This window comes from Erythrolamprus reginae, chromosome 1 (genome assembly GCF_031021105.1).
Source record: "Erythrolamprus reginae isolate rEryReg1 chromosome 1, rEryReg1.hap1, whole genome shotgun sequence".
In the NCBI taxonomy this organism is placed as follows: domain Eukaryota; kingdom Metazoa; phylum Chordata; class Lepidosauria; order Squamata; family Dipsadidae; genus Erythrolamprus; species Erythrolamprus reginae.
In genome coordinates, this window is record NC_091950.1 from 321,256,471 (window position 1) to 321,400,649 (window position 144,179).

At 41.4% G+C, this 144,179-nt stretch overlaps 1 protein-coding gene across 1 annotated transcript; it reads left to right on the forward strand.

The window, feature by feature from the left end:
• Positions 1-41,417: 41,417 nt before the first annotated feature.
• Positions 41,418-118,815, forward strand: PPP1R14C (protein phosphatase 1 regulatory inhibitor subunit 14C). The gene is made up of 4 exons (XM_070740037.1): positions 41,418-41,988; positions 106,905-106,988; positions 108,667-108,699; positions 117,484-118,815. Exons 1-4 carry the CDS (start codon positions 41,713-41,715, stop codon positions 117,556-117,558), a joined length of 468 nt encoding a protein of 155 aa, XP_070596138.1. The 5' UTR covers positions 41,418-41,712; the 3' UTR covers positions 117,559-118,815.
• The last annotated feature ends 25,364 nt before the right edge of the window (positions 118,816-144,179 follow it).

Consider the following 144,179-nt stretch of genomic DNA (forward strand, 5'->3'; position numbering starts at 1 on the left):
TCTTCCTTCCTTCTCTCTCTCTCCCTTCCTTCCTTTCATTCTCTCTCTTTCTCTCTCTCTTCCTTCCTTCTCTCTCTCTTCCTTCCTTCCTATAGGAGGCTATGTAGGCCTTCCTATCTTCTCTCTCTCTCTTCTTCCCTCCCTTTCTCTCTTTCTCTTTCTTTTTCTCCCTTCCTTCATTTCTATCTTTTCTCTCTCTCTTCCTCTCTCCCTTCCTTCATCTCTTTTCTCTCTCTCTCTTTCTTTCTCCATATTTTTCTTTCTTTCTCTCTCTCTCTCCCTCCTCCTTCCCTCCCTCTTTCTCTCCCTCTCCCCCTCTCTCATCCTCTCTCTCTCTTTCACGATGCTTGGGCCTGTTAGGCGTGCTCCTCCACATAGCTGCTGGATGGGAACATTGACAGAGCACCTGGCATGCTGCCGATGAATCCCCGAGCAGCGCCTGACGAAGAAAAGGGCCAGGATGGCGAATCCGCTGCTTCGGCTTCTATGGGAAGCCACCTGGGACTCGCCAGCCACCCTGACCATCCTGTCTCTCTTTCTTTCTCCATGCGAAGGGGTGTGGCGTTGGCTGCTCAGGCAGGCTGAAGAGCAGCAGCGTCGGCGCCTCTATAGTAGTGTTGACATCCCCTGTGCCCATCCCAGCCCCCCAGGGTGGAAGTGGAGCTGCTTGTCAGCTGATCCTTTCAAGCCACCTGATTGCATGGTAAGCAGCTACAACACAATCTCCAGCCAGCATACAAACCGCCGGCTGGTATGTCAAAAAAGCGGAACTTGTTAAAAACCCAGCGGGATGTGGCACAAATTGACAAAAAGCGAGACTGTCCCATGGGAATCGGGATGTCTGGTCACCTTACTTTTAAGCCACCCCCAGTCACATGATCATCAAGCTACTCCCACCTGGTCACATGGCCAGCAATCCATATCCACAAAATAACCCACACCCAGAGTGTGGTAGTAAAATTTTTTGCAGTCCTTCACTCGTGCAGGCGCAGCCTCCCATGCCCCTTTTTGACTGACAAAGTGCTAGAGGAGGCTATGTAGGCCGAAAATGGGGCACAGGGGAAGCCATGGGAGGCATCCATCCAGTCTCCTACCCTGGCTGGCCTGCGGAGGAGAACTACAATGCTGATATGGCCCTTAAAGAATTCCAGTTTGACACCCCTGCTCTAGAAGATGCTCCAGTTTTGTACTGAGAGCAGCAGAATGGTTTTACTATGCTAAGAGTATCGTATGGATGCAGGCACTAGTGTGTTTCACTCACGGTGGTCAGAATTAACAACATAATGCCTATATTCACAGGGTGTGCATCTTGGCCTCTTTCCCCAATCTTCTACTATAACCAGGGGTGGGCAGCAGGCAGGATGGGATGGAACGCAGTTCCACCGGCGGAAATGAAGATGCGTGCGCAGCTCCAGCTGATCGGCGGCTGTTACTTCCTGGATTATTGGTCTCGTCTCGTCTCTCCTTTCCCCCCCTGCTGCTGCTGCTGCATTGCGCTCCTTGCTTTTTTCCTCTTTCCTCCTTCCTGACCTCGGATGACCTTCCCTCTTTCCTGTCTGGCTCCCTTCCAACCTCACACGGCCACCTCCCGCCCGAGATGCAAGAAAAAGGCATGGGTGGAAGCGGCGCTGGCAGCATTTATGCTTCTGGCAGCACCCGTTCACCCAGCTACCCAGCCTGAGGCGGGAGGGGCGACCCAGGAAGGAGAGCGTGAGAAACGCAAAGCAAATTGTCATCCCAGCTAGCGACACTGGTAAGTCAAGGACTTATCAGTTTACTTGAACAATGATGATCGTTCAACTCACTCCCACCAGATCACATGGCTGGCAATCACTCCTACCCACTAACATGACCATTAAGACACACCCACGAAATAAATCACACCCACAGTGTGGCAGTAAAAATTTTGGCTGCCCATTACTGACTATAACTAATTTCTGAGCCTTCTGGTATCATCTGAACAGAAGTCATTCTTGATTTACAGAAACAAAACTATAATTTTCCCTGAGCCCGAAATGGCAGGTTTCCTGGATTCAAATGACACACTGAAACTTTGATGAAAGAGGCTTGCATGACAGGGGTAAGACATCTTTATTAATCAGATTTTCTGGCTAACTGTGTGACACAAACATCACCAATGCTTATTTGAGGAACAATGAAAACAATGTCACAGTAAGCAGAAGCCTAAATAGAATGGGATTAGAGCTAGCGGATCTTCTAAACGACTTCCCACCCAACTGTGAAGTGACAAAATTCTTATCCATCTCCATCAGCTTCAGATTTGTTGAATTTCTCTCTGACTAATGTGATTAAATGAAAAGTAGAGTGATTCACTAAGCCAGTGAAAGAAATGGTGGATTGCTGAGAAACCACTTTTTTTTTTACTTGATCCTAGTTTTTTGTTGTGTGGTGGAAACAATAGCTCATCATTCTTGATAGAACAGGTGCCAGACTTCACTGCAAGGAGTGAGCGGGGGAAGCAGTAAAATGACATTTTATGCAATCTTTCATGAATATCCCTGGACCACCTGCTCTCACTGTAATCCCTTTGCAAATTATCAGATAGGAATGCCAAAATGACAGTTTTAAATCAATGGGAACATCCTTCTTTGTTTCAGACACTTGTTTGAACAAGATTTACAAAATAATTGAAGGCAGCTTCGGGGTTACTAAATCAAAAAGAGCCTCCCAGATCAGCTGTATCAGAGATATACTACTGCAGGAACGAAACTCGGAGATTTATAAATATGTGTACAAGGATACCCTTAGGGTAAGGTAGCGGAAAACTCTACTAAGAGAAATCCCTTTGAAAAAATCCCAACCACTGGTGAATTGATAAAAATATAATATTATTTGATAAAGATTTATCCTGCTCCAGAATCCTGAACAAAACGAAATGTAATACTATAATTAACAGGCAAATTGAACCTGATTGCCATATCTTCCTTGTACACTTTTAAAACATACATATTTTTATTTGTCAAGAAATGTCATACCCATTTGTGTAATTAAAATTGTTTCTGTAAATGTATTCTAAAATTAAGGCATCTAGTTTTAATAAGAATTTTTTATTTTATTTTAAATCAGAGCACTTCCAAGAAAGGAAAGTCTTATTGTGTATATTCAACTACTATCACAGTTGGAAATGATGAAGTCATACAAAAATATCTCACTTAAGAGACTACAAAAGGACTCAGATAATTCAGAATTTCTATTCTATATATTAATGAAGATGACATGTTCTAAAGCAGAAAGCACAATTTTAATTAGATACTTTATGCCATAATGATGTTTGTTGTTAAAAAAGATTTTGCTGTCTTGGATTGACTCTCACATTTTCATAATGTGGAAAAACTAAGATAGCCCAAGGAACGATGCTCTTTGTATTTGGCTGAAGATAGTGGTGAAATTTCCCCTACCGGTTCTGTGGGCGTGGCTTGGTGGGCATAGCAGACAAAGGATACTGCAAAATCACCATTCTTTCCCCATTCCTGGGGGAAGAGTATTGCAAAATCTCCATTCCCACCCCAATCTGGGGCCAGCCAGAGGTAGTATTTGCTGGTTCTCCAAACTACTCCAAATTTCCACTACTGGTTCTCCACAACCTGTCAGAACCTGCTGAATTTCATCACTGGCTGAAGGTAAAAAGAAATGATTTAACCAAAGGTGAATCTCCAGGGAGGACTTCTGACCTAAGAAATATAATATAGATTGATTTGATGCCTGACGCTGAAGCTCATAATACTCTGCTCATTTACAATGGTGTGGTTGCATCTAAGAGCCATTTTGGCATAGCCGTTGAGGTGCTGGAATTTGAAGTGGAAGAGAATGAGTTGTAGTCTAAGGCAGTGTTTCCCAACCTTGGCAACTTGAAGATATTTGGACTTCAACTCCCAGAATTCCCCAGCCAGCATTCGCTGGCTGGGGAATACTGGGAGTTGAAGTCCAAATATCTTCAAGTTGCCAAGGTTGGGAAACACTGGTCTAAGGTGACCACTTTTGGCAGGACAGTCCTGATTTTTAATAATTTGTCCTGCGTCCTGCAGGGTTTTTAAAAAGTCCTGATTTTCCTTTCTCTTAACTGCCCAGAGTGAATAAAGTGTTTCCTTTCTCTGGGCACTGGGAGAAGCTTCCTCTTCCCGGTGCCCAGAGAAAGGAAATGCTTTATTCACTCTGGGCAGTCAGGAGCAAATAAAGTCCAGGCTATGGGTTGCTTTGCACATGCCCAACAGAGAGAAAGAGATCAGAGAGTTGGAGAAGAGACTGAGTGTGCACATCTCCAACGTTGTAGGGAAAAGAGTGATGCTTCCAGTATAAGAAGCAGCCTGAAAGCAGAACAGGCAAACTACTTTGCTCTCTTCCCTTGTCTTACTATTTTTATGCTTTTCAAAAATAGGAAAGATAATAAATCGATAGAAGTGCCGGACTGGGAAGCAATACACAAAAACAAAGGAGGTAAAAAAAGTCTGTAGAGATTTTTCAGTCGTCCGTCCCCCCACCCCCCGTGGTGACCCACTTTACTGAAGTTATAATCTGGTCACCTTATTGTAGTCTCATGTTAGGCACACAGTCAGTTGAGCGAACCTGAGTCAGTTACTCTCTCCCAGCCCTAGGAAGGAGGCAAAGGCAAACCACTTTAAAAATGCCTTGCCAAGAAAATTGCAGGGATTCACCTAGACCAGTGGTTCTCAACCTTTCCAATGCTGCGACCCCTTAATACAGTTCCTCGTGTTGTAGTGACCCCCCAACCATAAGTCTAGCGCCAATTCTCCCAACAGAGCTTTAAGCTGATTGGCAGGAAGGTCAGGGGGACATCCCTACTGTAAACGCCTAATTGGTTTTGATTGTAAAAATATGTTCCAAGGCGCCAGAATAGAAGCTTTAGTTCCTAACACCATGGGAAATTTGTCTCTTCCCATATTCTTAGGCAACCCCTGTGAAAGAGTTGTTCGACCCCCAAAGGGGTCCCGACTCCCAGGTTGAGAACCACTGGTCTAGATCAGTGATGGTGAACCTTTTTTGGTTCGCTTGCCAAAAGGGGGGCGGGCACGGCAGGGTCATGCATTTTATTATTATTATTTATTAGATTTGTATGCTGCCCCTCTCCGAAGACTCACATGCTTAATTCCATGGCCCTCCCACACACATGTATGCCCCACTCCCAGCACATGACGGCACGGCTGTTTTTCGCTCTCTGCAGGCTTCAGAGCAGTATTGGGCTTCCCCCGGTACACCTGGGATCACCTATCCAGTAGGGAAAGGTAACTGTGGCCTTTCATTGCTTCAGAGCTTTTCTAAGAGCCTGGAGAGGATGAAAATGGCCTCCCTCCCGGAGGTCCTCAAGAAGCTGAAATAATTCCATTTGCCAACCTCTGGTTGAACTGGAAGTTCCACGTTTTTGCTCTCCCCAGGCTTCGGAGCCTTTCTAGGAGCCAGGGGAGGGTGAAAACGGTCTTCCCCATTTCCCAACTTCTTCAAGTAACCTGAGCTCACGTGCCTACCGATATGGCTCCATAGGCTCGCTATCACAGGCCTAGGCAGTCATCAACATCCAAGAGTGACAATAACAACAACAACAACAAAATTTCTGGATACAACATGTTGAAGTATTTTGAGACAGCAGAAGAGAAGAGAAAGAACTGGAGGAAAATCACTACATTCAAAGGCCTCTAAATAGAAATAGAATGACTGTGGCAAAAGAAAGCAAGGATAGTACCAGTAGCAATAGGGTAGGTACCTCGGGTACCATCCCAAAACAACTCGAACACTTGCTTGTATGCTATCAGCATTAGCAAAATCCACCATCAGTCAATTACAAAAAGCAGCTGTATTTGGAACATCCTGCAATAATATCTTTAACACCAACAAGCAACAGCATCTGTCTATCCCAGATCTTTGGGAAAGACTCAGTAGGAGAATAAGAATGCCCAACCCAGCCTAAACATCTAGTTGACTGTATAACCAACTACAATAATAACAATACATCCTCATCAGGAATATTGTGTGGACCAATGTTAAAAAAAAGCTGTTATTTAGGGTCATTTAGCTTGACATGAATGCACAAAATGCAAGATGTTGTGGTTAGCTCTGGCCCAGCTCCTACCCCAAGGACTGTGGATGTGGGGGAGACATCCACATGCTGCAGGCCTGTTTTGCCCCCGGTGGAATCTGCTGATGAAGGCTCCTCTGACCAAGAAGACATGAGTGACAGGGAGGAGGAGAGTGTGGCAGACAGCTCAGAAGGAGATCAATTATCTAGCTCCTCCTTGGATTCAGAACAAGAGTTAATGATACAGCCATGCATGCAGAGAGCGATGCATAGGCAGCAACAACTGAGAGATTATTATCAAAGAAAATGAGGCCACCTCTGGTTGGGTGGGGCTGTGGTAATTAGTGAGGCTGCTATAAATAGCAGCCTGTGGGTTTGGCCATTGTGGAGGATTATCTGACCGTTGTGTTTCGTGACTGCTTTACTGACTTTGACCTGTTGGGTGCTGATTTTTCCCCGCTTTGAAACTAAACCAGAGCAAAGTGTGTTTCACTTTGTGAAGGACTGTGAATTGCCTCACAGCTGCAAGCTAAGTATCACAGAACTGATAAGGGACTTGTACAAATTACCAGTTTGTTTGGAGACGAATGCACTTTGCTATACCAAAAGAGGGCTTGGTTTAAGTGAATTTTGATTATAAAGAACATTGTTTTGAATTTTCAAATGTGTGTGTGTCTGAAATTTGTACCGGTGAATTTTTGGGAGAAGTCAACAAGAGAGCCCGACAGAACAGCAAGATACTGTTTTAAGAGAGTACTGTACATTGTATTAAAAGTAAGGAGATTGGATGACTTGATTTCTTTTGTTTGCCCTCAAAGGTAGGATATAATGTGGTTTGCTTTTGCATTAGCACAATACTTTTGTGCTGAATCAGCTGCCATCCCTCAACTCACCTTAAACTACTGTTGAAAGTATCTTCCTTAAAAACTGCTTGCCAAACTGCACGGAGATCTGGTGGGGAGTAGCAGAGTAGGCAATAACGAGGAAGTGGGACAGACAGATAATCTTTAAAAGTATATTAGATGTGCACTCTTGGTCACAATTTCTCTGAATTGCGGCCATGCGATGCTTATTTGATAGTTCAATAAAGTGTTGTGGGGTCATTTAATATGTTCTGTTTGCAATTGTGAACAAATGAGCACGAGCTGTAATTTCAACACTCAGCTGCATTTTCTTCCAGCAAGAGTAATTTGGGAGGAAAGAAATTTCTCTGAGCTTATCTCTTGAAAACATACCTGCATTTTCCCATGAAATGAGAATGACTCTGTGGTCTGGTTGAGCAGACGCTTGCCAACGAATGACATTACTGCTCTCTCATTTGCAGGGAAATGGCATCACTAGAGGACGCAGGCTGAATATTTATGTTCTTTTCATTGAGAGAATGTGTGGGCCAGCCCAGTCTAGCAGTCTAGCAGCAGGCAGCAAATGCTGTCCTCCGTTGATTCTCATGCCTCATTTACTAAAATCACAAGTAGGCGGTCCAATAACCTCCAGAAGATTTAGAGTTCAGCTCCCATCAGCCACAGCTAATGGAAAATGAATGGGAAAACTTGCCACAATCAACTCACCATGGGCAACTCACCACGGCCAATCACTGTGGGCAACTGGCCACAGGAGAGTTCACCATGGCCAATGCGCCAAGGGACAACTCACCACAGGGCAGGAATTACACTAATATCGAAGATATCGTGGACTAGAATTACAGCGGTACTTCTACTTATGAACTTAATTCGTTCTGTGACCGAGTCTATGGAGAGGGGCGGCATGCAAACAAACAAACAAACAAACAAACAAACAAATAAATAAATAAATGAACGAATGAATGAATGAATGAATGAATAAAGTAAGTAAGTAAGTAAGTAAGTAAGTAAGTAAGTAAGTAAGTAAGTAAGTAAGTAATGGGTGGGTGTCAACAGACTCAAACTCAACCCTGATAAGACGGAGTGGCTGTGGGTTTTGCCTCCCAAGGACAATTCCATCTGTCCGTCCATCACCCTGGGGGGGGAATTATTGACCCCCTCAGAGAGGGTCCGCAACTTGGCTGTCCTCCTCGATCCACAGCTCACATTAGAGCACCATCTTTCAGCTGTGGCGAGGGGGGCATTTGCCCAGGTTCGCCTGGTGCACCAGTTGCGGCCCTATTTGGACCGGGAGTCACTGCTCACAGTCACTCATGCCTTTATCACCTCGAGGCTCGACTACTGTAATGCTCTCTACATGGGGCTACCTTTGAAAAATGTTCGGAAACTTCAGATCGTGCAAAATGCAGCTGTGAGAGCAATCATGGGCTTTTCCAAAAATGCCCATGTAACACCAACACTCCGCAGTCTGCATTGGTTGCCGATCAGTTTCCGGTCACAATTCAAAGTGTTGGTTATGACCTATAAAGCCCTTCATGGCACCGGACCAGGGTATCTATGAGACCGCCTTCTGCCGCACGAATCCCAGCGACCTGTTAGGTCCCACAGAGTGGGCCTTCTCCAGGTCCCGTCAACAAAGCAATGTCATTTGGCGGGGCCCAGGGGAAGAGCCTTCTCTGTCGCGGCCCCGGCCCTCTGGAACCAACTCCCCCCAGAGATTAGAATTGCCCCCACCCTCCTTGCCTTTCGTAAACTCCTTAAAACCCACCTCTGTCATCAAGCGTGGGGGAACTAAGACATCTCCCCCTGCCTATGTAGTTCTAGTATATGATATGACTGTATGCATGTTTGTTATATTGGGGTTTCTTGCTTTTAGATTTTAAATGTGTAATTGTTATCTTAGATTTTTTAATTATTAGATTTGTTAATATATATTGTTTTTGTTGTTGTGAGCTGCCCCGAGTCTGCGGAGAGGGGTGGCATACAAATCTAATAAATCAAATCAAATCAATCAATCAAGTAAGTAAGTAAGTAAGTAAGTAAGTAAGTAAGTAAGTAAGTAAGTAAATAAATAAATAAAGTTCTTAAGTAGAAAAGTTTGTAAGTAGAAGCAATTTTTCCCATAGGAATCAATGTAAAAACAAATAATGCGTGCAAACCCATCAGGGGGAAAAAAAAACCCTTAGAATTTGGGTGGGAGGAAGAGGAGGTGTATTCACTCTCCAAGTGCCCAGAGAAAGGAAAACGCTTTGTTTGCTCTGGGCTGCCAAAGCCTCCTTAAGTGCCACCGAAAGGCTCCTCTGCCAGCCCAGAAAAGCCTGAGATGGCCTGGATTAAAGGGGGAATGGCAGGAAACTGGCCAGGCCTTCGTGCCACTCTCAAATTTCCTGGGAATTTTTTTCAGGCTCAGGTTCTTAAATAGAAAATGGTTCTTGAGAAGAGGCAAAAACAATCTTGAACACCCGGTTCTTATCTAGAAAAGTTCTTAAGTAGAGGCATTCTTAGGTAGAGGTACCACTATATTAGAGAAAGGATGCTAAAGGAGGGACAAAATGAAATGGGAATGTCAAAAATGTTTTAAAGTATTTTAAATGATTAAATTGAATTGTTGAATTGTCCTGCAGCTAGTTGTCCTATGTGGAGTGGGCCATGGTGAGTTCGCCCTGGCAAATTGACCATGATGAGTTGTTGTAGACCCCTGCAGCCAGCATTCCTTCTGGACCTAGATCACCAGTTCTCAAGTTGTGGGTTCAAGTTCAAGTTCAAGGGGTTGTGACCCCTTTGGGGTCGAATGATCCTTTCACAGGGGTTGCCTAAGACCATTGGAAAACACATATTTCCAATGGTCTTAGGAACCAAGACATCACTCCTCTATCTGTCTCCAGGCAGGTTCACTCACCTGCAAAGAGACTACTGCAAAAAAAAAAAAAAATCTGTACCATGCGAACTTCTGAGCAAATGCAAAAGCTGAATTTCTGGCACTGCACATGTGTTGCCGTCTTGTTATTGGCTTTTTTTTTTTTGCAATTTTTTTTAAAAAAAAATCAGCATTGCATATGTGTGCGTGGGCAAAGTGCACGCACGCAAAGTGCATGCGTGTCCATGAGGCATGGCCACGCAACACAGGGGGAAGAGAACTGGCAGTGAGGTAAGTTAGAAACCACGCCAGAGTTTCCTAATAATAAAATTTGTCATTTTTTACATGCTGAAATGGTGGTTTGCAAAATGTGGGCTTAACAACCTCAAGTCTTAAGTCTGTCCAGGCAGCTGTGAGACAAAGGATCCAGCATTTAGAATAGAATAGAATAGAATGAGCTGAAAGGGAACTTGGAGGTCTTCTAGTCTAGCCCCCTTCTCAAGCAGGAGAAACTAGACCATTTTAGATAAGTGACTGTCTAGACCAGAGTTTCCCAACCTTGGCAACTTGAAGATATCTGGACTTCAACTCCCAGAATTCCCCAGCCAGCATTCGCTGGCTGTGGAATTCTGGGAGTTGAAGTCCAGATATCATCAAGTTGCCAAGGTTGGGAAACACTGGTCTAGACCAATGATAGCGATCCTTTTTTTCATTGGTTGTCAAAAGCGCATGTGCACCCACTATCACGCATGTGCGAGTGCCCACACCCTTAACTCAATACCTGGGGAGGGCGAAAACAGCTTCCTCCGCCCCCTGGAGGCCCTTTGGAGGTTGGAAATGGCCTGTTCCCCAACTTCTGGTGGGCCCAGTAGGCTCGTGTTTCACTCTCCTCAAGCTCCAAAGGCTTCCCTGGAGTTGGGGGAGGGTAAAAATGCCCTCCAAGAGCCTCTGTGTGAGCCAAAAATTAGCTGGCCAGCAAACACATGCACATTTGAGCTGAACAAGGACAAAGGCTAGCGTGCCAGCAGATATGGCTCCATGTGCCACCTGTGGCACCCATGCCATAGGTTCACCATCACTGGTCTAGACCAATGATAGTGAACCTATGGCATGGGTGCCACAGGTGGCACGCAGAGCCATATCTGCTGGCATGTGAGCTGTTGCTCAAGCTCAGCTCCAACATGCATGTGTGTGCCGGCCAGCAGATTTTTGACTTGCATAGAGGCTCTGGGAGGGCATTTTTGGTATCCAGAGAGCCTCCAGAGGGATGGGGGAGGGCATTTTTACCCTCCCCAGGCTCCAGGGAAGCCTTTGGAGCCTGGGGAGGGTGAAACACGAGCCTACTGGGCCCACCCGAAGTCGGGAAACAGGCCCTTTCCAGCCTCCAGAGGCTCTCTGGTCAGCGAAGGAAGCTGTTTTTGTCCTCCCCAGGCATTGAATTATTATGGGTGTGGGCACTTGCGCATGCACGATAGTGCACGCCCATGTTCTTTTGCACTCGAGAAAAAAAAGGTTTGCCATCACTGGTCTAGACTCTTCTTAAAAACATCCAGTAATGGAGTGTGTTAAATATGCATTGAAGCAATGTAAATAAGTTGAATGTGGATTGAGCATTCTGATTGGTTGAAACAATGACAGTTGAGTTTAGGCAGAAAAGTAAAAGTATATAAGGAGCGCTCTGACACTGTTACAGTCAGTCGCGTTCTGAGCTGAAGTCACTTTCTAAAAAGAGCTTTCTCCTGCTGAGCCAAATAAAGAATTTAAAAGAACCGACTGCCTCAATCTCCTTCAGAGTTCTCATAATTTCTGGGGGCAAGCTGTTCCACTGGTTAATTTTCCTCACTGATAGGAAGTTTCTCCTTAATTCCAGATTGCTTCTCTCTTTGATTACTTTCCAACATTTGTTTCTTACCCTGCCCTCTGGTGGTTTGGAGAATAATTTCACCCCCTCTTCTTTGTTTCAATGCAACCAGTCGATAAATTTTATATGGGCTAAATCACTCTTTCTGCCCATTTTTTGTTCCCCAATAATGATAGGAGGAAATGGAGCAGATGCAGACATAGAGCAACTTTTACTTTTTCAGAGATGCTTCTTCTAGTTGGAAATATTTCTAGTGACAGATATATTTACTTTAATTGTTGATTCTGGCCACATTTGAGAAGTATCATGCATACTTACATCCCAGAAAAACAAGGAGGCTGAGATTTATATCATGTCAACATGCATTTTTAAACACTATTTCCAATTATTTAATAATTATTTAAAATAATAACCAATGATTTTGTTGCAGAGAATTCCATCTTGCCTCTTGTCGAATGGGTTAGGGTTATGAATGAATTGGTAAAGTCCCATAGTATAGTGAGTGATGGCATATTTTCTCATCATCCCTAAGTTATCATGTTTTTACTGAATTTTAACTTTAGGGTGAATTAATTAGATACAGAGTACTCTATTAATTCAGCACCCAAGGAGTTGTTAAAAATTGAAACATCGGCAGTCACTTTAAGCTTATTATTACAAACAAGAAGCACAGGGGAATAATTCAGGATCTCCCTACAGACTCTTTTTAAGCGGTTTTCCATGAAGAACCCTTACAGTAAACTGTTATCAGGCTATTTTTTAAAAGACTCACTCAAATATCTGGATAGGGAACTCTTAGCTCTCCTACCAAGAATATCTCCCTTTTACTCAACTTTAGAGGGGGAAAGGCATAAGGGGTTCTGCAACTTCCTGCCCCAAACTTAAAAGTACAGAATGCACAAAATCGTACGGCATGTCTGAAATGCATGGAGTAGCTATAGATTCATTCAGTCTTGCCAATGAGCATGATTTAATGATAATTTATCTTCTAAAACATGTTATGCCAACTCTGTAGCTGTAAAAAGAGTTTACCTGAGTCTACGGAGTCTACCCGCCCCGAGTCTATGGAGAGGGGCGGCATACTAATCTAATAAATAATAATAAAATACTAAATAATTATTGGGGAAACAAGGTAGGAAAAACAAGAAAAGGCCTGTACAGAATTCCAAATAAATTTATGGGTTTCAGCACATGTTCATTTCAGAAAAGATTGAACAGAGATCTTTCAGACCTCGTGTTTGGAATAGAATAGAATAGAATAGTTTATTGGCCAAGTGTAATTGGTGCATATGCTCTCAGTGTACATAAAAACTATAAGTGTTAAATTCATGACCATAGTCATCATAAAACTACATTCATCATAAATCATAAGATACAACATTTAGTGATAGTCATAGGATACAAAATAAGCAATCAACATACATACTAGACAAATAAATAAAACAATATAAATCATAATGATGCAAGCAACAAAGTTATAATCTTAAGTAGTAAAGGAGATAAGTAATAATGAAAGATGAGAATAATAATAGTAATACAGCCTTACTAAATAGTTTGATAGTGTTGAGAAATGAATGTTTATAAGCGTATTTTTTTCTTGTTTCTTTGTCTTGCTTTCTTCCGCCTCAGCACTTAACTTTGATTTTATAGAATGTTGGGGTCTAGCCTCTTTAGAGAGATTTACTGTCATCTTGTCCAATCAAGGAAAATACTCCAACTATGACATCTACCAGATACCCTGGGTCTAAAAGCAAATCATAAATCATCTAGGAACTAAGCTAATGGCCCTTGATGGTATTATAAGGACACTGTCTTTTCATTTATTAGTTTTTCACCAATTCTTCCTTTGTCTAAATGGGATAACAATGGAGAGGATCTTCTGGAAACGGAAGCTAAACTCTGTCTATTCAGGACTCAATTGAATAGATGCAATGCAATTTAGAAGCACTGCTCTGCCACAGAGAATCTAGGAGTTCCTCCCACCTATCTCCACCCAAGGATCACAATTTTCTATGTTTTCATTGAAAATTATTTCAAAATATTATTCTCTTTCCAGAATGATTTCCTTCTTATTTAAAAGAAGTGACCAAGTCATGTTTCTTACCTTCCTGGCTTTCACCCACGCAGTGCTATCCTACCCACTCATTACTTCACATTGTGTATTATTGGATTGAAACAATTTCTACATTATTAAACTTTACTCTCCTACAACAGATATTCCTTTATTGCTGGCTTTAATGCTGTAAGAAAGTAATTTGCATACCGTGCAATAAAATGTTGTCTGAGTAATTCTTGTCTATCTACCTATAATTTTTAATTTAATTATTTTAATGTTTCTATTTCTTTTCCGTTATTTTAATCTCATTCCTATCTAGGAACGCCAGCAAGGTGGGTTCAATTGGAGTGGCATACATAGCAAGTTTGGTAAAATGAATGAATGAAGAACAGTGGTACTTCTACTTATGAACTAAATTCGTTCCGTGACCAGGTTCTTAAGTAGAAACGTTTGTAAGAAGTAATTTTTCCCACAGGAATCAATGTGAAAGCGAATAATGCGTGTGATTGGGGAAACAACAGGGAGTGTGGAGGCCCTGTTTCCTCCCAGGAGATTCCTAGAGAGGCCCCATGGAGGCTTCTCCCCACCTTTTCCAGCCCTGTTTCCTCCCAGGAGATTCCTAGAGAGGCCCCATGAAGGCTTCTCTCCACATTTTTTGGCTCTGTTTCCTCCCAGGAGATTCCTAGAGAGGCCCCACAGAGGCTTCTCCCTGTCTTTTCCAGTTACAGTTTCGGAGGCTCAGCCTTGTAAGTAGAAAATGGTTTTTGAGAAGAGGCAAAAAAATATTGAAGTAGAGGCATTTGTAGGTAGAGGTATCACTGTATCTAAATACCTATCTGTTTCAATGCATACATTAAACAGTGATGCAAGAGCCTATGTTCCACTTCCTCACCACCACTGTCATTTATCAACAAGCAGACTTTGCTGCTGCTATTGTTTTTCTTTTTCAATTGTTTGAAGTCCCAGTTTCTTTTGACAACCCCTGGGATTAATATATACAGGTATATGCCATTGACAACAATATCTTCTTTGCAGCCCTCATCGCTCTTTAAACTGTTCAATCTTGCCGAGATAAGTCTGCCAGCCAGTTTTCCTATGGCCCAGTTCTTTTTTAGAAAGCAGTAACAAATGGGCAGAGGCCCCAAGGATTTCATATTTGGCCTTCTATAAATAGCTGAAAAAGTTTCCTCTTTTACTCAGCTTTGGCCATGACCTCAATGAAGGTAAAGGTAAAAATGTCTTCTAAATTTCTTCCATTGGATGCAGTCTGCTGCTATTGATTTAATTAATGCATCTCTAAAGCAGTGCTTCTCAAATTGGGGGGTACCCCCACCCTGGGGTGGGGGTGGGGCGAAGCAATGCCGGGGGGGGGGGGACACATGACCCCAAGAAACGTGCTTTTTTGCCACAGGGAGTAGGTGTTTTTTGTACTGAACAATAGCACACAGCACAGAGCAGGAGATATGAAGTGCAGATAACAAACCCTTAAGAGACACCATGGAAAAATATTTAACAGGGATGAAAAGAAAGGAGGTGAGAGATGGAGATAATGAGACAAACGTAAGTCTCCTGAAAGCAAAGACAAGAAAATATGATGAAGCATATGTAGCACTTGGCTTCACTGTGACTACGGTGGGAGATGAGGAAAAACCTGGATATTTACTGTGTCTAAAAATGTTGGCAGCGGACAGCATGTAGCCAAATAAATTAAGGTGTCACTTAAACAAATTACACCTCAATCGCTTGAGGTTTTTCAGTGAAAATATGCCGAATGTTGCAAACAATTGTCCCAGCAGAGAGTTGGGGAGGGCGCAAAGTGTTTACTTCTTCCTAGAGGGGGCATAACAGAAAATAATTGAGAAGCACTGCTCTAAAGCCACCCAACCTGCAACACCTTGGGATCTCTTGGAGGGTAGCTGTTATTTAGGTCAAGCATTGTGAAAGACAAGGCATGCCACCTGATTCCCATCTTGGAGGAGACCCAGACATCCAAGCATATCAGCTTTCATGAGATGAGAAAACATAATTAGAGATAAGCAACCCTGAAAATAATGCAGCTCTATGTTGAATAAGCGGTGACCAGCACCTTTACTTCAACCTGGAATCGAGGTGGGCTGCTGCTCCCCTGAGGGGGGAAATGCAGTGGGGTAAAAAAAATGGAGCTCTTTTTAAAAGAATCAAGCATACAATTTTAAAAAAGTTTTATAAAGAGTTTGACATGGTTTGATTCCTTAGAGGGTGTTGTGATTCCGTCTGAGGCCCCTCAGGGAACGGCTGATCCTCTGCCGGCTTCCTGCTCAGAGGGGGAGGATGAGGAACAGGAGGTTCAGGCAGACGGGGAGGAGGAATCTCAGGCTGAGGGAGAGGGAGGACAGCCAGAGTCCCCCGAGAGGGAGCTCTCCCCAGCAAGCAGCCTGGATTCCTTAGATGAAAATGCACAAGCAATAATCGATCTCCGGCAGAGAAGAGCAACACAACGAAGGGGACAATTAGCCAGGTACTTTCAGCACTAAAGAGGCAACAGCTGGGTTTGGGTGTGGTGCTCTCTGGAAAGGCTGAAAAGGCAGACCCACCCTTCCTGGCTTGTGGAGTATTATCTTTGGGAGTCCTGGGACCTGGCTGTGATCTTTGGCGTCTTGGAATTCTGGTTTGTGACTTTGAATACTGAAACCTTGGGGGGAAAAGGTGTGGGTCTTATTCTCTACAGTGGTGGGTGTGCCAGCAAGAAGTCTGCTGTATTGTCTGGCCATCAGGACTCTGCTGTGAAGTCTCATAGCCTGCCTGTTGGGAAGAACAGGTTTTTCTCTGTGTTTATTTTTCAAACTATAAAGTGCTTTTGCTTTTTCCAGTTGGTGTTGAAGTCTGGGGGCACCCAGACAGAACAGTGAAAAGTTTTGAATATATTGATCTTAACTTGTGTAAAGAAGCCTAAGGAACATGGAAAACATGATCATAAACTATTCATTTGAAATATTAGATCAAAGTGTGGGGCATATTTGATAGCTTGTTCCACTGACGTGGCTGTGGCAAAGCTGAAATAAACCAGTAATTCTGGATGAATTGGTTAATATGAAGAAAGAGAGTCCTTGATTAGAAAGCGTTATGAATAATTGTAAATCGAGAAAAATGTGAACTAAGCCACTCCTACCCAGGCACATGACCTTTAATCCACCACCCCATCACATGATTGTCAAGCCACTCTCCCCTAGTCACGTGGCCAGTAAGCCACTCCTACCCGGTCACATGACCATCAAGCCACACCCACAAAATAATGTGGCAGTAAAATTTTTGGCAGTCCATCACTGATGGAAATCTATCAGGATCTAGTATAACTTGCGAAAGTTATTACATAGTACAGTGGTACCTCTACTTAAGAATGCCTCTACTTAAGAACTTTTCTAGATAAGAACCGGGTGTTCAAGGTTTTTTTTGCCTCTTCTTAAGAACTGTTTTCTACTGGAAAAATTTCCCAGGAAATTTGAGAGTGGCTGCCAGTTTCCTGCCATTCCCCCTTTAATCCCATCCATCTTGGGCCGTTCTGGGCTGCCAGAGGAGCTTTTTGGTGGCGCTTAAGGAGGCTTTGGCAATCCAGAGCAAACAAAATATTTTCCTTTCTCTGGGCATTTGGAGAGGGAATAAACCACTTCGCTGTGGTGACTCCCTCGCGCTACCTCCCACACAACCGGCACGAGGTTGCCTCCCGTAGCATCTGGGCGCAGAAAGGCAAAAGGGGGCGCTTTGCCCCAGCTGAATCAACTTGACTTTAGCCAAACTGAAGAGTCACCATAGTGAAGAAAAGGCACCGACTACAAAGCAAGCAAGCGAGAGAAGAGGGGAGCCCTTTAGCATGGGAAGGAACAGGAAGCAGGTAGCAGCAGCAGCAGCCACCTTTTGGTCAAAGGAGCAGGAGGTTCCCCCTCTCGCCCGCCTGGGTTTTTCTCTCTTTTGCAGTGTATGGGAGACAGCTTGCACCAGGTGTATGGGAGGCGCATGCTCCTCCTTGCTGCCTCAGAGTCCCTCTTTTTTTGGGGGGGGGGCTTAAAGTTTTAGATTTTTTTTATTCCCCTCACCTCACCTTCTTCCTTCGGCAGCGATTGTCCTCCTCCTCTTCTTCCTCCTCCTCCCACCCAAATTCCGAGCTTTTATTTCTTTCCTAATGGGTTTGCATGCATTATTTGCTTTTACATTGATTCCTATGGGGAAAATTGCTTCTACTTACAAACTTTTCTACTTAGTTGTCATGGAAGGAATTAAGTTCTTAAGTAGAGGTACCACTGTATAATGTATGCTGTATGTAACAAGTTCTTAAATAGCCTCTATAATAAAGATAGATTTGATTTGATTTCAGTAACTGGTGATGCAGCTAATACATGAATAAAAACTAGTATAGAGTATTAAAAAAACAAGAACCCCTTATTTATTCCTAGCAGAAGTTTGATTTCAAATACATAGAAACATAGAAGTCTGACGGCAGAAAAAGACCTCATGGTCCATCTAGTCTGCCCTTATACTATTTCCTGTATTTTATCTTAGGATGGATATATGTTTATCCAGGCATGTTTAAATTCAGTTACTGTGGATTTATCTACCACGTCTGCTGGAAGTTTGTTCCAAGGATCTACTACTCTTTCAGTAAAATACCATATAAAATATTGATTTTACAAAATTCAATTAACTAGCAGTCCTCCAAACATGTGATTCTTTCATCCTGGTTTTTATTTTCCACCTGATTGGGCCCCAAAGACCCAGATATTCATCTTCAATCTCTGAAAATATGGATACAAAGACTAGATTCTGGAACTGTGTCCATTTTAGAGTCCAATAGGACTTGAAATTTAAAAGTACTGTATTAAAAATTATGTTTGAAGCAAGAGAAGTAACACAGTGTAGGTAGCCTTTATAGTTTGGGTATACACAGCTGGTATATGGCTTTTATTCAATAAGCTGGGGTGAAGAATGTCTCCTAGCTCCAAAATTCACTCATAGCTATCAGTTGCACCATTCTTTGTTCAGGAGGAATAACCTTTTCCCCAATTTGCAAATAAAAGAATACCTGTAGTATAATTTGCCATATTTAACTGAAACACTTGGCATACTATACTGCCTGGAATGTTAGAATACTACTGCAATCAGTGTTGAATGATTTATCCCAAATGTGTGTGGTGAACAGTTAGCCTTATAAATGTGTGGTGCCCGAACAGTATGCACAAAACTGTGATCATGACATGAAATGCAATCTATTTGAAGATAGAATGTTAGGTAACTTGAAATTAATGAGCATGTTCAATTTCTGGTTTTTACTAAAAAGATTCACATTACCCAATTCTCCCTTAATAGAACACTCTTCAGCAGGTTTTCTATATGATAAAAGCAAACAGCAGTTACGTTTCTATAAATTTTAAAAGCCTAATTTACAGTGCTACTCACTGACTCCTTGCTGGCAGCTACATTTCATGAATTAGACATTTTAACTTCACATCGGTAAGTTAGATTCAGGTGAACATTCTCTCCAGGATTTTATTTCCCAAGAGATGTTCTGCTCCTAACGTCTGAAAAAGCTGGATAGGAAAGAACAGGCTTTAGCTAAATGCTAGCAAGATCAAACAATTGTGAGCCCTCACGCCTAGGGGCCAGCGGTGGTTTTGGACCGGTTTGGACCATCCAAACTGGTAGCGAACCTCTGGTGACATCATGTTGATGTCACGGACCCAGTTCGATTGGTGCTAGTCCCGTGGCCACCACCATCACATTGGGAAGAAGAATCTGAACTCCAAATACGAACTGAATAATCAAATTATCACAGATAATCCCCACTCGTTTAAAGACCTTGGTATACTAATAACAAAAGATTTAAGTGCCAAAGCCCACTGCAACAATATAGCCAAGAAGGCTTCAAGAGTTGTAAACCTAATCCTACGTAGCTTCTGCTCTGGCAATCTCACACTACTTACCAGAGCTTACAAAACTTTTGCCAGAGCCATCCTCGAATAGAGCTCATCTGTTTGGAACCCATATTGCATCTCAGACATTAACACCCTTGAAAATGTCCAAAGATATTTCACCAGAAGAGCCCTTCACTCCTCCACTCGAAACAGAATACCCTACGAGACTAGACTTTCAATCCTGGGCCTAGAAAGTGTAGAACTAATACACCTTAAACAAGATCTAAGTATTGCCCACAAGATATATGCTGCAACGTCCTGCCTGTCGGTGCCTACTTCAGCTTCAACCACAACAACACAAGAGCACACAACAGATTTAAACTTAATATTAACCCCTCCAAACTTGACTGTAAAAAATATGACTTCAGTAACCGAGTTGTCAAAGTGTGGAACTCATTACTGGACTCCATAGTGTCATCCCCAAACCCCCAACACTTTACCCTTAGATTATCTATGGTTGACCTATCCAGATTCCTAAGAGGTCAGTAAGGGACGAGTACAAGTGCACTAGAGTGCCTTCCGTCCCCTGTCCTATTGCTCTCCTATATCTCCTATACCTTTCCTCTATTCCTATATCTCTTCTTCTATTCTTTCATTGATATGTTCTATTACTATACCTTCTTTTCTATTATTTCTTAGATATATTTTACTATGAGTATCTCCTCTATAACCTTCATAATGTATTTTACTATGTGTATATAGATATATACCGACTAAAACCCTCATTGTCTATTGGACAAAATAAATAAATAAAAATAAATCTTTTTTTGAATTTTTAAATACTTTTTTAGTTTTCTTCTGAATATGTGCAGAAGCAGAGTTTCCAGCATTGTGCATGCAGTCGCCATCTTGTTTTGGCTTTTAAAAATTATTATTATTTTCAGATTTTTTGGGCACTGAACATGCATGAAGTGTACGCACACTCACATGGCACGCCCGCATGGTGTACCTATGTGGTGTACCCACGCAGTGTGAGAGGAAGCAAACCCGTTGCGAGATAAGTTAGAACCCACCCCTGCTGAGGAATTTCCCCCACTCAGTAAAAGACCTTGGAATACTAATATCAAATGATCTAAGTGCCAAAGCCCACTGCAACAATATCGCCAAAAAGGCTTCTAGAGTTGTTAACCTGATCCTACGCAGCTTCTGCTCTGGCAATCTCACGCTACTCACCAGAGCCTACAAAACTTTTGCCAGACCCATCCTTGAATACAGTTCATCTGTCTGGAACCCATACCACATCTCGGACATCAACACCCTTGAAAATGTCCAAAGATACTTCACCAGAAGAGCCCTTCACTCCTCCACTCGAAACAGAATACCCTACGAAAGAAGACTATCAATCCTAGGTCTAGAAAGCTTAGAACTACATTGCCTAAAACACGATCTAAGTATTGCCCACAAGATCATATGCTGCAACGTTCTACCTGTCAATGACTACTTCAGCTTCAATCACAACAACACAAGAGCACGCAACAGATTCAAACTTAATATTAACCGCTCCAAACTTGTCTGTAAAAAATATGACTTCAGCAACTGAGTTGTCGAAGTGTGGAACTCATTACCTGACTCAGTAGTGTCAACCTCTAACCCCCAACATTTTTCTCTTAGACTATCCACGATTGACCTCTCCAGGTTCCTTAGAGGTCAGTAAGGGGCGTGCATAAGTGCACCAGTGTGCCTTCCGTCCCCTGTCCAATTGTCTCTCCTTATCTCATTTATCTTTTCTTCCTTTCAAATTTGTTCACCTATACTTTTATATCTTTTCTTCTATTCTTATCTTTATTTATATTATTACATATCTATTCTCTTCAATGTGTATTATGTATTGAACAACATAAATAAATAAATAAATAAATAAATAAATAAATAAATCTTTAATTCAGAGTGGGTTAACTCTTCCCCACACAAAGGTCTTACACAGTTTAGGAGCCTACTTGCACTCCCAACTCCTCCTAAAAGAGTAGGCAGCAGCCATGTCCAGGAAGGTCTTAGTACAAATCCATCTTGTTGCCAACGGTTCTAAGACTGAAAGATCTTGGTCATAATCACTCATCCCGTAGCCAGTGGATTGTTTCGTACTTGCTTGGACTACTGTATATACTGTACATGGAACACCTCCTTGAAGTTCAGAAACTACAGCTAGTCCAAACGCAGTGGTACAGAGATGGTTATGGGAAAAACAGGATATACAGTGGTACCTCTACTTACTAAGTTAATTCGTTCCGTGACCAGGTTCTTAAGTAGAAACGTTTGTAAGAAGGAGCAATTTTTCCCATAGGAATCAATGTAAAAGCAAATAATGTGTGCGATTGGGGAAACCACAGGGAGGGTGGAGGCCCTGTTTCCTCCCAGGATATTCCTAGAGAAGCCCCACAGAGGCTTCTCCCTGCCTTTTCTGGTTACAGTTTTGGAGGCTCTGGTTCTTAAGTGGAAAATTGTTCTTGAGAAGAGACAAAATATTTTTGAACACCCTGTTCTTATCTAGAAAAGTTCATAAGTAGAGGGGTTCTTAGGTAGAGGTACCACTGTATACATATAGAAACATACATTCATATGCTCTGGTATACATTTTGTAGCTATTACAATAGGAAGATTCTTTTTTACCATCTTTTAATTTGTCCAGATTCAGTTATTATTTTACCTCAAATTATGGCATGGCTATAATTTAGCATATTATTAGAAGCAGGTCATTGTGCTCTGTTCATATATAATGTTCAGCGATATGCCACATTTTGCAAACTATAAAGGTTGGACTCATGCGTCAATTAGTGCCGTTTCCCCAGGCAATAAATGTGGCAGCCCTGAAGATCCAACGCCAAAGATGGCTTCCAAGGCTGATTTCATGCTCAAACAAAAGCAAATAAATTATAGTTCAGTGAACCCAACTTTTGTGTTCCTTAAAGCAGTGTTTCCCAACCTTGACAACTTGAAGATATCTGGACTTCAACTCCCAGAATCCCCAGCCAGCATTCGCTGGCTGGGGGATTCTGGGAGTTGAAGTCCAGATATCTTCAAGTTGCCAAGGTTGGGAAACACTGCCTTAAAGGGATAACTTGAAGTTTTCAGAGACAAATATTCCAAGCTTTAGTCTTGGTTTCTGGGGCTTAATTTTGCTAAGAATTTAAAACTGATATGTACTTTGGGGTCCGAACTCTGAAAAATGTGACATACAAACCTACAGTATAGATTAGAACACCCTTCAGTAATAAAAATCTCATAATTTAGGATGTCCAGCTTTTAATGATTATGGCAAGTATATATCTTGACATCCTTTTAGGAGGCAGAAGGATACATGTAAATTTGTGTGACAGGCAAAAAAAAAGAAGTAAATATAAGATGTTATAAGATAAAAAAATAAAGAGGATTAAGTTTACCCAAACTGAAATTGTACTTTTGCAGCTTGCATTTTGGTTTGGATGAAACAGTGGGTGCTGCTGAAAAATAGGCTCAATAGACACAACCAAATTGGGTGAATATTTGTCGTATGAAGAAGTCAAAGTTAATGCAGATTTTAAATGCAATTATGTTAGACAAGCCATATTGAAGATGTGTAATAGATACACTCAGATTTTGTCCAAAACATTTTTGCACAAGTAGTATTTTATTGAAGAGAAAAAACAGGCAAATATGAGTGATTAACTTAGTGCGTGATACTAGAATTCTGTCAAGGGAGAATGAAAATTAAAAACAAGAAAGGTCTAATGTCAGAGGAACATGATTGACAATGATTCTCTTATTTTCAATTATTGGAAATATTTAAAGTAGACAAAATAATTTATGGTTTTGAATATTGTAAGACTGAGTTTGAAATAATCTTACGTCCCAGTGAGGAGCATATTAAAATGTATCAACTTTTATTGAAATTTGAAACAGAAGAACAAGTGAAAGAATGCATGATAAAGTAGATTAAAATGCTGTTATAATATGCAGCTGGAACAATGGAAAAATATGTAGCTGAATGGACTGAAATTTAAGCTATGTTATACCAGTAATCTTAATTAGAATTTTGTCTAGAATGTATACAGGCACTTCAAATATATGTTGAAAATGTGAACACGAAGGGACATTTTATTTGTTTGCTGGCTTTATAAAAAAGACAATTCTGGATTCAAATATTCACAATTATTTAGAGAATGTAAAGACACACATCTCTTCCCACTCATGACTGTATGACTATAACTTGTTGCTTGTATCCTTCAAATTTATATTAATATTTATGATGGCTAATTTGTACCCTATGACAGTGTTTCCCAACCTTGGCAACTTGAAGATATTTGGACTTCAACTCCCAGAATTCCCCAACCAGCATTTGCTGGCTGGGGAATTCTGGGAGTTGAAGTCCAAATATCTTCAAGTTGCCAAGGTTGGGAAACACTGCCCTATGACAACCATTAAGTGTTCTACCTCATGATTCTCAACTAATATACAGTATCTTTTTTTATGTACACTGAGAACATATGCACCAAAAACAAATTCCTTGTGTGTCCAATCACACTTGGCCAATAAAGTGACAGATGCTGATCTCTCTCCATTGTCATTTGGTGCTTCTGCTCCACTGTTCTTTAAATAACCATTGCTTTATACAGGACTTGGGGCTTTGGTTAGAATTAGGAGGGGAACAAAGTACATTAAAGTATCTGTCTGAATATACTCTTATTCCAGCTCTACCAATGCCATAATAGCAATAGCATTTAGCAATCCATGGCATCAGGCCAGCTTACTTGCAGGACCGCCTTCTGCTGTATGAGTCCCAGCAACCAATCAGGTTCCACAGGGTTAGCCTTCTCCAGGTCCTGTCAACCAGACAATGTTGCTTGGTGGGGCCTAGGGGAAGAGCCTTCTCTGTGGGGGGCCAGGCCCTTTGGAATCAGCTCCCCCTGGAGATTCACACTGCCCCCACCCTCCTTGTCTTCTATAAGAGTCTTAAGACCCACCTATATCATTAGGCTTGGGGCAATTAGGTCTCAGCCCCCTGATCAATGAAATGAGATATGTGTTGTATGACTGAACTACTATGATTGTTTTTAAATATTGGACTTTTAAACTGTAATTTTAAATTTAATTAGATTTGCCTTTGTGTTGTATTGTTATATTATATGCTGTGAGCCTCCCCGAGTCCTCGGAGAAGGGTGGCAATAAAATAAAATAAAATAAAATAAAATAAAATAAAATAAAATAAAATAAAATAAAATAAAATAAAATAAAATAAAATAAAATAAAATAAAATAAAATAAAATCAAATAAAATCAAATAAAATCAAATAAAATCAAATAAAATCAAATAAAATCAAATAAAATCAAATAAAATCAAATAAAATCAAATAAAATCAAATAAAATCAAATCAAATCAAATCAAATCAAATCAAATCAAATCAAATCAAATCAAATCAAATCAAATCAAATCAAATCAAATCAAATCAAATCAAATCAAATCAAATCAAATCAAATCAAATCATAAATTTAGATTTATATACCACTTTAAATGGTTTAGAGAGTTAGTATATTGCCCCTAACAATCTGGGTCCTCATTTTACTGACCTTGGATGGATATAAGGCTAAACTGGTGACACTCGAACTGCTGGCAGCTGGCAGTCAGCAGAAGTAGCCTGCAGTACTGCATTCCAATCACTGTGCCACCATGGCTCTTAATATAATTTGTTGCTTTATACTGGGTCTATGTTGCAAAGCCATAATACAGTTTGTTGATTTTTTAATTTAACCAATTGTGAACTCATCCATGTGTTGCTTATTCAACAAACGTGACCAGCAAAACTATAACTTTGCACAATCCACGGACCCACTATTAAAAGTTACAGAGGGGATGACACTAAGAGGGGTGGGTGAGATGTTTGATTCCAGATAACACTTAACTTGGAACACGATTTTGGGCTTTCCCCAATGGACATAGACAGTGAATCCAATCACGGACAATTCAACTGGAAAAATGCAGTGATGTTACAAGAAGAATGACCATCTGTTTTGAGAGGTTATTAACATCTGACTTGTGGTAGATAATTTCAGGATCCTGAGTTCCTTGAAGTACTGTACTGCTTCCTGTCAATCTAGTGGAAAGCTCCATTTGATGCAGTCAGACATGTAGTAATACTTATGTGGTCATTATGAAATTGGGATCTCAGCAGATCTAATGCACCAGGTGTTACCAGAAACGGAAACATCCCCCAGTTTTTCTGAACTTCAGCTACCATCAGCTTCCATAGACAAAGAAACCAATGCAAATGGATTCTGAAAATTGTAGTCCAAATTCTCTAGAAGGCTCGAGGTTGCCCATATCTGGAAGACAAGACTGGAGAGTAGTAATTCTTGACAACTGGAACAAAGCTGTCTTTATTAAACAGCGATTTAACTGCAAATGACTGTATATTGTACTTCCCCCCCACACCCACTAAAACCTGAAGATTCAGTTTGAAACTATGTACATCTGTTTGCTCCGGGGCCTAAGCTGATGTTTAACTAAGGAAGGCTAGGAGGAAGCAGAATCTGTTATTGGCACATGTTGGAACTTATTATATAAATGTCTTTCATGGAATGGTGTTGGATGTATATGGTTTTACAATCCACAAAGGCCTCCGTCAGAAAGCAGTTCTTTGGCCCTTCTCTTGATTTATCTGAGAGCCAGTGAGTTCCTTCACACACTAAATTGTACCTTTGAAAATGAACTTTGCGGATAGTTTGGTTACAAAATGGATCCTTGGCTGGCTATGGAAGTCAGAATTAGACAGGAAAGATTCTGGACAACTTTACTTGGCAGAGTATCCCAGACAAAGCCCAATAAACAGATTTACATTGCTGACTTGGCTAATAGAGAACAGTGTCAAAATTAAATTTTAGTCCTCCACACCCAACTTGCACCTGCTAAATGGTAATGACACAAACAGTTGCTGATTCATCAAACAAAACTATTGGCTCTAAGCCAGTGGTTCTCAACCTTTCTAATGCCGTGACCCCTTAATACAGTTCTCATGTTGTGGTGACCCCCCCAACCATAAGTCTAGCACCAATTCCCCCAACAAAGCTTTAAGCTGATTTACAGGAAGGTCAGAGGGACACCCCCACTGTAAACGCCTGATTGGTCGGATTGTAAAAATATGTTCCAAGGCGCCAGAATAGAAGCTTTAGTTCTTAACATCATGGGAAATTTGTCTTTTCCCCTGGTCTTAGGTGACCCCTGTGAAATGGTCATTTGACCCCCAAAGAGGTCCCAACCCCCAGGTTGAGAACCACTGCTCTAAGCAGTAATGGACAGCCAAAATTTCTTACCGCCACTCTGTGGGTGCGGCTTATTTTGTGGGTGTGGCTTGATGGTCATGTGACTGGGTAGGAGTGGCTTGTCGGCCATGTGACCAGGTGGGAGTGGCTTGAACAATCATCATTGTTCAAGTGAACTGTTAAGTCCTCGATTTACAACCTCACCAGTGTCTCTCGCTGGGCTGACAATTAGCTTTGTGTTTCCTGCATTCTCCTTCCTTCCTAGCTGAGTAGCTAGCTGAATGGGTGCCAATCAGCTGTTGAGAAATGATGGGGGAGGAAATGAGCCCCCTGCAACTCCTTCCGGTGGTGGTCTCCCTGCTGCTTTCCGAGGAGGAGGAGGAAGAGGATGGGAGGGTGGGATGGTCAGCTGGAGCTGGGCACACAGCTTCATTTATGTTGTGAGCCGCCCCGAGTACTCGGAGAGGGGTGGCATACAAATCCAATAAATAAATAAATAAATTTCCACTGGTGGAACTGTGTTCCACCCCGTCCTGCCTGCTGCCCACCCCTGGCTCTAAGCCATAAAATCAAAAGATTCTTGCAAGATTCTGTCTATGAATCCATCTTCCCTTGTCTTGTCTTTAATCACTCAACCCTAGGGAACAAGGGGACACAATCTGAAGTTAGTTGGAGGAAAGATCAAAAGCAACATGAGAAAATATTATTTTACTGAAAGAGTAGTAGATCCTTGGAACAAACTTCCAGCAGACGTGGTAGATAAATCCATAGTAACTGAATTTAAACATGCCTGGGATAAACATACATCCATCCTAAGATAAAATACAGAAAATAGTATAAGGGCAGACTAGATGGACCATGAGGTCTTTTCTGCCGTCAGACTTCTATGTTTCTATGTTTCTAGGAGGGATCGTTTGTTGCTGATGAACAGCACTGAAAGTCCAGTAAGAAAGAAAATGCAGAATAGTTACACTGCAGGTTTTCTTTGCCAGCTTTCCGAAAAAGCGGTATCTGTCGGGAAATATCCTTGCTTGAAAAAGATTCTTTTGTTTCCACGTTTGCTGAAACATTCATCAACGGTACATGCTCATGCCAAAATGAGCAAGGGGTGTGCAGCAGCAAACGAGGGGGAAAAAAAACATAAACTCATTTGCAACCCTTATTGGAGCCCTTGCTTTCCTTGGACAGCCTACAATCCTCTTTATCTCCTCTATCTTCATGCTCCATCTTGTTCGGTTCCATTGCCTGCTTCTTCAAGCAAGAGAAGTCTCTCAATTGGCTGCTTTTGTTGCTGGGTGTCAAATCTTCCCCAGTTTTCAGCTACGAGCAGATCTGCCAAACACAAGCAAACTGGGGGCGGGAAGCGGGTGGAATCATAGTAAATATTATAATGGAAGATATCAAATTTATCTTTTCAAAACCCCGTTTGCTCTGTCTGTTAACAATAATTACATTCCGAGTCGCACGCCCCTTAGTAAATCTTCAGATTTAAGAGCCTGTTAACCTGTTATGTGCTTAGCTGTTTACCTCACAGGTTAAAAGTGAGAGAATGCAAACAAAGAACTGGTGCTAATAGGAGACACCATCTTTCTCAGCTTCTCCTTTATTCTGGACGCAGTCGTTTCTCCACAAGTAGCACGCTGGAGCCCCTTCCTCTAATTTATTGACTGGTTCAGAGCAGGATACTTACAAGATAGATTAATTGATGCAATTAATTGATTCCGGTGTGAAGTTACAGATTTATAGGAAGCGTGCCAGGTGATTGCACAGAGCTTATAGAACGTTTTTTCCTGTGCTCCGAAATGAACCTTTGATCAGAAGGAAATGATTCTGGCTTTTCCCGTTTATTCCCATCACTTATCTCCTTCCCCAAGCGATTGCATGACTCTTACGCTGTTGCTTGTATCCTTACAATTTATATTGACTGGTCCCTAATATGATTTGATTGCTTATTTGTACCCGGACAATCATTAAGTGTTGTACCTCGTGATTCTTGACAAACGTATCTTTTCTTTTATGTACACTGAGAGCATATGCACCAAAAGACAAATTCCTTGTCTGTCCAATCACACTTGGCCAATAAAGAATTCTATTCTATTCTATTCTATTCCATTCCATTCTTTGTTGGGGTCTAGTTGGGAAGATCACAAATGGCGAATCCATGACCCAGCATAAATATGTGCCATTTGTCACTGTAACTGTTGTAAGTGAGAGAACCAGTTGTAAGTAACATTTTTTCAGTGCCATCATAGCTTTAGTTGCTAAACCATCATAAATCAAAGATCAAGAGAAGACAAGATCCTTTCTGTTGGTTTATTTCTATTTGATAGAAATATCAATTTTTTAAAGTTTTCCCATTCAGTTTCTTTTCTACATGTTTTCTTCTATCTCTTTTCCTCCCCACCAAAAGGAATTTAATAATTTGAAGAAAATTCTTTTAGAGCTTGCAACTTTTATAATGTAGTTCTCCTTTGGCCTTAACGGGGCTAATTCTAATTACATACATCTGCTCTACTAAATATAGATGGCAGGGAATAATCTGGAGGATCCAACAAGGTTTTCCTCAATATTTCTCCTCAATCTACTGATAAGAAGGAGAGAGGGTCACACACACGATATACTTAATTGGTCTAGATGTCTTGGTTGACATGGCACAGACAAAATCATTAAATAGCCAGGTAGGCTGATTTCACACATCTACTTCATCTTGAATTTTCCCACATGTGTAGGGTCAGCTTTTTGGATTGACAAATGCCATACAATGCAATCAAAATGTAGCAAAAAGGTCCAGCTGGATGCTTTTCATTAATTCTGTCATGCCACCTTTGATTTCACACAACATGCTATGCTAAAATGTGTGTGTTAGTTTGCAGCTCAATGTGTCATGGCAATAGAGAGCTTTTCTGTCCGCTTATTACTTTAACAAAGTTATTCTGATCTACCAGTAACTTGTCTGAATTCTGGTTGCGCCAAGATTATGAAAATGATGAGAACAAGCAAACTGGCTTTAGAGAAAGAGTTCTGGATGAAATTTCAGGAGCTGGGGAATAATAAACCGAAATAAGCCTTGTTTGTAAGATGCTCAGAGTCAAAAATTTAATAAATAAAATGAACAAACAGGGACTTTACCAGATCTAGGCTATTAAAACTCGGCCACTAGATGGAGCAGTGGGATAAAGAACACGCTTAACCCTTTCCTGCCATCTAGTGGTCATCTGTATTTTTGCTGTCTTTATTTGATATCGCAATGTGCTAACACGTTTTGAAACAGTCCAACAACTTATCTCAAATTTACACATAGTTTTCTAATAATAACTAAACAGCCATGAGCACATCTAATTTGGTTGTATTTCTATCTGTGTTTTAAAATAAACTTTAAAGTTCTGTCTCTCACTGTACCGTTCCCTAATCACTAATCACTGTGCAGGATTAGAAAATAGATTTTTCCTCCCGCAAGGTACAATATGAAGACAATGAATGTTGAGCCACAAAAGGAAAAGAGGAGTTTTATTTTAGTGCTAAGTAAGGAGGAGTAAACTTGACTTTGAACAGTTTCCCTGCTTCCCTGCCAGGAATTGGCAAAAGCAGAGTAGTCACCAGATTCCACTGGAGAAGATCAAACTGCACTTTTTATTATGGTGTTGTGCTTCCTTATAATGCAGATAGTTTTACTGCATTTTCTTCCTGGTTGTTTTTCTCTAGCTGTCAGTATATTTGAAAAAAATAGATTCCAGAGCGTTACATCATAAATTAAGGCAAGTAAGTCTAATTTACCCAAGGGCACATAATTCCACTCCCATCAACAAGAGGATTACTGCAAACCAGACAAGCAAGTACATGTGTTAAAATTACTTTTTCAGAATCTTTATTGTACTTAAAACAATTAGACTGGTTCACATTAATTGTCAAAATTTCACAGTGACCACCACTGCAGAAGTCCAATTATAAGTGAGTTAGACTGAGAAAAAATGATTAGCCCAAAGTCACTCAGCTACTTTTCAGGTCTACAGTGGGAAATCTCCCACTTTCTAGCCTGGTGCCTAAACCACTAGATCACTAATGGTGAACCTATGGGTGCCATAGGTGGTGTGCGGAGCCAGATCTGTTGGCACGCGAGCCGTTGCCCTAGCTCAGCTCCAATGTGTATGTGTGTGTTAATTTGGAAAGGTGCTACTAGACCCCTGACTTTTGGATGCTCTTCAGTGGCAAAGAATAACTTTCTGACCCAAGGTATCCATTTACGCTTCCATTTTTCTAAGAGTAGGTCAGCATCCGTGATCTATATATCCTCTGCTCTTTTTCCCTTCAGTGTCATGCAAAACAAAACAAAACAGCATGTTAACTCGGACATGGCTATAAAGAAAAAAAAGAATTTTGCTTCATTTATAAGGAGGTGAAAAAATGGTTATTTTTGTGGGGAGAAGGAATCAATAATGCAAAAAGGTTTTAAACAACAGCACAACCATGACAGACAATTAAAGTCATATTGGTTCTGGTACGGAAGTATTGATTTTGGTATGCCCTTGAGCCTTGCTGACTTTAAAGACGAATGTGTTAACCCTTTGACTTAAACCAGTGTTCTCTGTTTCAGTTACTTTCCCCATGGCTGGCTCACAGAATCCTGGGAGTTGAAGTCCAAATATCTTGACCAGGGGTGAAATGCTCCCAGTTCGCTTGTCCCTGTCGATTGTCAGAGAACCAGTTGCGAAGGCAGCATGAGGCTCCGTCCACCTGCCCAGATGCTACCACTTGGGTTCTTTTACCCTCTGCACATGCACAGAACGCTTTGTGCATGCACAGAGGGGGAAAAGAACCCAAATGGGCATCCAGGCGGGTGGGTGGAGCCTCTGCGACTGACTCTCTGATGACCGACAGGCACGAGCAAATTGTGAGTACAGTGAACCCTCGAGTTTCGCGTCCTCAAGGATCGCGAAAGGGCTATTTCGCTAGTTTTCAACCCGGAAGTAAACTCCACCATCTGCGCATGCGTGCCCTTCCACGCATGCGTAGATGGTGGAGTTTCCCCGCCGGGCAGAGGCTTCCCTGGGTCTTCCCCCTCTTTCTCTATGTTGCTTCTTCCTCTCTCACACTCTCTTCCTCCCTCTCTCATCTCTTTCTTTCCTTCTCTCTCTTTCTCTATCTCTCCCCCTCTTGCTCTCGAGCGGCCGCCTAGCAGCTGATCTGCTCGGCAGCGCAGCAGCAGCGAGGAGCCGAAGATCTTCGGCTCCTCGCTGCAGCCGCGCGCCCCTCGCCTTCGCCTCACCTGGCGGGCGAAGGAGGGCGCAGCTCCGGCCGCTCGCCTCGGAGCCGGTCTGCCTCACTGCCTCCAGTCCGCGGCAATTCCCCTCAGCACGCTGCCGGATCCAGCGGGGGAGGGGGGGAAGCGAAGGCGCGGCGATGGGCAAGGGCTGCCAGTGAGCCTTCTCCGTCCCTTTCCTGCTGCACCGGTCTGGGGCCAAGTGGGCGGGGGGCGGCCGGGACCTCGTCTGTCTCCGCCGCCCGCATCGCCCCTCCGGCGGGCCGGCCTCCCCCGCCCGCCTCTGCTGCAGCCGCCACTGCCTCCCCGACTGGCACAAAAGGGCCCCGCCCGCCCCGCCCCGAAGCTTACCTTGCGGCGCTAAAAACTTACCAGTCTAGGGAAAGGGTCCCACCGCCGCGCGCGGTCACGGTCCCTCTGCAAAAGCAACATGCCCCAAGGCTCCAGGCAACAACCCCCACCCCCCCTTTGCCGGAGACTCCGAGATGGGCCGAAAAGAAGAAAAGAAAAAAAACCCGAGCTCTTCCCCGGAGGGTCAAAAATGCCCCCTCACTCACACACGCGCGCACACACACACACACAACCGCCGCGCGTGCGCCCCCCCGCCCCCGTGCAAAACTCGGCGAAAGAAGCCTCCGCCGCGACAGCTGAAAAGTGACCTCACGAGGCGGGAAGGAAGGGCTAGAGAAAAAGTTGGCGGGGGGGGGAAAGCGGCTTCGGTGTGTGTGTGTGTGAGAGAGGAAAGCGAGGGGTTCGGCGCCGCCTCCTGATTCCTGGGGGAGGAAAGAAGACGGAGACGGAGACGGACCAGCCTTTTTCTGTTCTTGCGGAGGGGAGCGATCTGGGGAAACATCGTTTGGTAAAGGGAACCCCCCCTCGACGACCGAAGTGGTTCCTTCCAGCCGGAGAGAATCACTCGATTGTTTTGCAAAAGAAAAGAAAGGCGCGATTTAAAAAGCGGGCGTGATTGACAGGCGAGGGAAAGGAGCTCTTCTGATTGCAAGGCGGTGGGAAAGCAGGGTTTATTTCCCCCGCGGCGTCCATTCTTGCTTTCCTGAAGTTTGGGAGCAAAGGGATGCCTGGCCGCCCACCCAGGGCAGCCGCGCGCTTCCCTCAGCACGCCAGCCAGAAATCTTGTGGAAGAATCTCGCCCTCCCGACGAGAGAGAGTCCAGCCCGACGGCTCTGCATCCGGCCTCGGCTCCAAGGAATGCCGGCCGGGCTCGGGGCTCGGAGCTGGGCCAGCTGTCGGAGCAGGTGCCTCAAGCCACAAGGGCTCCCAGGCAAAAAGATGCCGGCATTCTGGGATGATGGGGCCGGACTTCCCAGGCGGAAGGCGTGCCCCGGCATCTTTTTGCCTGGGAGGGAAAGTGAAATGCCGGCGGCTCTAGCAGCTGCTACGAGCGGCATTTCACTTTCCCTCCCAGGCAAAAAGATGCGGGGAGAGGGGCACGCCTTCCGCCTGGGAAGTCCGACCCCATCAGCCCAGAATGCCGGCATCTTTTTGCCTGGGAGGGAAGGTGAAATGCCGCTCGTAGCGTGGGCGGGCGCGCGCGGGGGGACCCCAGCTTCGCTTCCCAGCTGGGAAGCGGCCCCAGCAATGGCGTGGGCGGGCGGCGCGCGCGCGGGGAAACCCCAGGCGCGAGCAACGGGGTGGGCGGGCGAAGGGCGGTGGAAGTAAAAACACCATCTGCGCATGTGCGTGTTTTTACTTCCGCACCGCTACTTCGCGAAAAATCGATCATCGCTTGGGGTCCTGGAACGGAACCCTCGCGATGATCGAGGGTTCACTGTATTTCACCCCTGATCTTAACATTGCTGAAATTGAGAAATATTGAAAACAGTAAGATGGAAACAATGGTTAAGATACCTGAAGATATTGAAGTACTACTTAGAAACATAGAAGATTGACAGCAGAAAAAGACCTCATGGTCCATCTAGTCTGCCCTTACACTATTTCCTGTATTTTATCTTAGGATGGGTATGTTTATCCCAGGCATGTTTAAATTACTTTGGATTTACCAACCACGTCTGCTGGTAGTTTGTTCCAAGCATCTACTACTCTTTCAGTAAAATAATATTTTCTCACGTTGCTTTTGATTCCCCCCCAACTAACTTCAGATTGTGCCCCCTTTTTCTTGTGTTCACTTTCCTATTAAAAACACTTCCTTCCTGAACCTTATTTAACCCTTTAACATGTTTAAATGTTTCGATCATGTCCCCCCTTTTCCTTCTGTCCTCCAGACTATACAGATTGAGTTCATTAAGTCTTTCCTGAAAGGTTTTATGCTTAAGACCTTCCACCATTTTTGTATCCTGTCTTTGGACCTGTTCAATTTTGTCAATATGGTACTTCCATGATATGGTGGACTAAAATTGTAGAAAGAATGCTTAGGTGGACTGATCAAACCCTATAAGAGCCTGGAAGAATATTAGTCTCTCTCTCTCTCTCTCTCTGTCTCTCCCTCTATCTCTCTCTCACCTCTCTCTCTCTCTCACACACACACAAACGCACACAAACATACACACACAAACACATCATTTTGAACAGAGAATATTCTGTTAATAAATCTAGTTGCTGTCCACAATAGGAGGCTTAGTGTTAATTTGGGTTCCCCAAAGATCATCTTATTGGGATTGAAGCTTTGTATTTAGTTTGTGTGCATAGCAATTTATTCAAGATTGCTGACAATTTCATTTTGATTTGCAGCATCTGATAGCAGAAAGCTTTTTTGCCCTTTTCGTAGCATGTGTAAGTTGTAAAAGGCAGTACCCATAACAAATCACAGCGATGTCAAAACAATACCTGCATGCTGACATCATTGTATAAGCACTACAGCTGTGCATACGTACCTATTAAAGATGGGGTTGGGGTCAAGTGACAAAGGTGACATCACAAAACAAACTCACCCTTTGCATGTAATGTTAAAATGCATGTCTAGACCTTATGTCATGACATTTATCATTTTGCAGATGGCAGCAGACACCCATGTAGTTATGTATAACATTATAACATCTGTCCCAGGTACATAAGTCATGGCATTTGCATGATAATGCAGTCATGGCATTACACAGTGTCATTGTGCATGTGCCATTTATCCCCATTGTCTTGTCCTTCTGTGGATGCCTATGACAGAGAGTCACTTTATAGGCCATCCCACACCTTGCTTATTACTATGGTTTAAGGTTTAGCAAGTGTTAATTTCATTCAGTTTGATGTGAATCTTAAATTATCAGAATGCTTACATTCACATATTACACTGATCTGTGGTTTTAAGTATTGTTTCTTGAAAACACCTAGCTGCCTAATTTTGTATAATAAGCCATAAATTATAATCAAATTATGATAACTATGTTTCCATAATATCCATAGGCTATATTACAGCTTAGTATGATGCATGAACCTGCCAAAGAGAATGGACGATGAGGCACAGTTGTGGGGGAGCTGCAAATTTTACTTGGTTTCTCTCCCCTTCTAATATTTATTCTTGAAGCATGCTTGGCTGAACATGGTTAAACTATTCTTCTCCCGACAATGATGGATTACCTTCCCCAAGACATCATGTATCAGGGATAGTAAGAGATAGAGTTTTATTTAAAACGTGGTTTTCTGATTCAGTGCTGGAACTGAGGAAATGCATGGCTACTTCTTTAGTAACACACCAAATACGTTGTTGTTATTATTAATTATGTATTTGGTGTGTTACTAAAGAAGTAGCCATGCTGTAATATTTATGATATTATAAATATTACTCTTGGGGAAGGGGGCACTGAGCTTGTTAGCAGGAAAGCTGACTGCTTGGGTTCAAGACCTGACCACTTGCCTATGGGCTGAACTCCTGCTACTTGTTCCAGCTCCTTCTCAACTAGCAGTTGGGCCTAGAAAGCCTAGAACTACGGCGCCTAAAACATGATTTGAGTATTGCCGACAAGATCGTATGCTGCAACGTCCTACCGGTCAATGACTACTTCAGCTTCAACCGCAACAACACAAGAGCACGCAACAGATTCAAATTTAATACGAACCGCTCCAAACGTGACTGTAAAAAATATGATTTCAACAATCCTGTTATCGAAGCGTGGAACTCATTACTGCACTCAATTGTGTCAACCCCTAACCCCCAACATTTCTCCCTTAGACTCTCCACGATTGACCTCTCCAGGTTCCTAAGAGGCCAGTAAAGGGCGTACATAAGTGCACTGGTGTGCCTTTCGTCCCCTGTCCAATTGTCTTTCCTTTCTCTTCCTTTCATATATCCTCTCCTCTAAGTTCACTTTTACCCTTATATATATTACCACATGTCTATTTTTTTCCTATGTATTTGTGTATTGGACAAATGAATGAATGAATGAATAAATAAATGGGAGTAGAAAAATAGGTACCACTTTGTTGGAAAGGTATCAGTTTTTCTTGGCTGCTGGCCACAGAACTGCAGAAGCGTCTTTGGACAATGTTGGCTCACTCGGCTAAGAAATGGAGGTGAACACTGGCCCCTAGAATTGGACACAACTGAACAGGGGAAACATTTACCCTTTATAAGTATTACAGGTAGTCCTTGACTTACAACCACAATTGAGACCAAAATTTATGTTGCTAAGTGAGAAATTTTTAAGTGAGTTTTGCCCCATGTTAAGAAATTGTGGCCAATGTCTTGCCACAATTGTTAAGCAAATCGCTTTAGTTCTTAAGTTAGCAGCACAGTTGTTAAGTGAATCTGGATTCCCCATTGACTTTGCTTGTGAGAAGGTCGTAAAAGAGGATCACATGATCCCACAACCCTGCAAAGGTCATAAATAGGAATCAGTTGTCAAGTATTTGAATTTTGGTCATGTGACCGTGAGGATGTTGCAACAGTCATAAGTGTGAAAAATGGTCATGATGTTATAATGTCAAATAGTCACTAAATGAACTGTTGTAAGTCAAGGACTTCAGGCCGTCTCACTAAGTACAGATATTTGTTAGGATTTTCATAATGACAACCTTTGAGGGAGTTCTGTATACAGTCATAATTAACAGAAAAGGTTCAATTTGAATCTCTTTAGTTATTTCCTACATTCTACCTTGCACTTGACTAGGAAGAATTTATTATTTAAATGAAATATAAATTCTATTATTCTTTTTCTTTGCATTCCTCAGGTGCTTTCTGTAATAATTTTAAGAAAAAAAATCTGGAGATTTTTGAAAGCTTGAACATTTTGTGACCCTTTATTTGGCTTAACCATAATATGTATTAGTGAATGTGGTTTTTAGAATATTGCATCTAATTAAGATGTCAGACTTTGCTTTTTAGTCATCAAAGTTAGGTTTTTCTATCGCAATTATCTAGTACTTTGTATAATTACATAATTATATTCCTTGCTTGAATACTTTCTCCCTGAGGATAACTTGATGATATTTAACAGAACCAAATGCAAATTTCTCCCCTTAGAAATCATAAACCTACAGGTATAGGACAGGGGACATGGTAATATCTTGATAATAGAACTTATACAAACATTTTGAAAAAAATTGATAATTGCATACAATATTGTTTCAACTCCTACCCTCAAAACGTCGCTACAGAGTACTGCACACCAAGACAACTAGACACAAGAACAGTTTTTTCCCGAACGCCATCACTCTACTAAACAAATAATTCCCTCAAAACTGTCAGACTTTCTACTAAATCTGCACTTCTATTCTACTAGTTTTTCTCATCATTCCTATCACCCATTTCCTCCCATGTTGACTGTATGACTGTAACTTGTTGCGTATATCCTAAGATTTTTATTAATATTGCTTCTTCATTGCTTATTTGACCCCTATGACAATCATTAAGTGTTGTATCACATGATTCTTGACAAATGTATATTTTATTTTATGTACGTTGAGAGCATATGCACCAAGACAAATTCCTTGTGTGTCCAATCACACTTGACCAATAAAAATTCTATTCTATTCTATTCTATACGAGTGAATGTTGCAATGCGGCTGCAAAAAAGGCAAGCACAATTTGTATACTTTTCAAGTGCTCCATTTTATTCTGTGTTGGCCAAATCACATGTCGAATTATTGTGTAAAATTTGGAGCATCACACTGAGGAGGATTTGGACAGATTCAGTGAATAAAAACAGGACTAAATGCAAGGAAATTTAATATGCTCCAGTTATAGTGTCTGCAACTTTAGGATTATATTATTCAATGCCAGCTGCGCTTTATGTGCTCCTAAACACAGAGACCACCAAATTGTCCAAACACTTTATTTTCCTTACTATTGATTTAAATTCCAAAGAACAGAAACTGGGTTGCCAAGATTGACCAAACATGCCTACTTGCAGATGAATTTATTTATTAATTGGATTTCTATGCCAATTAATAGGAATCATAGTATGAGACAAGACGGAGTGGCTGTGGGTTTTGCCTCCCAAGGACAATTCCATCTGTCCATCCATTATCCTGGGGGAGGGGGATTACTGACAGAGAGGGTCCACAACTTGGGCGTCTTCCTCGATCCACAGCTAAAATTAGACCACCATCTTTCAGCTGTGACGAGGAGGGCATTTGCCCAAGTTTGCCTGGTGCACCAGTTACGGCCTTACTTGGACAGGGAGTCACTGCTCACAGTCACTCATGCCCTCATCACCTTGAGGTTCGACTACTGCAACGCTCACTACATGGGGCTACCTTTGAAAAGTGTTTGGAAACTTCTGGTCGTGCAGAATGCAGACGCGAGAGCAATCATGGGCTTTCTCAGATATGCCCATGTCTCATCAACACTCCGCAGCTTGCACTGGTCACAATTCAAAGTGTTGGTCATGACCTATAAAGCCCTACATGGCATCGGACCAGAATACCTTCAGGACTGTCTTCTGCCGCACGAATCACAGCGGCCGATTAGGTCCTACAGAGTTGGCTTTCTCCAGGTCCTGTCGACTAAACAATGTTGTCTGGCGGGCCCCAGGGGAAGAGCCTTCTCTGTGGTGTCCCCGGCCCTCTGGAATCAATTCCCCCCGGGAATTAGGACTGCCCCCACCCTCCTTGCCTTTCAAAAGCTTCTGAAGACCCACCTTTGTCGCCAGGCATGGGGAAACTGACATACCCCTAGCTATTATGGTTTATGTATGGTCTGTTAGGTTGTGTGATTGTTTTCTTTTTTATAATAAGAGTTTTAAATTGTGTTTAACATTAGATTTGTACATGATGTATTGTGAGCCGCTCCGAGTCCTTGGAGAGGGGTGGCATACAAATCTAGTAAATAATAATAATAATAATAATAATAATAATCATTATTATTATTCTCAAAAAAATAAAGGGAACACTCAAATAATACATCCTAGATCTGAATGAATGAAATATTCTTGTTGAATATTTCATTTGCACAACTATTCCATTTGCACAAAAGCATGTGAAATTGATTGTCAATCAGTGTTGCTTCCTAAGTGGACATTTTGATTTCACAGAAGTTTGATTTACTTAGAGTTATATTCTGTTGTTTAAGTGTTCCCTTTATTTTTTTGAGCAGTGTATATTAATAACATAATATACATATTGATTCAGTCTTTCATAAACCAGTATCTTACTTTGCACCTATTTTCAGCTCCTACCCTGTTTCCTTCGAAAATAGGTCACCTCCGAAAGTAAGACATAAGAGTGGTTTCGTAGAATTGCCTAATATAAGGCATCCCCCAAAAGTAAGACCCAGGAACGTTTCATTTTGCAGCATTCCCGAACAGAACATATATAACATATATTTGAAGAAAGTATACCAGTAATTGTTGTACATGGAAATAATGGTACGGTAGTAGTAAGAAATTCTTGATAAGATTCAGAGTTTGTCTGGTTATGCTGGTTTGTGATGACAACTACTGTACAGTATATAATAAATGTTCATTTTTTTTGTTCAGCAATAAATGTGAATTCTTCTTCATTGAAAAAAGATAAGACATCCCCTGAAAATAAGACGTAGCACATCTTTGGGAGCAAAAATTAATATAAGATGCTGTCTTCTTTGGGGGAAACAGGGTATTCATCAGTGTGTTATGCATGGATTTGTATGAATGTAATTTAGTCAACAAACCACAGCTAAGACAAACTATGGTTTTTCATGGAAATGTCAGGCTGAAGCCATTGTTTTGAGTTAAGAGACTTTGGCCTGCCACAAGTAGAATAGTACTTTGGGAATTAGGAGGGGTGGTTGCATGAGGGGGAAAGATAGTAGCCACAACGAATTCATTCCAAAAGACACAAGGTCATCCTTTGTTCAGCACCATCCAGAAGTAAATGGGAGGACCATGGATGTTGAGAGAACCGGAGTGGTCCATGTGATGAACTTGTGGGTGTGGAGACAAGGGATGAATCTTAACCTGGGTGGGGAACTGTAGGAAAAGTTAGTATCGGTTTGACTAAAGTTGGTATCCCACTTGGCTCTGTTAATAAATTGGAACTTGGAAGAAGGCCAAGGCTTGGACCCTTGATTTATTTCTCGGATGTTTATTGAGATCCTGACAGGAAACAGATTTCAATCACTAATGTAAATTCATAGTTTGCCTACTCCTAATTGTTTGGGTAACTGCACACTTGGCCTTTGCTCACCCATACAGCTGAGTGTGTGACTTAAATGCAAATCTTGATTTACAAGCCACAATGAGCAAATCAGAGTCCGTTACACAGCTGCATGAATAGGTAGGCCCGCTTGGTGTCTTCTAGAACAGGAATCTCCAACCTTGGTGACTTTAAGACTTTTTAATTTTTATTTTATTTATTTTTGTCAATCAATTATAGGATAGTAGTTTATATAAACATAACATAGAAAGTAATGATAAGAAAGGACAATAGGACAGGGACGGTAGGCACAATGGTGCACTTATGCACCCCCACCCCCCCCTTAGAAAAGTGGAGAGGTCAAATGTAGACAATCTCAACTTGTGGACTTCAACTCCAGAACTCCTCAACCATAATTCCTCAGAGTTCCAGAATCCCTCAGAATTCCAGAATCCCTCAGTTTTGCTGGCTGAGGAATTCTGGGAGTTGAAGTCTACGAGTCTTAAAGTTGCCAAGGGCGGAGCGACCCCGTTCTAGGTTACTTGACGGAGGCCGAGAGACTTTTGAAACGTTTATCGGGACTCAAATCCCGTCAGCGTCAGAAAAAGACCAGCCCGGCACATAAATATCCTCTCCCCCCCCCATACGACTTCTGTCCGCCCAAGAGCTGCGCGAACAAGGAGGGGCGAAGCTCTACCGAGCGCATTTGAGGCCAAAGCGACCGGCCTTTAAAGGCGCAGGAGAGGCTTCGGGGCGGGAAAAGGCGAAGAACTTTGCCCCGACAGAGGGGTAAATGCGCGTCGTCGTAGCTACACGCTGGCGGTGTCTTTAAGGCACTAGTCCCCGCCCCGTTTTTCAAGACTGCCGGACACCCCGCCTTCCTCCTGCCGAACCGGCGGCGGAGGCGCCAGCAGTACCGTGAGAGGCTACCAGCCGCAGGTGTAAGGCAGGCGAGCGCTCCCGCACGGTGGCGGCGTGGCCGGAGAGGGTCATCTTCGTCGGCAGCCATACCGGCGGCGCTCCCCGAAGCACCGATCGCTCGAAGGAAGGGATTTCTCTGCCCACGAGGCTGAGCTGGAACATGTCGGTGGTAACCGGAGGTAGCGAACCGGGCTCCGCCGTCCCCGCCGCCGCCGGCGGAGGCGCCGGCGGAGGGACCCGGGTTTTCTTCCAGAGTCCTCGCGGAAGCGCCTCCCGGGAAGATTCGGTCGCCCCCGCCGTGGTCCAAGTCCAGCAGCAGCAGCGGCGCCACCAGCAGGGCAAAGTGACCGTCAAGTACGATCGCAAAGAGCTGCGGAAAAGGCTGGTGCTGGAAGAGTGGATCGTGGAGCAGCTCGGGCAGCTCTACGGCTGCGAGGTACCCGCGCCGTCGCTCATCGCCCCTTCGCAGCCCGATCGCGCGTCCGAATCCCGGGCAAGACGCCCCACGGCCCGTCGAGGGGCCGGAGACGGAGCGCGCCGCAGCCCTGGACGGTTCGGCTTCCGAACCGAACCGGCAACCGCGGACTTTTGGGTGTCCCCTGCCTGCCTTGTGCAGCCCGGAGGAAGAGCCGTCGCTGCTCTTGTGCCACCTCGCCGGGATCTTAATCTCACCCAGGCGATTCCTTGCTTTGGCAGGATTTTAAGTCCCTCGCTTTCTACTACTAGTGTATTTCGCTTGGCGGGGCTAAGGGGAAGAGCCTTCTCTGTGGGGGCCCCGGCCCTCTGGAATCTGCTCACCCCGGAGATTCCCACTGCCTTCCACAAGAGTCTTAAGACTCACTTATGTCGCCAGGCTTGGGGCAATTAGATCTAGACCCCCTGGCCAAGAATTGTGATGTATGGCTGCAATTTGAATTTGTAGGATTGATTTTTAATATATTGGGTGTTTTAGCTTACGTCGTTTTTAATTAATTAGATTTGTCTCTGTATTCACTGTTTTATATTGTATGCTGTGAATGGCCCCGAGTCTTCGGGGAGGGGTGGCATACAATTATTATTATTATTATTATTATTATTATTATTAATAATAATATTAATATTAATAATAATAATTTGCCTGTAGTAGAGACGGATCCATCCATCCACAGGCGAGGAGATCCTTTCCTAATAGTTGGGGAAAGGGCAAGTGGTGTGGGGGGAGAAGAGGGTGTAGTTTGCCTTATTGGGAGTGGGTGTTGAAGTGTCCCTGAGTGCTGCCACCTCCAAATGACATTCGTGGTCTTCCCCTCCCCACTTTTTTTCCTCCCTCTCCTGCTGCTACTTCTTCTTTTATTTGCTAGGGCAAGCCTTGCAATCCATGAAACGAGGCCTTATTTTGCATGCAGTGGCTAATTACCTTTGCTGTTTTCTTGAAAATAAGTAGTCTGTATGTACAGTTTGGGGTGTGTGTGTGTGTGTGTGTGTGTGTGTGTAGGAGATAAGCTTAGACGACATGCATGTGCTTTATGTACCATGTGATCCATGTCACAACTCTGTGTTTCTTGCCTACATCAGTTTAGCCGAGAATCCTTGACCCTGCAGGACAGTGAAGCTCTGATTTATTTGAGCTCAGAAGAAGTCCTTTTTTGCCTGCCTTCTTGGGTTTAAAATTCCTAGTGACATATAATACTGCACATTTTTCTGCCACTGTGGATGCTGTGTCTGTTCATCTTTCTGACTGCTAAATTCCCTCCATTTGCACCAAAGATAAATTCCTTGTCTGTCCAATCATACTTGGCCAATAAATAATCCCATCCTCTTCTCTCCTCTCCTCTCCTATTCCTTGCGTGTCCAATCACATTTGGCCAATAAATATTCTATTCTATTCTATTCTATATTCTATTCTATATTCTATTCTATATTCTATTCTATTCTCTATATTCTATTCTCTATATTCTATATTCTATTTTACATTCTATTCTATGCTATTCTATTCTGTGATTCTAAACTGCAGTTTTGGGATGAAAATAGATTTTATTCATCTCCATTGGCTAGACAAAGAGGGCTATTTCTGATCAAATAAAGCTACCCAAGGTGGGGGAAGAAGTTCAGGGGATGAACCTTCTGCATTCTTCCCCCCCCCCCTTCCCCCAAGTATATTTAAAGCTTGAGCCGGAATCTGTTGAGACTTGTGAACAGAGGAGTTAAATGAGAACCTGATTTATTTTCCTCTGCACCAAGGATCTTCCTGTTGAGTGAAAAGTGACTGACATTTCAATGTGATTATTAGCTGTCAAAAGAAACAAAATGCAAAAGGCATTTTATGCAGGTTCTTTTAAAAGTGCCTCTGAAGGGATAATATCTGACTACTTCTGGTTCTAAATGTATAGTATTTGTACTGGGGTTTGATTTAAAAAAAAAAATTGTAATCAACCAAATTACACAATGGCGGCATCTATTTCCATTAACATTTTGCCGTTTAAAAAAATCTTTCAATGCCTCACTCACACTCACTGAGCATAGCATTTATCAGTAGCATTTTAGATTTATATACCACTCCATAGTGCTTTACAGCCCTCTCTAAGCAGTAGTGGCAATGCATAAATGAAATCTGTTCCTTTAGAAGTAGCCATGTAATACCAAAATCATTTTCCTACGAAACTATCAATTTATTACCCAGCTAATATTTTGAAAGCAGACTTGCCTTTAAAACCTGAGGAACAACTGAGCAAAGGACTCTTTAAGAAACTGATGCATTTACAAAATATCCCATATTTTTCAATCTTTCCCCTTCCACCTTACCAGGAAGTTCATTAAGGAGGGAAAGCAGGTATATAGTTCCGTATCTCTTTTGTGGATAGCACAGTGTTTATCAACTTTGGCCATTGTAAAATATGTGGACTTCAATTCCCAGAATTCCCTAAGCAGTCTAGCCATCTGGAGAATTATGGGAGTTGAAGTCCACAAGGTTTAAAGTTACTTAAATTGAGAAACCTAGGAATTAATTATATGCAACAGGGAAATGGGGGCAGTAGGTCCAATCCCATATGCCAGACTGGACCACCTGATTTGTGGATGTCAAGGTGAGGCCATATTGTCTCCCCCTTTGGTAGCTGCTCTGTGATTTTCCTGCCTGTTGGTATCATCCCTTCCCCACAGCCAGCTGCTCTGGGCTGTCCTGCCAGCATGTCTGGCATATGTCTCAGACGAACCACTCCAGATTTGTCTGACCAACATTTTCTTCCATTGGGAAAACATATAGCAAAAATATAAGGATCTCTGGTCTGATAGGAACTGCAAAACTTTTTTTTTTTTTAAGATTAAGAAATGCAGTTACGCTGTTTCAAGTCAGTAGACATTAATTTAGTCGGAGATGAGGCTTTGTTGCAACCTAACAAGAACAAAGGATTTAATTAACAATGGATTATGTTGAAGGGTTCCTGTAAGCTGTATCTTAGCACAACCACCCAGTCTACAATAGAGGTAGAATAGTGAATGACATCGGAATAGAATAATACTGGAAGGTTATTATGTGTTCTTCTTTCTAGCTAACCTACAGCGCAGTAAGGAAACACAAATACAGTGGTACCTCAATTTAAGAACGCCTCTACTTAAGAACTTTTCTAGATAAGAACCGGGTGTTCAAGATTTTTTTGCCTCTTCTCAAGAACCATTTTCTACTTAATAACCCGAACCCGGAAAAATTTCCCAGGAAATTTGAGAGCAGCAAGAAGGCCTGGCCAGTTTTCTGCCATTCCCTCTGGGTTTTTCTCTATGGTGCAGTGTATGAAAGGCAGCCTCGCGCCGGGTGTATGGGAGGCGCATGCTCCTCCTCGCCGCCTCAGAGTCCCTCTTTTTTTTTAAGCCTTAAAGTTTTGGATTTCCCCCCCCCCTCATCTCACCTTCTCCCTTCGGCATTGACTGTCCTCCTCCTCTTCTTCCTCCTCCTCCTCCCACCCAAATTCCAAGCTTTTATTTCTTTCCTAATGGGTTTGCATGCATTATTTGCTTTTACATTGATTCCTATGGGAAAAATTGCTTCTACTTACAAACTTTTCTACTTAAGAACCTGGTCACGGAACGAATTAAGTTCTTAAGTAGAGGTACCACTGTACTGGATAATATGATGGGATATTATAATCTGTATTCCATTTACTTGTCTTCGGAGTCTTCGGAAAGGGGCGGCATACAAATCTAATAAATAATAATAATAATAATAATAATAATAATAATAATAATAATAATAATTACATTTCATTCAAAGTTTAATATAGCTGGACAACATCATAGGATGCATTCACCCAAATAAACAATGTGATTACTGAATCAGCCAATGTACCGAGTTTGCACAGTACACTGAACTATAGTGTAACAAAATAACCTGTGTTTTACTTACTAGAGAAAAACTAACCAAGTTTGCTTTTAGTAAATGCAACGGCTAGGTGCGTAAGAAACTGATTTAAGTAACTTGGGCAACCTGAGCCTATGAGATTACTGTGAACCACTCAGAGTCTGTGCTATAATATTTAGGGTGAATCATGTTGTATGATTGTCATACCCTGTTTTCTCCCAGGTCCTACCATTCTGCAATATGGGCATTGAGTGGAATTTCCTTTCTGCTTTCTGTTAGTTATTAAAGTTAGTTAGTTAGCTGTTAGTTAATAAGTCTTATGCTAGATAAGGACAGGATGAGAAAAGAATAGGGATACTTCTCTGCTATCTTCTTCAGCTGTGAGGCTGGATGGACAGATACCCTCTTCCAGTTATTTTCACATCTTAGTTTCCTTCAGTGATTTGTGTGGGCAGTGCTCACTTCCATGCCTAGGGACATTTAAATTGTCTTTTCAGAGCAATTCAGGAAAGATGCCTGTGGCTGATAGTACATCACTTTCTGGTTAGGTGCTGGAGAATTATTGTGAAGATGACTAAGTTAAAACAAACTGGGCATCCGCTTTTTAGGTTTCATGCTTGAAAGGAGACGCTCACCAGTAAATGTGCTCAGCAAAAAGCCATATTTTGGCTTTTAGAGTCATTTCAATATCCAACTAATGTTCAGTTCTAAGAGCTCCCTTTTTAGTTTTCTTTCTAAAGATTTCTTGAATTAACATATTGGCAAGAATTCTCAGGACTTTTGTGTGGAACCTACAGTTTTGACTATAATTCCTTCAACACTATCAAACTATTTACTAAGTCTGCACTACTATTAATCTTCTCATCCTTCCTATCACCCATCTCCACCCACAAAGGGCTGTATGATTGTAACTTTGTTGTGTGTATCCTTACAATTTATATTGACTGGTTCCTAATATGATTTGATGGTTTATTTGTACCTGGACTATCACTAAGTGTTGTATCTTATGATTCTCGACAAACTTTTCTTTTATGTACACTGAGAGCATATGCACCAAAGACAAATTCCTTGTGTGCCCAATCATGCTTGGCCAATAGAGAATTATATTCTGTTCTGTTCTAAGATTAAAATACCTCAGAGAATAGACATGTTGGAAGTCTATCCTTAATACAGGTAGTCTTCGACTTACAACAGTTCATTTAGTGACTGTTTGAAATTACAATGGCACTGAAAAATGTGACCATTTGTGGTCCAATGTGGATCAGTTATGACGTTTTTTTCACACTTAAGACCTTTAAGACATTCCCATGATCATGTGATCAAAATTCAGATGCTTGTCAACTGCTTCATATTTACGACCGTTGGTGTGTCCCAGGGTCATGGGATCTCCTTTTGCGACCTTCCGACAAGCACAGTCAAGCACAGGGGAAGCAGAATTCTCTGAACCAACTGGGTTACTAACTGATCAACAGCAGTGATTCATTTAAAGACTGTAGAAGGAAGGTCGCAACATAGGGGAAAACCCACTTAACAAAAGTCTCACTTAAAAGCAGAAGGGTTGGTCTCAATTGTGGTTGTAGTGTCAAGTACTATCTATGTTGTAGACTTCGATCAAAGGAATATAATGGGTGGAGAAAAGAGCAAATGTAAACTTTTTTTAAAAAAAAAACTAAATAAATAGAAATGTATACAGTTTCCTCCTTTTCAACTATTTCACCTCAGTAAACATTTTTACATATTCAATTTCCCCTTCTCCTACTTCAATTTACCCTTTATACATATAGTTCATAAATCAATTTATATACATAGTAATAGCAATGTACTCAATTTCTACTATACATTCTATGTTTATTCTATTTGCTTTTATTTATTGTTACTTTTTTATTCCTATATCATCTTCCTTATATTTTTATTTTTTCTCTCTTCCCCAACCCATTTTTGGTATTGCATCTCCAACGGTAGTGGTAGTAGTAGTAATAGTAGTAGTAGTAGTAGTAATAATAATAATCATCATCATCATCATCAGAGTTGGAAGGGACCTTGGAGATCTTCTAGTCCAACCCCCTGCTTAGGCAGGAAACCCTACATTACTTCAGACAAATGGTTATCCAACATCTTAAAAACTTCCAGTGTTGGGGCATTCACAACTTCTGGAGGCAAGCTGTTCCACTGATTAATTGTTCTAACCTGTCAGGGAGTTTCTTCTTAGTTCTAAGTTGCTCCTCTCCTTGTTTAGTTTCTTCCCATCGCTTCTTGTTCTACCCTCCGGTGCTTTGGAGAATAGGTTGACTCCCTCTTCTTTGTGGCAACCCCTGAGATATTGGAACACTGCTATCATGTCTTCCCTAGTCCTTCTTTTCATGAAACTAGCCATGGCCAGCTCCTGCATACGTTTTAGCCCCCAGTCTCCTAATCATCTTTATTGCTCTTTTCTGCACTCTTTCTAGAGTCTCAACATCCTTTTTACATTGCAAGGAGAATGTATGGGCACTGGTAAGCTTCCAGCAGGGATAATTTAATGCTGGCCAGCGATGGAATAGCAATAGCACCAGCACTTAGATTTATATACCGTTTCACAGTGCTTTACAGCCCTCTCTAAGTGGTTTCCAGAATCAGCTTATTGCCCCCAACAATCTGGGTCCTCATTTTACCGACCTTGGAAGGATGGAAGGCTGAGTTAACCTTGAGCCTGATTAGATTCGATCTGTCAAACTGCTGGCAGCCAGTGATCAGCAGAAGTAGCCTGCAGTACTGTACTCTAACCACTGCGCCACCCTGACTCTTAGCGAAAGGGTCATTTCTCTCCTCACCACCTGTTCTTACTATTGCCTAGTCTTTTTATTTATAGAAAAGGTGATAGACTGTCACTGTTCTGGGAGCAGGAGTGGGAAAATAAGAGGAAAGGCATGTTTGATCTATTACCTTTCCTGTTCAATGCCCTCATCCCAACAACATCTTATTGCTTGGTCTTGCTCATAACTAAATATTGGGAATGAGAATGAAGAGTGAGGATGCGGTCAAAATGAGCCGAGGTGGCGCAATGGGTAGAGTGCAGTACTGCAGGCCACTAAAGCTGACTGTAGGTCTGCAGGTCAGCGGTTCAGATCTCATCACCGGCTGAAGGTTGACTCAGCCTTCCATCCTTCCGAGGTGGGTAAAATGAGGACCCGGATTGTGGGAGCAATATGCTGGCTCTGTTAAAAAGTGATATTGCTAACATGTTGTAAGCCACCCTGAGTCAGGAGAAGGGTGGCATAAAAAAATAAAATAAATAAAATAAAATGTATTATAGGCATTATAGCCCTCAACTTACAACAGTTCATTTAGTGACCATTCAAAGTTACAACTGCACAGGGGAAAAAGTGACTTATGAACGTTTGTCACATTTGCAATTGTTGCAGGGTCCCCACTGGTCGCATGATCAAAATTCAGACCATCGCCAAATGACTCATATTTTTGACCCTTCCAGTGTTCTGGGGTCACGTGATCCCAGAAGACTGGGATCTTCTGCGACCTTCTGAAAAGACCTTCTGACAAGAAAGTCAATGGAGAAGCCAGATTTATTTAACAACCGTGTGACTAATGTGACAACTGCATTGATTCACTTAACAACCGTGGTGAGAAAGGTCATAAATGGTGCAAAATTCACTCAACAAGTGTCTCATTAAGCAACCAAAATTTTGGGCTCAATTATGATTGTTGGCTGACGACTACCTGCACTTCTTTGACTGCTATGCTTAAGTTCTATTGCTTAAGACGATACAGAGAGTCCTCGACTTACAACAGTTCACTTAATGACCGTTTGAAGTTACAACACCACTGAAAGAAAATGAGTTATGGCCATTGTCATACTTATGACTGTTGCAAGTATCCCCATGGGTCACATGATTTACATTTGGATGCTTGACAAGTGACTCAATTTATGACAGTTGCATTGTCCTGGGGTCATCCAATCCCCTTTTGTGACCTTCTGAAAAGCAAAGTCAATAGAGAAGACAGAGTCACTTGACAACTGGATTATTATTATTATTATTATTATTATTATTATTATTATTATTATTATTATTATTTATTGGATTTGTATGCTGCCCCTCTCCGCAGACTCGGGGTGGCTAACAACAATGATAAAAAACAACATGTAACAATCAAATTTAATAAAACAACTAAAAACCCTTATTATAAAAATTGCTATCTTATCAACAGCAGAATAGAATAGAATAGAATAGAATTTTATTGGCCAACTGTGATTGGACACACAAGGAATTTGTTTGGTGCAGATGCTCTCAACGCACATAGAAGAAAAAAGATACATTTGTCAAGAATCATGTGGTACAACACTTAATGATTGTCATAGGGGTCAAATAAGCAATGAAGAAACAATCAATATTAATGAAAATCTTAGGATACAAGCAACAAGTTATAGTCATACAGTCCTAAGTGGGAGGAAAAGGATGATAGGAATGATGAGAAAAAACTAGTAGAAATAGAAGTGCAGATTTAGCAGTGATTCATTTAACAACTGAGGCAAGCAAGGTCATAAAATGCGGCAAAATTCACTTAAGAAATGTTTCACTTAACAATAAAAAATTTGACCTCAATTATGGTCATATGTTTAGATTACTTTATTAGAGTTGGAGGGGACCCTTTAAGGTCATCTAGTCCAACCCCCCACTCAAGCAGGAGTCCCTACACCATTCTGGACAAATGGAGGTCCAATCTCCCTTTGAAAGTCTCAAGTGTTGGAGCTCTCACAACCTCCGCAGGCAAGCTGTTCCACTGGGTTGATCGCTCTCACTGTCAGAAAGTTCCTCCTTATTTCCAGGTTCAATTAAATTCAATTCAATTTATTAGATTTGTATGCCGCCCCTCTCCGAAGACTCGGGGCGGCTCACAACAACGATAAAAACAATATTACAATGGCACAAATCTAATATTAAAAATAACTAAAAACCCTATCATAATTAAAACCAAACAGCACATACATACCAAACATAAATAATAATGAGCCTGGGGGAAGATGTCTCAAATCCCCCATGCCTGGCGGTATAGGTGGGTCTTAAGTAGTTTACGAAAGGCAAGGAGGGTGGGGGCAGTTCTAATCTCCGGGGGGAGTTGATTCCAGAGGGCCGGGGCCGCCACAGAGAAGGCTCTTCCCCTGGGGCCCGCCAGACGACATTGTTTAGTCGACGGGACCTGGAGAAGGCCAACTCTGTAGGACCTTATCGGCCGCTAGGATTCATGCGGTAGCAGGCGGTTCCGGAGGTACTCTGGTCCAATGCCATGTAGGGCTTTAAAGGTCATGACCAACACTTTGAATTGTGACCGGAAACTGATCGGCAGCCAATGCAGGCCACGGAGTGTTGAAGATACAGGTTAAATCTGTCCTTGGTCAGCTTCCATTCATTATTCCTTGTCTGGCCTTCTGGTGCTTTGGACAATAGCCTGACCATCTATGGTAGCCCCTCAAGTATTGGAACACTGTTATCATGACACCCCTGTTGGCCATGTCAACTGGCCTAAGTCCTTCGGGATTGGGTGGAATAGAAGTCGAATAAGTGTATGTATGTATGTATGTATGTATGTATGTATGTATGTATGTACGTATGTACGTATGTACGTATGTATGTCAAGGGCTATCTGTAAAGTTGCTGTTCTGGGGAGATTTGTTCATTCAGGAATTCTCATTCAGGAATAGAATGAACAAAAATGAACTTCTTACAGTCTGAAAGAAAACTTGGATTAAACTTTTTCTATATTATTGGCAAAAGAGCAGGAGACTACCAAGTCCTAACATGCTGTTATTATAAATAGAGACTACCCGAAAATTGAGCTTGATTCCTAGTGATTATAGGGACAATCCGTGTCATTTTCTCAGCACAGTAAGAAATGGGTTTGCCACGGTCTTCTTTTGGGAGCCTTTTTTATAACTTCCCGATCTAGTCTGCTACCCTGGGATTTCCTGTGGTACAGGTAGTCCTTGATTTACAACAGTTCATTTAGTGACCATTCAAAGTTACAACAGCATTGAAAATAGTGAGTTAGGGCTGTTTTCCACACTTACCACCTTTGCAGCATCCCCAGGATCATGTGATCAAAATCCAGATACAGTGGTACCTCTACTTACGAACTTAATTCGTTCTGGTTCTTAAGTAGAAATGTTTGTAAGAAGAAGCAATTTTTCCCATAGGAATCAATGTAAAAGCAAATAATGTGTGCAGTTGGGGAAACCATAGGGAGAGTGGGGCCCTTGTTTCCTCCCAGGATATTCCTAGAGAGGCTCCATGGAGGCTTCTCCCCGCCTTTTCCGGCCCTGTTTCCTCCCAGGAGATTCTTAGAGAGACCCCACAGAGACTTCTCCCTGCCTTTTCCGGTTACAGTTTTGGAGGCTCGGGTTTGTAAGTGGGAAATGGTTCTTGAGAAGAGGCAAAAAAATCTTGAACACCCGTTTCTTATCTAGAAAAGTTTATAAGTAGAGGCGTTTGTAGGTAGCAGTACCACTGTACTTGGCAACTGGGTCATATTTATGAATGTTACTAATTTATCAACAGCAGTGATTCACTTAACAACTGAGGCAAGAACAGTTGTAAAATGGGACACTTACTTAACAAATGTCTCTCTTAACAACAGAAATTTGGTCATAAGTTGAGGACTTCCTGTGCTGACATACAAGGGCTAGTGAAGCTGATCCTGCTTAGCTACCTTAGAACTCAGCTGTTTGACTCGGTATTGCCACCTTTGGCGATGTTCTCATTATAGCTCTATTCAAATACGACATGTATTGTATATTACTTTGCCTGAATCTTAGGAGCAATAGATTTGAGAACAATGAACTACCAAAATAGTTCATTTATTTTTCTGTAAAAACATGATCTTACTTTTCCATTAAAATTCTCAAGGTGACTTACAGCTACAGTTCAAGTAAGATAAGTGCACTCTAAAATCACAAGGTAAATGGGAAAAATGGAATGTGGCAGAAAATTAATAGATCAGCAATTTGCCGTCTCATTTTTACCGCTTGAAACAAACCTTTGTGAGCCAAATTGCAAAACATAGAAACATAGAAGTCTGACGGCAGAAAAAGACCTCATGGTCCATCTAGTCTGCCCTTATACTATTTTCTGTATTTTATCTTAGGATGGATATATGTTTATCCCAGGCATGTTTAAATTCAGTTACTGTGGATTTATCTACCACGTCTGCTGGAAGTTTGTTCCAAGGATCTACTACTCTTTCAGTAAAATAATATTTTCTCATGTTGCTTTTGATCTTTCCCCCAACTAACCTCAGATTGTGTCCCCTTGTTCTTGTGTTCACTTTCCTATTAAAAACACTTCGCTCCTGAACCTTATTTAACCCTTTAATATATTTAAATGTTTCGATCATGGAGAAGGTAACACAAGCCTCCTACTAAAAGGGTTTATACAGATTAGGTAAACCTTCTCAATTTAGGATATCCTTCTGCAATTTTGCTGTCACGTTGGACAGGTATTCTGGTTGACACAGAGAGAAAACTCCATCCTGCATCCAAACCAGATGTTAACATCTAATAAGAGTTCTCGATGATCGACCCAGATTGGATCGTGCGGCATTATGCTGAGGCACATATATTTGCTTTCATTCATAATAAGAATTCCCTCTGCAGTAGATTTATTAGGAGATATATAGGAGCTTTTCTTGGTCTTGGTTCATTTACAATTTATGGTAAAAAAAAAAGATGACACTACAAATGAACTAGAAACTGGTGAAAAAAATTATAAAAGGTAGAGTCACTGCCTTCCAAAAACTAACCTGTGTCAGAAACATTGCTGGTCTTGAATTGTAGCAGAAAAAGTTTTTTTAAATGTTCAGAAAGACAATCTAGTGTAAAGAAAATTTCCGTGATGCAGTGATAATGTGATTAGGGCATAGCTGTAGAAATGGGTCTGGTGGTTTAAAATGGACAAAAGCATACTTGCTCATAGCCAGGAGGATCTCTAAAGGATGAACCTGGTTTCTCAGGTTGACTAGAGCAGTGATTTTCAACCTTTTTTGAGCCGCGGCACATTTTTTACATTTACAAAATCCTGGGGCACGTCACCAACCAAAATGATACAAAATGACACTCTAAGACACTCTCCTCTCTTTTTCCATCCCTGTCTCCTCCCCCCTTGTGTGTGTGTGTGTGTGTGTGTGTATACACACTCTTGAAACAGGTGAGGGCTGGGGGGGTTTTCTCTTATTCTTTGAGTTCTTTTTATCATATGCTTTAAATCAAGTCACTTCTCTCTCTTTTGTTTCTCTCTCTTTCCTCTCATTCTATGTCTCAATCATTTTATCATTTCTCTTTTTCCCTCCCCTTTTTTCTCTCATTTCTCTCTCTCTCTCTCTCCCTTCCTCTCCTTTTCTCTCTCTCTCTCTCTTGCTTTCTTTCTCTTTTTCTTTCTTTCTCTCTTTTTCTCTCCCTCTTGCTTTCTTTCTCCCTCTTGCTTTCTCTCTCTTCCTCTCTTTTCTTTCTTTCTCTTTCTTTCTCTCTCTCTCTCTCTCTCTTGCTTTCTTTCTCTCTCTCTCTCACACTCACTCTCTCAGCAAAAAGTTGCGAGACCGGAACCTGAGCTTCCTTCTTCGCGGCACACCTGACCATGTCTCGCGGCACACTAGTGTGCCATGGCACACTGGTTGAAAAACACTGGACTAGAGCATAAACGAAAATCCAAATAAGGACCCGTTCTTAGACAAACCGTTTCATGCCTGCAAGCAATTTGGATTACCGAGAAAGCAATTAAGTCTTTGAATAAACTTGAGCACTGTGTAAATTCTTGTTCAAACCATAACTGTATTACTCAGATTAAGAATGTGAGTTGCCTGCGGGCAGGCAACTTTTCCAAGCATGTGTCTCATCCATTTTTGCCTGATGAGATAATGTCACTTGAATATTTCATACTCACTGTCTTGGGTAAGTGGCAGGTGACATTTTGCCTTCCAAACTTCCATCATGTGTGCATCCATGTTGCATGTACAGTAAAGATGACTGCAAAGCAACTGAATATGTACAGAGAATTTGATGAAAGCACAATTGTAAAGTTATGATGTAAACGTGTCTCAAAAGGAGAGATACTGTTCAACATTAGCAAGTCTAAAGGATTGCACACATTGGTTCCAAAATCCTATCTATGCATGAAAATCAATAAGATTAGAGATAATAGTGAAAGATGGAGAAAGAGATCTAATGTTAAATACCGTAGTTCAATACAGATGTCAACCCAGTGTGAATTTACTGTAAAAAACACCAATAATACATGCTAGGGAGAATAAAGAATTATACATCACCAAAAAAGCACAACAGAGAATGTTCTTTCTGCACTAATTTAGGAAGGTCAAACTGCCCAAGGAACTGCTGATACAGTTCTACAGAGGAATTATCGAGTCTGTCATCTGCACCTCCATAACTATCTAGTTTGGTTCTGCAATCCCACAAGACAGACATAGACTTCAGAAGATAATCAGAACTGCAGAAAAAACAATTACTGCCTTCCATTGAGGACCTGTATATTGCACAAGTCAAAGAGTGGGCCATGAAAATATTTACTGACACCTCGCATCCTGGGCATAAATTGTTTCAACTCCTATCCTGAAAACGACGCTATAGAGCATTGCACACCAAAACAACTAGACACAAGAACAGTTTTTCCCCGAACACCATCACTCTGCTAAACAAATACAGTGGTACCTCATCATACGAACTTAATTGGTTCCAGGAGGAGGTTCGTAAGGTGAAAAGTTCGTAAGATGAAACAATGTTTCCCATAGGAATAAATGTAAAAGCAAATAATGTGTGCAAATCCTTCAGGAAAATCCCACACTTTAGAAGGGAGGCGAACAGAGGGCAGGGAGGAGCAGCTAAAGGGGGCGGGTGGAAGAAGCAAGGCTAGGCTAAAGGGTGAGTGGGAAGGAAGAAAGGCAAGGGGGCGCCGCTCCCTTTTCTTTTTTCAAAAGACACAGTTTCAGTGCCTTTGCAAGCATGCAAAATCTTTACTCCTCCAAGCTGCCACTCCCTTTTCTTTCTTAAAATGCAAAATCTTTACTCCTCCAAGCTGCCCCTCCCTTTTCTTTCTTAAAAAGACACGGTTTCAGTGCTTTTGCAAGCATGGAAAATCTTTACTCCTCCAAGCTGCCCCTCCCTTTTCTTTCTTCAAAAAAGGGGGGGGAAAGAAACCCCTTCATCCCAGCAGCAGCTGCTTGGGTTGGTAAGGTGAAAATAGTTCAGAAGAAGAGGCAAAAAAATCTTAAACACCAGGTTCGTATCTTGAAAAGTTCATTAGAAGAGGCGTTCGTAAGATGAGATACCACTGTAATTCCCTCACCACTGTCAAACTATTCACTAAGGCTGCATTACTATTAATATTAGTCTTTTCATCATTCCTATCACCCATCTCCTCCCACTTATGATTGTATGACTGTAACTTGTTGCTTGTATCCTTATGATTTATATTAATATTGATTGTTTCCTGATTGTTTGTTTGTATCCTATGACAATCATTAAGTGTTGTACCTCATGATTCTTGACAAATGTATCTTTTCTTTTATGTACACTAAGAGCATATGTATGAAAAGACAAATTCCTTGTGTGTCCATCACACTTGGCCAATAAATAATTCTCTTCTATTTGAGAATATAAATGTGATAATGCCATATATCAAGTAAGGGTGAGACTGCATCTAAATATTATTCCCTGTTCTTGTTGCCACACCTCCAAAAGGATACCATGGGCCTAGAGAGAGTTCAGAAGAGGGCAACTAAGATGATCAAAAGGGTGGAGCAGCTTGTGACTTTTGGGGAGCGAATGAGACGGACGTGATTGAGGTTAACAAATTATGCCCAGTGTGGATAAAGTCAACAAGGAGAAGGTGTTTCCCCTTCACAAAATACTAGAACCAGAGATTGCTCAATGAAATTGAATCCTGGAAGAATTTTTTTAAAAAAATAGTTTCCTTTTGTTTGTCCGTTACACAACATTGAATCCAGCTTTGAAATTTGCTACCAGGAGATGTGCTGGCTACTAGTTTGATTAGTTTTTTTAAAAAAAAGAGATGGACCAATCTGGGGAGCAATCAACTACGTCATCTCTGAACTGATTTAAATGTTGTTCATTAAATCATACATCATAATATACTCCCTGTCAGGGACTACTTCACCTTTAACAACAACAACACAAGAGCACATAATAGATACAAACTGAATGTAAATCGCTCCAAACTTGACTGCAGAAAATACGATTTCAGCAATAGAGTGGTCACCATCTGGAACTCATTACCTGACTCTGTTGTTGCTTCCCCCAACCCCAAAATCTTCAACCTTACATTATCTACAATTGACCTCTCCCCTTTTCTAAGAGGCCTGTAAGGGGCATGCATAAGTACACTTATGTGCCTAATGTCCTTGTCCTACTGTCTTATCATCCTTTCTATTACTATGTTCTACTTATGTTATGTTATGTTAATATGTACTATAATCCTATACTTGTTTGATAAATAAACAAATGGCTATTAGTATCAATGGGAATGTGATTGCCTCTGAAGGTCATCTGCTAGGAGACTATTAGCATTTCTTGTGCAATTAGTTGGCCACTGTAAGAACAGACCGGTGGATACATGGACCAAGGGTCTGATCCAGCAGCACCATTCTTATGTTCTAATGTAGACTGGATACATAGAAACATAGAAACATAGAAGACTGACGGCAGAAAAAGACCCCATGGTCCATCTAGTCTGCCCTTTTACTATTTCCTGTATTTTATCTTACAATGGATATATGTTTATCCCAGGCATGTTTAAATTCGGTTACTGTGGATTTACCAACCACGTCTGCTGGAAGTTTGTTCCAAGGATCTACTACTCTTTCAGTAAAATAATACTTTCTCATGTTGCCTTTGATCTTTCCCCCAACTAACTTCAGATTGTGTCCCCTTGTTCTTGTGTTCACTTTCCTGTTAAAAACACTTCCCTCCTGAACCCTATTTAACCCTTTAACATATTTAAATGTTTCGATCATGTCCCCCCTTTTCCTTCTGTCTTCCAGACTATACAGATTGAGTTCATTAAGTCTTTCCTGATACGTTTTATACTTCAGACCTTCCACCATTCTTGTAGCCCGTCTTTGGACCCGTTCAATTTTGTCAATATCTTTTTGTAGGTGAGGTCTCCAGAACTGAACACAGTACTGTACTCCAAATGTGGTCTCACCAGCGCTCTATATAAGGGGATATAGGTGAAGTTATTTGAAAGGAGGTTCATTGGTATAAGGATTTCAAGTATTAGTGGTAAGTTATCAAAACTTCCTATACAGAATAATTATTTTAGATGATAGGAATCAGAGTAGAGCAGAGTAGAACAGAACAGAACAGAATAGAATTCTCCGGGACCGCCTTCTGCCGCATGAATCCCAGCGACCGATTAGGTCCCACAGAGTTGGCCTTCTCTGGGTCCCGCTGACTAAACAATGTCATTTGGCGGGTCCCAGGGGAAGAGCCTTCTCTGTGGCAGCCCCGACCCTCTGGAACCAGCTCCCCCCTGAGATTAGAACTGCCCCCACCATCCTTGCCTTTCGTAAACTCCTTAAAACCCACCTCTACCGTCAGGCATGGGGGAACTGAGATAACTTCCCCAGGCCTATATTGTTTATGTATGGTATGTTGTGTGCATGTTTTTTAAACTATGGGTTTTTAGTTTTAATTATTAGATTTGTATTGTACAATGTTTTTTCTATTACTGTTGTGAGCTGCCCCGAGTCTACGGAGAGGGGTGGCATACAAATTTAATAAATAAATAAACAAATAAATAAATTGGCCAAGTGTGATTGGACACACAAGGAATTCATCTTTGGTGCATATGCTCTCAGTGTATATAAAATAAAAGATACATTTGTCAGGAATTATGAGGTACAATACTTAATGATTGTCATAGGGTACGAATAAGCAACCAGGAAACAATCAATGTTAATATAAATTATAAGGATACAAGCAACAAGTTACAGTCATTCAGTCATAAGTGGGAGGAGATGGGTGATGGTTTACAGAGATGGTTTACAGAGGTACTATTATCGTGTTTTGTTTCCGTTGTTCAATAGAAGTCTTTCCGTTCAAGTTGTACATATCTTTGAAAATCTTTTTTGCTTGGTTAGGTATTTGAATGAATCCCCCCCCCTTCAAAATAATGTGAAGTGGCACCCTTTTCCCTCATCATGAAGCTGACTGTAGATCTGAAGGTCAGCGGTTCAAATCTCATCCCCGGCTCAAGGTTGACTCAGCCTTCCATCCTTCCGAGGTGGGTAAAATGAGGACCTGGATTGTGGGGGCAATAGGCTGGCTCTGTTTAAAAAGTGCTATTGCTAACATGTAAGCCACCCTGAGTCTAAGGAGAAGGGCGGCATAAAAATCGAATAAATAAAATAAATAAATAAAAATCAGTGATGTCCCTGCCTGGATTCTGCATGTGTTCTGCATCCACAAAAGCAAGATGGATTTTCCAATACAGTACAGTAATACCTCGTCTTACGAACTTAATTGGTTCCCGGAAGAGGTTCCTAAGGTGAAAAGTTCATAAGACGAAACAATGTTTCCCATAGGAAACAATGCAAAGTCAATTAATGCATGCAAGGAAACCCCCCCCCCCCACAAAAATGGCGCTCTGCTGGGCGCTGCCGCCCGGTTGTCACGTTTGAAACAGCCAGGGGGCTTCTCGGCGTCCTCCCGAACCCAAACGCCAAACCCGAACTTTTGCCGAACATCTGGGTTCGGCATTCGGGAGGCTGCCGAGAAGCCCCGCCGCCCGGCTGTCACCTTTTGAAACAGCTGGGGGGACTTCTCGGCGGCCTCCCGAACGCCGAACCCGGAAGTTCGGCAAAAGTTCAAGTGTGGCGTTTGGGTTCAGGAAGATTAGATTAGATTAGATTAGATTTATTGGATTTATATGCTGCCCCTCTCCGCAACCTCGGGGCGGCTCACAACAAGACGCCAAGAAGTCCCCCAGCTGTTTCAAAAGGTGACAGCCGGGCGACGGGGCTTCTCGGCGACCACCCGAATCCGAACTTTTGCCGAACTTCTGGGTTCGGCGTTCGGGTGGTGGGTTTGTAAGACAGAAAAAGTTCGGAAGAAGAGGCAAAAAATTTCCAAACCCCGGGTTTGTATCTCAGAAAGTTCGTATGATGAGGGGTTCGTATCACGAGGTACCACTGTATTTATTTGAGGCAAAACAGCACATCTCCATGATATGATACAGTTATGTTGAGGTGAACCTCCTTCAAATATCTGTGAAGAATGGGGAGGCATTTGGCAAAGTTTGTGTGTGTGAAGAAGGAAGTTGTTTTTCAGAACAAACCCTGAAAACGAGCAGAAAAACAATCTTCTTAGGAGCTTAGCAATGCTTCTGAACAGAAATGGTTCTTCCCTTATCAAATCCATCAGGGAATAACTAGCACTACTGGTTGAAGATACCAGATGTAATTGGCAGGAGAAGATATGGGATATAAATAAGATACATCCATCACAATAATTAATCCTTGCTCAATACATTTTGTATACTCTGAGCTCTAAAAAAAAAGAACTGTCACAAAATTGGCTATATTTTTTGGTAAACATGGTGGAACTAAACAAACTCATTACAATGTAGATAAAATAATCTACTTTATTTTAAGAGGGTAAAAATAAGTAGCCCAGATCAGTTCTCAATTCATTAGAAATAAATGGATTGCCTCCACATCCATTCAAATTAAGAAAGAGTGTGCTTATATTTTTTAAATATAAACAATAAGTTAATGAATGAAATATCCTGCAGATACTGAATATACACAAAAGCTGATGGAATTGAGGATAAACTCAGGGAAAACATTTGTGTTTCATCTATTATTTCTAAGAACTAGGTGTCAGGCCGAAGCCATCATTTTGAGTTGGAGATTTTGGCCTGCCACAAGTAGAATAGTACTGTGGGAATTGGGGAGGGGCGGTTGCATGAGAGGGAAAAATACTAGCTACAACAAATTATTTCCAGAGATTCAAGGTCATCTTATGTTCAGCACCAGACGGAAGTACATGGGAGGATTGTGGACGTTGAGAGAACCGGAATGGTCCATGTGATGAACTTGTGGGTGTGGGGACAAGGTATGAACCTTAATCTGGGTGGAGAACTGTAGGAAAATTTAGTATTGGATTGCCTACAGTTCATGGCCAACGTGACTCTGTTAATAAATTGGAACTTGGAAGAAGGCCAAGGTTTGGACTTTGTTTTATTTCTCAGATGTTAATTGGAATGCTGACACTAGGTCCGGGATGGCAAACTTATGGAGGTCCTCCAGAGGCCAGAAACGTTCCATTTATCACATCCGGTTGGAGTGGAAGTCCCATTTTTTTTCTCTCCCCAAGTTCCAGAGCCTTTCTGCCTCCCCCCCCCAGGCCCTCCGGAGGCTAGAAATGGCCCATTTCAAGTTGGAAAAAAATGGGACTTCCGGTTATTTCTAAGCAGTTTTACATTCTACAGTATACACATCCTGCAGCTGTTCCAAAACCCTAGATCGTTCATATTTACATTCTGTCTTTTTAGTTCCCTGTTCTTTCTTTTCGGCCCTAATGTACTTTCAGATTGACATTATTCTCCTAGGATTAATTTTCCTTATTTGATGTGTATGTTTCTCTGCACAGTATATAAGCGCCTCTCATATATCTTTTCTTCAATTCCTATATCCTTTCTCTATTCTTTCATTGATATATTTTATTCCTATATCTTATTCCTATATCCTATATCTTTATTCCTATATTTTATTCCTATATCTCTTCTATTCTTTCTCTGATATATTTTACTATGAGTATATCCTCTATAACATTCATTGTGTATTGGACAAAATAAATGAATAAATAAAAAATAATAATAAAAAATGGTGCACCTAAGAGGTCTGTAAGGGACACGCACAGGTAAACCATTGTGCCTACCATCCCTGACCTACTGTCCTATTGCCTAATTTATCTGTACCTACTTTGCTAATGTTTATGTTTATACCAATACCTACTCCCTTGTACATGCTTGACTAAACAAACAAACAAACAAACAAACAAAATAAGTGTATCCCTGAATACAAGATGGATTTTAGAATGTGTGTGCTTTTTAGAATATAACAGATAATAGACCGTTTGTTTATTTAAAAAATTAATAGAGTTGCCTATCTTCTAATCAACTCTAGGTGGCCCCTAATAATAGACTGTTGGCATTCTTTTTAAAAATAATATTAGATGCGCAAGCTAATGTCAGTATTTCCCCTCCCAGGCAGGTGGATGGTGGAGAGAGGAACTTTTGCTCTTATGGAGATCTAATTGGATAATTTCTAAGGGCTTAAGTACTTGTAGCAATACTTAGTCTTAATACACTATGTACCTTTTAGACATCAGTAACTAAATGAATAAATTGCAATGCTGCTGATTTTATATATAAAAAGTAAAATTCATTTATATAAATAAGTGGTTGGAACCCAGCCATTCTCTGCGTGAAAAAAATGAGTTGTGTAAATGAAGCTACAGGCTCCTTGAGTATCTCATTTGACAGATTGGGAAAATTAAGTCACTGAGCCAGAAATCTGTTCTGATTCCATCTTCTTATCCTTATCAAGAAAAGTTATGCTGAACATAAGTTTGTCAACAAATGAAGTCATTAAACTCCAGATTTTCTTACATGTCAGTGCTTAAAAGAATTTACCCTGGAATTTTATAATTCAGATCTGCAAAGATTTATATTTGGTTATCATTGTTATTATTATTATTATTATTATTATTATTATTATTATTATTATTATTATTATTATTATTTGTTGTGATTCAGTCTGAGGCTCCTCAGGGAACGGCTGGAACTCTGCCGGCTCCATGCTCAGAGGGGGAGGAGGAGGACCAGGCAGACGGGGAAGAGGAATGTCAGGACGAGGAGGAGGGAGAACAGCCTGAGACCCCCGGGGGGGAGCTCTCCCCAGCGAGTAGCCTGGAATCATTAGATGAGAACGCACAAGCCATCATAGATATGAGGCAGAGAAGGGCAGCACAACGAAGGGGACAATTAGCCAGGTATTTCCATCCGTAATAGGCAACAGCTGGGTTTGGGTGTGGTTCTCCTCAGAAAGGTTGAAAAGGCAGGCCCGCCCTTCCTGTATTGTGGAGAGTTATCTTTTGGGAGTCCTGTGACCTTGCTTCGATTCTTGGCGTCTCTGATTCTGGCTTGTGGCCTCGAAGGCTGAAAACTTGGGGGAGGCGTGGGTTTTATTATCTACAGTGGTGTGTGTGCCAGCAAGAAGCCTGTTGTATTGTCACAGAAGAGTCGTGACTCTTCTGTGAAGCTTCATAGCATTCCAGTTTGTAAGAACAGTTTTTGTTATCTGTGTTTGTTTTCAAAGATATAAAATGACTTTGCTTTTTATCAGCAAAGTTGGTGTTGGCATCTGGGGGAACCCAGACAGAACAATTATTATTATTATTATTATTATTATTATTATTATTATTATTATTATTATTATTTCTTTTAACCGAGTGCTGTTAAAATGAAACATATTAATACCTTAAAAAATCAGAATTTAGAATATATTTTAGCCTCCAGAGAAATTCTTCTGCTACAAAATTAATCTCTTTGCACATTGCCACTTATATCTCCTGTCTAATAGTTACTACCCGAGAGAACAGCTTTGATTCTAGACATACGTTATTTTTGTGGTGTAAATGTTTATCTATTTTTCTTCTTCTTAAGTCTCGAAATATATGAACTGTAGCGTAAGAAAAAAATACCTTATGGCTGGCCGCATGTTACAAAATGTTTATCATATGTAGATTAAAATAGTATTCTTGAATGGTTTTTGGTTCACACACATTGAATACCTTATCAGATGGACCATTGGGGATAGCTAGTAGTAAGCCGTGTGTACCATAGAACATGAAAAAAAATGTCATTAATATTCATCCAAATGTGAACTTTTTTCAGATCTGGTGTTTCTTCATTTCTATTTGATGTCATGTTCAATTTATATTTTGATATAGTTTTCCTGTTGCAGAGCCTTTTTGGTCGCTGTTGCCAGCAATTGCTCTCCCAGGTTTAGAGAAGGTGATGGGAACTTTTAGACATCTTCGGTTTGAAGAAATTACGGGACAGTTGACAGTTTACAGTGGGGCAGGAGCTTGGCCAGAGCTAACCACAACAACAAGAGAATCTCAGAATTGCTACATACGTTCTTTAGCTTTGGGATAAGCATAAAACTGTCTGTTTCGAAGCAACCATAGTTCAGCAACATGATGTATGTTGATAGCAGTTGAAGAAGTTAGATCCAGAGACCCTATAGCAGAAGTGGTATTCAGCGAGTTCTGACCAGCTCTGGAAAACCAGTAGCAAAAATTTTGAGTAGTTCAGAGAACCAGTAAATACCACCTCTGACTGGCCCTGCTCCCATCTATTCTCTGTCTACAGAGTCCCAGCTGATCGGGAGAAAATGGGGATTTTGCAGTATCCTTCCCCTGGAGTGGGGTGAGAATGGAGATTATGCAGTTTCCTTCCCTTGCCACACCCACCAAGCCACGCCCATAGAACCAGTAGTAAAAAATGTGAATCCCACCACTGCATAGCTTTGCACGTTGAGAGGAGAGAAGGCTATGACTTCTTAGTTATTAAAAGTAACTATATAGCAGCAAGAGCAATAAGGCAAAAGTTGCTTTTAGCATCTTATTATGGGGTAGTAGAATTCTTTCAAACTGAAAGGGCCAACTGGATATTTCAAAAGCATTTTTAAAATCTGAACTTTACACTGTGTTTTTAAGTTTCTTTGCTTAGCCACCATACCTTGTACTGCTGCTGCATGAGGCAACATAAAACCTCCCTGCTGGCTGTGAGCAAATTTGAAAACTGAAGCTTGGGAATTGTAATTCTGCAGAGCTGAGAATTCTTTATAAATAGATATAGTTGCTTGAGAGATTTCGATTCAACTGGATGCTAGGAATTGCCTCTGTATCATCATTTTCGCCACTGTTTGAGGTCTATAGGAACTGCATATTTACGGGATTGTATGTTTTAGTTCTAGTGTCTCATTATCTTTAAAAATCAGCCCGTTGGGTAGAGAAATAATTGTACTGTTTCTTTCTCCATACGATTGCTTCTGGCAAGCATTCCCTGGCAGCAAAGGAGATGGGTCCCAAAGCATTCAGGTTTTTCATTCTGAAGTAAAAAAAAACCCCATGGTATTCTTTTCCTTAAAGGTGGTTTAGCCCGTATTGTATTTCCTCAAAAAGCTGGAGCTACCACTTTGAGAAGCAAGAGAGCTATTTGATTTTATATCATGGAGCACTGGTTAGTTTTCAAACTAATCTTTAGTAATTTTCCTAGGGATCACCACAATGCAGTAATGCCTCACAGGAGTCAATTATAGTTGTACTGAATCATTGTCTCGAATGCCACATCAGATGTCCCTGGTGGCCTTATGTGGCCCTTGAGAAAACTTGACTTCATGCTGCAAAGCAACTCTGAAGAAGATTAGTCTTGTGTTGTGACATGCTTTTTTTGTCCTTTAGCATTGTAGCAGAGGTTAGACCAGACCAGACCAGACCAGACCAGAACAGAACAGAACAGAACAGAACAAAATAGACCAGAATAGAATAGAATAGAATAGAATAACAGAGTTGGAAGGGACCTTGGAGGTCTTCTAGTCCAACCCCCTGCTTAGGTAAGAAACCGTACACCACTTCAGACAAATAGTTATCCAACATCCTCTTAAAAACTTCCAGTGTTGCAGCATTCACAACTTCTGGAGGCAAGTTGTTCCACTAATTAATTGTTCTAACTGTCAAAAAGTTGCTCCTTCAGTTCCCTTCTTAATCAATTTCCACCGATGGCTTCTGGACCTACTTTCAGGTGCTTTGGAGAATAGGTTGACTCCCTCTTCTTTGTGGCAGCCCCTTAGATATTGGAACACTGCTATCGTGTTTTCCCCAAAATACATCCTAATGTGCCTTTTGGAGAAAAAAAGACCAGGGAACATGGTATTATGTCACCTTCTTTTCATTAAATTGCATTCTCAATTCCTGCAACCATTTTTCGTATGGTTTAACCTCCAGTTCCCTGATCATCTTTGTTGCGGCTCACTGCACTCTTTCTAGAGTCTCAACATCTTTTTGACATCATGGTGACCAGTAGTGGGCTACGAGCCGGAACACTAAATTGCGCTCGCCACCGTGGCTCATAGGTTTTTGCGGGGCCAGCACAATTTTATTTCTGCACCTGTGGAGGTAACAAAATCACGCATGGAGCCGCAGGTGCACCCATGTTTTGGCAAGGATTTTTTGCTTCTGCGCATGCCAAAACACGGGCACAGTTGAGGCTCCATGCACAATTTTGCTACTTCCATAGGTGCAGAAGCAAAATTGCGCTGGCCCCGCAAGAACTTATGAGCCGTGGTGGCAAGCACAATTTAGCGTTCTGGCTCGTAGCCCCACTGCTGATGATGACCCAAACTGGATGCAATATTCCAAGTATGGGCTTACCAAAGCATTATAAAGTGGCATTAATACTTCATGTAATCTTGATTCTACTCCTTTGTTAATGCAGCCTAGGACTGCATTAGCTTTTTTGCCAGCTGCAGAAAACTGTGGATGATATTTAAGTGGTTGTTTGCTAGGGCTCCAAAATACCTCTTGCAGTTACTTCTATTGACCCAGGTACTTCCTATTCTATACCTCTGCATTTGGTTTTTCTTGCCTAAATGTAGAACAATTGAATTTTATTTTGTTAGATAGGACTAAGTGTTCAAGTCTGTCAGTGTCCTTCTGTATCTTAAGCCTAACTTCTGGGGTGTTGGCTATTCCTGCCAGCTTGTTGTAAATTTGATGAGTTCCCCAGTAGTGGGTTTCACTTACCTTTGCTACTGGTTCAGAACTGAATGTGCGCACACTTGCATGTGGTGTTTCTGTACAAGCACAGAACTTTCTGCACAAGCGCAGATCATTTGTGATGGTGTCCGGATGTGTGGGCGGAGCCTCCTGATGCTGCTCCTATCAGTTTGCTTGAAAACCAGTAGCTACCCAGTAGTTCCTCTTCTGTCCACTCATCTAAATCATTGATGAAGGTATTGAATAATGCTTGTCCTAAGAGTCTTGAGGTACCCCACTGCGTACGTCCCTCCATGTATATAAAATATTTCTTTCTGACAAGCAAGGTCAATGGGGAAACCAGATTCACTTTACAACCGTGTTACTAACAACTGCAGTGATTTACTTAACAACTGTGCTTTGACAATGGAAATTTTGGGCTCAATTCTAATCCTAAATTGAGGAATACCTGTATATATGGCCTACATCAGGAGATCTGTAGTAGTAACTGAGTAGTTTGTTACTTCCAGAGGCAATAATTTTTAACATATACAGTGATACCTTGTCTTACAAACTTAATTGGTTCCGGGACAAGGTTCTTAAGGTGAAAAGTTTGTAAGATGAAACAATGTTTCCCATAGGAATCAATGGAAAAGCCATTAATGCGTGCAAGCCCAAAATTCACCCCTTTTGCCAGCCAAAGCGCCCGTTTTTGCACTGCTGGGATTCCCCTGAGGTTCCCCTCCATAGGAAACCCCATCTCTGGACTTCTGTGTTTTTGCAATGCTGCAGGGGAATCCCAGCAGGGGAATCCCAGCATCGCAAAAACAAGTGCTTTGCTGTCAATGGAAGTCCGGAGGTGGGGTTTCCCATGGAGAGGAGCCTCAGGAGAATCCCAGCAGCGCAAAAACGGGTGCTTCACTGGCAACGGAAGTCCGGAGGCGGGTCATCCCAGCGGCGACAGTGGGTTTGTAAGGTGAAAATAGTTTGTAAGAAGAGGCAAAAAAATCTTAAACTCCGGGTTTGTATCTCGAAAAGTTTGTATGACAAGGCATTTGTAAGATGAGGTATCACTGTATTACCAAAGGATAAGTGATCTAGGATAAAAGTTGAAATCACATGAATCAAGTGCTCCACTACCAAAGCAGTAACCCAACTTTCCACAAGGGAAGCTGCATAAGAACTTTATTTAGATGAGCACAAATTCACTGCAAACAACAGAAAAAGGAAACAGCATATACAATCCAGCACAGCAATATTTAAGATTATGAATTCAGATTTAATTTATCACTTCAGTCAATGAATTTGGGAAACAAAGTTTTTGTAAGACATGCTTTAAAAAATCTGGAAATTTGATGGGCTAGCTATATTTAGAATATAAATAAATTATTCAAGGAGCCCTTTTTAATAATATTCTAAGACTAGCAGGAAGGGATTTTAAAATGGCTGTTTCCCACAAATAAAAATGACATTTAATACTACAGGACAAGGGAAATAGTGTATAGTAAGCATGTTTAAAGTAGCCGCTATCTGATTTTTAATAATATGAAATTAGATTGGATTCAATTGTAAACAGACATAAAGAAAAACCAATGCCTTCCATGTTCTTAAAATAGGCTCAAATGACAATAAAATTCACTTATCAACAAGTTTGTTCCAGGAGTTCAGGTCAGATTGTCTCGAGAGGATTTTTACTTTAACCTAATATCTTTCTCAAGTACAGGAGTGTCATTAATACACAGAGCTGTATTCATACTGCAAGCACTAGAGAAATATGCAGCACGAATTATGATCCTGTAGAATCATAATCCTCAAACTACTAACTAAAGTATCAGCTATATTCACTAGCAGGGCTGAGGTCAATTTTATTATTGTACAAATTTAGGGGGAAGAATATCTGTCACTGCAAGACCCAGAGAGAGGGATTAGCTGGATATATATAATTTATTCTTATAAAGATATTAATATTTTTATTTTTGTCCTAAGGAAATGACCTTGCAGAATCCACAAAAGACTACAGTATCACCCACTTTGAATTTTTTTTTAAAAAAAAGGCTTTTTATTCTATTCAATGGCAGTGTCTGCCTACTTTCCTGTTTTGGAAACTATATTTGTCACACCTAATGTGTAATCTTATACACATTATAAACTTGATTAAGTTTGAGGGAGCAATGTGACAACTTGATCTTCAGACTAAAGCTTAATTAATCATATTCTATATATTAACCATCTGCAAAGCTAGGTGATTTTTATTCTCCCAACTTGTATTTTATGCAGTATTATAATTCTGTCAGATTTAACTAGTATGATCCATGGCTAGGGTTGTTAGGTGTTATACTCCACAACATTTGAACAGATGAAAGGGGTGTCTTGATTAATACCCTGGAATGTACTGGGTTTTCCAAAGTATTTCATTCATTTCAGAAGATAATTAACCTGTCCTACTATTGAAAATTTTAGCCTATGCCTATAACTGCACACTCCCGGTTCAGACCAGGTCACCCGAACCGTTAGTGACCTGCTGGTGACGTGACCATGGCGTCACGGATCCGGTTTGGGTGCAATGTGAACCAGTGGCAAAAGTAAGTGGAACTCACCCTTGTTACAATCTGTTGTGAAACTTGTTTTGTGTACTTATTATAGTTGGTTATGAATAAATAGCAGCTATTTTCTGAAGGCTTGTTCAGGGATACTTATAGATCACCAGGGTTAAATAAATTATTATCTGTCCTTTATTAGCTCATTGCCTGAACCCTTATACTTCTTATAATGTATGCTGATGAAATAAATTTACAGATAGTCCACAATTTATGATTGGCCACTTAACAACTGTTCAACATTAAAACAGACCCAGAAGAAGCTACTTAGCAGCTGGATTTGAAGTTCAAATGTGGTCATGTGACCGCATTTACGATGCTTGGCAACCTGACCAGATTTAAGGACATTTCACTGCAATTTATGCAATATACGTACTTACTTCCAGTTTCTGGCGAAAAACACTCCACAATAAAGAATGAGTTTGCTTAATAACTGCAGTGTTTGCACAAGAAGGTAATAAAATTGGGTGCGGTGACCCAGTTAATGACCATCATGATTGATTATCAAAATTGCAGGGTCAATTATTGTCATAAGTTGAGGACTCTCTGTATTGCATTTATATCAAGCCTTTCCTCATGGAACCTGGCTTTGCTATTTAGCCCAGAATAGATATGTGAAGTAGGCTGGGTTGAAAGAGAATGACAGGCCAACAGTTACTTGGAAACCTCCATGGTTAAATGGAAGCTTCATCTTTGCTAAGCAATATAGCACCACTTCTAACTACTATTGCAGTGATACCTGGCTGCCCAGGTTGTAGATTGCATTTTTTTGTTTTAAGGCTACTTAAATGCTAATAGTAGGATTCTGCATCTGTTAAAAGTGTATATTTCTTCCTATGGTGTGTAAGAATGAAATCATTGTGGAAATAAATGACTTTACAAGAAGATTGGAAGATCCTCGGAGACCATGTACTTTACTTCCTCACTTCTGTCACATCAAATTATCATGAACATCTCCAGATAAGGGAGTCCACATCTCCTAGGGTAAATTATTCCATTGTTGAATAACACTTACTATTAGGAAGGTTTTTCTGATGTCCAAGCAAAATCTACTTCCTTGTAATTTAAACTTAGTTTCTTGTGTGTCTTCTGAAATAGCTTTGAACAGGTGTGCCTCATCTTAGCTTAGATAGCTATGGTTCATCCTGCTGTTTGTTCGTCTTGAAGGTAGACTGTAGTGGTGGCTCTAGAAGGATATATTTCCAACCCATCTTCATTTTAGTTGCTTTTTTTGAAAGCACTCGCTATCTTTCCCAAATTGTAGTTCTCAGAACTGGACAAATTATTCTACTTACAGTTTGATTAGATCAGAATAGACAGAATCAATGACTTTTCTTAATTTTGACAGTATCTCTGCTAATGCAACCTAGAATCATATTTGCTTTTTCCTCCCCAGTTACATAAAACATAAGCTCATGATCAGTTTATGAGCTACCAAGGCACTCCAGAGCTTTTTTACATGTAATGCTGCTCAATATGATGTCCCTTCCCGCCTATACTCCTACTGGTACTTTTAATTTTTCCTTCCTAAAACAGTATACAGTGGTACCTCTACCTACAAATGCCTCTACTTATGAACTTTTCTAGATAAGAACTGAGTGTTCAAGATTTTTTTTGCTTCTTCTCAAGATTCATTTTCCACTTACAAACCTGAGCCTCCGAAACTGTCACCAGAAAAGGCAGGGAGAAGCCTTTGTGGGGCCTCTCTAGGAATCTCTTGGGAGGAAACAGGGCTGGAAAAGGCGGAGAGAAGCCTCCATGGGGCCTCTCTAGGAATTTCCTGAGAGGAAACAGGGTCTCCATCCTCCCTGTGGTTTCCCCAATTGCACACATTATTTGCTTTTACATTGATTCCTATGGGAAAAATTTCTTCTTCTTACAAACTTTTCTACTTAAGAACCTGGTCACGGAACAAATTAAATTCGTAAGTAGAGGTACCACTGTATAGCATTTATACCTACTAATCTTCATCTTTGAGTATCCTGCCCATTATTCCAGATGGTTTTTTAAAAAATAAACTTTTGACTTTTATTGCCTTCTAAGGGGTCCTCTTTGTGTCATCTGCAAACTGGATAATTCTATTTTCTAATCTCTCTCCATATCATTTGTAAATATATTGAGCAGTACAATGCAGAACTCTAAGAGTAAGCACTTGATAGTTCCTTCCAGCTTCCTGTGGAGATATAAAGGTATGTTCATCTCATGCTAGCAGTTTTTGTCATCTCCTCTTCTAAAATGAAAGTAGGGGGTTTTATCAAATGCTAAATCAGTGTATTAATGCTAGCGAAAGCGATAAGATTAGTTTGCCGTGTGTTTATTCTGACATTGCTTCCTGTCAAGAAACACATTTTTTTTAAATGTGCACAAACCAACTATTTAATCTATTCCGGAGTTTTGGTCAGTAATGATGTCAAACTTACTGGTCTGTAATTATCCTGGTTTTCTCCCCTCCCTCCTCCCGCCCATTTGAAGATTGGAACAACATTTGGTTTTTTTTCAACTCTCCAGTACTTTGCCCATCCTTCTCAAAAGTCATAGAAAGGGACTCAAAATGATATCTACAAGCTCTCCAAATACTCTCAGGTATAAGTGACCTGGTCCTGGATGCTGTGTCTGCATAGTAACAGCCGGCTGTCAGAATCTAGCTCGCGTATCCCTCTCCAGGGTGCTGATTGGGCGCGTAAGCCCAGTTACTTGTAAGCGGGAACTTTCCTCTGTATTTGATTGGTAGCTGCCTCAGAAGGCGTGCTGTATATAAGCCTGTGTACTCATGTCTGTGTTCTTAAGCCTGTATCTGCCCGGTTGGCAAGTTCTGATTAAACTGTCATGTTTTGATTAAAGGCCTCAGTTATTATACTGGCGACGAGAATTCAACCCTGCATTTCCATCTCGCATCTATTTCTGCAGTAAGTGAAAATGTCTGTACAGCTTACTTTTCCCCCTTTCAACCCACAAGGGGAGACCTGGGACTCTTATGTCGCCTGGTTCGATTGTTTCCTGATCTCAAATGGGTATACCGAGATTTCTGGGGACCGTAAACGATCTTATTTTCTCGGTTTCTGCGGCCCCGAGATGTTTGAGACGGCCAGGGCTTTATTCGCTCCAGTCTCTATACACGATGTGCCTTGGCAGACGTTCCTGTCAACGCTTCAAGATCATTATGCCACAGCCCCATCCCGCTGTGCCCGGCGATATGTCTTTTACCAGAGGAATCAGGCGGAGGGGGAATCAATTAATGAATTTGTAGCCGCTCTCCGCCGGGCTGCTTTATATTGCGAGTTTTCCGACTTGAATGATTATTTGCTGGACAGGCTTGTATTCGGAGTCCGGGATGGCCGCCTTAAACGCCGCTTGCTGGCCACCCGGGAATTAACTTTTCAGACAGCATTAGCTGAAGCTCGTGCTTTTGAGCTTTCCACACAATCTCTAGCAGCCATGGACAGTTCCGTGAACGTTACGACTAAAGTGCCAGCGGTGCCAGAGAAACCTAAAGCCGCTGCGGAAAAAGAGGACAGCAGCGAGGCTGAGGAGGAGGAAGTCTGCCGGCTGGGGGATTCTCGGGGTCGTGATCCTCTTGCTAGTCGCCCCCGCCCCCCTCTGTCCCCTTGCAGAGGTTGTGGGGGAAACCATTATCGGTCAAATTGCCCGTTTAAGGAAGCGGCTTGTCGGCGTTGTGGGGCTAGAGGCCACATTGCGAGAGTCTGCCGTTCCCGGAGGTCCCCTCCAGCCGCCCCTAGAGACCAGAGGGAGTCCCAAGGCTTCAATCCCCGCTGGCAGAGGAGATTTTCTTCCACCAAGAGGGATGACTGCAATGCCATTTATAGCTGCCCGCGCCCAGCCAGCACGTATGTGAGGAAAACATCAGTTTCTGCAGAGAAGATCTCCGTGACGGTTCGCCTGGGAGGCGTGAATTGCTCCATGCAAGTGGACACGGGCTCCGCACATTCTTTGGTTTCCTGGGCCACGATAAAGAGATGCGTGCCCGGCTTGAGCAAGAATCGGTTGCAGCCATGCACTGTGACTTTACGGGACTACCAAGGGGCGCCCATTCCAGTGTTGGGGGAAGGGAGATTCCCTGTCATATTTAAATCATTCATGGGCAGGTTGCCTCTTATGGTGGTGGACGGACCATTTTCCAGCCTCCTGGGTTTAGACTGGTTTAAGTCCTTGGGGCTTTCTGTTTCGGGGGTGAACGCTGTGAGAGGGGGGTCTGTATTTAATGAGCTTACTAAGGAATTCCCCTCTGTCTTCGATGACAAGCTGGGTTGCTACACAGGGACCCCGATTTCTTTTAGCCTCGACCCCAAGGTGCCAGCAGTGAGGCTGAAGCCCCGCAGAGTGCCCATTCCCCTCAGGCCAAAGGTTGATGATGAATTGGACCGTCTGATTGCCCAAGGGGTGTTAGAGCCGGTTGACCAGGCTGTTTGGGAGACTCCACTGGTCATCGCTTTTAAAGGGGATGGGGGCCTGAGATTATGCGGGGACTATAAATGCACTGTCAATAAGGCTCTGGCTCACCACTCGTACCCGCTCCCAGTGGTGCAGCATTTACTCCACACTCTGGGTAATGGTAAGCTCTTTGCCAAGCTCGACCTATCCCAGGCTTACCAGCAGCTCCCTGTGGACCCCATGACTGCTGAAGCCCAGGCGATTATAACACATAGGGGGGTCTTCAGGTGCCACAGGCTACAATTTGGGGTCTCTATTGCACCGGGTATATTTCAAGGATTAATGGAGCGTTTGCTGTATGGGCTGGAAGGCACGGTGCCCTACTTTAACGATGTCCTGGTCTCGGGGAGTTCCGAGGACGAACTACTTCGCAGGGTAAAGAAGGTGCTGGTTAAGTTTCAGGAGGCGGGACTCAAACTCAAATCAAAGAAGTGTGTCTTTGGGGTTCCAGAGGTTGATTTCCTGGGTTTCAGGGTAGATGAAAAGGGAATCCATCCCACCCCTGAAAAGACTAGGGCCATTTGGGATGCCCCCAGACCCCAGTCGAGGGAGGAGCTGCAAGCTTTCCTGGGTCTCTTTAACTTCTATGCGGTATTTATCCCGCATAAGGCTTCGGTGGCAGAACCGTTGCATAGGCTACTGGACAAGCGGTCTGCTTGGCACTGGGGGGAGCGGGAAGAAGCTTCATTTAGAGGGGTCAAAGGGATACTTACCTCAAACAGTGTCCTGGCTCAATATTCCCCGAGTCTGCCTTTAGTTCTCACCTGTGACGCCTCCCGGTACGGAGTGGGGGCAGTCCTCAGCCATAGATTGCCAAATGGCTCGGAAGCCCCTTTGGCGTTTTTTTCTCGGACCTTGGCCGCGGCGGAAAGAAACTATGGACAAATAGATAAGGAGGCATTGGCCCTTGTGGCGGGAGTCCGCCGTTTCCACGAGTACTTGTATGGAAGAAGGTTCGAGTTAGTAACAGACCACCAGCCCTTGTTAGGGTTACTCTCAGGTAACCACCAGAGCCCAGCTGTGTTGTCTCCGCGTATGACACGCTGGATTGTTTTTTTGGCCAATTACACCTACACCCTAATATATAAACCGGGTCGTCACATTGCGCACGCCGACGCACTCAGCAGGTGCCCTGTACATGAGGAATTAACAGACCCCGCACCCGCCAGCTCCGTTTTTGCTCTGACAGAGGGGCCATTATTATTAGCTGCTCCCGAGGTGTCTAGGGAGACTGGGAAAGACCGCATTTTGGCCCAGGTAAGGCAATGGGTTTTAAGGGGGTGGCCTCTCGCCGCCCCAGCTGACCAATTCATTCCTTTTTTTCGCTGCCGCAATGAGTTCTCAGTGGAGAACGGAGTTCTTTTAAGGGGTGGCAGAGTGGTTATACCAGGCAAGCTGAGGAACCAGGTGTTGTCCCTGCTGCACAAGGGTCACCCTGGCATAGTAAGAATGAAGGGTTTGGCCAGAGATTACGTTTGGTGGCCAGCATTAGATAAAGAGGTAGAGCAGCATGTGGCTAACTGTGCGGTATGCCAGGAGAGCAGGTCCGTGCCCCCCCGTGCTGAACCTTTAACTTGGGAACCACCTGCCAGCCCCTGGACGCGCTTGCACATTGATTTGGCCGGTCCCTTCATGGGGCAAACTTTTTTAATCACCGTGGATGCATACTCCAAATGGGTGGAGGTGGTCCAGTTGCAGTCCACTCAGTCACAGGCCATTATTGAATCTTTGATGACCCTATTTGCCACGCATGGATTTCCGGACCTACTAGTTTCGGATAATGGACCGCAGTTCACATCTGTCCTGTTCGAATCATTCCTAGCAACTGCAGGTATCAGACATGCCTTAACCTCGCCTTGGCATCCGGCCAGTAATGGCCAGGCAGAACAGGCAGTTAGAACAATTAAAGAGTCCCTTAAAAGGTTGCCCCCGACCTCTTGGAAAGCCAGGTTGGCTGATGTGCTCTTAGCCCAACATACCACCCCATGTGTAACCACAGGAAAGACACCAGCGGAGCTTTTAATGGGTCGCAAGTTGCGGATTATACTTGACAGGCTGCACCCAGGGTACACGGCTGCAGTGCAATGGCCTGAAGCAGCCGGACGGGAGGTGTCCGTAGGAGACGCGGTATTTGCCCGTGCCTATTCGGGCCAAAAGAATTGGGAGAAAGGTATAGTATGCAGGGAACTGGGGCCTCGTTCGTTCGAGATAGAGCTAAGGGACGGGCGAATTTGGAGAAGACACCTGGATCAGATCAGACTTAATAGAGAGGAAAGGTGTGGAGACCGGGAAGCCAATGAGTTTCAGGGGGAGTGTTTTCAGGAACCGCCCACGGCAGCAGAGACTTCAGGGAATTCTTCCTCGGTATATAGCAGGGAGGAGGAGGTGGTTCCGGCTCCCAAAGCGATCCAACCGGCTGAGATCGTTGGTTCGGAACATTCCACAGAGCCCCGGCGCTCCGAGAGAATCTGTCGCAGACCGTCATATTTAAAAGATTATGTCTGTGTCAGCCGAAGGGGCAGGAGTGCTGTGTCTGCATAGTAACAGCCGGCTGTCAGAATCTAGCTCGCGTATCCCTCTCCAGGGTGCTGATTGGGCGCGTAAGCCCAGTTACTTGTAAGCGGGAACTTTCCTCTGTATTTGATTGGTAGCTGCCTCAGAAGGCGTGCTGTATATAAGCCTGTGTACTCATGTCTGTGTTCTTAAGCCTGTATCTGCCCGGTTGGCAAGTTCTGATTAAACTGTCATGTTTTGATTAAAGGCCTCAGTTATTATACTGGAGACTTAAACTTAACAAAACATTTTACAGGTAGTCCTTAACTTACAACCATAATTGAGCCCAAAATTTCTGCTGCTAAGTGAGATATTTGTTAAGGGAATTTTGCCCCAGTTTCTTGCCCCAGTTGTTAAGGGAATCACTGCAGTTGTTAAGTTAGTAACAAAGTTGTTAAATCAATCTAGCTTCCCCATTGACTTCTTTGCTTGTCAGGAGGTCACAAAAGATGATCACGTGACACCAGGGCACTGCAGTCATCATAAATATGAATCGGTTGCCAAGCATCTGAATTTTGATCATGTGACCATGGGGATGCTACAATGGTCATCAGGGTAAAAAGTGTTCATAAGTCACTTCTTTCTGTTGTTGTAACTTTAAATGGTCACTAAATTTATTTATTTATTTATTGGATTAATATGCCAAGAACTCGGGACAGCTTACAACATATAAAAAGAAAACAATAGAATACATTAGCCTAAATTCAATTATTATAAAACTAAATAAACTAGTCTAAAATCCCCAATTATATTAAAAATCAATCATACCCACTCAGACAACTATCATACATAACATTCGTTGGCCAGGGGTCTAAGGTCTAATTGCCCCAAGCCTGGCAGCATAGATGAATCTTAAGACTCTTGTGGAAGGCGAGGAGGATGGGGGCAGTGTGAATTTCCGGGGGTAGCTGATTCCAGAGGGCTGGAGCCCCCACAGAGAAGGCTCTTCCCCTAGGCCCCATCGAAGACATTGCCAAGTTGACGGGACCTGGAGAAGGCTGGTTGCTGGGACTTATACTGTTTGAATACCCGTATTCAAACAGGATTCTGTTGTTCTGATATGACCTGTGCTAGAAAACTCTTTTCCTTTCGTCTGCTACAAGTCCATATTCGCAGACTGTAATGCACTTAAAAAAGGAGTTGTTCTTTCCAGGATTTTCACTGAAATTATAATTAAATTTTCAGACTCTTGTACTAGGTTTTGCTTTTAACATAACATTAACATATTTTGGGGTTAAAAGATTAACATATTTTGGGGTTATTGACATTCCCATTGATGTAAAGTCCATATACAGATACTGAATGATAAATGTGGTAAAGGTTCTACTGGAGATTTGACTGTTTTAATTGCAGTTAGAGGGACAGTAATTCTGGATCCCCCCCTCATGTTACTTCCAATTTACAGATAAAAATTAGCTTTTATTTGTAAGCTGACCCTTTCTCTTAAATTGGAAGATGTTTTTCCTTGAAATTTAAAATTTCCGTTTTAAAATACTTGTCAGCATCCTAAATCCTTCAAGACTTTTGCATTTTCAGATGGGGATGGGGATGTTTACTTTAAGCTTTGCAGAGGTTTGAAGATACCTATTTTTATCCCTGATTAATCCATCCACCTCCATCCCTGGATCCTGACTTTGCCAAGTTGTTAGAGTGTGGACATTTATTCTCTGGCTAAACTCTAGGACAAACCTTGAATGAACAGATGTAACTCTGCTGTTAGAATTATCTTCTTCCATTTGAAGTCAATTATTTAGCCTCATGGTTTGATGGTCTGTGCACCTGGAGGGGCAACAGAGAAGGAATTTTGGCAGCACAGAGCTTTCCCAGAGAGAAGACAGTGCATTCCATCAAAGGGAAGCCCAAATTAAAGAACTGCACAGTCTCGAGTTGGATGGGCAAGGGAGGAAAAGTTTCAGGGTAGCCACACCCCAGCAGCTCTCAAGATATATCGAGTAAGTTAGAAGGTTATAGCTGTAGTTTGGCAAGATTCTGTCCATTGGATGCAAGCAAATAAAAGAGTGGAGTTGATTGGATTTTGCTGTATTGTGTTTGGATTTGGATATGACAGAATGTTACATGTTTTATCACCATTGCTGTATGTATCTGTTCCAAGGACATAAATATTTGAAATAATTTTGGTATATATAATGTTCAGAACATAAGGAAAAACAGAATTTTTAGCATGCGTTAGTGTTTATGTATTTGATTATTGCTCTAATTTGTTAAGTAGAGCAGAATTTAGTTATATTACATTGTTCTTACATTGTCTTTGTTATTGTTGTGAGCCGCCCTGAGTCTACGGAGAGGGGCGGCATACAAATCTAATAAATAAATAAATAAAATAAATAAATATATTAGAAGTTTATATAATCATAGGAGAACAATATATACCGCCCCAAGGGCTCCAGAATACCCTACCACACCATCTGTGCACTCACAAGACAATGTGGTTGCTGTTTAGATTGATGGTAGATAATAGTGTACTTGCAGAAAGGAGTTGCAGAACAACTGTTGCATTCTGATGTAACAACAACAACAACAGAGTTGGAAGGGACCTTGTAGATCTTCGAGTCCAACCCCCTGATTAGGCAGGAAACCCTACACTACTTCAGACAGATGGTTATCCAACATCTGCTTAAAAATTTCCAGTGTTGGGTCATTCACAACTTCTGGAGGCAAGCAGTTCCACTGATCAACCATTCTGACTATCAGGAAATTTCTCCTTACTTCTAAGTTACTTCTCTTCTTGTTTAGTTTCCACCCATTGCTTCTTGTTCTACCCTCAGGTGCTTTGGAAAATAGGTTGACTCCTTCTTCTTTGTGGCAACCTTTGAGATATTGGAACACTGCTATCATGTCTCCCCTGGTTCTTTTCATTAAACTAGCCATGCCCAGTTCCTGCAACCGTTCTTCATATATTTTAGCCTCCAGTCCCCTAAATGTAGTATTATGAACTTTTTATTAGGGGCAAAGAGGTACCCTAAATGTTTTGTATGTGCTTTAAATCTCTTTATCTGGGAAGCTAAACTGTATAGCCGACTATGTTGGCTTAGGTTCTGCTCTGTGTTGAAATGAGAGTTTTGAAAATGTATTTATCCTGTAGCTTAAGAACAGATTTTTTAAAAAGAAACATCAATGCGTATTTTCAGATATCCGTGTCCACTGAAGTACCTGGCTTGTTTTTCTCTTCTTGTTTAGTTTCCACCCATTGCAATAATGGTCCAAAAGTTTCCTTTAGCTCACGAGGGCTGTTATCCTAACTAAGCATACTTTATGCAGAGACAGGTTTCTTTCTACTCTTGGCTTAACCGATCTTTCAGGAAAGGACAGATGTACACTGAGCTACTGTAGAAAGTTGTCTTGTGGTTTCTGCTACCAGGGGGAATAATCACCATTAACATCTATGGCTCAATTTTTAATGGCACCTTAGCTTAGTATATATGTCTTTATAGCCATATGGTGGCTTATATGAAATCAGACTGGAAGGGGTTTCCTCCCCATTTCCTGGAACTTCATTTGTGCTAGCAGTTAACTGGCATATTAATACTTACATTTGCTTTTACCTGCTCCAGTGAATCCTACCTGACTGTGTGCGATGCGGTTCAGGATGGAGCTAGTTGCCATGGTTACTCCCCGTTTTGGTTCAGGGGCTACAGCAGCTGTAATTCACAGGCCTTTTGCAGCACTGATGGAGGTTTGTAGGTCCTGTTGTCATGCCCTATGCCCCTTGTGCATGTTTCTCCCTCCCCCCCAACATGTACTTCTACAGCAGGAGAGCTGCTATATAATGCTGGCAGCAAATACCAAGCTATTATAAAAGATTATGGTTATGATTGGCTGCTATCATGCAGGGATGATACTTGGATGTCCTAGTATCATACCTGAGTGCACGGGAACCTTATATTAGGGAGTGGGAAGTTGACAATTTAGTGATATGGCCCCTAAGACATAAACAATGTGTGTGTGTGTTTGACTAAGCATATTGGGTGAACTCAGCCATTGTTTCCCCCCTTCCTCCAATTTTTATAAAATTTTATTAAATTATGGAATAAAATACAAAAATGCAAAAGCAAATGGTAAGACACAGTGGGGTGAGGAAAGGGAAAGAAAAGAGAGGAGGAGAAAGAAAAAGAAGGTATTGACTTCCAACTCTTTGTTGCAGTAGAATAAAGCATCAAATCTCACCTTTTTACTCAACTTTTCACTTTTCCATAATAGTAGAAAATAGCCATTTTGTATAACAACAAATCAATCTAATCAGTAGAACCCAAAATCAAAGTTTCATTTTTCCCAATTTCCACCTCACAAAGTCCAGAAGCTGTCTCCAAATGGAAACAAAAGTACTTATATTCTTTTCTTTGATCAAAACAGTCAATTTAGCCGTCTCTGCCAGCTCAGCCATTGTGATTTGGTTTTGTTTTTCTTTAAAATACAATTTTATTGATGAAATTTTAACAAGATATACATGTGTGTGTGTGTATGTATGTGTATCTATCTCTATCTCTATCTCTATCTCTATCTCTATCTCTATCTCTATCTCTATCTCTATCTCTATCTCTATCTCTATCTCTATCTCTATCTCTATCTCTATCTCTATCTATCTATCTATCTATCTATCTATCTATCTATCTATCTATCTATCTATCTATCTATCTCTCTCTCTCTCTCTCTCTCTCTCTCTCTCTCTATCTATCTATCTATCTATCTATCTATCTATCTATCTATCTATCTATCTATCTATCTATCTATCTATCTATCGATAACGGTCTTGGTATATTCGGGTTTCTTCCCGTGTAGGATTTGGACATTTCTGGCGACGTTTCGATGAGGTCCCACTCATCATCTTCAGGCTGGTGTTTCTGTCCTTGCTCTAAGGCGAACACTGCGAGACCTAAGCTGCCTTCCTTCTATAAATACTGGTGGCTGGGTGTGGTTTGATGGCTCAGCAATTGCCTGCTGTGTAGAAACTTCCTGGTGAGTCAGTGGGGTAACATCTGGTGTCGTTGATGTAGCTGAAGTATGCTGATTAGTTAATGGTTGTTGATTAGGCGTGATATCATGAGTAGTTGGAGCTTGCAGGCTACTTGATTGTATTGCAATATGTGTTCTGAGTCTTGTTTCTGTTTTTATGGCTGGGTTACGTTTGAGGGCTGGTTTCCAGATGTCTGGTAGGCGGGAGGTATCATCCCACTTGTTCATATTTTGGGGATGTTTTTCTATATATATATTAGAAAAGAAATAAGACGAGAAAGAAAGTGACTATGAGTAAGTAAGAAAATAGAAAAGATTACAGTAGAAAGATATGGCTTCCAATCTTTTTGATAGCATCCACATTTTACCTTCTATCTTTAAAGTTGTACCATTGAACATAGAATAATAGAGTTGGAAGGGACCTTGGAGATAATCTAGTTTAAGACCTTGCTTGAGCAGGAGACCTTATATCATTTCGGACATATGGCTATCCAATCTCTTCTAGAAAACCTCCAGTAATGGAGCATCTACTTCTGGTGGCAAGCTGTTCCATTGGTAATGTTCTCATTGTTGGGAAATTTCTCCTTAATTCTAGGTTGGATCTCTCTGTAATGTTTTCCACCCGTTACTTCTTGTCCTGCCCTCAGGTACTTTAGAGAATACATCAAACCTCCCCTCTTCTCGGTGGAAACATAATTTCATTCTTTCTGTAGGCAACCCTTTATAATCTTCATAACTACAAAGCTCAAGTTCATTTTTCTCTTCTGTCAGCAGAAAATCCATAAAGGGTTTCCAGTCACTGATAAATAATCATTGTGATTTATAAATGCTGTTTTATGGCTTCGTTCAAAATTCTTCAACCTGGACTACTTGCAGATTTTTATGTTTCAGTATCCAGATTTTTCTAACCAGGTTGACCACTGCCAAGAATTCTTGGAATTGAAATCTATGAAAACTGAAGAACACTTAGGTTGAAGAATGCTTGTTAATAGAATGTTGGAATCCAGCCATTATAGTTTATTCAACAAAACATGAATTTATGTAATGGTTGAACCCAGATAGGTAAAGTATTCTTCTGCTCTTTACAAAGCTGTGTTTATTGTTGAATTTTTCCCTTTATCTTTTGAGAAGTTACTAGATGTGTTCTGAAATTGCTAGTATTATCAGAAGGTTTTGAATAAAAAGTATCCTTTTTATATGAACACCATCAAATGAGAAATTAAGCCATTATTATTTATTTTACAAGCAAACTATTAAACAACAATAATCATTTCCAAGGATGTGCTTATAGTTTGCTTATGTCTGTCCAAACCAAAGCATTGGACTTATATACACGTCATATATCTACATTTTGTAAATAGCAATTAGAATTTAATACACTTATTGATGGATTGCCAAGATGATAAATTTTCATTATAAGCTATAAACAGAAATAGCATGCTTTTCCTAATCTGTCCTACTGATTTCCATTGGACGATATTGAAGTAAAAAAAAGCTACATTTTCTTTACATACTGTAGAATTCTATTTAATGGAATAACTCAAATGCAAGAGAAATACAGTGGTACCTCTACCAAAGAACACGTCTACTTACAAACTTTTCTAGATAAGAACCGAGTGTTCAAGATTTTTTTGCCTCTTCTCAATAACCATTTTCCACTTACAAACCCGAGCCTCCGAAGCTGTAACTGGAAAAGGCAGGGAGAAGCCTCCGTTGGGCCTCTCTAGGAATCTCCTGAGAGGAAACAGAGCCAGAAAAGGCAGGAAGAAGGGCCTCTCTAGGAATCTCCTGGGAGGAAACAGGGCCTCCACCCTCTCTGTGGTTTCCCCAATTGCACACATTATTGTTTTTACATTGATACCTATGGGAAAAATTGCTTCTTCTTACAAACTTTTCTACTTAAGAACCTGGTCATGGAACGAATTAAGTTCGTAAGTAGAGGTACCACTGTACTGGTATTCAGTTCAGAGAAATCAAGGTACTCGCTGGGTTAAAAAAATATATTGTGGTTTTAGCTTCTAAGGTGTTTATGTTTGATTCCTTGTATAAATAAAGAGAAGCATCCCTTCCAGCAAGTGAAGATGAATCATTGGTTTAAATTAAAGAATCCGTGAACATGTTAAAAGCAGTCTTTCTAAGGAAGTTATATTCTAGTGATGGTTTTTAAAAATGTCTTACTTTTAATTTGTGCCAAGTAATTTGATCCATGGGGCTTGGAAGGAATATTCACACTGCAGAGAGGAAGAAAATAGAGATAAAATTCAGCCTAACGTTATTTCAGGTTGCAGATATAGAAAGTGAATCCTCTTCATTCATTTCTGTCATATATCTTGTCTCCCATCAGGGTGCTTATCTAAGGAAGCTGTACTAAATTTCCCTTGCGTGTAGTTTTCTGATTTAAGGTCTGCAGTATATGCAGAAAGCCATCTGAAATGACTACCGTAAAGAATATAAATATGCACTTAAACATTCCTGGAACAGAGATAAATCAGGACTAAATGCAAGGCAGAGTCACCTTCTTTAACTTTCTTTAAACGTTTTTATAAGCGTTGTCCTTAACACAGAGTTCATTTCCCAGGTGTGCTGGTACCAACCTATAAAATATATTTTGCACTTGCAATGATTGTGCGTCTGAAAGGTTTTCCCCCAAGTCTTACCAATTTTTAGGAGCCAGAATCACTGTCTGTTGAGGACATAACCATTCAAATGTGGAATATTTAAGTGGGACACTTAATTTATCCCCCAAAGCCCATTATTGTTTGCTGTTAATCTTCATGCTGTAATTCAGCACCCTAATAACAGTAACTTTTTCAGCAGCAGTTGATTGATTATCATTTTGCAAAGCCTTTGAAAGGACTGTTAACAACACACCATTTAGACCACTGGTGAAACGAACCAGCTGTGCCTGCACATCTGCACTGGCAGTCAGGGAAATTGCTGGATGAAACTGTAAGGAGACTCCAGAGGATCCAGCTGCTTTAATGTTTAAAGAGGAATGCTTGTCTGGTGCCAACAAAAATTTCAAAGTTCCTCTTTTGAATACAATTTGCAGCTCTGATGCCTATGCCATTGCAGCTGTTTTTTTATCCAACGTTGCTCTAAAAATCGATTCTGCAGGGCCATTGATGAAAGGAAATAGCACAGGAGTGTGAGGTGTAGCATAAAATAGTCCAAGCTGGGATATCCTAGGGTAAATACTGCCAGGGTGTGTTGTTGGAAAAATTCCCATTTAATTAGAAACCAAAGCTATTGGAGGCAGTTGTAACAAAGTCTGGCTTATTGGCAGGCACAGCTACAGTGATTATTAGGCTCCTCTTAAGTGCCCATGCCAAAATATTCATTTATTCTTTTACTTATTAATTAAAATTAGAAGCTGCCAGTTTCCAGATGACTCTGGGCAGCCTACAATCTAAAAAGCTTAAAAAAAACCTTAAAAGAGAAAGAGAAGAAAGAACCAGCCACTAACCCAAACAACAATAACATTAATTGTATGCAATTAATGAGTTCTACACGAGTTGACACCTACCCTACCCCAAGGCCAGAGAAAACAGCCAGTTCTTAAAAGACTTGTAATGGTGTTTGGCAATGACTTTGGGAAGGAAGGGAAGAGATGCTGCCTAAGGAACAATCAAATAAGAGAGGACATGGCCCACAGCTACACAATGGGCAAAGAAAAAAACTCAGCAAGGAATCTCCCTAACTTAGTCTGTAAAAGATGTCAGGAGATTTGTACTTGCAAGCTTCTGTTAACATAGCCTTACAATAAAGTAGAATTGGCCCATCAGGTTGTTTCTGGAATATAGTCTGTCTAAAGTAGTGTAGGGTTTCCTGCCTAAGCAGGGGGTTGGACTAGAAGACCTCCATGGTCCCTTCCAACTCTGTTGTTGTTGTTATTATAATATGAGAAAGTTAACCAAAGGCTGACTTTTGGAATTTCACCTGGTTTAATGCTGTACAGATTTTGGGGTGGTGAGGGTGATCCAGAGGGCAGGTACAATGACCGAGAAGTCATACTTTCTGATGGGTGACACTATTTAATCAAAGGGACTTGGAGCATAACCACTCTGCTTAATCTTATTGGATTGGCAGGCATTATGGGAGAAAGGTGTCCCTTAAATAACCATGCCCTGTGCACCAAAGAGCTGAAAGTAGATTTTTCATATCTTAACCATTAAAAAAAATGTTTATTTGGTGCCCATAAATTGCCCTGTGCCTTTCTAATATGCCATGTAGCGCTTAGATTTGTATGACGAAGGTCTATTTGAAAGTCTTCTCTGTTTTATTATTGGCACATACCTGTCTGAAATAAAAATAACCTCGTTAAAAGTGACACTTACTGTACATCATCTTCTCGCTGTGTTTCAGAAATAGGAGCCTAGTATCTGGGTAAAACTGCATTCTCACAGTAGCCAGGCTCAACCAACTGCAGAGGAGCTCAAGCTGCCTCTTCATCTTCAGCCAAGTTATTTGGTAATTGATTTAACTTACTTTGTCTATGCTTCCAGCTAGCCGAAAGTGGAAAGGGCTACATTTGGCTCATTTTCGAATTTCGAAATGAATGGCCAGATACGCAGAAAATTGGAAAAGAAAAGGAAAGAAGGAAGAATGCCAATGCAGAACTAAGGAAAGGATCTTTCAAAATTGCTCAGGAATGATTGATTAGCCCGCTGTGTTTCAAGTCTTGGCATTCTTTCAGGGCAACAACTGTTCAAATTCATTCATTTTGAATGGTTGTCTTACGGAGAAAGAACTCCTGGAATGTCTATTTTAGGGAGGATCTTGGTTTCAACGTTGATTGTTAAATCATCAGGAAGTTTATTTCACTTCTCCTAACTGTCTCTATTGTGGCTTGTTATGTCGTCGTTAAAGTGTTGGTAGCCTCGAAAGCAGATTAAAGTTTTAAACCCCGCCAGCTTCCATGGAAACTCACTAGATAGGTTTGAGGAAGTTCCCTCTTTCAGCCCAGTCCACTTTACAAGATTGTTGTGATGGAGAGAAAAAATAGGAGGAAGAAATGTTCCATAATATACTGAAAGTCACTAATAATTGTGTGATATAAAGCCAGTTGCTTCTTGTCCTGCCTTCAGGTGCTTTGGAGAATAGGTTGACTCCTTCTTCTTTGTGGCAACCCCTGAGATATTGGAAGACTGCTATCATGTCTCCCCTGGTCCTTCTTTTCATTAAACTAGCCATGCCCAGTTCCTGCAACCGTTCTTTATATGTTTTAGCCTCCAGTCCCCTAAATCATCTTTGTTGCTCTTCTCTGCACATTTTCTAGAGCAGTGGTTCTCAACCTGGGGGTCGGGACCCCTTTAGGGGTCGAACAACTGTTTCACAGGGGTCACCTAAGACCATGGGAAAAGACAAATTTCCCAAGGTGTTAGGAACTAAAGCTTCTATTCTGGCTCCTTGGAACATATGTTTACAATCCGACCAATCAGGCGTTTACAGTGGGGGTGCCCCTCTGACCTTCTTGCCAATCAGCTTAAAGAATTGGTGCTGGACTTATAGTTGTGGGTGACCAAACAAGAGGAACTATATTAAGGGGTCTCAGCATTAGAAAGGTTGAGAACCACTGTTCTAGAGTCTCAATATCCTTTTGCATCATGGCAACCAAAACTGAATGCAGTGTTCCAAGTGTGTCCTTACCAAGACCTTATAAAGTGGTATTTACACTTCACGTGATCTTGATTCTATCCCTCTGCTAATGCAGCCTAGAACTGTGTTGGCTTTTTTAGCAGCTGCTGTACACTGCTGGCAAAATGCAGGTATGCACAGAATTCACTGATATTACAGGAAGGCCTTTTGGCATGTATTCATTTACTCAAATATGACTATTATTGAATTGCTGATAATTCACTTAAATAGGGTACAGGTGGTCTATGGAACAATATTTCTGTTGCTAAGCAAGACAGTTAAGTGAATTTTATGACCTTTTTTTTTGTCATGGCTGTTATGTAAAATATCACAATTGTTAAGGGAATCTAGCTGCCCCCACTTGATTTTGCTTATCAGAAGGTGGCTGGGAAAGTTACAAATGATGATCACGTGTCTCCAGGAGACTGCAACCATTGTAAATACATGCTGGTTCCCAAGCCTGAATTTTGATGACATGAGTCTGGGGATGCTGGTGGTGGTTGTAAGTGCGAGGACTGATTGTAAGCTATTTTCTAATATTGTCCTAACTTGGAATGGCTGCAAATGGTTATAAGTCAAGGACTACCCGAATACACTCCTCTTTGTAGTGGTTAACGGTATCAGGCTAGAAATGGAGAGACTGCAAGTTCTAGTGCCACATTAGGCACAAAGCCAACTGACTGACCTTGGGCCATTCACTCTCGCTCAAACTTAGGAAGAGGCAAAGCACTTTTGAAATCTTGCTAAGAAAACTGCGGGGACTTGTCCAGGCAGTTGCCAGGAGTTAAGACTGACTTAAAAGCACAAATTTCTTTTTTGCCTGTACCTTTTAACACTTGAATTTCCATGCAGGACTTCAAAATCAGGTAAAAACAATACCAAACTCTAAACGTTTGTATATATATAAACTTTGCATTATACAGTGTTCCCTCGATTTTTGCAGGTTGGAACTTCGCGAATAGCCTATAGCACGGTTTTTCAAAAAATATTAATTAAAAAATACTTTGCGGGTTTTTTCCTATACCACGGTTTTTCCCACCCAATGACGTCATATGTCATTGCCAAACTACTAATTTTTGCAAATAAATAACAAAAAAAAATTATTGTTAATAAATAATTATGTATATAAATATCAGAATCACTAAGTGTCTTATTCAAAGGTGAGTACCAGTAATAATGGTGAGTAAATGGTTGTTAAGGGAATGGGAAATGGTAATTTAGGGGTTTAAAGTGTTAAGGGAAGGCTTGTGATACTGTCCATAGCCAAAAATGGTGTATTTACTTCTGCATCTCTACTTCGCGGAAATTCGACTTTCGCGGTTGGCCTCGGAACGCATCCCCCGTGGAAATCGAGGGAACACTGTACACTTAATTTTAGACAGTATAATGAGGGCTTCCTAGTGAACATCAGTGAACACCAAGAGCTGTGGTGGTGCAGTAGTTAGAATGCAATATTGCAGGCTAAGTCTGCCGGCTGCCGGCCGTTCGATTTTGACTGTTTCAAGGTTGACTCAGCTTTTCATCCTTCCAGGTTGGTAAAATGAGGACCCAGATTGTTAGGGGGAATATGCTAATCGCTTAGAGAGGACTGAAAAGCACTATATGAAGCGGTATATAAGTCTGAGTGCTATTGCTATTACCTTATTAACTTTGTTATTTATTTATTATTTATTAATTAGACTTTTATGCCGCCCCTCTCTGAGGACTCGGGGTGGCTTACAACATATAATAAACAATATTCAACATCTTAGATCCAATTAATTAATTTAAAAGTCTAAAAAACCCAAGAAACCATAAAAAACAGTCATTCCATTCGCTCAGCATTCTCTCAATACATTTATTGGCCAGGGGGCAAGAATCTAATAGCCCCAAGCCTGGTGGCATAAATGAGTCTTAAGACTCTTTTGGAAGGCGAGGAGGGTGGGGGCTGTACGAATCACCGGGGGGGGATCTGATTCCAGAGGGCCGGGCCCCCCACAGAGAAGGCTCTCCCCATAGGTCTTGCCAAACAATATTGTCTAGTTGACGGAACCTGGAGAAGGCCGACTCTGTGGGATCTGATAGGTCGCTGGGATTCATGCGCCAGAAGGTGGTCCCGTAGGGATTCTGGCCTGATGTCATGTAGAGCTTTATAGATCATAACCAACACTTTGAATTGAGTCTGGAAACCAATTGGCAGCTAATGCAGACCGCGGAGTGTTGGAGAGATATGTACGTGTCTGGATAAGCCCATGACTGCTCACGCGGCTGCATTCTGCACAATTTGCAGTTTCCACACACTCTTCAAAGGCAGCCCCATATAGAGAGCATTGCAGTAGTCGAACCTCGAAGTGATAAGAGCATGAGTGACCGTGCCATAACTTGCCATAAATTTAAGCTGTTTTACGCTCCTTTAAATGTTCATAAGGTAACTCTAGTTTCATAATATAAAAATGATTTTGGCCTCCAACATGTTGTAAACTTATTTCTCTATCTACTTTAGATGACAAACACAATGACAGCTGCAGTAATTTATTCCTGCTAAAGGCCAACATCTGCCAAGATTTATGTGTGAATGGTGGAAAGTGGTGCCCTGTGAAGATTCAGTTCAATTCAATTCAATTCAATTCAATTTATTAGATTTGTATGCCGCCCCTCTCCGAAGATTCGGGGCGGCTCACAACAATAATAAAAACAATATTCCAGCGAAAACAAATGTAATATTAAAAAGCACATAAAACCCTATCATATTTTTAAAAAGCAAACAACATATACATACGCAAACATAAATATAAAAAAAAGCCTGGGGGGAAGGTGTCTCAACACTCCCATGCCTGGCGGTATAGATGGGTCTTGAGTAATTTATGAGATCTATAGATACCTCACATTCATGTAGAATAAAAGGCAGACCAATCTTGACTAATAGGCAGAAGCTGAGTATATATTTGAAAATGAATATGGAACATTGATGGAAAGTATGGGTTTCTCTAAGCTTATTTTAGCTTTGATATCAAGAGTTTGCTTTTATGGGTAGAATCTCCTGGTATGGTAAACATAACATCCTCTTCATACTATAGTAACTGCTTTAAATGATGAAGTAACATCTAATTTGCTCATGTGATTCTTTTGCAACAGGAAGAATATAATGTCACGTTGATTAGCATAGGGTGGTAAAATGGCTGATGGTTGAAATCAAAACCTATCCCTTCTTCGTGTTTTTTTCCCTTAACTGCTTAAGTTAGGAGGAAGTGATGCTTTTTAAGATAAAAAGGGGGAGATCCCTCCGTGTATGGCCTTGAGAATTGAGAGGGAAGCCAGGATATAAACATAATAAATCAATAAACATCCAGTTCTTATGCCCGATTAAATGAAACCCTTTGATTTGTAATTTGGCTTGAGCTGAAATATTAAGCAGCTGATATAAGATTCAGTTCCTACTTACCCTGTCAGCCTGTTCATTAATTAACTTCCTAGGAGACCATTCTTGACATGAAAATGGCAACGTATTTTATTCCTTTGCCAATTCTTTTTTTTTTTAATAAAGTAAATAGTTGCTGATATATATGAAATGAGATGCACTAGGCTCATCATGCATTCATTTTGGATGGAGGCCAGTTGGGTTGGAGGTAGGAAATGCCGTCTGTAATCAAGATTGGGCAATTTTTATCCACCAAATACATGCTTCTTTATATGAAACGAAATGAGGCAATTAAGTTCATCCAATGCACTCAAAGCAAATTGTGCGGCTTTCTTTTCGGGAGTTGTACTTCTTATTAGAGCTGGTTTAATTTCACTGTTCCGTGGCACATATAAGATAGCTCACATTTTAATTTAGTTCTAATGCACATTTAAACGAGTTGAATAGTCTTTAGTCCCAAGGAAGTCCCACCACATCCTGAAGCCTCGGAGTTCCCTTTGGTCATAACCTGAAAATTTAAGGTACAGTTTCATGCCATGAAGTGGGAAACAACCCCCTCCCTTCTTCTGTTGCATGTTCATCCAGCTAGTGGCAGCATCTTATCAACCTTGACTGATCCCCCAAAGCTAAGCAGAATTAAACCTCATTGGCACTTATACTAAAAAATCACCAGGAAACATCAAGGTTGTTAATTATACTAAGATGTTGGGGGAGGTGGTGGTGGGGGGACCGGGGCGGCATATTGCAATTAAATGTTCATATACTTGTCCAGAAAACTACATAGAAGGTGGCCATGAAGTCATCAACAATAAAACCTGATTTCAAGAAAACCTAACTTTGCATTTGAATCTTCGTGTTTTCTGGGGAAATGAATGAAATGGTACAGGAAATGTTTTCCATGTCTACACAGTAAATGGAGTGGACTGGAATGGAGTGGGCAGTGGAGTGGAGTGGAGTAGAGTACAGTACAGTACAGTAGAGTACAATAGAAGACTCCGTCTTCTAGTACAGCGCCTGCTCAAGCAGAAGTTCCTATACCATTTCAGATAAGTGACTGTCCAGTCTCTTCTTAAAAACCTCCTGTGATAAAGCAGCCACAACTTCTGAAGGCAAGCTGTTCCACTGGTTAATTGTTAAATCTCCTCAATTCCAGGTTGCTTCTGTCCTTGATTAGTTCCCATCCATTGTTTCTTGTCCGGCCCTCTGGTGCTTTGGAAAATAATGATAATAATGATAATGATAATGATAATGATTATTTATTTATTCATTCATTCATTCATTCATTCATTCATTCATTCATTCATTCATTCATTCGATTTTTATGCCGCCCTTCTCCTTAGACTCAGGGCGGCTTACAATGTGTTAGCAATAGCACTTTTTAACAGATTCTGCATATTGCCCCCACAATCCGGGTCCTCATTTTACCCACCTCGGAAGGATGGAAGGCTGAGTCAACCTTGAGCCGGTGATGAGATTTGAACCGCTGACCTTCAGATCTACAGTCAGCTTCAGTGGCCTGCAGTACAGCACTCTACCTGCTGCACTCTACATGATAATGATAATGATAATGATAATGATAATGATAATGATAATGATAATGATAATGATAATGATAATGATAATGATAATGATAATGATAATGATAATGATAATGATAATGATAATGATAATGATAATGATAATAATTTATTGGATTTGTATGGCGCCCCTCTCCACAGACTCGGGGTGGCTAACAACAATAATAAACACAACATGTACAATCCAATAATAAAAACAACTAAAAACCCCTATTATAAAACCAAGCATACACACAAACATAGCATGCATAACTTGTAATGGCCTAGGGGGAAGAGCTATCTCAACTCCCCCATGCCTGGCGGTATAAATGAGTCTTGAGTAGTTTACGAAAAACAGGGAGGGTGGGGGCAATTCTAATCTCCAGGGGGAGTTGGTTCCAGAGGGCCGGGGTCACCACAGAGAAGGCTCTTCCCCTGGGGCCTACCAAATGACATTGTTTAGTCGACGGGACCCGGAGAAGGCCAACTCTGTGGGACCTTATTGGTCGCTGGGATTCGTGCGGTAGCAGGCGGTTCTGGAGGTAATCTGGTCCATTGCCATGTAGGGCTTTAAAGGTCATAACCAACACTTTGAATTGTGACCGTAAACTGATCGGCAGTCAATGCAAGCCACGGAGTGTTGAAGAAACGTGAGCGAATCTTGGAAGCCCCACGATGGCTTTCGCAGCTGCGTTCTGCACGATCTGAAGTTTCTGAACATTTTTCAGAGGTAGCCCCATGTAGAGAGCATTGCAGTAATCGAACCTCGAGGTGATGAGGGCATGAGTGACTGTGAGCAATGACTCCCTGTCCAAATAGGACCGCAACTGGTGCACCAGGCGAACCTGGGCAAACGCCCTCCTCGCCACAGCCTCTCCAATACTGGAATGCTTTTATTTCTTCAGTACAAGCCTATTCCTGCAAAACCTAGAAAAGATTTTGAAAAGCACCAGCAGAAGGATTTTTCCTCAGACTTTCACAATTCACTTAAAAATTGGATTTCTTTGCCCTTTCGGTGTGTCTTTTTGCAGTGAATAAATGTAGCTTGTCTTAATTTTGCTCTTTGTTATTTTGCCTAAAGTAAAATCTTCTCTGAATCCAGCTTGACTCCCAATATTTTCATGGATGTAATCCATATGGTTGCATTGGCAGCAGTAGTCCCAAAGGTGCTTTTTCTAAGGCAGTGGTTCTCAACCTTTCTAATGCTGCGACCCCTTAATACATTTCCTCGTGTTGTAGTGACCCCCAACCAGAAGTCTAGTGCCAATTCTCCTAACAGAGCTTTAAGTTGATTGGCAGGAAGGGCAGAGGGTCACCCCCACTGTAAAGCCTGATTGGTTGGTGTTGTGGTTCAGTCTGAGGCTGCTCAGGGACCGGCTGTGTCTCTGCTGGCTCCATGCCTGGAGGAGGATGACAGCGAAGAGGAGGGGGCTGAACAGTCGGACGGGGGAGAGGAAAGTCAGGAATGGGATGAAGGAGAACAGCATGAGATCCCCGGGGGGGGGGGGCTCTCCCCAGCCAGTAGCTTGGAGTCATTAGGTGATGAAGCAGAAGCCATCATTGACATGCGACAGAGACATTCAGATCAGAGAAAGGAGCAATTAAAGAAGTATTATCAGCACTGAATTAGGAACAGCTGGGCTTGGGTGTGGTCCTCCTTAGCAGAGTTTAAAAGGCAGGCAAGCCCTTGAAGCCATGTGGAGTGTTATCAGTTGGAGTTACGGTGTCCTGTTTTCTTCTCAATGTCTCTGTTCCTGGCTTGTGGCCCAGCAGTTTGGAAGACCCGTGGGAGGTGTAGGTCTGCTATCTACAGCCTCGTCTTGGCAGCAAGAATCCTGTATTGCTGCATGGACTTTTGCCTTCATGGATATATATTTGAAGATACAGCGTTTCCCTGTTTGTAAGGACATTTTCTGTTACCTGTGTTTTTCTTGAATTTTATAAACTGCCTTTGCCTTTTATCGGTGTGTCTGGATTCTCTTTTTGGGTTGGTATTAGCTTCTGGAGTGACCCAGGCAGAACAGGTCGGATTGTAAAAATATGTTAACAAGGCGCCAGAATGGAAGCTTAATTTCCTAACACAAATGGGAAATTTGTCTTTTTCCATGGTCTTAGGCGACCCCTGTAAAATGGTCATTCGACCCCCAAAGGGGTCCCGACCCCCAGGTTTAGAACCACTGTTCTAAGGCAGCTTCTTCCCTTGAGGAAGAAGAAGAATTGTTGCCTCTCATCCAAGAAGCTTCATCAATTCTGGGTGGTGTGGGGGGATAAGTTCTGCCCGAACTGATGAAGCTTCTTGGACGAGAAGTGAAATGCCTTTTTCTTCAGGGGGGAAAACATAGTCCAGTTGCCTTTTGAAAAAGCACCTTTGAGACATCCAGGTCCTGGATGACTCAGAATCTTCACAGACATTAGCAACAGTACAAAAATGTATGTCATTTGTTTCTTTGGAATGGAACTTCCAAAGAAAGTCTGGAAATTCTCAGACTTATATTTTCTGCTGGTTCCCCATTCAAGTACTGACTTGGCCCAATTTGAGTGCAGCCATGGATGGCTTCCCCTGCCCACGACGAGTCTGAATCCCACAAACTGCCATTAGACATCTTCCAGCATGTTAGTGTCCCTATTGACATTTCTTGCTAAGAAATTTAAAATCCACTCCTGCTAAATAGGGGGCCAGTCTCTTCTTGAAAGTCTCAAGCGATGAAGCTCCTACAACTTCTGAAGGCAAGCTCTTCCACTGGTTGATTGTTCTCCCTGTCTGAACGTTCCTCCTTATTTCTAGGTTGAATCTCTAGTTTCCATCCATTATTCCTTGTCTGTCCTTCTTGGTGCTTTGGAGAATAGCTTGACCAACTCCTCTCTGTGGCAGCCCCTCAAATATTGGAACATTTGCTATTATGTCTCCCCTGGTCTTTCTGTTCACTAGATCAGTGTTTCCCAACCTTGGCAACTTGAAGCTATCTGGACTGCAACTCCCAGAATTCCCCAGCCAGCATTTGCTGGTTGGGGAATTCTGGGAGTTGAAGTCCAGATATCTTCAAGTTGCCAAGTTTGGGAAACACTGCACTAGATTATCCATGCCCAGTTCCTGCAACATCTCTTGGCATGTTTTAGTCTCCAGTCCACTGATCACCCTGGTTGCTCTCCTCTGCCCTTTTAATAGAGTCTCAATATCCTTTTTATAGTGTGGTGACCAAAACTGGATGCAATACTCCAGGTGCGGTCTAACTAAGGCTTTATAGAGTGGTATTAGTATCTCATTTGATCTAGATTGATCTAGAGACTTACAGGGGTCTCAAGCCAATCCGTCCTTCTATTATTATTATTATTATTATTATTATTATTATTATTATTATTATTATTATTATTATTATTTTCTTTAAGTACCACACTCAACATGGAATCTAAAAAGAATTTTGGAGATCATCTTGTCTACCTCCTTGTTGAATGCAAGAGGCACAACAGTACCCCAATTTGATGATTGTTTTCATTCACTGGCACAATATTGTAATCAATCTTTCAAGGCAGTGTCCAAATCTGAGGGAAATCTGCTCAAATTATTCGTTTTTTTCATCCAAAGCAAGTCTAGTAATATTGCCCCTACCAATCTCTTACTGTATATAAGAAATTGCAACGCTGAGTTACTGTGACTATACTAACGATATCTACACTAACCGGCAGTGACCTCACAGTTGCAAGCAAGAGTTTTCCAGGTTTGACTAGAGATTCTGTGAACAGAATTTGGGGTATTTTTTTCATGGGAAGCACACAATTGATGATCCTGTGACTGCAGGATCCTGCAGTGTTATAAATGCAGGGATTGATTGCAAAGCTTTTTTTTGGGGGGGGGTACACCATTGTAACTTTGAATGATTGCTAAACAAAAGAATGGTTAAGCAAGAACTATCTATATAACCAATCTCAATAAAATGAGTTTTGGCTTTCCTCTGGAACTGATTGCCTGGTCTGGGCTGCCTATTGGTGCTCACAACCCCATGAAAGTACAGTGATATCCCATCTTACAAACACCTCATCATACAAACTTTTCGAGATACAAACCCGGGGTTTAAGATTTTTTTGCCTCTTCTTACAAACTATTTTCACCTTACAAACCCACCGCCGCCGCTGGGACTCCCCGCCTCCGGACTTCCGTTGCTAGCGAAGCACCCAATTTTGCGCTGCTGGTATTCACCTGAGGCTCCCCTCCATGGGAAACCCCACCTCCGGACTTCTGTGTTTTTGTGATGTTGCAGGGGAATCCCAGCAGCGCAAAAACGGGCGCTTTGCTGGCAACGGAAGTCCGTAGATGGGTTTTCCCAACGACGGGAGCCTCAGTGAAATTGCAGCATCGCAAAAACACAGAAGTCTGGAGGTGGGGTTTCCCATGAAGGGGAGCCTCAGGGGAATCCCAGCAGCGCAAAAACGGGCGCTTCGGCTGGCAAAAGGGGTGAATTTTGGGCTTGCACGCATTAATCGCTTTTCCATTGATTCCTATGGGAAACATTGTTTCGTCTTACAAACTTTTCACCTTAAGAACCTCGTCCTGGAACCAATTAAGTTTGTAAGACAAGGTATCACTGTATATCGTTTCCTTGGTGTTTGGTCCAATATATGATGAGATTTTATTTTACTGAAAAAAAAATTCAAATACCGAGAGCTTCCTTTCAGATGATGTTGCTTTGTAAACTTTCAAACTTTGCAAAAAACAGCCACTACTGCAATCTTAACATTAGTATTTCTAGACAAATATTTACGTAGCTGTAGAAGAAGGTTTCCTGTTATATTTCTGAGCTCTGATTTATGATCAGGGTAAGTCTTCTAAAAATTAAATCTGTTTCAGCAATAATTACCATCCCTCCTTTTGTCTGGTTCATTACATGGTAAAACTGAACTAGATGTAATATGGCAGAATTGAATAAGAGCAGAAAAGCTTGGTCTAAAAGTACTTTATTTTGGGTTGCTTAATCCACTGGGGGGGATTTTTTAAATATATATATATAGGTCCTTCTTTTCTCATCCCTTTGATAACATATACAGTATTTGGGTGCTGCTATTATAAAAGGCAACGTAAGTTGTTAGTAAACAAAATGAGCTTACAAACATTTTAGCTCACTTCTAATCTGCAATAACTCTGTTCTCTGTAAATTAAGACCTCTGGAACAAAACGTCATACTGGGGACCTATTGGATTACAAGGACAGGTGTGGGTTTCTCCTGATTCAGACCAGATCACCAAAACATTAGCAGCCCGCTGGTGAAGTAACAATGGTGTCATGGATCCAGTTCGGTCAGTGCTGGTCTGTGGGCACCACCATCTTTTGGGAGGAATTTTTGGGTGAATTTTTCTGTGTTTGGATGGCTTCTTCTATTCCACTGCCATCCAAAAGAGCCATCCCGCCCACCCCTGGGTTAATACTGACCTTTATTTTTTCGCCCAAAGCACAGCTGATCAGATCCTCAGCTGTGTTTTGGGCTGAGCATGCGTGGAAGCGAAATTGCACAAGATGACATATGGGAAACGTTGCGATGTGGACTGATGGCAAAGGTAAGTGAAACCTACCCCATCATTGTCAGTTAAGATGATAATATTAAATTAAATTATTTATCTATTTATTTATTTATTTATTTATTTATTTATTTATTTAGTTAGTTAGTTAGTTAGTCCAATACACAATAATACACAATGAAGGTTATAGAGGATATAGTAGAGAAGAAATATGAGATATAGGAGAGACTATAGGACGGGACGGAAGGCACTCAAGTGCGCTTATGCACGCCCCTTACTGACCTCTTAGGAATCTGGAGAGGTCAACCGTGGATAGTCTAAGGGTAAAATGTTGGGGGTTAGGGGATGATACTATAGAGTCCGGTAAGGAGTTCCACGCTTTGACAATCCGATTACTAATGTCATATTTTTTACAGTCAAGTTTGGAGCGGTTAACATAACCTCTGTCTGCATGTCTTTGAAACAGCATTTTTTCCCCTTGAGAAAAGTAGCAGCAGAGAACAGTCATGTAATCCATGGAAATGAGGTAGCTGTTTTAAGGAGCTGCTGCAAGATACTATATTTATAGTCCTGCAATTTTGAGGCACCTTTTTCCAATCACATTTAAAGCTCAGCACTGGTCTAGTAGGAATGCACTTTGGCTGGCAGGCTGGACCATTAATTTTAATGAGCAAACACATTCTCAGTGGTTGGAAAATATGCCAGCTAGTTTGGTGTTTAGATTTAGGAAGTGATACCTTCAAAATGTTTTATTATGGACTGTATTTCAGTAGTGAAGTCAAATACCAAGGGAGCTGCTGTGTTCCCTTTCACTGAACTTTCTCAATTTGCAGCTGGACAGCCATCTGTCAGGGATACTTTAAATTATATTATTGCGCTGAGCAAGGGTTTGGAATTGATGGCCTAAATGGATGCTTCCAGGAATTTTGCCATTGCCAGGTAGTACCAGTGGAGTTTGGCTGTAGTCCCAGCATTAGGTATTAGCAAATTTTGTGTCAAATAGCAGGGGTGCTGCATAGTAACTGGGCTGCATTTGGAAAGAGAGATTAATGCGCAGAAATATTTGACGTTCTTCATCCCAAAGTCCAGGATTATTAAGTAGAGAGTGGCCTTAATGGTAAATATGGGTAGAGCTTCAATTTATGATATTGGAGAGAATGCTTTTATAAACCCCTTTCAATAATTGTGGTTGTGGATCGCATCAGTGTTACTCATTATGATTTCTCAATGATTTCTTAAAACCTGTATAGCATCTCAGGTTTTTTCATAGCAATTCTGTTCATTGCAGAATTGTTACATTTGTGTTAGAAGCAAGACCATACTTCACGGCTGTTGCAGATTCTGAGGTTAGCCAAATTGTCCCAAAACAATGAGCTTGAAGTCTCTTTAACTTTTCCATAATCATCTCTTATCTTAAATCTGTCAGCTTATGTAATGAAATTCTGTGGTACTTCGAAATGACTTTCTGCATCAGTTGTCCAGCTGAACTTGTTGGAATGGCATCATCTGGGCAAGTTTGCAATTGGTTGAAATTTTCTCCACTGGTAAAGGACCTTCTAGATAATTAATGATCGATGTTCAATCAATTGTTTCACAATCATTTTCAATCTCTTCCCAGACTTATAACCTTCTTTCTGAAGGCCTCAGAGAACTATTTTCAATCTAGACATGATGATGGTGTGAACTACAAAGAGCAAATCAAACTCAACATCGAAGGTCTAAACTAGCCAGGTTTCTCCCTGATCATTTCTAATGTTGTAATAATTTGCACTTGATCTGATGCACCTGATTCTAATTTTAGGTCTTAGGTATTAACATAGGGTAAACCTTTTTTGGGAGAGGAGACTTCTGTCAGGCTCATCTGCTAGATCAGTGTTTCCCAACCTTTTTTGAGCCGTGGCACATTATTCATATTTTCAAAATCCTGGGGAACACTGAAAGGGGGGGGGGGGGCGGGCTAAAGAAAATTTTGGACAAAAAAAACCTCTCTCTTCCTCCCTTTCGCTCTATTTCTCCCTCTTTCTCTCTTTTCCTTCCTTCCCTTCTTTCTCTCTCTCCATCCATCTTTCTTTCTTTCTTTCTTTCTTTCTTTCTTTCTTCCTCTCTTTTTTGCTCTCTTTCTCTCTCCCTCCTTCCCTTCCTCTATGTCTTTCTCTCTCCCTTGCTCTCTCTCTCTCTGTCTCTCTTGCTATCTCTTTCTTGCTTTTCTCTCTCTCTCTTGCTCTCTCTCTCTCTTTCACTGTCTTGCTATATGTCTCTTTCTTTCTCTTTGCCTCTCTTGCTATCTCTCTTTCTTTCTCTCTCTCTCTTTCTCTCTCTCTGTCTCTCTTGCTATGTCTCTCTTTCTTTCTCTTTCTCTCTCTCTCTGTGCTTCTCTTGCTAAGTCTCTCTTTTTCTCTTGCTATGTCTTTCTTTCTCTCTCTCTCTGCCTCTCTTGCTATGTCTCTCTTTCTCTCTCTCTTTCTCTATCTCTCTTTCTCTGCCTCTCTTGCTGTCTCTCTTTCTTGCTCTGTCTCTCTTTCTCTGCCTCTCTTGCTATGTCTCTTTCTCTCTCTCTCTGCCTCTCTTATATGTCTCTCTTTCTTTCTCTCTCTCTCTCAGCTGACTGCAAGCGGGAGCCCTGACGGCGGCAGCTGGACGTGGTGCTGGACACCGTATATGCCAGGCACGCAGCGCCAGCATGTACGACGTCCAGCAGCACGTCCAACCGCCACTGTCAGGGCTCTCGCTTGCAGTCAGCTGAGAGAGAGAGAGAGAGAGATCCCTCTCGCTGCCGCCATCTCCCCGCGACTGCCTGCGGCCGCTGCGGCCCCCCCCGCTCCCATCGGACACTTACCATCGATGCCAGAGAAGCTCCAGCTGGGCGGGGCGCTGCCGGTACTTCCATCCTGGGGCTCCCGCTCGCAGCTGTCCCCCGCCTCCTGCTTGATGCCGCGGTTTTCGGCGCTCTCCTGCTGGGCCCCAAAGAAGGAAGGCGGGAAAAAGGTGCGAAGAATGGAGCTCCTTCTTCCTGCCTTCCTTCTTTGGGGCCCAGCAGGAGAGCGCCGAATACCGCGGCATCGAGCAGGAGGCGGGGGACAGCTGCGAGTGGGAGCCCCAGGACGGAAGTACCGGCAGCACCCCACCCAGCTGAAGCTTGGCGGCACACCTGGCCATGGCGGCACACCGGTTGGGAAACGCTGTGCTAGATCAGTGATGGCGAACCTATGGCACGGGTGCCACAGGTGGCACGCGGAGCCATATCTGCCAGTACGCGAGCTGTTGCCCTAGCTCAGTTCCAATATGCATGTGTGTGCTGGCCAGCTGATTTTTGGCTTGCACAGAGGCTCTGGGAGGGCATTTTTAGCTTCCAGAGAGCCTCCGGGGAGATGGGAGAGGGTGTTTTTACCCTTCCCCAGCTCTAGGGAAGCGTCTGGAGCCTGGGGAGGGCAAAACATGAGCTTACTGGGCCCACCAGAAGTTAACAAACACAGAGCCAAAGAAATAATTAATAATAATAATTTATTAGATTTGTATGCCGCCCCTCTCCGAAGACTCGGGGCGGCTCACAACAACGATAAAAACAATATTATAATGGCACAAATCTAATATTAAAAAACTAAAAACCCTATCATAGTTAAAAACCAAACAGCACATACATAACAAACATAAATTATAATAAGCCTGGGGGAAAGATGTCTCAAATCCCCCATGCCTGGCGGTATAGGTGGGTCTTAAGTAGTTTACAGAAGACAAGGAGGGTGGGAGCAGTTCTAATCTCTGGAGGGAGTTGATTCCAGAGGGCCGGGGCCGCCATAGAGAAGGCTCTTCCCCTGGGGCCCGCCAGACGACATTGTTTAGTAGACGGGATCCGGAGAAGGCCAACTCTGTGGGACCTTATCGGCCGCTGGGATTCGTGCGGTAGCAGGTGGTTCCAGAGGTACTCTGGTTCAATGCGATGTAGGGCTTTAAAGGTCATGACCAACACTTTGAATTGTGACCGGAAACTGATCGGCAGCCAATGCAGGCCATGGAGTGTTGTAGATATGTGGGCGAATCTGGGAAGCCCCACAATGGCTCTCGCAGCCATGTTCTGCATGATCTGGAGTTTCCGAACACTTTTCAAAGGTAGCCCCATGTAGAGAGCGTTGCAGTAATCAAACCTCGAGGTGATGAGGGCATGAGTGACTGAGCAATGACTCCCTGTCCAAATAGGGCCGCAACTGGTGCACCAGGTGAACCTGGGCAAACGAAAGAGTTGAGGAGGTTGCCTTTGGATGAATCATCGTGGTATTCTTTGTTGTTGGGTCCTTTGAGAGGTGGGATAGGTCTAGAGTCTTTGAGTTTATTGTTGACAAAGCTTGCTCTCTAATAAATCAAAGTCCATGTATAGATTGACTCATTAGATGTAAAGGTATTAGTAAGGCTGCTGCTATCTGATCAGACTTTCCTACGGGGTAAATTCATTTAATCAAAAGCAGGGCTCCTCCTGAATGTTGTATGTTCAACTTTGCTATATATGTCATGGTTAATATTCTGCAAATGAAACTAGTTTGATTTCTTGGCCTTGATACGTTTGAGGAAAGCTAATTGAAGGAAGGTATTTGATTTCAGTCAGATGAATAATCAGAGTGCTATGTAAATAGTAGAAACCTTGCTTTGCTAAACAAAAGTCTATATTTGTGTCTGAATACCATTACTCTCTAAAAATAGATGCATACAAGCTTGGAAGGGTATCATTATGGAAGGCTTGTGAACACCAATAAAGCTGAAGCAACTAATCTATGAAATGATTGTAAATTGTCAGTGGGGTTTCTGAGTGGTCACAGGAAAACATCTCTGGTTGCTTTATGGGAAACAGAAATTGAAACCCAAAATGCAGGACAGGATGAGCAAGAAACTAAAGACTAAATATGTATTTTGATTAATCTTTTAAGAACATTTTCCATATATAGTCATACTCAGTTCTAGAGGTCTTTGACCATTTTGCTGTCAGAAAATAGTTACAGTTCAATAAAAGCAATAAATTATCAGTGCAACAATTTTTTTACTACCGGTTCTGTGGGCGTGGTGTGGTTTGGTGGTGGCTTGGTGAGCGTGGCAGGGGAAGGATACTGCAAAAACTCCATTCCCATCCCACTCCTGGGGGAAGGATACTGCAAAATCACCATTCCCACCCTACTCTGGGGCCAGCCAGAGGTGGTATTTGCCAGTTCTCCAAACTACTCAAAATTTCTGCTACGGGTTTTCCAGAACCTGTCAGAACCTACTGGATTTCACCCTTGATCCAATGTAATTTAACCTAAGGCATACTTGCATTGTCAGGCTGATGGTGAACCTATGGCACGGGTGCCACATCTGGCACACAGATGTCAGGCTGTACAGAACAATACAGTTTTCAAGGTATGTTTGAAGGCTGGGGTGCTGCAGAGTGGAGCAACCATGGGATGGGGTATTTCAGCATACCGTCCGCCAGATATTGAATTGGGCATGTCAAATAAGGCTGGGGAAAACATGTTTGGATGTATCTGAGTATAAAACTTCGCAAGGTTATCAAGGTGGCATTCTCTGTGGGGGCACCAGCCCTCTGGAATCAATTCCCCCCCCCTGAGATTCGCACTGCCCCCACCCTCCTTGCCTTTCTTAAGAATTTAAAAACATATTTATGCTGCCAGGTTTGGGGTCACAAGACCCTAGCCTCTGGTCAGTGAATGTGTAGGATGTTTGTAGTGTGTATCTGATTGTTTGATTTTTTTTAATGTTTAGCTATTTAAAATATTTTAAATTAATCATTTATGTTAATTGGATTTATGTATGTTTTATATACTGTGTTTTTAATTGAAATGTTGTGAGCCGCCCGAGTCCACGGAGAGGTGCGGCATATAAGATAGATAGACAGACAGACAGACAGACAGACAGACAGACAGACAGACAGACAGACAGACAGACAATTTCTACATTCATCACAGATGCAGGATTTAAACAGTTAGATCATGTATACAACTGCATAGCGCAGGTAGAATATTCACTTGGATAGTGTCAGGATCTTACAGTAGTCTAGAGCAGTGATGGCGAATCTTTTTTTCCTCGGGTGCCAAAAGAGCGTGGGCGTGTGCTATCGAGCATGTACGAGTGCCCACACCCATAATTCCATGCCTGGGGAGGGCGTAAACATCTTTCCCCCTCCGGAGGCTCCCTGGAAGCTGGAAATAGCCTTTTTGCCAACTTTTGGTAGACCCAGTAGTCTCATATTTCGCCCTCCCCAGGCTCCACAGGCTTCCCTGGAGCTGGGGGAGGGTACAAATGCCCCCCATCCCCCCTGGAGGCTCTCTGGAAGCCCAAAATGTCCTCCCAGAGCCTTTGTGTGAGCCAAAAATCAGCTGCCCGGCACACACATGCACGATGGAGCTGAGCTAGGGCAATATCTCGTGTACCAGCAGTTATGGCTCTGTGTACCACATGTGGCACCCGTGCCATAGGTTCACCATCACTGGTCTAGAGCTTTCTGTTTTGCAGAAGATGGCTGCTTTCTGGCTAATCATACATCCATCTCTTTTAATGAGAGACCTGATCATTTATTTCATGATATAAAGATGGGTTCACAGTTTGCACTTCCTGATAGAAATGTTTACATATACAGTATGTGTATTTATCTAGTCTGTCATAGAACAGGTTGGATTAGTTATCTCTTTACTGCAGCAGCTTTTGCAATTCAGTAGACAGCTGTTTAGGAAAGTAACACTTGATCAGGAGGCAAGAAGTATCAGGCATCGTAATACAATGACTTGGACAGCTTGGTTTTGGATAGAGTGGTCTATAAGCAACTTCTAATGACTTTCTTGCTATCAAATTGGCGCATATTCTTTATATACTTATTTTTTTGTCTATTGTACTTCTGAGTATCCTGACGAACTTTACCACATGTTTCTCTAAGTTGTTCATGTGCTATAAACTGAATTGGCATGTGTTTGAAGTTGGTCCCTGGGCATATCAGCTTCAGAAAAAGAATAGTGCAAATATTTCTGAACAAATTTTTGAGATGCTTGGACCTAGAATCAACAAGTTAATGGAAGTACTTATCTGTACTTAGTTCTTACTTTTACCGTACTTACTTCTCTGTACTTTTAAGAACAATGTTATTGTTCTTAACATTAGAATAATGTTAAAAAGAGCTTTGTTAAAACAAATAACTTAGAAGATTCATTCACATTAATCTAAGAATTGGTTCCACAATTGTTGGTAACATAAAAAACATTTATTTATTTTTTATTGGTTTAATGGAACTAGGTTTTGTTGTCTTTCTTGGCTATGTTTTGGCAGTGTGTGCCCCAAAGAGTTAACTGTTATTGCTTTTCTCACTCAACTTCATCCACTTCTTTAATGGAATCATAGAATCTGTTTTAGTAATGTGCTTGGACTACACTTTTTGTATGGTTCTATTTTAAGAGCGGCTTAATTTCACACAAGATCTCATTCCCCCTTGATTATACTGAATACAATTATAGGAGGTAACTTATTTTCCCCCCGAAGCTGGCATGATCGTCTGGGGAGGGGAGAGAGAGAGAGAGGCAGTTTGTTCTCCTAAGTAAATTGCCTTTCTTCCTTTTTGTCTTCTCTTCCTTCCAAGTACACATTTGCAGTTGTTTGGCAAGTGCTGATCTAGCTTTCAAGAGATTTAGAACAGTGCAACGGAATGTGTGAATAACCTTGAGGAACCAGGGGAAGAGAAGCTGCCTAAGAAACAATTGGACGAGAAAGGGATGAATCCTCAAGGACTAAATAAGTAGAGGGGGTGGGGGACCACAAATTTAGGCAGAATTGGTCCCTAATTGATCGCACATTTAAAAAGTGGTAGGGAAAGTTATACCTTCAGATTGAAAGATTCTGTTAATGTAACTTTACAACAATTTATTATTTTTTTATTTATGTCAAGAATTAACAATATTCTAGGTCAGTGATGGTGAACCTATGGCACAGGTGCCACAGGTGGCACGAGGAGCCATATCTGTTGGCATGCGAGTTGTTGCCGTAGCTCAGCTCCAACATACATGTGTGTGCCAGCCGCCTGGTTTTTGGCTTGCACAGAGGCTCTGGGAGGGTGTTTTTGGCTTCCAGAGAGCCTCCGGGGGGGTGGGTGGAGGAGGGTGTTTTTACCCTTTCCCGGCTCCAGGGAAGCCTTTGGAGCTTGGAGTGGGCAAAACATGAGCCTACTGGGCCTACCAGAAATTGGGAAACAGGCTGTTTGTGGTCTCCAGAGGGCCTCCCGGAGGTGGGGGATGTTGTTTTCGTCCTCCCCAGGCATTGAATTATGAGTGTGGGCACTCATGCATGCACGATAGCGCATGTGCATGCTTTTTCGGCACCCGGAGGTGTTCTAGGTGATATTCCATGTAAGGTAAAAAAAGATTGTAAGGTAAAAAAAGATGGTGAATATGTAAAATAGTGATAACGCTGAGTCACAATGACTAAGCTGATTGGGCCAGAGCATTATAAGAAGGAAATCACCTTTGCTGTGGATGTGGGGTTTTTTGCGTTTGTTGGATAGTTGGTTGATGGTTTAGTTTGTGGTCTGATTGAAGCATTAAGATTGAGCTGCGTACTGGTGGTAAGAGAGTTAAACCAGAGTTAGTATAACAGCTACTTGTAAGTAAGGTTTGTTATACCTTCATGTACATAGTTAAAGTGAAGTATATTCTGTAAATGGAAGAAAACGAAAGAAAGTATTTTTTGAATACACTAAAGAGTAAAATTACTTAAACCCGTTCCTGCTGAACTGTCTTCATTATTTATCTACTTTGGTTCCTGAGTTCCGGGCCGAGCATTCTGTCATCTATCCACTTCCTAACCACTCGCTTTCAAACGCAAATATTTTCCGGACAATTTATTTATTAGATTTCTATGCTGCCCTATTCCTTGGACTCAGTAAGGTAGAGCTAAGTAGAATTAGCTTATGTAATCTTGCTTCCTTTCTGGTTTACCTGTCAAACTCAGCGGTGGGTTGCTCCCTGTTTTCCCCCGTTCTGCAAACTGGTAGTAGTGGGAGGCTCCGCCCATCCTCCTGGAACACATCTGTGTATGCACTTGTGAACCCACTACTGGTCAAACTGCTCTTGGTTTCCTTGGGATAAATAAAAGGGATTCCTACAATGCAAGTCTGAGTACATGTCACCTACTTTACAACGCTCAAGTGCAATTTTCCAGCTCTTGGCCTAATTGGCAGGGGGATAAGATAGCATGTCCCAGGTCTTTGCCCGGAGATCTCATGTTACTGTTTTAAAAAAATGCTGGGCTAGGCATACCTGCTTCCCTTTTATATGCAGAGGAGTGGCCAGCTGGCTACAAGTCTAACCTGGCCCGGTGCCAAATGTCAGGAGAGTGGTTTAAAAGGAGAGAGTATGTGTGTGTGTGTGTGAGTACATTATTAGAGAGAATGAATGAACTGCCATTCAATTGTTTTGGAGCTGACTAAAAAGAAAGTGAAAAATACAGCTTAAACGCAGTTGAATTTCTCAGCCAGCTTCCTTGTTTTCTAGGAAGAAGAGATGCCAGACGTAGAAATTGATATTGACGATCTTCTGGATGCTGCTAATGAAGAGGAGAGAGCCCTCAAATTACAAGTTAGTTTGATTTTTAAGATTTTTAAGAGATTTGGGAGAATGGCACAAATACAACAGATACAAACTTAAAGTAAACCACTCTAAACTTGACTGCAGGAAATACAACTTTAGTAAATGTTCTGTTGGGCTCTCTGGTAGAATCCTCCCAAAAATTCACAGGTACACATTTCAGACACACACACGTTTGAAAATTCAAAACAATGTTCTTTATAATGAAAATTCACTTAAACCAAGCCCTCTTTTGGTATAGCAAAGAGCACTGGTCTCCAAACAAACTGGTAATTTGTACAAGTCCCTTATCAGTTCTTTGATACTTAGCTTGCAGCTGTGAGGCAATTCACAGTCCTTCTTCTTTCACAAAGTGAAACATACTTTGCTTTGGTTTAGTTTCAAAGCGGGGAAAAATCAGCACACAAAAGGTCAAAGTCAGTAAAGCAGTCACGAAACACAACGATCAGATAATCCTCCACAATGGCCAAACCCACAGGCTGCTATTTATAGCAGCCTCACTAATTACCACAGCCCCACCCAACCACAGGTGGCCTCATTTTCTTTGATAATAATCTCTCCGTTGTTGTTGCCTATGCATGCGTGGCTGTATCATTAACTCTTGTTCTGAATCCAAGGAGGAGCTAGATAATTGATCTCCTTCTGAGCTGTCTGCCACACTCACCTCCTCTCTGTCACTCATGTCTTCTTGGTCAGAGAAGCCTTCATCATCAGATACCACCGGGGGCAAAACAGGCCTGCAGCATGTGGATGTCTCCCCCACATCCACAGTCCTTGGGGCAGGAGCTGGGCCAGAGCTAACCACAACAGTAAACAAGTATTTGATGCATGGAACTCACTACCAGACTCTGTAGCATCATCACCTAACCCCTAAAACTTTACCCTTAGACTATCCACTGTTGACCTCACCCGATTCCTAAGAGGTCAGTCAGGGGCATGCATAAGTGCACCAGAGTGCCTTCCGTCCCCTGTCCTAATGTTTCTTCTTTACTAGTAGTATCATGTATATAAATATTATTATATCTTTGTATACCACCAATACTTATTAAACAAAACAAATAAAAATAAATAAATCCCCTTTTAATTCAGATTGTCTTCTAGAGCAGTGTTACCCAACCTTGGCAACTTGAAGATATCTGGACTTCAACTCCCAGAATTCTCCAGCCAGCATTCACTGGCTGGCGAATTCTGGGAGTTGAAGTCCAAATATATTCAAGTTGCCAAGGCTGGGAAACACTGTTCTAGAGCACCCTTTTAATGTTTGGAGAGCAGATTAATAAAGCACAATAAAGAAGAGTAAAATTAAGTCTTTTACAGCTATGAATTGTGGTATGAGGGTTAGCATTCCCGTGATTTGATGGTATACCTGTATGGGTTTCCAAGAATGTGTCACTGTCTGTCTGGCATTTTCTATTGATCAGGGAAATAGTACACTTTAACATGGGGAATGCTTCACTTATACTTTTGAGTGAAAAGGGGAAATGTTACTAAAATATGGGTCAAAGTATTAAGCTTTTGATTGATGATTGATTTCACACCCATGAGAGAAGCCTGTTTTGTGTATGCTTCCCTTAAAGAAGATGGTATGAGCTATCCAGAAGTAACCCAATTCTTATATATGTGAAAGAGGAATGAAAAATAACTGATGCTTTTATTATTGTACTTCTAGGAAGCGCTCGTAGATTGCTACAAACCTACAGAGGTAAACAAATTTTATATTATTTTGCATGTAAAAATTTGATATAGCCTTCTGTACATATGCCAACTGCAGTTACATATGCTAACTATTCTGATCAACACAGATAATCAAACAAATAATTACTTTCAGTGTTTATTATATGTCATTAAAAATTAAAAATGCAACTCACACAGACTTATGAGTTAATGTCAGATATAACACTGTTTGGTAGTTTTCTTATAAACCTCATTTATTGTAATTCTTTGGATTGGAAAAGTACTTCATCATCTTGAAGGAAAAAACACACACATATTTAAATGCAAGTTCATACAATTTAGAGATTTATTATAGTATTTTCCTACCATTAAAAAAAAAACTTTTAATGGCTGCCACAAAGAATGCAATCAATTCACCTACGTTGGTTATTCCTAGTGTTTATTAGATCATTTGACCTTGAAAACTATTTTTTTAATTTTAGAAAACTAGATTTTGCATTGCTGAATTAATGTATGGAAAAAAAAAAAAAGTATCAATCTTATATTTAGTCCCATTCTTATTCTCTCGCAAGAATGCTTTTACACAGTTGGAAGTGATAATTGGAAGTGTGTGTGTCTACAGCAGCTGTGTGTGAACAATAGGGATGACCTTGAATCAGTTGATATCTGCTGATATAGAGATAAAAATATGCCAGATCTCTCTACCTCCTTATCTCCTTCCCTGTTTTGTCTGGTCCTCCCCACTTAGAAAATGTCATCAGACCATGCCTTATTTTTCAGTTCTTGTGGGGGGGGGGGGGGGGTAAATAGCATGCCTTAGATCAGCGATTCTCTTTTTTAAAAAATTAATATTTTTATTGGTTTTTATAATATAAAACACACACACAACATATTACATATAACATGTGCTCAGTGATCCCACCACCAGACAATCAATCATACCCCACCACCTTTCTTTTCAGTTCTTGGGGTAAAAAATAGCATGCCTTAGATCAGTGGTTCTCAACCTTTGGGTTGCAACCCCTTTGGGGGTGGAACGACCTTTTCACAGGGGTCACCTAAGACCAGCAGAAAACACACATTTCCGGTGGTCTTAGCTCCTCTATCCATTTCCAGGTGGGTCCACACACATGCAAATAGACCACTGCAAAATGTATATATATCTGTACCATTGGAACTTTTGAACATGCTCAGAAGCTGAATTTTTGGCACTGTACATGCGTCATCATCTTCTTTTCGGCTTTTTTTTTTTTGCATTTTTTTTTTGCATGTACGGCGTCCAGCAACATGTCCAGTCACCACCGTCGGTGCCTCTGCCCTGTTGCTCCCACTCGCAGCTGTCGCTCCATGGCTACTGCCCACTGCTGCTGCTGCCGGAGCCCTTTTGCTCCTGCTGCTGGCGCCCCCCCTCCAGGCCCCAAAGCTCACCTGCCGCCGCCGCCAGGGAAGCTCCAGCTGGGGTGGGCGCTGCAGCTGCTGAAAAAATTTGGAAAGCATGAAGAAGGAGACTCAGCTTCCGATCTCGCAACTTTTTGCTCTTTGCACCCTCAGCAAAAAGTTGCAAGACTGGAAGCTAAGCTTCCTTTTTCACGGCATACCTGACCATGTTTTGCGGCACCCCAGTGTGCCGCGGCACACTGGTTGAAAAACACTGCTCTAGATATTGGAACGATTTAATGGAATGAATTTAATCCCTGATTCAATAGATTGCTCTTCTGTTCTGTCAGAAACAAAGTTTAGAAAGCTTCTTCCAGCTACAGGAATATAACGCACAGAACCCCACCCCAAGGCTTTATTTCTATATTGCTATCTGGAAAATAATCAAATTGTTAGCGGCAATTCAATTGTGTTTTCAGCATCTATGCTGTAATTGACTCTATGCCCCCCAAAAATAATAATTAAATTCTTTTTAGGTTTTGTTAGCTGCATTTGGGAGATGCGTGGCCAAATGCATTAAACAAACAAAAACAAAAAAGTGCTATTATGAAAATGATATACTGTATACCATAAGCTTGGTTTTCTCATGCTATGAATTGTCAGTTTTGATTTTTGAATTCAGAGAAGAAAAAACTTGCAGGGAAGTTGCATTGATGTAAATAATTACTTATGTCCTGTAAACCCAGCATATGGGGTATTTGTTACCTCTCTTCCCCCAGAGTTCCTAAGAGCTAAATCTGCTGAGGATTTTTAGGCAGTAATTTTTGTCAGTAGAAGCACAATAGCAATAGACTTAGTTGTGGTAGCGTATTTTGAATATCTTTGCCTGTTAATCTTGAGGCAAAACTACTTCTAGAATTGTAGTCCAGAGTTCAGCTTTTGGGCAGCTTATGTAGCAACACTGATATTCTGAAGAGGTCTGATACATTCTGCATTTGGGTAGGATTTGGCCTACAAGCTTATGTTTAAATCTTTAGTAAAATGTTACAATAGCAAGAGCAATAGACTGGATTTTATACCACTCCATAATCCTTTACAGCACTCCCTGAGCGGTTTACAAAGTCAGCATATTGACCCGAATTTAGACTAATATACCAATACATAATGCTTTATAGCACTCTCTGGACAGTTTACATAGTTGGCATATTGGTCCCAACAATCTGGGCCCTCGTTTTACTGACTTTGGAAGGATAGAAGACTAAGTTAACCTTGAGCTGGTCAGGATCAAACTGCCGGCAATGGAATGCAGAGTTAGCCTGCAGTACATGCAATCTTCCCTATCTGGTGTTGTCTATAGCAGTGTTTTTCAACCAGTGTGCCGTGGCCACGAGACATGGTCAGGTGTGCCACGAAGCTCAGAGAGAGAAAGAAAGGAAGAGAGAGAGAAAGAAAGAAAGAGAGAGAGAGAGAGAGAGAAAGCAAAAGAAAGAAAGAGCGAGCGAGAGAGAAAGAGAACAAGAGAGAGAGAAAGAAAGAGAGAGAGAAAGAGAAGAAGAAAAAGAAAGCAAGAGAGAGAAAGAAAGCAAGAGAGAGAGAGAAAGAGAGGGAGGGAAGGAGAGAGAGAGAAAGACATAGAGAGAGGTAGGGAGGGAGAGAGAAAAAGAGCAAAAAATAGAGGAAGGAAGGAAGAGAAAGAAAGAGGGATGGAGAGAGAGAGAAAGAAAGAGGAAGGGAGAGAAAGTGGGAGAGAGAGAGAAATAGAGCGAAAGGGAGGAAGAGAGAGCGATAATTTTTTGTCCAAACTTTTTTTAGCCGCCCCCCCCCTCTCAATGTGCCCCAGGGTTACGTAAATGTAAAAAATGTGCCGCGGCTCAAAAAAGGTTGAAAATCACTGGTCTATAGGGTGAATGCTAATGTAGGCAGTAAGAGTAGATCAAAGCTCTGATGCATTACATGAGGCAACTCTCTATGATTAGTGATTTAAATGTTTTGTACAGCTGCTCGTAGCATCAGTGCAAAGTATTTGGACGTCTTTCATGGCTGTTTACACACCAGCTTTACCCCTTGCTAAACAAACACCTCACTGTTGGGTTGGTTTTCCATGGCTTTCATTAATTCTCCAGCTTTTTAACATGCAAGATATTCTGTCTTTATCGCTCTTGTCCACATGCATTGGATTTATGCTGCACAAGAAGTGAATGCTGCAAACATTTTTTGTGGTGATGGTGGGAAATATAAGGATGCCTTATCTCAAGAGTAAGCTTGGTGGGTGCCAACAATTAAAAATAGTTTCTATCATCCTAACATTAGTCTTGAGGAAGGTATACTTTGCAAGCCAGTTGTCCACAGCATTCAGGCATTTTCAAATGAGGAAAGGGTAAAATAAAAGTCCAGTAGGAGGTAAAAAAAGTCAATGTTTCAACAATTGGTGTTTTGCTCTAAAAACTATGTACAACTACAGTAGTCCCTCACCTATCGCTGGTGTTACGTTCCAGACCTGGCCGCGATAGGTGAAATCCGCGATGGGGAATTTATCGACTGATAGTACTTATTTAAGTATTTATATTGTAATTGTTTGGTAAGTTTTCATTGTTTTAAGTGTTTATAAACCCTTCCCACACAGTATTTATTTTAGATACAGTATTTAAATACAGTATTTACAATTTTAGATTTGTTTTTTTTTGAAAAACCTGCCGATCGAGTTCGGCGGGCTGTTTAAATCTGCTGATCGACTTCCTCAGAAACCCGCGATGAAGTGAAGCCGCAGTAGGTGAAGCGCGGTATAGCGAGGGACTACTGTATACCTTTTATTGGGCACTTTAGAGTCTCAATCCATTGGCACTTAAAATAGCTTTATTGCCTGGAAAGAGAAGCTCCTGGCATCAGAAGCCTCTAAGAAATGTTTGGCTATTATAACTAATGAGTGTCTTTATGCTATTAATAAATACTTAGTTCCATTTTCCAGATAGCAACCTAAAATAGAGTTGTGCTAAGTGTGAAATTTCAGTGATGGCGTTTTAAGGAAAGTGCCATTAATATTTGAGCAGAAAATATTTGATAGTGCCTTCTGATTTATTCAGACGAAACTTACGATTGGGGAAATCAGTTCTTTATTATGGGAATCAATGCACATGTTTTAAAATACATTACCACAATGCCCAGTTGGCTAGAAACAAGAAGTAGGTTCACGTTTCTTCAAAATTTCACGTTTCTTCAAAAATCACCAACTTGCTCAAATTCTTTCCTCTCCTCTCTAAAATGAAGTTTGGCCCTCAGTTAGCAAAATTAGACATAATTAGATGAAGTGACCTTGTTGATTCTTTTCAGAAACTACCGGAAAGAAATAATTGATTTTATCTCAAGATACCTCTCGACATACATTATGTAGATAGAAACAACGCAGCCTTAATGTCTGTGGAGATTCTCAGTCACTCAGGTCATAGTTATCTCAAAGGTGCTTTTTTTCCCCTCCAAAAGACAACTTTTTGAGAAGGAGGAGGAGGAGGAGAAGAAGAATAAGAAGGAGAAAGAAGAAAGAAAGAAGAAAGAAAGAAGAAAGAAGAAAGAAAGAAGAAGAAAGAAGAAAGAAAGAAGAAAGAAGAAAGAAAGAAAGAAGAAGAAAGAAGAAAGAAGAAGAAGAAAGAAAGGAAGAAAGAAGTAGTAGTAGTAGTAGTGTCGCATCTCATCCTAGAAGCTTCATCAACTGAACTGATAAATGGCACAAGTTCAGCACTTTGGAGACAATATCACCTTAAAGGGGAAAAAAGGAGGATTGATGTGAACTCCACTCTTCTAAACAAGAATACCTCTCCAATAAATCCTGTGTATTCTCTACCACTGGACAGTATTCTCTAGGTCCGTGGTAGCATTTATAGCCATATCGGAGAGCATGTGAGGCATCGCCTATGTCAGCTCCAGTGCGCATATATGCACTGGCCAGCTAATTTTCAATCTTTTAGCGGGTAGGTGGAAAGGCTGTTTTTGCCCTCCCCCAGGCTTCAGGAAAGCCTCCTGAAGCACAGGGAGAGCGAAAAATGTCCCAACGGGCCTACCGGAAGTTTATTTGGGCCTGTTTTTTGCCACTCACAGGCACCAGAGGCTTTCCTAAAGCCTGGGCAGGGTGAAAAATGGCACAACAGGCCTACTGGCAGTCTGGAAGCAGAGGCCTGTGTTTGTGCATGGGGGGCAGCATGGGGGAGAGGGGGTACATGCATCCCCACGAGGGAGGGCATTGCATTATGCGTGTGTGCATGCACATGCACGCTTTAATAATAACAATAAGCTATCACACACACATGTACCCCTTTAGCACCCGAGCCAAAAAGGTTCGTCATCACTGCTCTAGGCCTTTTCTTTTATGAAGACCACTGTATATTGTTATTGAGGGATTTGAAAGCCAATTCATAAGCCGAAGACAGTCAAAGAAATCCTTAAAGGCAAATTATATGGCTGTCCCTCTCGCAGAAAATGACTCTTGTGTGGCAGTCCGAATTTATGCATAAAAACATATTGTTTCGACATTAATCAAGTTGTCAAGTACAGAAGCCAGAATAAAGATCAGTTAATCCTGGCTAAGCCACATGTTTGGCCCTTCATTGAGGTGTCACATAAAGCACAGGAAAATAACACTTTAAAAGATTTCAAGAGGTTAACTAGCTCATCCTTCCTCTCCCCCTGTGCATTTCACGGCCCTCTCAAGCTCCATTGTTGCTGACAGAGGGTTGCAGGAGGCCGTCGCAACCAAAAACCCGGGTCACCGCAGGCGCCCTGACACAAGTGATGTTGAGCTGGCCACCACCACCACCCAGCCACCCCCTAAGGTCAAACACACCCTGATGCGACACCTCTGTTTTAGTGAGAATAGGGAGGATATGCTGAATGGGGATTAAACTGCTAAGGCAAGTGGTCTGAAAATTACATGAGAAAAATATTGCCCTTTGCCATGATGGTAGCAATCACCCTCTGCAACTGAATGAAGCAAGTTCATTGGAATGATAGAAAGAGTTTAAAACTTCTTTAGAGCCGCACATGTTATATGGGCTCTTTCTGCCATAGAAACATAGAAGACTGACGGCAGAAAAAGACCTCATGGTCCATTTAGTCTGCCCTTATACTATTTCCTGTATTTTATCTTACAATAGTTATATGTTTATCACAGGCATGTTTAAATTCAGTTACTGTGGATTTACCAACCACGTCTGCTGGAAGTTTGTTTCAAGGATCTACTACTCTTTCAGTGAAATAATATTTTCTCACGTTGCTTTTGATCTTTCCCCCAACTAACTTCAGATTGTGTCCCCTTGTTCTTGTGTTCACTTTCCTATTAAAAACACTTCCCTCCTGAACCTTATTTAACCCTTTAACATATTTAAATGTTTCAATCATGTCCCCCCTTTTCCTTCTGTCCTCCAGACTATATAGATTGAGTTCATTAAGTCTTTCCTGCCATAGAATCCTGGCAATGGTTTCAGTTTTCTAAAATTCAAAAGTGGTGATTTGATTGGATGTATCTTGATGTGGCAGCTTGAAAAAATAACATTGTGTGCTGAAATGGATAAATTAACATATGAATTAAAAAAACAAAGATGATTCAGACTATTATAAATGTTGGGATAGATTTAACTGTTGGATGGAAAAATGGAAAAGTTCAAAATAGATAGTTAAAACAAAAGATGAAATGATGAAAGAATAAGAAATAGAAGTTTAAATATCGGGGGGAGAAAAAAATGGGGGAGAGAAGAAAAAATCTACTTGAAAGGATGTATAGAAACTGTAAATAAATTGTTAATAGTAGCTACATAAGAATGAATATCCATTAGTATTAATGGATATCACAAGAAATGTAAACTGACCTGTCATGTGACGTCCACTGTTTTTAAATGTTTTTTGTTTGTTATATGTGTTTGTAAATATTTTTTTCTTAAATTAATAAAATAAAAAGATGTAGCAACTTTGAAGAGTATTGAATGGCTGATGGAGCTGATGAAGCTAATCCCCAATTTGCAACAGTTCATTTAGTGAATAGAAACATAGAAACATAGAAGACTGACGGCAGAAAAAGACCCCATGGTCCATCTAGTCTGCCCTTTTACTATTTCCTGTATTTTATCTTACAATGGATATATGTTTATCCCAGGCATGTTTAAATTCGGTTACTGTGGATTTACCAACCACGTCTGCTGGAAGTTTGTTCCAAGGATCTACTACTCTTTCAGTAAAATAATACTTTCTCATGTTGCCTTTGATCTTTCCCCCAACTAACTTCAGATTGTGTCCCCTTGTTCTTGTGTTCACTTTCCTGTTAAAAACACTTCCCTCCTGAACCCTATTTAACCCTTTAACATATTTAAATGTTTCGATCATGTCCCCCCTTTTCCTTCTGTCCTCCAGCCTATACAGATTGAGTTCATTAAGTCTTTCCTGATACGTTTTATACTTCAGACCTTCCACCATTCTTGTAGCCCGTCTTTGGACCCGTTCAATTTTGTCAATATCTTTTTGTAGGTGAGGTCTCCAGAATGTTCAAAGTCACAACAATAACAATAGCACTTAGACTTATACACTGCTTCACAGTGCTTTTACAGCCCTCTCTAAGCAGTTTACAGAGTCAGCATATTGCCCCCAACAATCTGGGTTCTCATTCTATGAATGGAAGGCTGAGCCAACCTTGAGCTGTAAGAATCAAATTGCCAAATTGCAGGCAGCCGGCAGGCAGCAGAAGTAGCCTGCAGTACTGCATTCTAACCACTGTGGTACCACAGCATTGAAAAGAGTGACTGGTTATTGTTTTTCATACTGGTGATTGTAACAGCATCCCTGTGGTCGCAAGATCAAAATTCAGGCACTTGGCAACTGATTCATACACTGCTCAAAAAAATAAAAGGAAACTTAAACAATACAATATAACTCCAAGTAAATCAAACTTCTGTGAAATCAAACTGTCCACTTAGGAAGCACCACTGATTGACAATCAATTTCACATGCCGTTGTGCACATTCAACTTTGTACAGAACAAAATATTCAATGAGAATATTTCATTCATTCAGATCTAGGATGTGTTATTTGAGTGTTCCCTTTATTTTTTTTGAGAGTAGTATATTTATGACGGTTGTGGTATCCCGAGGTTATGTGTTCCGCTTTGGTGACCTTTCTGACAAGCAAAATCATTAACAACCATGTTAGTAACTTAACAACTGAACTGATTCAATTAACAACCGTGAGAAGAAAAGTTGTAAAATGGGGCAGAATTCACTTCACAAGTGTTTCACTTAGCAACAAAAAGGTGGGGCTCAATTGTGGTTGTAAGTCAAGGACTTCCTGTATTTCATATTGTTAAGAACAGTGGAGGGTGGAAGATACTTGCATCTCTGAAGATACATACAATTATTTTTAATCAGTGATTTCACCACCACCCTTCTTCTTCTTCTTTTTTTAGGATTTTATTAAAGAACTTCTAACTCGGATAAGAGGAATGAGGAAACTGAGCCCTCCTCAAAAGAAGAATATATAAGTGAACATGGAGTTCTCTTGAGAGAAGTGATCAATAAACTGGAACTATTAAATAGGACACCTGCTAGTTTGGTCGTTATGAGCAATTTTCTCTTTTTTGGTTGAATTCTGACATTTTAAAGAATCCAACCCCTTCTGTTTAAGGCAGTTTTTTCAAGTGTGATTTTATTTTATCACAGATAGCAACGTTACGGATGCTGCTTTTACTACCTGCGGATGATCAAGATAGATGGGAAAACATCCATTTTAGAGGGACTTTCCCAGGCAGTAATTCTGCCTGATGTAAAACTACTAGGGAAACGCTGCTCCTTTACAACCAGCTTGATCATTAAGTTGTACACCGGACTCATGGATGTTAAGGTTCTTGTGCTTGTGTACATAAATTATCAAGTGAGTGTTACTATTGATTCACATCGGTGGAAACGAAATGCGCTCTAAGTAACAATATAAACCGAAGTTATAACCAATGTGGTGTTGCGGGCAAGGGAGAGGGAGGGGTGGGATGCAGTTTGTTCAATGGGGATGCTGCCATTGTTAAAGCATTGCAACAAATGCCTCTATTCACAAAGCAACACATAAGAAAACTGGGGTCCAAGGGCTTGATTTTTTTAAAGGTACTATTACCAACTTTGAGGTTCAGCCAGATATAATATCTCATCATTTTATGAACTGATAGAATTGATCAACCTACTGCTAAAGGATCTGATAGGACAGCAAGAAAAAAAGGTCAACACAATTTTGGAGAGAGACTATCTCCATAGACATCTTGGAAAGAGAGGGAATGGAAGTCAACCCACCCCTTCTTATAATAAGAATATCCAGCTGTTGTTTCCTATGTTGACATCCAACTTGGTAGGTTGGCTGGTGACTGGTTGGCTAAGTGATCTAGGTTGTAGCTTGTTCCCCAAACTCTTCAGGAAAAAAACATTCTTTGTTCTAATCCAGTGTTTCTCAACTTTAGCAACTTAATAGCATGCTGGCTGAGAAATTCTGAGAAGTCGGGAGTCCACACAGTTTAAAGTTTGCCGAGGTTGAGAAACACTGATGTAATATTTCACAAGCTACCATCTGCTGGTAGATGCTAGTCTGGCATTTTATATCAAGGGTGCTCTGAACATAATTTTATTTTTTAAAAAAAGAAGAAATACATGTTTGTGGACTTTATGTATACTGGCAAGCTTTTTTAAATGTATTTAATTTTGTAATGTTTTATTAATGACTTTATTTACCAGATATTTACTCAAATAAATGCAACAAATTGAGATGTTGTTATGTATATATTAACTGTTGACAGAAAACTGGAACATGAAGGTGAAAAAGCTATTTTAACATTTGGGTAGGTGATTAACAACTTGATGAACTATATCCACATTGTTTCCTAAGGCAGTGATGGAGAACCTTTTTTGGTTCATGTGCCAAAGGAGAGGCACACGTGAGTGTGCCCACATTCATAATTCGTGCATGCACATGTGACATCCTGCCCCCAGTACGTGATGGCACGCCTGTTTTTTGCTCTTTCCAGGCTTCAGAGCCTTTCTAGGAGCCTGGGGAGGGCGAAAATGGGCTTCCCCACCTCCCTGGAGGTCCTCTAGAGCAGTGATTTTCAACTTTTTTGAGCTGCGGCACATTTTTTACATTTACGAAACCCTGGGGCACATTGAGTGGGCAGGGGGGGGGGCGGCTAAAAAAAGTTTGGACAAAAAAATTCTCTCTCTCTCTTCCTCCCTTTCATTCTATTTCTCTGTCCCTCCCTCTTTCTCTCCCTTCCTCTTTCTTTCTCTCTCTCTCCATCCCTCTTTCTTTCTCTTCCTTCCTTCCTCTCTTTTTTGCTCTCTTTCTCTCTCCCTCCCTACCTCCCTCTATGTCTTTCTCTCTCTCTCTCTCCTTCCCTCTCTCTCTCTCTGTTGCTTTCTTTCTCTCCCTTGTTCTCTTTCTCTCTCGCTCGCTCTTTCTCTGTCTTGCTTTCTTTCTCTCTTGCTTTCTTTCTCTCTTTCTTTCTCTCTCTCTTGCTTTCTTTCTCTCTTTCTTTCTCTCTCTCTTCCTTTCTTTCTCTCTCTGAGCTTTGCGGCACACCTGACCATGTCTCACAGCACCCTGGTTGAAAAACACTGCTCTAGAAGCTGGAAACATTCCATTTGTCAACCTCTGGTTGAACAGGATGTTCTGGTTTTTTTGCTTTCCCCAGGCTTCAGAGCCTTTCTAGTAGCCTGGGGAGGGCGAAAACGGCCTTCCCCACCCCTTCTAGAGGCTGAAAATAGGCTGTTTTCTGACTCTCAGTGAGCCCAGAAGGCCCGAAAATTGGCTGTCGCATGCATGTGAGGCGGACCTGAGCTGGCTCTATTGGCCTCTTTTGGCCCACGTGCCATAGGTTTACCATCACAATCCTAAGGAGTTTACACACATATATACCCTTCAACAGCTTTCCTCTATTTTCAGAATTATTTTTAAATCCTACAGTTATCTCAATGGCAAAATTTCATGAAGAGGAGTGTCTTTCCCAAGCATATTGTGCTTTGTTTTAATACTGTGAGTTACATAAAGAGATGTAAAACCTTTCTCCTCCTCGCTTGAGCCAACTCATGTCCCACATACTGCTCTAAAGTACACATGAAAATATGTTTTATTTCATCCCCTGCATTTTGTTTGAATCTTAGAATTTTATTAAAATGCTTTTGGAATCGCGGTTAATAGAAATAACTGGAGAAAAATGACACACAGCCTCCTTTAGAACGAAGAATGCTAAGTGGTATTTAAAAGATTACAAAGAATTAGCTATCTAGATCAGTTGCTGATCTAGTGTTGTTTTGTGACCTTGATTATTTTAATCCTGAAATAATTACAGATGAATTTTAACAGATGTTCCTGACCTATAAATAGTAATTAGCATAATTACACATTTTCTTACAAATAGTCACTTAAGGTGGGAAGGAGGTGGCAATATTGGGGGTCTGTCTCATTTAAAAAGCTGAGCAAAAATGTTCTTGCTACGTTTAAGTTGATGGGAATGGAAACCATTGGGGAAACGATTTGGCCAATATGAGGTTTTATTCTAATTTCATAATCCTTGCATTGTTCTAAAACAGCTTGGCAACTTTAAAACTTGTGGACTTCATCTCCCAGAATTCTCCAGCCAGCACATATAACTGGCTGGAGAATTCTGGGAATTGAAGTCCATAGGTCTTAAATTTGCCATGTTCGGAGACCCTTGTTCTAAGACAAGAGAGGAATTAGAGACATACTTTTCCATGTATTTATTTATTTATTTATTTATTGGATTTGTATGCCGCCCCTCTCCGCAGACTTTAAACTTTTTTTTTTAAATGGTATAACATTATTACGGTAATTAAAGAAATTCATTAACGATCACCATAAAGATCATCAGTTGAATGCAAGGGAGACTATATGCACTTTCACACTGCCATTGTGTTTCACTTAAAAGTGACTTGAAGTAACTCCATAGTAATGCTACCACTCCCACTCCATATCCATAATTTACCCTATGTGACGTTGGCTGGTCATATACAGTGATAATAAAACTGATAATTTGTTTACAGGCAAATGAGGGATGGGTAGGGCAAAGGTTTCCACGAATGGAAGAACAGATTGCCCCACAAGTTCAGCAAAACTAGCAGTATAAAGGTTTTGCTTTAGTTTCAGATGTAAAACAGGAACAAGAGCAAGCAAATTTGATTCCTTAACAAAACTGATAAAAATGGAATTGCAGATCCCATTCCAGTACTTCCTCTGATACTCCATAAGGCCACATCTTCAGTTATGCTTACACAGGTCTGTATCTTTACTGCTGTTGTTCCCCCCCCCCCCCATTAAATAGGAGAGGGGAAGAATCTAATTAAAAACACCTTCAAATAGAGAAGTGATGATTGTATATGGTGGAGAAGATGTTTTTTTTTCTGTTGACAATTTTGGGGTTCTAGTTTATATTATATTAGATTATATTAGATTTATTGGATTTATATGCCGCCCCTCTCCGCAGACTTGGGGCGGCTCACAACAATGGCAAAAACAGTACATAGTGACAAATCTAATAATTACCAATCTAATTACAGTTTTAGGTTAAAAAATTCAAAAAAGCAACCCCAATATATATAAAAAACAAGCACACAATCAATCAAACACCAAAACAACATGGGCAAGGGGGAGATGTTTCAATTCCCCCATGCCGGATGGCAGAGGTGGGTTTTAAGGAGTTTATGAAAGGCAAGGAGGGTGGGGGCAATCCTAATCTCGGGGGAGCTGGTTCCAGAGGGTCAGAGCCACCACAGAGAAGGCTCTTCCCCTGGGTCCCGCCAGACGACATTGTTTAGTCGACAGGACCCGAAGAAGGGCAACTCTGTGGGACCAACCGGTCGCTGGGATTCAAGCGGCAGAAGGTGGTCCCGAAGATATTCTGGTCCGGTGCCATGAAGGGCTTTATAGGTCATAAACAAAACTTTGAATTGTGACCGGAAACTGATCGGCAACCAATACAGACTGCGGAGTGTTGGAGTAATATGGGCATATTTGGGGAAGCCCATAATTAGGTTTAGGTTTAGGTTTAGGTTTATTGGATTTATATGCCGCCCCTCTCCGCAAACTCGGGGCGGCTCACAACAATAATAAAAAACAGTACAGTACACAATACCAAATCCAATGCCCACCCATCCAGATTCCAATTGAAATTAATAATCTCATAAAAAACAGTATATATAAAAAACAGGCACACAGTCAATCAATCAACAAAACAACATGGGCAAGGGGGAGGTGTTTTAGTTCCCCCATGCCTGACGGCAAAGGTGGGTCTTAAGGAGTTTACGAAAGGCAGGGAGGGTGGGGGCAATCCTAATCTCAGGGGGGAGCTGGTTCCAGAGGGTCGGGGCCCCCACAGAGAAGGCTCTTCCCCTGGGTCCCGCCAGACGACATTGTTTAGTCGACGGGACCCGGAGAAGGCCAACTCTGTGGGACCTAACCGGTCGCTGGGATTCGTGCGGCAGGAGGCGGTCCCGAAGATATTCTGGTCCGGTGCCATGAAGGGCTTTATAGGTCATAACCAACACTTTGAATTGTGACCGGAAACTGATCGGCAGCCAATGCAGACTGCGGAGTGTTGGAGTGATATGGGCATACTTGGAGAAGCCCATAATTGCTCTCGCAGCTGCATTCTGCACGATCTGAAGTTTCCGAACACTTTTCAAAGGTAGCCCCATGTGGAGAGCGTTACAGTAGTCGAGCCTCGAGGTGATGAGGGCATGAGTGACTGTGAGCAATGACTCCCGGTCCAAATAGGGCCGCAACTGGCGCACCAGGCGAACCTGGGCAAACGCCCCCCTCACCACAGCTGAAAGGTGTTTTTCTAATGTGAGCTGTGGATCGAGGAGGACGCCCAAGTTGCGGACCCTCTCTGAGGGGGTCAATAATTCCCCCCCCAGGGTAATGGACGGACAGATAGAATTGTCCTTGGGAGGCAAGACCCACAGCCACTCCGTCTTGTCTGGGTTGAGTTTGAGTTTGTTGACACCCATCCAGGCCCCAACAGCCTCCAGGCACCGGCACATCACTTCCACTGCTTCGTTGACTGGACATGGGGTGGAGATGTACAACTGGGTATCATCGGCATATTGATGATACCTCACCCCATGCCCTTGGATGATCTCACCCAGCGGTTTCATGTAGATATTAAATAGCAGGGGGGAGAGGACCGACCCCTGAGGCACCCCACAAGGGAGAAACCTCGGGGTCGACCTCTGACCCCCCACTAACACCGACTGCGACCGACCGGAGAGGTAGGAGGAGAACCACTGAAGAACAGTGCCTCCTACTCCCAACCCCTCCAGCCGGCGCAGAAGGATACCATGGTCGATGGTATCGAAAGCCGCTGAGAGGTCAAGGAGCACCAGGACAGAGGACAAGCCCCTGTCCCGGGCCCGCCAGAGATCATCCATCAACGCGACCAAAGCAGTTTCCGTGGTGTAGCCGGGCCTGAATCCAGACTGCTGAGGACCTAGATAATCGGCTTCATCCAAGGACCGCTGGAGTTGAAGTGCCACCACCTTCTCGACAACCTTCCCCATGAAGGGAAGGTTGGAGACTGGACGGTAGTTATTAAGCACGGCTGGGTCCAGGGAAGGCTTCTTGAGGAGGGGGCGCACAACCGCCTCCTTATAAAGTGGCGGAAAGGACCCCCTCCCCAAGGAGGCGTTGACAATCTCCTGGACCCAGCTCCGTGTCACCCCTCGACTGGCCGAAACCAGCCAAGAGGGACACGGATCCAGTAAACAGGTGGCGGAACTCACAGCTCCAATGGCCTTGTCCACTTCATCAGGTGTCACCAAGTCAAACTCCTCCCAGACAGATGGACAAAGACGTTTAGCCCCAGTCACCTCGACTGACTCATTGTCAGTCGACTCTGTTTCACAATTGGAGTCGAGGTCTGCTCGGATCCGGGCGATTTTATCAGCGAAAAACGTGTTAAAATCCTCGGCACTACTCTGCAAGGGCTCTCCAACTCCCCTCTGATTAAGAAGGGAGCGGGTTACCCTAAACAGAGCGGCCGGGCGGGATTCCGCTGATGCAATCAAGGCGGCATGATACGCGCATCTTGCCGCCTTGAGCGCCACTTTGTAAGTCTTAATATGAGCTCTTACAAGTGCTCTTACAAGTGCTCTTACATAATTGCTCTCGCAGTTGCATTCTGCACGATCTGAAGTTTCCGAACACTTTTCAAAGGTAGCCCCATGTAGAGAGCATTACAGTAGTCGAGCCTCGAGGTGAAAAGGGCATGAGTGACTGTGAGCAATGACTCCTGGTCCAAATAGGGCCGCAACTGGCGCACCAGGCGAACTTGGGCAAACGCCCCCCTCGCCACAGCTGAAAGATGTTTCTCTAATGTGAGCTGTGGATCGAGGAGGACGCCCAAGTTGCAGACCCTCTCTGAGGGGGTCAATACTTCCCCCCCCCAGGGTAATGGACGGACAGATGGAGTTGTCCTTGGGAGGCAGAACCCACAGCCACTCCGTCTTATCCGGGTTGAGTTTGAGTCTGTTGACACCCATCCAGGCCCCAACAGCCTCCAGGCACCGGCACATCACTTCCACTACTTCGTTGACTGGACATGGGGTGGAGATGTAAAGCTGGGTATCCTAAATGCTTCTCCCCAGCCTCTCAAAATATTCTATAATCATGTGTAAGGTTAGGCAGACACTTTCTTACATGAATACAACACACTGTTTGGACTTCAGCAAACAAGGAACAAAGAAAATTCAAGTGTTATTTTCTATGACTTCTTCGCATAAATAATCCCATCCAGAATCAAGACTTTCACTGCACTTTGGATCATAATGGTAGCTTGATTCCTCATGAATTGGCTGTCTTTTACTGATCAGTGGGGAACAGCAATTTCGTTGTCTTAAATCTGTGACTTGTTTTCAACTAGCTTTTGGCCTCTGGATCCAAAAATAACCACAGTTTTTGTCTATCATGTCAGCTTTTTAATCTACGGGATACCCTCAAAAGTCATACAAATTATACATATAAAGGAAAGTAATGTAAAAACTTATACTGTTTATAAAGAATAATTTTATTCATACAAAGGCTATAATAGTTACTGCAAGTTAAATTGTGTTCATACCAATAGTTGTTTTTTTAATCAAATGGTAATTATGTTAAGGTAATTTTTTTCGCTTATACCTTTTTCTGGAGTGTTTAATCTGTGGACATTCTCGCTTGATGCTCCAATAATAGTCAGCCATCATATGTACATCACATCTACCTTGATACCCTGCCTCCATGACCTTTAAATCTTGGTGAAATGGCTCACCCTGCTCATCACTGACTGCACCAAGATTTTCCAGGAAGTTAGCAAGATGGCTATGTAAAAAATGCAATTTGGTGCTCATGTTGCAACCTCATGTTCTGTCGAGGTCTCTGGTAGAATCCTCCTGAAAATTCACAGATACAAATTTCAGACACACACACGTTTGAAAATTCAAAACAATGTTCTTTATACCGAAAATCCAAATAAACTAAGCTCTCTTTTTGTATAGCAAAGAGCACTGGTCTCCAAGCAAACTGGTAATTTGTACAAGTCCCTTATCAGTTCTGTGATACTTAGCTTGCAGCTGTGAGGCAATTCACAGTCCTTCTTCTTTCACAAAGTGAAACACACTTGGCTCTGGTTTAGTTTCAAAGCGGGGAAAAATGAGTACACAAAGGTCGAAGTCAGCAAGGCAGGCACGAAACACAATGATCAGATAATCCTCCACAATGGCCAAACCCATGGGCTGCTATTTATAGCAGCCTCACTAATTACCACAGCCCCACCCAACCACAGGTGGCTTCATTTTCTTTGATAATAATCTCTCAGTTGTTGTTGCCTATGCATCGCTCTCCGCATGCGTGGCTGTATCATTAACTCTTGTTCCGAATCCAAGGAGCAGCTAGATAATTGATCTCCTTCTGAGCTGTCTGCCACACACTCCTCCTCCCTGTCACTCATGTCTTCTTGGTCAGAGGAGCCTTCATCAGCAGATTCCACCGGGAGCAAAACAGGCCTGCGGCATGTGGATGTCTCCCCCACATCCACAATCCTTGGGGCAGGAGCTGGGCCAGAGCTAACCACAACACCTCATAACCTCATAATTCTCATAAGGTATAGAGAAAAAACTTGACATAGTAGAAGAAAACTACCGTAACTACAGTTTTGAAACCAGCATGCTTAATTAACTATAAAAAACCCTCAAAAATCAAACTCAACAGAAATTGTGTTACAAATTGTTCCCCAGTGAATCAATCGGATTACAGGTGTTCGGATGGGCAAAATGGTGAAGGTAAGAGAGGAGGGGGAGAGGCCTTTGAAAAAGACGTACCATTTAGAATGGACGGATTTTATTTTTATCATCTGGCAGCATAGTAAAAGCCTCAGTAATAATCTCTTCTTTAATCTGGGCTAGAAATGGCTCTTTTACTTCACTCTACAGTATTCACAAATGTTCTTGATGGTTAAGTAAGTATGGTGTGGAGCTAAATTGTTATTATTCAGGTGATGGGCAACTAGAAATGAGAATTTCAAAAAAATTAGTTCCATTCACAAGGGTCTTGTTGGCTAAGCAGATATGGTGTTGAGCTAAATTATTGGGGCAACGAGCAACTTTCTTGTTTTTAAGGATATTTGATTTTAAAAAAGTAAACACCATACTATTAGGGCAGCCCACAAAATGAATGTGATGGCCGCCTTCTTTGTCTTGGAATAACTTGGAAGCATTTGTTGCCCAATGTGCATGAGAGAACAGAGAACACAAAGCAATTGTTCACTATTTCAGACTTTTAATTGTCTGAAACTTTGAATCACATCTATGACGAAATATAAAAACTGGTACCATTGGCTGAAAATCCATATTTAATGTCCTATTCATTGCCAATTACAAACCTAGTAAGGTTTGTTTGAATGCTTTCAATTGCACAGTACCGTCATGCCTAAAACAGCTTCCTCTTATGAATATGTTTCTGGAAACTTTTAGCATCACTATCAATCCCCTCTTACAGTAAACCAGGAAACTGCTAAAAAGCAGCGTCTGTTTCTTTCGCCTTCTGGAAGCATAAAACGGTTAGTGTTGTGGCTTGCACTCCTCCAGATTACGCATGCTGAAAATTCTTTGGCCTGTACGAAGTATCAAATTGGATTTAAAATAATTCCTTGGCTGATTTCCTGCTGGAGTTTAAAGGGCTGGATTCTTCCCTAGAGCCACGGCGTAGCTTGGAGTTTGGAGCTACTGTAAAATGGCGTAACAGAGGTGCATTACCAGATCTCTCCTTTTTCCATCCTCCCTCCATCATTCTAGCGCCACCCCCAGAATCCAGGAAGTGATCACTTTGGTGTGCTTAGCAACCTGCCGGTATACGTGACGTCAAAGCTCCACCTCCAGAATCCCTTCATGGGATTCCCCAGCTCCTTTTGTGCCTCCCCGTCCCAGCCTCCCACCCAGCCGACAGCTCCTCGGTGTTTGCCTTCCTCCACCATCACTGACGCCCGGCTCCTCCTCCTCTTCTCAGCAGATGACAGCCAGGCGGTGGCGCTTCGCGGTGCCCAGCATAAGTACCAAACCGGAGCACAAATTTTAAAAAAAATCGGGTTCGGGTTCGGCATGCTGAACACCACAAAATTCAGTACGAACCCGAATTGTGCAAGTTCGGTTTGCCCAACACTACTTATGACTACAATTGAGTCCACAATTTCTGTTGCTAAGCAAGGCAATTATTGAGTTTTTGTCTCATTTCATGACTGTTAAGCTATTTATTTATTTATTTAGATTTCATTTTATTTTTTAAATATCTTTATTGAATATTTATGTTTAAAAACAGAAACAAAAACAGAAAAACACAAGCAAAAGTAAAAAAATACATACAAAAACATACAGATTTATAATATATAGATTACTTTGGTATAAGAACTTAAGCATCTGACAGTTAACATATATGCCAGCTATCCCACTGGTCCTTATTCCTTACAGCCTATTTATATTTGTTCTATTTCATTTTCAAACTTTCTTATAATATACATTTCATAAAATACATCTCATTGTATTTCTTTTTCTGGGTTGTAATGTTTCCAATGACTCTGAATTGGTATTTCACTAAGACTCAATAAGTGAGTTTAGCACTATTTATTCAGATGTCTATTTCTCCCTTCTCAACTGACTCAGGGCGGCTTACAGCAGAATAAATAAAATTACAAAATGCGTGAGAAATCTCATATTTAAAATACTGAAAATTCTAAAACCCCATTATTCCTAAAAAAAACCATCATCCACATTCATTCAACAGGATTTAGCATCGGCTGGAATTAGTTCTTAACACTCACGGATGCCATGCCTGCCGGCAAAGATGGGTCTTCAGGGCCTTGCGAAAGGCCAGGAGGGTAGGGATGGTACGTATCTCCAGAGGGAGTTGGTTCCAAAGGCTGGAGCCACCACAGGGAAGGCTCTTCCCCTAGGCCCCGCCAGACAACATTGCCTGGCCGACAGGACCTGGAGAAGGCTCACCCTGTGTGACCTGACCAGTCGCTGGGATACATGAGGCAGAAGACAGTTCTGTAGGTAATTTGGTCCTAAGCCATGTAGAGCTTTATAGGTCATAACCAACACTTTGAAGTTAGTAACAAGTATTAAGGGGATCTGGCTTCTCCATTGACTTTGCTTACCAGAAGGTCACATAAGGTGTTGATGACACTGCAACCGTCGCAAATGCATTCCAGTTGCCAAGCATCAAAATTTTGATCACATGACCATGGGGATGCCGCAATGGTGGTAAGTATGAAAAACAGTCACAAGTCATTTTTTCCAGTGCCTTTGTATCTTTGAACAATCATTAAACAGATGGCCATAAGTCAAGGACTACCTAGTATGTATTAATTTGAAAGTATTGGCATCTTCCTGGCCATTGAATCTGTTAGGTGTCTTATCATCTCCTCACTGGAGCAATAGGAACTTGTAGAGTTAAAAACAAGCTGTAAAATTATCCTAGAGTTTATTCTCCTTGTTGAAGAGATCTACAACATCTACAGAACATCTGACTTTGATAGATTCATTTCTAAGACTATAATTGTTAGTTTAAACCAATGTTTCTATGATATGGGTACAGCCCAGGATAGGTCACATTTTGGCAGCAAAAGCTTAATTTTATGACTGTTTCAGCTGCTGTGCTAACTTTGAAAGTGGCACAGTGGTTCAGGGAAAAACTGAAATAATAACACAAGTAGCTTGCAGTCCCTAGGAATTTATGCCAATTTTTCTATGTGTCTTTAAAATGCCACAAGGATTCTTTGCTTTTGCTGCCGGAGATTACTCTGCATGGACTACCAGAGGGAAATTGTCGCAATGGAAAGAAACATCTGGGATCTTCTAGCCCAGGGGTGTCCAACCTTGATAATTTTAAGACTTGTAGACTTCCTACAGTTGTGGACATCAATTTCCTTGTTCTAATCCAAGCTTTCTGAGCCTGGCTTCTTTAAGATGAGTGGATTTCAACTCTTACAATTCCCTGGTTGGGATTCTAGCCTAGTGCTTCCCACCTCTTTTCTTGGCTGCCTGATTATAGAAAGGGATCACAGATGTTCTATTCTAGTTGTTTGCTAATGCCAGCATTTGGCTTAGTGCCTTAATCCATAGACGTTTAATGCATATTACAGTGTATTGCACAAACTGTACAAGCACTCTGTGCATATGCTTTTCTAAGAGTTCCAGCAGATCAGGCAAAGTATTTTGACTTTTGCGGTGTCAAAGCTGGGGCAGATAAACCAAGAGTAAGTTACAAAGACCAAAGCATTTAACAAAGGAGTCTCAATTTATAATTTGTAATAAACAAGTATGCAGTATTTATTGATTGTACAGTGGTACCTCTACTTACAAACTTAATTTGTTCCGTGACCAGGTTCTTAAGTAGAAACATTTGTAAGAAGAAGCAATTTTTCCCATAGGAATCAATGTAAAATCAAATGTAATGTGTGCAATTGGGGAAACTACAGGGAGGGTGGAAGCCTTGTTTCCTTCCAGGAGATTCCTAGAGAGGCCCCACAGACGCTTCTACTGCCTTTTCTGGTTACAGTTTCGGAGGCTCAGGTTTGTAAGTGGAAAATGGTTCTTGAGAAGAAGCAAAAAAATCTTGAACACCTGGTTCTTATCTAGAAAGGTTTGTAAGTAGAGGCGTTCTTAGGTAGAGGTACCACTGTACTTTATTTAAATAAATTGCCATTTAGATTACATCCATTTTTATTTTCCCCTCAGTTGGGTCTAGTTATTCAACCCCTGGCACATTACCTAAAATTGTGTTCAGTCCTTGGGACAATAAGGGTTAGTTTGGAATGATGTTTGTTGGAAGGCAGACAAGATTAAGTGATTAAAGGGACATAGCCTTGCTTTATTGATGGAATTTTAATGCCTTCTCCCATTTGTAAGGTTCACTTGTTTTTTTTACAATTTCTTCTAACATTTTTCCTTCCCAAAATCATTGAATCATTGGATTTCCATGTTGGGCATTCTTCTTTGAAAATACCCTTTGTGACAACTATCTCTGGTTTAGTTCCTGTTGTTTAAAAAATTGGACATGGATCTGACTATAGAACACATTTGTTGTTTTCACATAGGAATGAAAACTAATAATTTCCAAAACAGTCAACTGTGCTATTCACCATAGTGCTACGGACTAAAGGCTCCATGGAATTTTCTCTCACTTGGGTTGTCCTAATTGGACATGGGACATTGTTTAAGCAATCATTCTTGGAGTAAAAAAAAAAAAAGTCTAGCAAACTTTCTCTAAGCAGAGATTTATGATGCTTCCTATTGCTTCCTGTTGTTATTAAACCGGAGGAAACCAACTCAAGATAGAATACACTATATATAAGCTTCCAAGTTTCGCGTTCTGAAAATTACAAAGGACTTGCTTTAGGTTTCCATGTCAACAGCTTACAGGACTGGAGAGTACTTAATGCCTTTATGATGTCTAGCTTTTTCTTATTGAGTATCCTCTCTTTGTCTCAGCTTGGGGTTTAGAAAGTGGATTGAATCAAATGCTTGTAAAAGCTCCTGCATGGCTTTCTGGCTTCTCTTTCCAACAATACCTTCAAACTCTTCTGCAAATTAGTAGAATCGCTGAGAATTGAGCCGTGTATGACTTTAATAAAATATTATGACTACATTTGGCACCAAAATTTGATTTCCCATTTCAATTCTGGGAAATTTCGTGCTTGACAAATGTAGATGAGTGTAATGCCTAAAGGAATTACAGTATATTAAAAGGATGTTATTCCCTGTCAATTACTTAAAATTTGCAAAATATACAGTATATATATATATAGAAACATAGAAACATAGAAGACTGATGGCAGAAAAAGACCTCATGGTCCATCTAGTCTGCCCTTATACTATTTCCTGTATTTTATCTTACAATGGATATATGTTTATCCCAGGCATGTTTAAATTCGGTTACTGTGGATTTACCAACCACGTCTGCTGGAAGTTTGTTCCAAGGATCTACTACTCTTTCAATAAAATAATATTTTCTCACGTTGCTTTTGATCTTTCCCCCAACTAACTTCAGATTGTGCCCCCTTGTTCTTGTGTTCACTTTCCTACTAAAAAACTTCCCTCCTGAACCTTATTTAACCCTTTAACATATTTAAATGTTTCAATCATGTCCCCCCTTTTCCTTCTGTCCTCCAGACCAGGGGTCCCCAACCACCGGGCCGCGGACCAGTACCGGGCCGCGGGGCATGTTGCACCGGTCCGTGGAGTCAGCAGCTGCCGGCCCTCATGCCGCCACCCCCTCCCTCCAGCGCTTCGCCTCCCGCCGGGCAAGAGGCCTCGGGAGGCAGGTTCTGCCGGCCACAGGACGATGGATGGGACAGAGGGGCGGGAAGGACCGAGAGGCTCAAGCCTCTTTTGGCTTCTGCTGTGGGGCGCTTTTGCGTTTTTGGCTGGGGGGAGGCAGGAGGGCCAGCCTGACCCCCTCTCTCCAGCGCTTAGCTCCCGCTGGGCAAGAGGGCTTGGGAGGCAGGTTCTGCCGGCCACAGGACAATGGCGGGAAAGAGGGGCGGGGAGGACCAGCACCCCCATGCTTAATCCCGCCCCCAACCACGCCCCTTTCCGCCCCCAGTGGGCCATAGAAAAATTGTCTTGATGAAACTGGTCCCTGGTGGAAAAAACGTTGGGGACCACTGCTCCAGACTATACAGATTGAGTTCATTAAGTCTTTCCTGATATGTTTTATACTTAAGACCTTCCACCATTCTTGTAGCCCGTCTTTGGACCCGTTCAATTTTGTCAATATCTTTTTGTAGGTGAGGTCTCCAGAACTGAACACAGTACTCCAAATGTGGTCTCATCAGCGCTCTATATAAGGGGATCACAATCTCCCTCTTCCTGCTTGTTATACCTCTAGCTATGCAGCCAAGCATCCTACTTGCTTTTCCTACCGCCCGACCACACTACTCACCCATTTTGAGACTGTCAGAAATCACTACCCCTAAATCCTTCTCTTCTGAAGTTTTTGCTAACACAGAACTGCCAATGCAATACTCAGATTGAGGATTCTTTTTCCCCAAGTGCATTATTTTACATTTGGAAACATTAAACTGCAGTTTCCATTGCTTTGACCATTTATCTAGTAAAGCTAAATCATTTACCATATTACAGATGCCTCCAGGAATATCAACCCTATTGCACACTTTAGAGTCATCGGCAAATAGGCAAACCTTCCCTACCAGACCTTCCCCTATGTCACTTACAAACATATTAAAAAGAATGGGACCCAGAACAGACCCTTGTGGCACACCGCTTGTAACCTGTCTCTGCTCAGAATATTCGCCATTAACTATAACTCTCTGATGTCTATGCTTCAGCCAGCTTGAAATCCACTGAACTATCCAGGGATTAAGTCCAATCTTCACTAATTTATCTATCAGCTCTTTATGTGGAACCGTATCAAAGGCTTTGCTGAAGTCCAGATAGGCAATATCCACGGCACCACCTTGATCCAACACCTTTGTGACATAGTCAAAGATATATACAAATATGCATGCTTTGTCCTCTTGTTCTCACCACTTTTCCCCACTCATCACTTATTGCTGGATCAGAACTTCACCTGGCATCTGATTAAATCAAAGGATTGGTTTCACTGTCCTGTGTGAATTTTGTTACCACGATGTGAAATAATAAAACTCAGATTTCTTCTAAGGGGGAAGGAGGAGGCAGGCAATGGCCATTAACACCAGAGTGTCTTTTTCTCCAGCAGGATCTTGCAACTCAGTTATAATACCTCCAGTTACAAAAACAGAAAAAAAAAAAAAGTTTAACCTGGGTCAATAACAAAAAATAAATAAAAATCAAAGCATCTATATTTGCTGCAAACTTTAAGGAAAGAAATATTGCTTTTCAATTCAATTCATCACAAGCTCAGGGCAATAAATTGGATTTATTTGAAGCCTGATGTCTGATGTGAACTTGGAACAAAAAGGAAATAAGTACCAGAAAGTTCATCAGAACCATTCTTATTTCTGAGCACGCTGGCATTTTCTTGAAATGTTTTTGCCTGCAAAGGAGGAATATGAAATTTATTTAGTTGTGTTTACAAACGCTTCGTTATTGTTCTCTCCAAATTGCTCTGCATTGTTTAGCATATAAAAGCATGAAACACACAAGACCTGTCCCTTCCTAATTTTTTTTTTCTTCCATTCAATCATGCCTAATTCTCAGAGACTGCTCAGATAGATTCCTTCAGTTTTCTTAACAAGGTTTTAAGAAGTGGTTTTCCATTGCCTTTTTCCTAATGATGAAAAAGGTGGCTGGCCCAAATTGATTCAGCTTGTCACCCAAATCACAGTCTCCTGGTTTTTCTGCCTTAAGTATTTATTTATTTATTTATTTATTTATTCATTCATTCATTCATTCATTCATTCATTCATTTATTTATTTATTTATTTATTTTGTCGAATACATAATACACATTGAAGAGAAAGATATGTAATAATATAAGTAAAGAAAAGAATAGAAGAAAAGAAGAAAAGATATAAAAGTATAGATGAACATATTTGAAAGGAAGAAAAGATAAATGAGATAAGGAGAGACAATTGGACAGGGGACGGAAGGCACACTGGTGCACTTATGCACGCCCCTTACTGACCTCTAAGGAACCTGGAGAGGTCAATCGTGGATAGTCTAAGGGGAAAATGTTTGGGGTTAGGGGTTGACACTACTGAGTCAGGTAATGAGTTCCACACTTCGACAACTCGGTTGCTGAAGTCATATTTTTTACAGTCAAGTTTGGAGCGGTTAATATTAAGTTTGAATCTGTTGCATGCTCTTGTGTTGATGCGATTGAAGCTGAAATAGTCATTGACAGGTAGAATGTTGCAGCATATGATCTTGTGGGCAATACTTAGATCGTGTTTTAGGCGACGTAGTTCTAAATTTTCTAGACCTAGGATTGATAGTCTGCTTTCATAGGGTATTCTGTTTCGAGTGGAGAAGGGAAGGGCTCTTCTGGTGAAGTATCTTTGGACATTTTCAAGGGTGTTGGTGTCCGAGATGTGGTATGGGTTCCAGACAGATGAACTGTATTCAAGGATGGGTCTAGCAAAAGATTTGTAGGCTCTGGTGAGTAGCGTGAGATTGCCAGAACAGAAGCTGCGTAGGATCAGGTTAACAACTCTAGAAGCCTTTTTGGTGATATTGTTGCAGTGGGCTTTGGCACTTAGATCATTTGATATTAGTATTCCAAGGTTTTTTGGCTGTGAGATTTTGTTTATTCAGTTTATATATGAGATTCGGATTCTTTTTGCCGATGTGGAGGGTAGAACATTTGCTGGTTGATATTTGAAGTTGCCATGTGCTAGACCAATGTGAGACATGTTGTCTGTGGTGTTGAAAAGTTTTACATCGTCGGCGAAAAGAACACAGTTGCTTGTGATATGATCGCGTAGGTCGTTGATGCAGAGAATAAATAGAGTAGGTCCTAGTACACTGCCTTGGGGAACGCCACTTTTAACCGGGACCGGGGTAGAAATGGCGCTTCCAATTTTGACAACTTGCCTGTTTGACAGGAATGCAGTAATCCAGCTGTGGAGGAATCCAGAGATGCCATAGGATTTGAGTTTTAGGAGTAGTTTGTCATGGACCACTGAATCGAAGGCTTTGCAAAAGTCAATATAAATTGCATCAATGGATTTTCTTTGATCTAGGTGGGTAGTCCATATGTTTTTGCAGTGAAGTAGTTGAAGGTTGCAGGATAATTTCTTTCTGAATCCAAATTGTTTGTTAGAGAGTAGGTTATTAGATTCTAGGTAAAGGGTGATTGATTGATTTATAATTGATTCCATGACTTTACATGAGATGCAGCATAGCGAAATTGGTCTGTAGTTGTCAATGAGAGAAGGGTCTCCTTTTTTGAAGATGGGGATGACTACTGCTTTTGACCATAGCTTGGGGAGTGTGCTGGTCCTGAAGGAATTTTGAAAGTACTATACCAAACTGGCTCTAGCTATAGTCACTCCCCCAAAAGAACAATCTTGCCACATGTACATCTGAAAATGAGCATGGTTAGCCAGTCCCCTTTAGACCTAAGTGTCAAATACAAAAGGGGCTCCAGTGCTTTCTTAAGTGCCCAAAGCAAATTGGCCAGGCCCACCTCTAGGCAAAGTAAATTCTACTGTAGAAGTTAGCACCCACCCCTCCTACAAAAATGAAATATCGTAGGAAATATTTTAACAGGCAAAAATATTATAAAGAATATCTCCAGAAACATGCTTTTAGGCAAAGAAAAAGACTCACTCTTAGTAGCTCCCACCTTTTATTATTTATTATTATTTATTAGATTTGTATGCCGCCCCTCTCCGTAGACTCGGGGTGGCTTACAGCAATGATAAAAACAATATATATATTGCCAATGTGCCATCAAGGAATAGCCCAGTTCACCTTTGTTAATAGCTGGGCCAATCTATTTGATATAACAAACAACAGCCATATTAGGAATTGCCCAAGCCCTTTCTACCATCACCCAGCAAAGGGTCAGCCAAATTTGAATTCAAAAACACAGCCTACAAAGTTGCTTCTGCATGGCACCATGGGAATCTGACAACCAATCGGAGTGCATTTCTAATACAAGAACAAGAACTCTTGAGGTGGGGCCCAGCAGAAGTTATAAAAACTCAGAGATTCTTAGCAACTGACCCAACATCTGGAAAAATGTGCTATGTTCTCCTGTCCACCATTAAACCTTTTTTCCAAGCAACCTCCATGAATCCAGTGTCTTTTTTCCCACTTGGAACTGAACCCAGAAGAATATTAGTTCCTACAACTATATTGACTCAATTGGAGAAATATGACTGAATAGAGTTCCTTAGTTGACAGTAAACTTGAATGATATAGGATAATTTTTGGTTGCTTCCTCTATTTTTCCTTTCACATCTTCAACTCACTACTGAATTGTGAAATAGTATGTGATTGTGATTGGATACAAAGTCAGATGAAGAATGTGAAACTTGGGACGACTTGGTAGAGGTTTCTTTATTTTATCCTTTTATCCTATAATAGATTTTATGTGACTTGCAACATGCAATAAGCCTGATAGATGGCATTTGGGAGTGGGGGATACTAACATCTACCCACATATGCACAGATTTAATTTGATAAATTATCACTTGCAACTTTTTGCCCATTAATGTGTTGATTCTGCTTGCCTGTAAAGAAGAAAACCGTTCAGGTGAACAGCTGACAAATTGAAGATTGTTTAGAAAGACACAAATAAAAACTTGGTAAGCATTTGGAAAAATTACTCAGAACTTGACTGAGGTTTTTGTTGGTGAACTGTTTTTTGACATTTTCTTTTCCAGGTAGCCTGGTGCTAGATTTAAAACTTCCCCATTTAAGGAATTAAAACTCTTTTATTTTCTTTCTCCCTTGATGGGAATTTGGTTCTAAAAAAATATTTGCAAATATTTTCTCTTCTATCCCATTGTACATAAAATAGTCTCAATATTTTGATCTCTCATCTCAATGTTCCAACGAATGTGTGATTGTGCATTTCAACAATGGTTGTAGAAAGGATAAAATGGCAAGTGTTAATATGTGCAACTGTTCACATTTTATAATTTTGAAAATGATTGATGCATAAGGATGAATGCAACCCTTAAAATATGCAACAGAGGATACATACATACATATATTTTGCTACATCATACATAATTCTATTTCATTTGGACCTAACCCCTTGAATTCAATTTTATGACAAGAATTTCTAATTCAATTCATTTCTAATTCTAATTCAAAAATAACAAAGAAAAAACAAAAATACTGTCAGCAAATAAATATTATTTTTACAGTCAATAATAAGTTTTGGGTTTAATTATTTTCATGTCCTGCTCCAAACTTGCAACAGATGCTAAAATACCTCTTGCCAGTTTATAAACTGGGTAAATAAACAAACAAACACATTAAATTAAATTAAATTAAATTAAAAAATATTTTAATTGTACCAGATAATCCTATGCACATGTCAGATTTAAGTCCATGTTGCTATCTTTTTGATTCTTTATCAGGAATTCAGGATTTAAATATTTCTCTGACCAGTAGCATGCAGATCATAGACATTGAAAGACAGATGATTAATTTTGAAAATCTATTCAAAAGGCAAGAGAGTGTCATTTAATTGCACAATAGCCTTCCTTGATTTTAAGGTTGAATTGTAAAGTAGTCAAGGTACCCTTAGATGTTTGGACTAAATTCTTTAGATGGTTAGTCTATTGTGTTGATAACCCTTCCCCTAAATTAGTATTTGCTCTTGTGCTTTTTTCCCCTTAAAACCAATGTGTGGATTGAATGGAGAACATTCCTTTCCCCCATTCAGGGCAGTCCTCTTAATTACATGTGCAAGAACATTCTGCTATTATTTTCCATTCAGGATTTTCACTGGATCACAGAGATCTGTCACTAGGAAGCAACTTGGATAAATACTTCCCCTAGCAGTTGGTTCAACATAAATCAAGAACGAAGAAAATATTCCATGTACATAAATGGCTGACTTATTTTTAACTTGCTGCAATGCTCTGCATATAAAGCTAGTGATAACACTCAGAGATGCTTTACATTTATGTACTGGGAACAGAGCTCGGATTGCTATGTTGAATCAGAATAATGCTACTGTGTGCTCATCCTGCTGTTTTGTTTTAAGTTACTGCTTTCAAAGAAGCCCTAGGACAAGTGGGTTTTTATTTGGTGACTTATATGTTTATGCTTACACATTCTTGCAACTGGATTAGATGAGCCCTGCATAATAGACAAACCTAACATTTATGGAGGTACCATTTTTGGTAATAACTGGGTAATTTGCAAAAGGGTAATGAAAAAACAATAACCGTTCAACACTATACCATGATAGTCATGTATCAGTAGGCATTATAATGGAGAAAGGTGAGGTGAAAGGAACAATACATAAACATGTTCCAGAAGGTGGAGAAATGGTATATGTACCCCATTATGAGCATATACCAAGATAATGGCTTTTTCAGTGGCCTATATTTACAAATGTTGTTTGATCAAAGCCCAGAGAATAGAATATAATTGGGACATATCCCACACTCATGGATAAGATACAAGGAGTAGTAAGGTGGTAATAGTATTATACAAAAATACAAGGCGATTTGTTGAGTATATGTCCCTGGTGTGCCTTTAAAAATCAATTTAGGCGAATGGGGCATTATACTTGTGCAGCAGAAAAGGTATTAATTGATCTGTAATATACAATAGAGTAGCCATACAGACATATAGATATTAATCAAAATGGGATATGAGTTATTCAAGTAGTGATAAAGCACAAGAAATCGCAGTTAGGAGTAGAACCATACACTACAATGCTGTATCTAGTGACATATGGAACACCTCCACACCTCAACCTCTTGGTTGCTGGACTCATTTGTAGCAGTTATTATAAGCATTGTATAGTGGAACCCCGACATAAGAGCTGCTCTACTTAAGAGCAACTCGAGATAAGAGCTGGGAGGGGAGAGATATTTTTGTTCTACTTACAAGCCCAAATTCGAGATACAAGCGCCAAGGAGCTGTCTCCTGAAGCCAAACGCTAACTTCCGCGTTCAGCTTCAGGAGACAGCTGTGAAGCGGCGCGCGTGTTTTAAAAGGTTGCAGCCGGCCTGGGGGGCTCGGGGGGGGGTGCTTGCAGCTTTCTTTCTTGCTCTTTTTCTTTCTCTCTTTTACCTTCCCTTCCTCTATTTCTTCTTTTATTTCTCCTTCCCACCTTCTTCCCTCCCTCCCTCCCTTCACTCATTCCTCTCTTACTCTCCCCTTTCATAAGTTTCCTTGCTTCCTTCCTCTGTTCCTGTCCCTTCCCCCTTTCTTTCTTTCTTTCTTTCTTGCTCTTTTTCTTTCTCTCTTTTACCTTCCCTTCCTCTATTTCTTCTTTTCTTTCTCCTTCCCACCTTCTTCCCTCCCTCCCTCCCTTCACTCATTCCTCTCTTACTCTCCCCTTTCATAAGTTTCCTTGCTTCCTTCCTCTGTTCCTGTCCCTTCCCTCTTTCCTTCCTTCCTTTCCACCCTCCGTCCATTCATTCACCCATTCCTCTCTTGATCGCTTAAAGCCGGTCCCTGGTGCAAAATGGGTTGGGGACCTCTGTCCTACAGGATTGGGTGGCAGAGAAGTTGAACATATGTAAATTTAAAAGTTTAAGAAAGTTTACAAGTTAAGTGAAAGAAACTTCATTATTCATTTATATGTACATGTACATTTCTTCATTAAAAACATGTCTTTCTGCATAATTTAGACTAACTTTGTGAGTTTTTTGAGGGCTGGAACCAATTAAAATTATTTACATTAATTCCTATGGGGAAAAGTCGTTCGAGATAAGAGTTGCTCGACTTAAGAGCCCAGGTCCGGAACGAATTAAACTCGTATCTCGAGGTACCACTGTATTTCAAAGAACCACGGACAAGAGCCAATGTGGAACTTTTCAGAGAGCATTTCCCTACTTCCATTTATTTAGAATATGATTGTTAATTTGCAATAGTCCCCAAATTAAAATCTTGACATTTTCAGTTAAGATTTTTCTTTAGCCTTATTTAGTTTGTCAAGTCTGTATACTCTCAATGACTTACCACCTGTTAGAAGATTGCCCATCTCAGAGTCTAAAGTAGTAGTGTATCTTGTAATTTACTTGTCATTGATGATTTTTATGATTCCTGTCGACCGCATTGACTCTTTTCTTGGTAAGATTTGAGAACTAGCCTTGTTTTAAAGAGATGCATTGCTGTTTCTTTCTTCCAAACAAAAGAAGAACTGACAAAAACGAACTCTCTTCCAAAATTGAATGAAGAATTCTGGGACGCAAGAGGGCTGAGAATTCTTTCCAATGATATATGAACTGCTGTTAACTGGAAAACTCCCCCCCTTTTTTTATTGGAACACTTAATAATGCCACAAAAATTCTGATGAAAATTTACAGAAAGATTAAAAGGTAATATTTTCGAGGTGTCTCATTCAAAGCAATTTTTTAAAAAACCCAAAAACCTTATCTGTTTTCCTTCTTTCATATGGATGTATGCGAACCATTGGGACAGACCGTAGTTCATTTAATTCATTCATTCATTTATTAGATTTGTATGCCACCCCTCTCCGTAGACTCGTGGCGGCTCACAACAACAATAAAACAATTCAAGACAAATCTAATAATTTAAAAACATTTTTTAAAAAAACCCATTATTAAAGCAGACATACACACAAACATACCATACATGAATTGTATAGGCCCGGGGGAGATGTCTCAATTCCCCCATGCCTGATGGCAGAGGTGGGTTTTAAGGAGTTTACGAAAGGCAAGGAGGGTGGGGGCAGTTCTAATCTCAGGGGGGAGCTAGTTCCAGAGGATCAGGGCCACCACATAGAAGGCTATTCCCCTGGGACCCGCCAAATGACATTGTTTAGTCGACGGGACCCGGAGAAGGCCAACTCTGTGGGACCTTATCGGCCGCTGGGATTCATGCGGCAGAAGGCTGTCCCGGAGATATTCTGGTCCAATGCCATGAAGGTCTTTATAGGTCATAACCAACACTTTGAATTGTGACCGGAAATTGATCGGCAACCAATGCAGACTGTGGAGTGTTGATGTAACATGGGCATACTTTGGGAAGCCCATGACTGCTCTCGCAGCTGCATTCTGCAGTTGTAGAACACAACCAAGAACTATTGTCTTAGTCACCAGAATAACATGCCTGTGTTGTTGTTGTTTTTTTTAAAAAAAGGTGTCTTCCTTCTAAGGAAGAAATGGAGCTTCATTTAGATGTTTTGTAACCATACATTCCCCCCCCCCCATTTTTATATAATTTACAAAGATAAGTAGGGTTCTGCTTACCTTTGCCACTGGTTTGCATCATGATGTTTCACTATTCATCCCATCATGCAATTTCACTTCTGTGCATTCTCCAAAGGTGGATTCAGCCCAAAAACAGATGAGGAGCTGATCAGCTGTGCTTTGGGTGAAGAAATAAAGGTCAGTATTAACCCAGGGAAGGGTGGGCAGGCGGGCTTCTTTCACAATACAGAACAAGGAGCAGCCATCCAAACCCAGTAAAATCAGCCAAAAATTCAGAAAAAAAGATGGCGATGAGCATGGACCAGCACAGACAGAATCGGATCTGTGTCACCAAAATTATGTCACCAGTTGGTCACTAACACTTGGGTGATCATTCCGAATCAGGAGGAACCCACCTCTGAAAGAAATATTAAAGCCATGATAAATTTTGTTTTTTAAAAGTAGTCTTCCTTTGCCTTCTTCCCAAGAGTGAGTGTGAGTGACTGGCTCAAGGTCGCCCAGCTAACTTTGCGCCTAAGGCAGGACTAGAGCGCACAGGTTCCCTGTTCCTAGCTCAGTGCCTCAACCACTACTTCAAATTCTCAAAATGAATATACAATGTATTAAATATATTATAAACAGAACAAATACCCGTAACAAGACACACTGAATTTGCAAATATTTGCATATTTTGATCAGTTACCGTGGTGGATAGATCACACTATATGCATCCACCCAATTTGGGGCAATTCCCTTCTATTAACCTGCTGAAAATAAGGCTCTTGAATGAAAGGTTTCTCAATATTGAATGAGTTCTAAGTGAATGAAAAAGTATAAAGAAATTAAAGTCTGTTTAAAAATACAGTACTTTGTTTTTATGAGCACTGAATGAATGTGTTAGAAAGAGCCAGAAGCAGGAGATAATTAGTTATAAGAAAAGCGTAAAGTCCATTGGACCTTTTTTAGATGCAGTTAAATATTTGTGGCAAAATCCAGTAGTTTATTAATAAATAATAAATCTATATATCTAAAAGCCAAATACCACTCACGCATCATCACAAAATCTCCAGAACCAGAAAGCTTACAAACTTGAAACTTGGTACATATGTCCCTCTTGGTTTCTAGGTGCTAACTAAGAAAAGAGTTTTGGAAATGAGATCATTAGTACAGTATTTTTATATAGTATATAGGTATATATACTGATGCTAAGGAGTTCTACTTCCCCTCCCCACCTGAAAAGAACTCTGTTCCAACTGCCAGTGGGCATGGCCAGAACGTGACTCATCCAGCCTGCGGGATGGGAGTTTAGACATTCTACTCCCCCTCCACACCTGAAAGGGAGAGAAGGGGATAAGATAAGAGAGGTTTCTGGAGCAAGCCTGAGGGAGAGAAGGGGAGAGGAGAGGCCAATCGTAACTACTCATTAATGTTCAAGATTTAACTGTCAATTGAGCAAGCCTGATCACATAGTTTTGTAGTGAAGCATGGCTATCCAGCTACTAGTTATTAATAAAAGTAGTCTTATATTTAATAAACCTTTAGGATGTATTTATTGATACTAAAAAGCTATGACTCATACAAGAATCTACAGAGATATTCACAGGGAATACAAGATTGTTTAAGCTGCTAGTTTCTTTGGCTTTGTTTGCCTCAGGCATTTTTATTGTCAGAAAAATTAGCATTAACTGCAATTTGCCTCCCATTTTAATATATGGCAAACTTTTAAGAAAAACACAACAAAGGGCAAGTTTATAAATAAACCCAGATTCTTATTCACAATATCTCTGCCACAAGAAAAATGAATTGTAAGAGACCCTTCTTTTAATTTTACATTAAGCTTTTATTCACTAAACTAAGCTTGTGTTTTGACTTTTCTCTTACAGAAATATAGCTTATAAACTTATAAACATACTTTTAAAACATTATTTTTTTTCAGAGTATATCATGTTCCTCAAATTGTCCACTGTTTAGACATCTTCTCATCCAGTGGTAACAAAATCTATTAGATTACAGTTCTCATCATTTTCTGTGATCAATTTTATAGTCCCAGTCATCAAAAAAGAACCACGACAGAAAAATATTTGAAAACATTTAGTTGTCAAGTTCAGCAATATGTAATTTGCCATGTTGGCTTTAACCACCGTTATTCCATAGGAAGAAAAGCTAGACTTAAATACACATTTTATTATTTATTTATTTATTACTTAGATTTGTATGCCGCCCCTCTCCGAAGACTCTTGTTAAACTTTTGTTACAAGTTTAAAGCAAATGTACCAATTCTAATCCTAGATCAGTAAGGGCCAGATCCTTCAAGTGTTGCTTTGTGAAACGAAAAAAAAAGAAGAATTATCTTTCCTTTCCTTGAATAGATGCTGGAAATGGAACACAAATACAAGTTTCTTAGTTAATTAACAAAAATATTGATGAATAACTTATTTATGAGGTTGTTTTAGAATAGGCAAAAACATACCAAATATTTGAAGGTCAACAGGCTGTTACTTAAAGTACAATATCAGTATATACTGTGTATACACTACCATTTATTTGTTTGTTTGTTTATTTATTTATTCATTCATTCATTCATTTATTGGATTTCTATGCCTCCCCTCTCCAATGACTCAGGGTGGCTTACAACATATAATAAAAACAATAAATTACAGTGCCAAATCCAATTAATTAACTAAATAACTGATCTAAAATCCCTAAAATCCATGCCAATATCTCTCCAACACTATGCATTGGTTGCTGATTGGTTTCCGGACACAATTCAAAGTGTTGGTAATGAC

What these genes read in the sequence shown, in the direction of transcription:
- PPP1R14C (XM_070740037.1), top strand. Translation starts at nt 41,713, where the DNA reads ATGTCGGTGGTAACCGGAGGTAGCGAACCGGGCTCCGCCGTCCCCGCC. An exon ending in GGCAGCTCTACGGCTGCGAG is followed by an intron (nt 41,989 to 106,904) that starts GTACCCGCGCCG and finishes CTTGTTTTCTAG; the next exon opens with GAAGAAGAGATGCCAGACGT. An exon ending in AGAGAGCCCTCAAATTACAA is followed by an intron (nt 106,989 to 108,666) that starts GTTAGTTTGATT and finishes TTGTACTTCTAG; the next exon opens with GAAGCGCTCGTAGATTGCTA.